The following is a 144,179-nucleotide window of genomic DNA, read 5'->3' as shown; positions in this document are numbered from 1 at the left end:
ATAAATTAATCTGGTATAATCTCACAAAGTCACGCATTAACAAGTCAGGAATGTTCTGGCTTTGGCTGCAGCAGCAGTGTTGCTTTTAGCTGCTGGATGTGTTTTAATTCTTCATATTCTCTGACAATAATCGCTCCTTCAGTAATCTGTAAACTGCGCTGCAGGATTTCTCTGTGTATGTGATTGGTCAGATGCTGCAAACTCCGCCCCTCTCACGTGAACGTGCACACGTAGGTCTGGGTTGAACTAGTGAGTTCATAACCTGCTTCGTAGTAACGGTGATCATCATCGCGCACGTGTGGATCAGTCAACCCAGGAAACACAGAGAGATCCTGGATATGTTGATCAGGGCTCGTAGTACAGGCCTCTGGTCTGTTTCCTCTCGTCGTGATGTCATGTTGAAATAATAAAGTGAAATACAGTGCTTGCACAGAGCATGGAAATATTCATTTGATTGCACTTCAGCCAGGCTTGTACGATATACAGTACGTTTACGTTGATATTGTCATGATGATAAATGAGCCATATGTTCATATTAGACACAAGAGAATGAAAGGAAATATGGAGGAAACACTGTGAGAAGTGGAAGAGTCTAAAATAGAATCAAAGAAGTGAGGCTAAAATAAAAACAAGTGATATAATAGTGAGTGGGAAGCCTCGGAGTAACTCTGCAGTGGGATTCATGAGCTGACTGGACATCTATTTTAATAAGGGTGTGTGTGTGTGTGTGTGTGTGTGTGTGTGTGTGTGTGTGTGTGTGTGTGTGTGTGTGTGTGTGTGTGTGTGTGTGTGTGTGTGTGTGTGTGTGTGTGTGTGTGAGAGTGTGAGAGTGTGCGTAGGTGAAGACACGTCTGAGGGTTGAACTACGGAATAAGATGAGGAGACAGGCTGGTTACGATCAGGCATGTTTGCAGTAGGTGAGCAGGAGAATAATAAAAGTCAATCCAACGTCTCAAAAGGCAGAAAAACACAATAAAAGTGTGTGTGAGGGTTTTCACAAGTTACAAGTGAGAACCGAACAAGTTTTACAAATGATTTCACCGACATAGCACTTTTCCACCGCTTGACAAATGTGCTTTACACTGTTCTCAGATTCTCTGGTGGGATTCAGCTATGGAGAGCTTTGGACTTCAGTGTCTTGCTCAGGGACACTTTGACATGTGTACACTGGGAATGGAACCTGCAACTTTCTGACTGAGAGACCACTGCCCTGATGATCTTTTTGTCAGCTCTCGTGTTCTTGTCACTGAAATGGTCTAAACTCAGACAGTTTCAGATTTTCCCCTCGTGGGTTCACCTCCAACATTTCGCTCGGTCTTCTGTCCATCCTCAGCCGTCACACTGTCCAACCTCACGGTCAGCAGCACGTTGACACCCGCCAATCAGCGGGCAGCTGATGATGGGTCTGACTGTCCGAATGGGAATCCAGTTTGTACTTGACCAGTAAATGTAAATGTTCCTCCTTCACTTGGTCAAACACCTTTTTCTAATACTTGGTATTCCACATAAAAATGAATAAAAGTGGTAACAGTGCCTTGCTCTCTATTCCTAATCAAAGGTTGGGTGGTTTGACAGACTGACGGCATGACCAGTGATCAGCACCAATTATTCCTCAAGGTGAACTTGACGCAGGCCTGAAATGGGAACAGAAAAAAACAAGTAAAACCACCAGAGCGGACAGACAGAACGTGATGGAAAACTGTTTTGTCACTAGAAGAACCTGGATCAGTTGATGGCCGGACGCCTGGACATGTCAGGTTAGTAGTGTGAATGTAACTGTGTGTGTGATTGTGTTATTAGTGTTTGTGTTGAGATTAAATTGTGGAAGCAACACCCTGCATTACCTCCGACGTTGCCCTCCTAAACCTACTGACTAAAGTTTAAAGTTTAAATTGCCCCGTTGACTCAGGATGATTGAAATTGTTATGCTCCTTACACTTTATATAACGTCTTGGCACCTTCGTTGGGTGAGCGAATATATTTGGTTCTTCCACCAAACTCGTCTGCCAACATCCTGCAGGCTGCGAACATGAAACAAAAGCAAGAGGCACTATGTCTGTCCTGTTCATATCCAGGGTAGATTTTGGAGATAAGACAATATGCAGCATTGAATTACACAGCAAAAATAACAAGATTGCCAACTCACGCATAAAAATGATTGGTTGCTTTTTGTAAACACTTCCGGGTGCTCGTTGTTTCCCAGGACTGCTGACTTTGACATCAGCTTGGAGTCAGACCAGTATGTGCATGCATATACAGCTTTTTGGAAATTAGTACAAGAATGAGGATTTATTTGGTGTCACATTGTAGAACACAGAAGTTGAGAGAAAGCTACCGCTAATCTGTTTCTGATCACAATGATTTTCAGCATGACAACGACTTTGTGCGATTCGACGGCTGGAACCAGAGTCCAAACTTAAGCCTGGCCTATGTGACAACGTTTCAAGTCGCAACGTTTTGAAAACGATGCCGGTTTCCATGGAAACGCCGAAAACAATGTAGTTAGCATGTTGGGCCACAAGTGTGCACTGTTGGTTGTTTTTGTCATGCAACCACACACACCCTAGCAGAGAACAAAAACACACTATGAACGTTAACAATGGGAGCACACGGACGTTCTTCTGGACAGACGACCAGTTTTTATTATTATTGTGCAGAATGTGCAGAAGAACTGTTTACAATGGTTGAAGTATTTTCAAAAAGTTGCATTTTCCATGTTTCCACAGATATGGCGTTTGTTTTGAGTTGTGTTTTGAGTGGCTCCGAGCTCCATTGTTGTGTAAAGGAACGTCCTTAACACAACTCAATTCAATAAATCCATAGCAGGGAGTCTCTCCTCCTTACATGCATCATTTCAGGGTTCCTTGGCTTGAAAAATGTTGGAAACTTCTGCTGGGGGATTAAAATATTTGAACTTGATGAAATTAATGAAGAGTGTGTCAATGTTTACTTAAAGGCTTCGATTTGTGTGTGTTCTCAGGCGGCAAACAATTACAACCACTTCGGAGTAATCAGTGGACCGACCAACAGTTGCACATGTAATTATTTCATTGTTATTTTGATTGGAGTCCAACTTAAATGGATAAAAGTTGGTGCCGCCATGAAGATGTCATTAAAAACACATTGCAGTGACCTTGAACGCATCTAAAGCCAACAAATTAGGTTAAATACATGTTTGAATGAAGCTTTAATTCGACAGTAAAATGTTTCAAAAGAAAGTTTCGTCGAGCAGAAAAATGGGGAAGTGTCTCTGAACTAATGAGGTCAACAGTCAGCATGAGAGCGCCCCCTAGGAAGGGAAGACAAAGAGGAGGGTCACCAGTCTGTGACAGACTGAGCGCACAAAGCTGACATCACAACGCTGCATTTCAGAGCCTAAAACAGGCAAAAGAGCCGGAGGTCCATCCAGCTGTGGTGACATCATAAAGGAATCCAGCTCTGGAGTGTGCCGTTCACTCTCGCCTCACACCAAGAACCCCCCCAACCTCCACCCCGTTTGAGGCCCTGGGGGCATTTTTCTGTGCGTTTTATGTGGTTTTCTCCCATGATCCAAAACATGCACACAAAGTTGATTGGTGATTCTCTGAATGTGTTTGACGTCTGTTTCAGAGATGGATGAAGCGTCACCGAAAATTCTCTTTTTATTTTTGTCTGATATTTAATATTCAGGTTCGCAGGCAGCGCTGCCAGACATTTGAAACCATTGTAAACATAGATACAAGGTTTTTTTTAATTCATTCATTTTAGACATGTTCAAAATCTATAAAATCAAGCTACCAGCAACAGAAAAACAAGTTATACATTATTTATACAGAAAACTGGCACTCTGGAGGAAACATTGTTATCGTCCATCTACTGAGCATGTGCAGAAGAACTGTTTACTCCAGCTGTGGTATATAGGACCAAAACAAAAGTTTTCTATTTTCACTTGACAAACCATTTCGTGTCACCGGGTCTCACAGATGAACCACTGGATCGATGCACATGGAATGAGTGACTTGCACATCATGAAAGGCCCAATAATACTTAACTCCATTGATGGGTTTTATAGAGGAACATATGCTGTGATTCAATTACATCATTTCCATCCTTCGGCAGGATAATCTAAAACCTGTTTCTGCTCGTATTCCAACAGCAGGGCTCCAAATGAAGAGTGCAGGTAATCATCTGCCTGCGGGCCAACAACATCCACAGCCTTATAAAACTAAATTAAACTTATAATAGTCTGGGCTAATAATAAATGTTGACAGCAGTGAAGAGGTTGGGTTTTTTTTTTTGTTGCTTGTTTTTAATTCCCAATCGATCATCAATGGCCATGGACTGTGGAACACATACTGTTATTTAACAGGTAACATAAACAGTATTTTTTCTATGTTGTCTCTGTGCAGTAACAAAAAAAAGGCTTTTATATAATTCGGAAAGCTTCCTGTTCCAACTTTTGTGGCGTGAGCTGATAAAATACTGCTAAATCTAATTAGTAAAGTACTTTATTACCTTCTAACACAACCAATAAGACATTATGAAATCTGTTCTCTCGTTCGGAGGACAAACGTTCTTCTGTTTTTCTTCAACCATTTAACCAAAAACATTACAGTATTATTAAAGAGGAGAAAGTCACAATTTCCCTTACAGTTATGACGTCTAAAATATACGTCAGACTCTAATCCATTTTAATCCGATTTATTGGCTTAAAATCTTTTGCTTTCCCCACTGTCGCCCTGAGAGTTCCTTTAAGACAAACTGGGTTGTTACGGTTTGTGGAGAGTGTAGGACCCAAAAGCTGACGAGGAGATAGACTGCAGTGAATAAAAGACTGTTTATTGGAACAGGTGGAGCCACGAGAGCGGTTGGGGGGGGGGGGGGGGGGGGGCAGCTGAAGTCGAGAACCAGAGATCCAAACACGGGGCAGCACACCCTGAGTCTGAACAGAGGAGGAAGAACACGAGTCAGCAAAACGAGGTCCAAAAGGGCACAACAGTTTCTTTTCAAAATGCTGAGCTGGCCGAAGCATAACACCACTTGGATAAACGGAGGATCTGGCGAGTTTATGGAGGAGGTGACCATGAAGCTCTCAGGTGTGCAGCTCAGCTCCAGTGCAGGGCATGTGGACTCCACCCACCACACTGACACACAAGGGGAGGGGGAACACAGGAAAAGCACGGCAGAAGACCGTGACATGGATCCTCTCAACCCGATGGTTGGCCTAAACATTACAGAAGATAGTTGCATAGTGTTCTTTGGTATTGAAAACTCTCTCAGGCCCTGTTTGCATGGTCGTGTTTTGGGTGTCTGTTTACATGACAACGCAACTTCAAGAAAATGATTCAGATTCTTCCACACATGTGCCAATAGATGGACAATAACAACAATGTGTCATGACTCCTATGACTCCCAGTCCGTGTTCTCCTGGCACTTGGTAGTTTTATAGATGAGAGTCTCTGAAACAACAATCCATCTTGATTGTCTGTCCCCGAGAACGTCCATGTTCTCCCACTGTTAATGTTTATAGTGTATTGTTCTCTGCATGCATGTGTGTGTGGTTTCAGTGCCAAAACAACCAACAGCATCCACTAGTGGCCCAACATGTTAACTACATCTTTTTCAGCGTTTCTGCTGGGGGACGTATTTTGGTTTTCTTTGAGACGTGAACTCAGAGCAGGAAATTCTCCAGATCCCAACTGAAACCCTGAGATCTGGTTCCAACATGAAGTAACAAACCCCACGGCTGTGGTTGGTAAAGTCGTTGGTTGCAGGTTCGATTCCCCATCTCCCCCTGTCGAAATGTCCTTGAGTGAGACACTGAGCCCCGAACTGCTCCCAATGGACAAATTGATCTAGCATGGCGGCCGCCTCCATTGGTGAATGGGATTAACAGTGTAAAGCGCTTTGGGGACTGCTTAAGTGGTATACACTGCAAGTGAAACCCATTTCCCATCCACTACTGTCATGCACTGAAATCAACGTACTCAATATAGTCGATTTTGACAGACAGAAGTTGGAGGATTTGATGGCGTCATGTGGCCGCCTGAGGTTTTCTGCGGCTTTGAGATCCGGATCAACAGACGCACTGAGATCTCCTTCGGGTCTCCTGCTGGTCGGAGTTGTGCAGCAGGTCACATGTGGGAGCTGAAATCCCTCCAAGATGGAGCTCCTCCAAACACACAACCTTCCTCGACATGGAGGAGGATCTTTCCTTTTCTTGTTTGGCTGCAGCTTCTTTCAGCCCACAGCGAGCGGGAGCCAGCTGAGAATCGCTGGCAGAGTCTGAGTGTCGTGTCCACGCTGTCAGAACTGAAGGAGTACCTCTCCCTCCCTCCCTCCCTCTGTTTCTCTCTTTCTCTCCCTCTCTCGCTCTCTCTCTCTCACTCACTCTCTCTGTTTCTCTCTCTCTCCCCCTCTCTCTCTCACTCGCTCTCTCTGCCTCTCAGCAGAGCATCTCTGCTCTCACAATGCGTAAATCCTCCAGTCTGATTCTCCACTGAGACATCGTCCGGTCCACAGTGAGGAGGATTTGAGTCACACAGCTCCAGCCAGAGGTGAGTCACTCTTTATCTCCCTCACTGGTGATGGATGTTCTTTTTCTCACGCCGTCTCAGCAGACACTTTTCTCCCCGTCATGAGCAGCAGGTATCACGAAAACCTTCAGACTCACTTCGTCAGTGCTGTCGTGGTTCTGCCAGAATGTAACTTTGAGCAGAAAGTGGAGAGTTTGTGGTCCATGTTACGATACATGACGGTTATCTTTTGTCTGGTTTTGATCATCCACATCCATACATGATCAATGCATTTAAATGAAACTTGACAAACTGGTCCAATGTTTTGTAAACTCTTGTGCAGCAGGAGAGTTCACAGCATGGAGGAAGTGGGAGAAATGTCCCTCGATCTTACAGTAAAAGCAACATTGAGTTGGCAGTGGAACATGCAGCGTTGATTTGAACCCCTCACCATCAGATGGACAGTCTTTTTTGCGCTGTGGGAGCAGGGATGTGGTCTGGCGGGTTCTGGGTGGCGAGCCGCCAGGTGTCTACTTCAGCAGGAGTTCCCGCAGTCGAGCTGTAAATTAGCTGCATCTCGCTGCCGATTGCATTTATTATGCCAGCGCAGGGTAGCAACACTAACAGATTAAGGGCTGATTCATTAGTGGTAAGTGATTGTAATAGATGCCACCCACGCTTTGTAGGAAATGCCTCTGTTTTCATTAGTTTTCACGCGGTCGGTGGTGTTGCGGAGCTCAGCGTGAGGCGACGAGATGCTGTTTTCATTTTTTTTTGTCTCTGACCCGAATCTGGCTTGTGATAAACACGTCTCCCACCGGGGAACAAAAACACGCCTCCGCACAGAAGTTCCTCTCACTTGTGTGATTTGCTGGCTTCATCTGAGCTGTATGTGACGAATGTGGCAGCTCACTTTATGAAAAGGAGCACAAAGGATGCAAAACATCAGTCATGTGGCCTCTGCGAGGGCTGATGTGAAGCTGCGATATTTCATCCTCTGCAGACGGTTATGAGTCAGGATTTCTCGGGTTGTTAGGATCTCTCACTGCACATTTTCACACCAACGTGACACAACCGGTCAACTTGCTCTAAAACTGACACGCAAGCGCCCTCTACAGGAGAAACTACTAATACTTCAACTACTAAATGAAGAGTGATGATGAAGAATACTGGCATGTTTCCACCGCACAAAAAGTGCTGGAATGGACTGGTATGGTCCGGTATGGTTCGCGTTTCCACCGCAAAAATTTGGGATTTCCCGGAAAATCCCGCTCCAAAGGTGGAGGCTTTTCCGCTACCCCTCCGTCGGGGTACTCAGGACCATGGAACTGGTCTGATTTTGAGGAGCTGTTTGCTGATTGGTCAGTGATTTACCACGCGCCCTCAATATTTTAGTATGTTGGCTGTATGAATCCTCTGTTGTTAACGTATTCAGCTTTGCACTGGCTGGTTTTTGTTTAGTTTTTAGCTGCGCAACTTTCATGTTGGTTCCTAAAGAGCAGACGCGAGGCAGGACGGAGACCGGGACTCGGGAGCAGACGCTACGGCCGTAATAGATGCTCTACTGAGTCCACTCGTCACGTCGCGTCACTGGCTGGTGCTCCATTGTGTGAACCGCCGCATGCCTCCCTGGAGCTCCGGTTCCCCGACGCTGGAATCTGCCAGTGCGCTGGGATGCCGGAGCTGAGCCCCGAGCCCCGGTGTCTGTCCTGGCATCGCATCCACGATCCGTGCGGAAGTTGCAGCCGTCACAACCAGCGGCGCGATACCGGCACTGACCGGCTTTTTGATACTGGAGTGGCTCCGGTGTTGCAAAGCCCAGGCAACGTTCGCACTCTCAGAACCAACACGGAAGTTGCAGTTGCAGCTCTTTGGCTGCAAAAAATAAAAATAAAATAACTAAGCAACTAGTGCAAAGTGGAGTATGTAAACAACAACAGAGGATTCATTAGATCCAGATCTGTTGCCCTGGCTGAGAATGTCACATATCTGCGGAGCTCTAAACTCCGCCTACCTTTTAACCCTCCCCTCTGCGGTGGAAATGCGACCCAAATTTCGGTCGGGGTCTGCTTTGCCGTACCGCTCCGAACCGCTCCGTTCCTTCCCTGCACTCTTTGTGCGGTGGAAACGTGGCTTATGTGACTTTAATGAGAAGTGAACAGAAATGGTCTGTATTCCTGACTTAGATCAAATATTTTTTATTCCTTTTGGTGTCAGAATTCATCCTCTGGCTTTCATAACGAACAATAAAATACATATACATCTTTAAAAAGCTGACAGAAGCAAACACTAGCCATAGCAGTGGTCCTCACAGTCCTCACCTCTTGTCACATGATGTTAAAAAAAACAAACACAATGTATGACGTAATCCTTTGTATTTAGTTTCCCTCCTCCCGCAAATAATTTTGGGATTCACATAATGAAAAAGCATTATCTATCTATCTATCTATCTATCTATCTATCTATCTATCTATCTATCTATCTATCTATCTATCTATCTATCTATCTATCTATCTATATATAATTAGCTGCAAAAGAATAAGAAAGTATGGGTAGTCATAGAAGAACAACTTTTTTTTATAAACAATACAAAGTGAGTTAAGTTAGTTAATGATCAAAACATGAGTGTAAAGTAAAAATAATAATAATTATTATTTTTTTTTTTTAAAGCCAAAAGTGATTAAATGGCTAAAAGTGCTAAAACTGTGAAAAGCGTTAAAAATACTAGACTGGCAAAAATCTTCTAAAACTTTGTAAACTACCATACATTTATTATCAAAAGGACTTAAGGGTTTTAAATGGCTAAAGGGGCTAAAAGCAAAAACATAAAACTACACAAATTATTTTGTAATTCAAATAGTATAAAACATTTGTTTTTTGTTTTTTTAGAAAACAGCCTGAATAAAAGACAAGAATAAGAACGATCATAAATGTATGTAAATACTGGTTTATTGGCTTTACAGTGATGAAAATATGACTATAAACTGATGTAACTTATTTGTTTACTAGTTCCTTTTTTTTAAAGAATTAATATGAATGCTAAAAGGACTAAAAAGGGCTAAATCCGCTAAAATGTCTAAAAAAAATGCTTGAAGGGCTAAAAGTGCTAAAACATCAAAATAAAACCCAAACTACACCTTTTAATGTTGCGATTTTATGTCACTCACATAGTCATTTTGCTGGCAAGAAACAGAAGAAACGCTAAAAACCTGAAAACCTGAAGTTTGAATGCCAGGCCACTAGAGGGAGCTGTGTTTTCTCGATGCAGCAGAACCATATAAACATTAAAGTTGTAGTTTCTGCTTTCTGTAAGAAACTTCTCCGTGTATGCAGATGATGCGGTATTAAGTGGTGATAAATGTTATAGTTTGAGTTAGCGTAAAAAAAACTCAAAACCAAAAGCTCCAATAATTCATAGCCACTGCCGATCTTTGTGTGCAATTGCTCATTGTAATCGGAAAATAAACTCTACCACCAACTATCACGCGGTTTTACGAACGATCCTTATTTGCCCCCGAGAGTTATATAGGTGAACTACTTCACGGCACATACAACCGCAACACAGAACTTCCAGGGTGGAGGGGTTGCGTCGAGGCTGCACACTGCCCGATGCTACTGTAGAACGCAGTAGGACTGTATGTGTCAACCTTCACAGCAGTGCAGTAGATTTCCCGCAGCAGGATTTCTTGCTCTCGATCCTCCTGATTTGAATAATCCAGTGTGAATCTCTGCTGCCGGCCTCTATGTGTTAATTAGCCTCGGCTCCATCACGCCATTATTTCCACTGATGTCAGAGAGGAAATCAAACCCAATCACACACTATGTTTGTGAGGGTGTCGTCATGGTAACTCGTGATCATGGAGCTTCGGTATTTGTGGTTGATGGGATCGGAGGGCTGAAGGGTTGAGACATTCTGAGTTCGGTTCATTTTTCCATATGTCACTCATCAATTAGCCTCGAACACACGATTTTGGGCTGTGGAGTCAACGCCAGGCTGGACTCGAACCATCAACCTGGGTGGGGATTTCGAACCACTGCACCCCCTGTGCATCAAGGATTACAGCTACCTCCTAAAAATGTAGAATATATAGAAAAAATCTTTTTAAACTAAAATAAAAAGTGATATCTTTCAGTTTTAGCTGAGAAGTATATATATATATATATATATATATATATATATATATATATATATATACACACACATATATATATATATATATAAATATTATAAATATATATATATATATATACACACACATATATATATATATATATATAAATATTATAAATATATATATATATATTTATAATTAGCAGGACATAATTTTTTGTAAAAATAAATAAAAGGAAAAGGAATCATTAAAACAAGTTAAAACTAAACATAAACTTCAAATAAAAACAAGTCCATAAAAGTGTGTTGTTAGAAGAGATTTAAAAGTCAGTGATTCTGCGAGTGTATATATCAGTTCTTAATTCAAGATAATTATAACATGATAATGCAGCTGACTTTCGCTGAAAGCTCACATGACCCCAAAAATATAATTATTGGAAAGCTGTGATGTCTGTAGAGCACGTTTGCTAATTTAACACTTATGTTAATATTGTGAAATCTTGTCAGTACATTTATTTCTAACTTTATTCAGATCATCTGCAATGATTTGGGCCCCCATCCATCCATCCATCCATCCATCCATCCATCCATCCATCCATCCATCCATTTTCTCCCGCTTGTCTGTTTCTGGGTGGTGGGGGTGTCAGTCTGAGCACCGTCACCACGATCACATTGCACCCATTAAGAACCTTCCTGCAGGTGGTGAGCCCACGGGAATGTGGCGCCCGGCGTGGGACATGAACCCACAACCCTGAGATTTGAGCTCCATGAAAATCAAAAATAATTAGCATTAGCATTGTGTTTTCAAACAGTGGTTTCAATGTTTAATCAGCTAAGATGTGAGTTACCAGCTTCTATAAAGGACAAGGAACGTACATATGCATCATTAACTTACAAAAAAGTCTGACTTCTCCTTCACACTATCTAAAGTTTGTTTGCAGCTCTGCTCTAAATATAAGTGACTTCACAGAACAGACAGTGACATTGGTGGAAGTTTATTCGTCTGTGAGCGGCGGCTTAATTGCCTCCAAAAACTGCTGGATGTGTTTTATCTTCTCTTTGCCGACTTTCTCTGTGTGTAAATGTAACGGCCGTTTGCTCTGTGGGCATAACGCAGCTCTTCCAAAGTGTTTGTGAGGAAGCCGCTGCAGCTCCAGAGTTTTTTCACTGGGTGGATTTAATTAACCAAAACAATCAAAGGGGAGATGGTCGTGTCTGCTTTCATACATTGATGTTGAAAGCTGTGGAATAGATGAGTTATGTGCAGTAGCTGTATTATGAGCCAGTATTTCTATAGGCACTACTCACGAAAGGTTTTTGAACTTTGGGGTGAAATTGCAGGATGAACTTTCACAGGTGAGCTGAATGTGACTTCTGAACTTTTGAATGTTCAATGTTTCTGTAGTTTTTGCACAACTTGTTGTTTTCTATCAAGGAGCTTAAAGAAAACATTCACAACACGTGTTTGATCCATGAATTCACCAATAAATATCCTGATTAAAGTAGAATTGGTATTTAAACAGTCATGAGACCAAGACGACGCAACTGAAGCTTCAAACAGGATGTCCTCAGAGTCCACTGAGCTCAGAGCGTCACAGAGCGCCATCAGCAGGTTGAACAGAGATACAGAGACGGGAAGAGTCACAGACAGACAGAGAAATGGACGTCCTTTGTCCTTTGACACCGGGCACAGGCGTCATTGTCTTGACGGACCAGTGGGTCTTGGTGTTGTTCTCAAATAAAAGTACATTCACTTTAATCAGAAAGGATGTTGGAGACATCAAGGAGACGCATCAGCCACTGTTGTCACCAGTCCAGCCCTTGTGGTGGAGGTGTTACAGTGTGGGGGGGGGGGGGGGGGGGGGGGGGGGGGGGGGGGGGGGGGGTATGGTCAATACAGAGCTGCCCTACACTTTGTGAATGGTTCAGTGACGAGCCCAGACAATCTGAACATCATTCATCCAGTCATTGAGCTCCTGCATAAACAACAGTTCATCTTCATAGACGACGATGCTCCACCTCATGGAGGAGGCATCATAAGTGAACGGCTGCTGCAGACTGAGGAACCTCAAATGGAGTCACCTGACATGAGTGCATAGAAATCCTCTGGGATCAGCTGAGTGGCCGTGTAGAGGCTCTGAACTCTGAACCCAGACCCTCAATGACCCGAGAGTCCTTCAAGAAGAGTTTGATGACTCAGCAGACAAGGAGTCCACTTGTGAACAGCAGGAGACGTCGTCAAGCTGCAGTTTGTCTCAAGGTCACATGACAAGTTATTGCGACTTGGACATTTTCTGTTGTGGTTTACCCTCCACTGGATTTGGTTTCAGAAAAAAGGAAATCTCAATTCCCCTTCTCCTTAAAAGCCTTACTTTTGAGATATAAAATCACAGTAGCGTGAATGTTTTATGGAGTATATTGTTGCACTTTATAGTTTAGTTTTTTTTTTTTTATCATTTCTTTAAAAAATATGTTTCTAATCCAGATTCTCATTGTTTTTTGTTGGGTTGGTAGTCATCGTCTATGCATTAGATGAAACCTTCAATCATGGCAAAGGAAGTTTAAAAAAAAGTGTCTGTGTCGAAGGCGGACGCGCTGCTGCTGTTCATGTGCACAACGACTGGAGGTAATAGTTCTTCTGCACATGCTCAGTAGATGATAACAACGAGGTTTCCTCCAGTGTCATGACTCCCAGTCCTTATCCTAATGGGACTTGGTAGTTTTATAGTTGACAGTCACCGTAATAACAATCAAACTTTGTCGTCTGTCCACTGAAATGTCTGAGTACTCCCATTGTTATTGTTTATAGAGTATTGTTCTCTGCGTGCATGCATAACCAACACCACCCACTAGGGGCCCAACAAGAAAACTACATTGTTTTCAGTACTGACAGAGTTTTCAAAGCATTACTGTGTAAACGTGAACATTTTCTGAAATGAAAATGTAAAACTGATTTGTTTTCACTTGAAGTGTTGTCATGTAATTGGGGCATTGACGTGAGTATAAGTATACGTATTTAGTATTTCCTTTGGTTTGTGATGTTCTGAGCAGGTAAAAGTATCTTTTATCTTCTTTTGGAAAAGAAGACGTTTTCCTCTTTAACCCTTTAAATTTATTATTCATGAGATATTTTTTTTATTTATTTGAAATGAACACTCCAAAAACACATCTGGTTTTTGAAAATATCCAGTGAAAATGTGATTCCTTTCAGGGTTTTTTAACTATAAACTGTGACAGGTAATTTTGCTAATTTTTACAACTTTTTTATTTTCAATTGAATGCTTAATTTAACATTAATACATATAATAATGTTGTATGAAAACAGTTAAAAGCTAAAAAAGTGGAGGAATAAAAAGTAAATACTTCTTAGGATTACATTGAGTATTTTCCTTGCCACCGTCTCCCTGTCTTTAGATGTGTGAAACGATATTCATTTCCTTAGTATTTTAATCAAATTCTGACAATCACACAAAGGCCGAGGTGATTTTCTCCTTTTCAAACTCACTATAAACAGATCATGAACACTTTCAGACATATATTACATTTATATGTGATGATCTGGCTACATGGTCCTGTACACACAGTGCAGACTCCCAGGTTGTTGAGCTGTGATTAAAACATCCATGTCATTACATTTAATTACATCTGTGCCACCCTTGTTGCCATCACTGCCCGGTGAGAGCGTATTCACAACCCGAGGTACACATAAGCTTCTGCTCGAGGAAGGTTTGTCCTCTCTGACGTAAACATTCAATTGAAAAGAAATGTCTGTCCCCTCTCTGAAAGGACTGGAGCAGCAATTCAAGTCTTCCACTTGATTCAGTATCATGTATAGTCTCTTTGGGCCGAGGCAGCGATACCTCGCATGTTTATGAATTCATGAGGGTGTTTTTGTATTTTGAGCCTCTTTATTGTATACCCGGTGGGAGTTGTATATTTTGTTTGCCATAAAGTGGAGAGTGACAGATTCAGGTGTAGTTATACAACACTTACCTGCAACAAAACGTGCTGTTCTGACGCTGTCGGCATCTTCCTGTTTGAAGTGCTGAAGCAGAGCGAGAGTCAAAACATTCAGGAGCTCTACAGGAATATGGTCGGGCACCCCTCTGCACAATTACATTTCAGGTGAAAATACATTTTCGTTTCAGAAAAGTTTGGTGTTTACACGGGAACTTTTTGAAAACGATGTCTGTTGACACAGAAACAGCAGAAACGCCGAAAAGAATTCAGTTTTCATGTTGGGCCACCAGCGGATGCTGATTTGGTTTTGTAATGAAACCACGCACACATACAGAGAGCACAATACGCTATGAACCTCAACAACGGGAGTATATACATATGGACAGACGACCATGTTGGGTTGTTATTACAGTGACGGTCAACAATAAAACTACCATGTCCCAGGAGAATACGGACTGGGAGTCATGACACTCTGGAGGAAACATTGTTCTTATTCTCCCTCTACTGAGCATGTGCAGAACAACTCTTTACCACAGCCTTGGGAACGCCCAATAGCAGTGGTTCAGAAAAGTTGTGTTTTCAGTGGCTCTGAGCACCGTTGTTGTGTAAACGGACCCTCGAACCCCAAAGCACCACCAAAGTTTAGCATTTTTCACTTGAGAACATTTTGTGTGAACAGTGCCTGAGGGACCCTCCTTGAGGAGGGGGTGGTGGCCGCCTGAGGAATAACAGGACTAATCGACTGAGGGCAAAAGGATGAGAGCAGCTCATTAGCAGAAGGGGGAGGGAGTTAACATGTAAACACACTCTGACTCATGCACAATTCCGAGCTTCGTTTCAAGCAAAGAAGCTGAATGAAGGCGCTCCAAGCTCCCCGGGTCATTAGCGGGGTAATTGTGCAGCAGCAGCAGCGCATCGCATGCCACAGGTGCCCTCCGCCTCCGTCACGGCGGCCCCGATCGGCCCCATCGGATCCGAGCAGAGCAGGAAGCTGCACACGCCCGAATCGACGCAGGTGGATCCATACAACAACGACGTCCCTTTGTGGCGTCGCATGAAAGCTCTTCCTCTCATTAGTGAATCACTCTGCTACTCTAGCGCCTCTCTGTAATAAGAAGGCGTCTGCTGATTGATTTTTAAGTCGTTTGACGTCTCCATTAAGAAAAACCAAGAGGCTGTTAATATTCACTACATGTGAGACATGAGCGAGAAATGTGACAAGGAGTTCCAGGTTCCCGTTTGCTCAAGACAAAGAACAATCGGAGAGTTAAGGAACAAAGTCTTCAACTGTCTGAGTGTTCCGTGAAGTTACATAAAAGAGAAAAGTCTCTAAACTCTCCCTGAAGGCAGCTGAAAACAAAGCAGCACAATCGTGAGGCGTGAGTTTCTTTTTCAACTGTAACAATCAATGCCAATGAAAGACATTGGGCCTGATTGACTCACATCCTGTATCAAAACCTGCTCCAGCAAACAAATCGCTCTTTCAGTTTGATCAACTCAGAATCATCACGCACGAACCGGAGTATTGAAATTAAGGTTTCGTGGCTCGGAATCCTGTTTGCAAGAGAACGATCTGCAGGAAACGCTATTGCTTAAGTGTTTCTTCACTTGCATTTAAATGAAGCACAAAATGAGTCGCAGATGTTGGTGGAAGAACTTCACAAATATATCAGAGCTTTACAGCCAGAGACTATAATTGTGGGGCTTCATACACAGGCCACAGGGACACGTGTCAGAAAAGCATTAGAGAGTGAATTTATAAAGAAATGCAATCATTTTTAGATATTTTAAATGTTGGGCTGAAGATCCCAACATAAATAATATTGTATTTCTATATGAGCTTCTTGTTTGCATCTGTTTTTATAAACCCACGTTTCATAGATCAGGCCCAATGTGATTAGAGAGGTAAAGCCTGGAATATGCCAAAGGCAAGGTTGCAATTGAATATGTAGCACGGATTACCATATGAGGAGCTTCTTGAAGCCATGAAGACAGTCGAGTCTGTAAATATCAGGTCATCTGGAATTACAAATGAAGTCATCTGTCCACTGGTCCAGATTCTGGCCTGGAAGAAAAGAAATATGTGGATATATGTGATGGACCTAACATATTCAATTAGTCCACATATTTTAAAACCGATGTTTATATACAGTATAATGTCACAAATGTAAACTATAGAAGAGGTAGTCGTAATGCTGTGATGCATAAAATCATATGAGTAATGGCTGTAATGATGGAAGCTAAATATACTGTATAATTCACAGTAACCTTGAACTGCGAGATTCTAACTACAACATGACAGCTCAGAGTTGACTTTGGATCCCTCGTGCTATTAACAACAGCATCTGTTTAATAGAAAACAAGTCAAACAGTGAAGCACAGATTGTTGGACGTGAGTCATTTTGTGAAGCCGGTGGCAGCAACACCGCCTTTCCAATGACCTCCCTGGCGACGCTGTTGTGTTTACTAACCGTCCCAGTACACAAATAATTCATTCACTTGTTAGTATTAAACACATTCACATTTCAGGAGCTCCATGATGCCTTTGTCTCAAACTTTCTAAATCTACTTGGCTGAGATGAACAGCGTCGTAACATTCAATCTCTATTAATTAGCCTCCTGCCAACCATTGTATTGGTTAACTGCATTGATTGGTTGATAATCGTAGTTTAGACAGATAATTGGGTGTTTTCCCATATGTGAGGACAGATGCTCGACCCTGATTTCCATACAGCTGTTTTTAGAATTGTTTTAGCATTGCTCTTGTGTTTTCCTCTCTGGAGTATTATTCTCTTAATTGGAAGGCACAAACAAAAAAACCTGTTCTTTTCACAATGACTGAAGGAGGTTCTTTCTATGTTTACAAGTATAAAAGCATACAATTTATGGAACCCACAACATTTTGACCATTTTTTTTAAATTTTTCTTCTATTTGAGAGACTTGGGGTGGTGGTGGCTGGGGTGGTGGGTTTGAAGTGTTGAGTATGACAATCTGTTTGTATACTATTGTGAAGAATTAATAAATAATAGGTTTTGGTGAAAGAAAAGGATTACGAAACCTTGACCCGCCCTACTCTGCCTGTAACTGCTCGCTGCATTAAGTACACTGGTTTATTAATATCTGTGCCGCATGAGGTGCTGATGAGCCAATCAGAGGCAGAGTAGACTGGGTCATGATGATTGCTAACTGATGAATTATGTAACAATTAGCAAATACTATTGATGGATTTTCTAAAGGAAGGTGTGACTGAACTGCTTTAAGAGAAGACACAAATTGAGTGCAGACCCTTTTTCTCCAGGGACGACTAAACCACTGCTTAACGGGGAAATGGGCGGGAACTGAGCGCAGAAGCTGACTCTAGTAAAATGGTCCTATTTTGTTACAGCAACATTTCAAGCAAGAAGGCCGAGTCTGTGTTTCACTTCTAGGGTTTGTGCACATCAAACTTTATCGCTGTCGAGACATACTGAAAAACCACACCCTGTGCTCGATAGCAAAGCTCTTGCTAAGCGATGTGTTTACACATCAAGAGAGAGGAATATTTGACGAGGGGGTGTAAAGGTGAAGGTGGTCGTCTGGCTAGAGTGTTCTGAGGATGTTCACCCACTCTTGAACTTACAAATATCTGCATGAGAGGAGGAGAGAGGAATCATGAGAGGAAGCAATGACTGATGAGACAAAACGAAGGGCTCAGAAGAAAACGACCGGGTTGGGGAGAGATGAGGGAAGACAATCAATGGAAGGAATGACGGGACAGACCAGGGATGGATGGGTGAAGCATGAGGATGAAGAATAAATGGATTAAATGGTTGATGAAAAAGGCAGGAATAATGATTCAGAATGGGATGGTTGGAGGAGGAGGAGGAGGAGGAGGAGGAGGAGGAGGAATTGATAAAACCAGGAATAGGTAATCAGGAGATGGAGAAATAGTGTGAGTAGATGAAATGAAGCAAAGGAAGGGGAGAAAACAGTGAATGGTTCAAAAAGAGAACTGTGTGGATGATAAATGAAGGAATATTAAGTACGGAATGAGATTAACATAAAGTGGCGGGTGAAATGGAAGAATAGAGCAGGGAAAAGGAAAGGGGTGAGAGGTAGTGAAGGGATTACAATGAATGGATGATGTGAGGAATCGATGGGTGGTGGTTGAGTGGTGAGGAATAAGAAATTTTAGTCAACAGCTCAAATAAAGACTATAAATGGAAAAGACTAGAATGAAATGAATGAGGAATTGTATTCAAGAGTAGAGTAGAAGGATTGGTTGGTCGGGAATCATGGAGGCTGAGGAGCAGATGAGGAAAATGGATGAATGGATGAAATGAGAGAATGTGCTTGATGGATGAGAAATAAAGTATGAATTGAGGGACATAAGTGAGGACGGTTGAGGACTCTACAAGTGGAGGGATGTAGAGGACGGATGAAGATGGATGGATGAAATTAGAGGCAGTCGAGTGACAACAATCAGGATGAAGAATAGTTGAGGTCTGGTGAGTTTGGAGATGAGGGATGTAGTCGAGGTAGGAACTGAGGAACTGGAGGGAAGGAATAAGGAAGGTGAGACATGAAAAGACAGTGATGAGATTGGAGTGTGATTGGTTGAAACAAGGAATGGACCGGAGAAGACACATGAAGGTAATCGCATGAAACAGGACAGGAGACGAGGGGCGAGAGCGATCTGAAGAATGAGGAATGGCAGCGGAGGAATGAAGGAGGAATAACAAGTTGGCAACATGAGGAACGGCTGGTCAGGATTGATGAATGTGGAAGAGCGTGATGAATCGAGGGATGTAAATGAAAAGGGTGACGAGTCTATAAGTCAAGAGACGTACAGAAGGACGGAGGGTGAATGGATGAAACAAGGAATTGATTGAGAGAAAAAAAGGTGGAATGAGAGGATGACAAGTGGTTTCGTGGGTGAGGAATGGAGGATGAATTGAGTGCTGTAGGTGAGGTGATGAAACAAGAATGAATTTAGGGGTGAGGGAGTCTGATGAGTGGATGAAGCAAGAGTAGAAAGATGAACGACTGAGAAGCAAGAAATAGACAAAATGAGGATTCCTCACCGCGGGATGAGGGGAGAACACGAAATGAATGATGGAGAAGCGATTGTGGCGTTTCTGTTTCACGACTGTAGTTAACCTGATAACTTCAATAGTGTGTTGACCGAGTGGTTAAACAGATGAGGTTGATTAACGTCCAGCCGTACGTGGGAAACTAAACACAAACTTTCAGATTAGAGCTTAGCAACGCCTGTGTCTGATCAGCATTTAAGAAACCAAGCCTTTCCCCAAGAACTGTCGACATCTGCGAGATGAGTCCTGGAAACGACGTTTCTCATGTCAGTCATAGGTTCAAACATGCGTCACAGCACCTGAACCAGCCGGCCAGTATTGACAGCGGGAGTTTTTGTTGGATTTAAAGACGTGACACAGCACCGAGACACACAACTGAACTGCTGACTGCGGCAAGATGCAACAGCGAATGCTGCTGTAGCTCTATAGATGACGTCAGGATTAATGGATTCTGGCAATCTGAAGACAGCATGCATGTAGATGAATCCAAAGACTGTGCGGCAGGAAGAATCTGGGGGTCAAAAGTAACCTTGTCTCAACATGTCTTTGTTTTGTGGAGGAAATCCTGATGAATGAAAATGTAAAAGACCACAGAACATGAGACAGAGCCAAGACCAAGTCCAGAGCGTCTGAAGACCAAGACTTTAAGGTGCTGAGGCGGAGTCAGGATTAAGTCCAGAGCGTCTGAAGACCAAGACTTTAATGGGTCAAAGCTGAGTCTTTACGAGACTCTGGTCTGTCTTCAAGGGGGGCGAGACCAAGACCCTGACAATGTGACCAAGACCGCTTTTAAAACCAATACTAGCAGAGGGTAAAACGTTCATTTATTCTATCAAAACACACATTCTCATCACCATTGATGCTTCAGTACAAATACCAGTGGCGGCTGGTCAATAGAGGGCGCATGTTGAGATGAAGACAACAAGTGGTGAGTCCCTGATTATTAACTTTCTATTTATTTATTTATTGGTTTGTTTATTTATTTATTTATTTATTTATTGGTTTGTTTGTTTATTTATTTGATCAGGACAATGCACATTAACAATCACACACAAGTACAAATTGTACACACATTGTAAATGTGCCAGATTATAGCATAAATACCCATTCACACTCCGTCACGTCTCTTCTAATTTACCAGTTTGAAAGAAGAAATTTGTCTGAAAAGCTGCAGGTCAGGTTCAACTTTCTCCATCATAGTTAGTTTTAAATGAACACAAACAGAAATGTGTTCAGCACTTTGTAATTGTGTCCAGGTTTGTTTATGTTTATAGATGTTTAGATATACTCATATTTACTAATGACTGAAATCTAAGAGCTTAAAGAAGCAGTTTGTTTTGCACACATTGAGGTTTCTTTCAAATCATTCTAGAATGCTTTGAAAGATGAATTGATGTTATTTGAAAATAAACCTGATATACCTTTTGTTTTCACTAAACTCAGACTAACATTTCCAGTAAACCGGCTCCAAAACCCAGTCATTTTCTAAAAAGGACTAATGAAGCTTCTGCTTGTATTTGTTTACTAGTATCTTAATAAAATAGTCTTAGTAAGAGCTCTCTATTCACTAGCTGTTTAAAAGAACAATAATGTTTTATCAGTGTGGGTCGCTCTCAATCTAAAATACCCAAGATTGTTGTAATGTGGTTTATAAACACACTGTATTTAAATTAAGTTAACATGGGCTGAAATTGAATAATAAGGAAAAGCCCCACCTAAGAAATGTATCCCCAGCCAGCACTGATAAATAAATAAACGTAAGTAGTTGGACATCTTATATATAATAAACTACCAGGTTAGAACATTCATACTCGTCACTGCCTGCATCTGAACGGGGAATGTTCATCATTTGTCAACTTTTGTATTCTATGACTCTGTCATTCTTAATATGATATCATTTTATTTGTACTGGTCCTGAATGGCGTTTGTACTTCATAGACACATAGTCAGTAGGAATGAATGTGGCATCTAGAGGGATGAGGCCGACTGAGCACTGGTGACGAGTCACTTCAAAACAGCCTCTGAATGAGGAGCCTTGTGACTCGGAGGGCTCCCCTGTGCCCGAGGCTGGTCCGGTTGCCCATGCATGGAGAATTTAATTAAGCCCTCCTCAGCTGTGCCTCTTCATTGCCTCTCAAACCAACGTGTTTGCTTTCAGCGGGATGCTTCCGAAGATGTGAAAAACTCAATCATCACCGAGACTCAGCGGGGCGAGACGTCACGTTTCCCAGTTTGCGGGCTCTGGTTGATTTAAGAAAAATTGTACTTTTATTGCAAGAAGCAATTTGAATTGTTCCTGAACTCACACAGAACTGTTTGTCCTCGTTTTATTTTTCAAAAGGATCCTCTCTCCTTTGTCGCAGGCTGTATGAAAGAGGCCGAAGCGTGTATTCTCTGCTGCTTGAAGTTACCCCAAATAGAGTTATCTCTCTCTCTCTCTCTCTCTCTCTCTCTCCGCTCTGTAAAAATGTTTTCCCTCGTTACTGCGTCAGATCGAATATAAAGAAACAACAAGCAGCCGATGAAAAACTTTACCACCCGATAAATAGACCTTCTGTATATTTGAAGTTCATTTTGATCCAGTTAATATCTTCTTAGTAGTAAAACATGTGATGCAACCCCCCCCCCCCCCCCCCCCCCCCCCCCACCATATATAGCAAAGACATGAAATAAAGGTAGAATCTGGGATTCTTGATGGAACCTGATCCAGCCAAACATAAAGCTTTACTCCGAAGAAATTAGTGTTTCAATTTGACAAGAAACATTCAAAATATGCACTTGATGTCAGACACATAGACAGCCTCTCCAATGTAGGAATATAGAATGTTGCTCTACTTGAAAAACCTCTGCCCATTTCTAATGACGAGCTCAACATCCAAAATTTAAGCACGGAGCAGGAAATAATTTTAGAAGCATAAATCTGAGGGGAAAAACACTCGGTGGAATATCTTGTGACTAATTAGGTTGACAGGGCACATCTCAATTCAAAAACCCACATTTAATGAGTTATCTCCCGATTCGGAGAATCTGAAAGCCTTTATTGAACAACCAGGATCATCAGGCCCTGCAAATAATTGGTGGATTTCATCGTCTTTCGTAATCCAGACATTTCTGGACACAATCACAAGGCTGGAAACAAATTTGAAGCCATGAAGCCTCGAGGCAGCGGCGCTTTAACAACGGACGAGACTGTCTCCTGGAAATCAATAAGGCTCTGTTTGAGTGAAGTGAGGACTGAAGATTCTCGTTGCGTTTTGGGCGTTTCGTTTACACCACGTTACTTTTTGAAAACGGCCCCCAAAGTGGAACTAATTAAAAACGTTCCAACGCCATGGAAAAAGGGAGCGAGAACACAACTCTTTTGAAACGCTGCTACTGCTCAAGCGCACCACGGCTATACCTAATAGTTCTTCTGCACATGCTCAGGCGATGGACAATGACGTCACTGGCGGCCTCCGGAGCAGCATGACGGCGTGTAGCGCCGACGTACGCACTGCCCTACCTGTTTGGTGACAGTCACATCGGAGATGTTCAGTCCACAAATCTGCAGCAACTGTTTGGATGTTATCATGTCAATATGGAGCAAAATCTCTGAGGAAATCAAGGCCTGGAGGCTTTACTATAGCAAGGTGCACAGAATCCACTGATCAAGTTAATGTGTATTCATCACCTTATATGCTGTTAAAATGAAAATTACAACATTTTAGTGTGCATAAAACAATCACAAACTGTATGATTCACATCAGTCCATCTTGACATGGAATATCTGTACATGTAAGAACTAGTAATAAACAATCAAATTAAATTCTTGTTTGTCATTCATATTCCCTGCAGGTACAGCAGATAACTACATGAAATATTCACGCGGCTCTGGCATTAGTCTTTCATTAGCTCAACCACAGAGGTTAATAGCTGTACCAGCCGAGCTGAGAGGATTTAGATTACGGCATTGTGCTGAATTCAGCTGCAGGGGACTTAATGCTGGAGGTCATTGATCACAACTTTGCTTAATTGGTAGTGGTCTGTACTTCTGTCTGTGGTGTAGACAAGTGATTATCAAGCAGGGGGGGCTGACGCCCTCCAGGGGGCACCAAAGATTCAAGCCCTCTAGATTTTAAGGTGCAAAATAGTTTTTTTTTTAAATAGATGAGTCAAGATTTAATTAATTAATGTCACAAAACAACTAAATGTAAGCATTTACATCAAAACTAATCATACCTTATTAATCACCTTGGAGAAATTTATTTTCCGTGTGGAGGTGCGGCCGCATTACGGCGCTCCAGGGAGCTGATGGGGGTCAAGGGTCTTGCTCAGGGACCCACAGCGCTGACCGGTCAGCTGTCTGCGATATACACAAAGATAATCTCGCAAAGTCAGCAGCGGGACAAAAAATGTTGCTGCATCGGGCTAAAGAGAAAGATGAATCAGTCGAAAAGAAAGAAAGAGTGCATCAGGAGAGTTAAGAGGAAGCAAGGCTTCATCGAGACATCGAACAACATTAGAACTGAATGCATCTTATCTGAAACTGCAAGCTGACGCCTCGAGACCGTCACCCAAAGAGTTTGTCCTCCGACAGAAGGGAGTCATCCTTACGAAAGAATGAGCCTCCTTCAACATTGTTGGCGCTTGTACAGGGTGTGGTGGTTTACAATGGGAAAAATGTGAGTTCCTCAAGAAAAAGATGAGGAATCGTGGGAGTAGTCTAATGTTCTCACGCCGCGCCACAATGTGGAGGCTTTAGGAGATTTCCTTCGTGCATGAGCACCTCAAACTGTCCCCTGACTCGACCCCAGGGTCCGTCCGTCGGGGCTCATGAGGTAACGATAACCGTGAAGCTCTTGGCTTCGGGGAAAATCTGAAGCCGCCATTTAAAGCCTGTCGCCTTTGCACGTTAACGGGCGAGGCCGAAGCTCTGCTCCGTCTCCCACCGTAATCTCTCTCCCATTAAAGGGAAACATTGAGAACGGATGTCACTGACATTCTGCTCACTGCTCTGGATGGAAAGTGGAGCTCCCAGACATTGGATTCAGTGGACTAGTGTGACTCCTTCATGAGAACGTTTGTCAGAAAAACACTGAAACAACAAACCACCGAAGAAGAGCATTCAGCTGACGATGTTTCCACTGACTTGTGCGTATCATGTGCAAAACCATATCGTGTGTTGTCTAAATCATTTTTTTGGTTTAGCTGTTGGGATACACAGGTAATAGGAATCCTAAATCCTTATTATCGACTGTGTCTTTATATAAAATCTACAACTAAATCTGCAGATTTTCCTGAAAGTTAATTTTCCAACCAATAGTTTAGAGCATTACCCTCCATTAATTCATCTTAGTTACAGTTTTACAAATTAAATAAGACACCAGGGAAAGCCATTCGTATAAGAATATGTGGTGACCCCCGCACTGCATATTTCACTACATTTTGCAACAGAAGGTTTCATTAAAACGAGCTTTCATTGTGTGTTGATGTTTGGACTTTCATGTTTCACCTCGGATCAAGTTCATTTCAGCCCTGACTTCCTCCCCGCTGTGACTGTTTCCTCCGTCCCTCATCACCTGTCCTCCTCTACCTCATGCAAAATGGTCTCCCTTTGTTCTGTTGCCAGTTCGTCTTGTTCTGCCCGACCGTGTTTCCATGTTTTTCAAGCTTGTGATCATTTTTGAGCTTTTTTTCCTGATCTGTATTTTTCCTCCTCTTTGCTCTCTTTGTTCAAATCATTTAGTGGACATATCAACAACGGTCCAATCAGTGCTGAGACAAAGACAGAACAGATTCATGTCCTTGTTCGGGAAAGATTAAACAACCACGATGTGGATATTTAGTTTGTAAAGTGAAATACTGACAAAAGGCTGCATCCACGACAAGAAAGGGGAATAATTTGTTCATTTAACGAACCGATTTTTATCTATTCAAAATTGGCTGCATTCTTTTCGTGTTGGACGTGCAACGAGGTAATTTCACAAATGTTTTATTCAGAAAGGAGCGCACTAAAATATACCTGCGACATGTTTCGACAGGATAAAAACCTACTTTCCTGAAAAGAAGAAAGAAAAATACTTGTGAATAAACTGAATAATGAACTTTGTTGAACTATTCCCAGGTTCAGGTAGTTGGAGGACAGTGAAGAGAAATAAAAACAGGAACCGAACGTTTTCTGACCCGACATACTGACGCAGACGTCTGAAAACCCAGTCGTGTTCTTCATTTCCTGAGTTCCAGAAATAGTTGAAGTTCCAGAGCTGAGAGAGAAATACAGATTATAACACCGAGCAACTCCAAAGAGAAGATCGTAACCAAGCTGCAGGGTTAAAAAGAGACTAAAAGTTTTAAACACAAAGCCTGTTACATGCAATAGTTTTCCAGATCCGCAGGTGGCGCCGATGGTTTCAGTGAAAGCTCAACGAGTCAAAGCCAGAATTATGACATCAGTTATCAATTAGGACACTGAGGTGACATTTACACTGCAAGTCCTGATGCCCAGATTAGATCTGCTGCCGAAATCCAAATTATTTGACTCTGCAGTTACACATATTTTATCAGGCGACTAAGAGCTGATCCTTCTCACCTTTACATTTCCCGACATCGTCTGTAACATCAAGCATGCGTACATGAAGTGTTTAAAAACTTCAGGCTACTTCTGAAGCAGTCGCTCGCCACGGAGCCAGACAAAATGGATGATGAGGAATATTTGATGCTAACGTCGCGGCGCCTGAGAAGTTTGTCAAACGTTGGCAGGATCTTTAGTCTGAAGAGGAGGAAAAGGGCCAGAATTACATCTTATGAATAAGCTGCAGTTATTTCCTCCAGAAGTCATGATATCTCTTCAACTCATCTCTGTGCCGCATTTTCCTCCAGTGGAATCGCCTCCATGCTTCTCTTTTCTTCAGCGTTTGTTCACTATGAGACAAAATAAGCTGGATGGTCGCAGATTTCATTCCGTTTAGAGACGCAATACGAGAATCCAATCAGCCTGGTTACGGAGCGTTGCAGTGGCACATGTCTGATACATATCTGATAAATTTCCACATGGAAATGATGCCTGTGTCCCATCTGTACGGAGCCCCGGAGTGGCGATAGAGAAAAAATAACAATTACTCGTGGGAATGAGATAATAAGTCGTTCACTCAAGATAATAAAGTGAGGGAAGGAGATCATTTAATCCGTGGCCAGGAGATAGTTACTCGCTCCCTCACGTTTTTAACTTGACGTAATGACTTATTATTTCGTTCTCATCTTGGCCCAAAAATTGAAGATATAAATCTCAGCGGCTCCAGAATCTGCCCTGCTGAATCACGTATTCCCTCTTTACCATAAATGAATGAGCCCGGGGCATATTTTTCTAACACTTCGGCATTACATCATGAATTTCAGCTCCTTTCACTTTATTTCTGGAGGTGTCTGAATCAAACGCAGCTCTACAGCCGTTTCCAATGGCAACCTATGTAAATACACGCTGATCAACACGCTTCATTATAAAGAAGTTCTGTGGGGTAGAAAATGGTGGGCCGTCTCATAGCGGAGCGCCCCCTGCAGCCTCATGCAGACCTCAGCCTGCGGTCATAATGCCATACAAGACCTGGAAGTGAAGCTAGTTACGATGATGTTATGATGTAATGTGTGGAAAAACGACAACGGAAAACTGCTTGTAAATTCGATATCCGACGCAGCTGACTTAGTGTGACAGTGCAGGAGCTCTGCAGCACAACAGTTCAATTAGAGCCACCGGCTCCCCGATCGCGACAATCTAACTCCAGGGAATTCATTCATGGCCACAAATTGAATGATCTCTTTCCCCCGCATTATTAACTTGAGGTAACGACTCATTATCTTGTTCCCACACGTTTCTGTTTTTTTCCCTCTATAGCCACTCAGGGGCTCCGTACATCTGAAGATATCTCAATGCTTGCGTCTTTTACCCGCTGACATCATCCAAAAGTAGATCCGATCTGTGCCACACGAGGGTAAAAAGATCAGAATTGAGTCACATTACACTGGCAGTGTAAATGTGGCATTAGAAGAGAGGTGAGGGATTGGGGTAAAAAGAAAGAGCTCACATGGACGTTCGGGAGAAACCTGCGTTTTTTCAGAATCAGCAAGCAACTTGTGCACGCCTGCAGAAAGACCGCCCCGTGTTTTTTTGTCTCAAGTTATGTAAACGAAAAATTAGGTTACTACGGTTCCTTTCTCAAGCTCATGTGAGGTTAAATTACATGATCGAGGTCCCGTTGGCATCAGGAAACCAAATGAGAGGGAGCGGCATTATTTTCAGATTTTGAGGCTCACAGGCTCCAGACTGGGAAAAAATACTAAAACATAAACACTTTATGATATTTGGACTGAATTATGAAGCGGTTACAGGTACGCAGCTTTTATTTAACGTCTTCATTTAATCATCTAAAGGACAGAAAGCAAACCGACCTCGACATCTTGAGGCTGATAACAGGACTTACTAAATGCTTTTATCTTCATCAGACTTTAATCCACAACATGGACGATACCACTGTACACAATGTTAGCTGGCGACTCTTTGTCATCATTGAAATTTCATTACTATTAATCAAAAATATTTATTATTGAAATTCTACATTGTTATTAATTTGAATACTATTGATAATAATATGTATTGATAATGTATATTCATTATGAATTAAATACATTATTACAAAATATGGTACATTTTCTCCACTTTTCTAATAAATCATTACATATTTCAGTGGTTATTACAACATGTGGCAGTCAGATTTTAGTTTAATTCCTTAACCAACCACACAAAGACGGCTTTCATTTATTACAGTTTTTCTCTATTGATAAGACACTGTTCCAAAACAATGCACCCTATATTCTTTATTAGGACACAATTCTCAAAGCACTGCACACTTGTGTCAAAAGTGCACTTTATTGTCAAAATTTGAACTTTGTTTTCAAAATTAGCACACACAAAGCAAAGGCAGGACTCTGCACTGCTAAATACAAAACACTCTTCTCTCACTGTGTTTTCACATGAAGTATAAAAAAATATACAGTCCTGCAAAATGACAACTGAAACACAAATGCATCCTATAAATGATTCAGGGGCCATTGCAGCGCCTGACTGTGCATTACAAATAAGAATAATGTTAGACAAATAAATACAGCACTGTATTGTACACAGTACAGTATGCAAATATTTACACTGCGTCTGCATCAGTTCATTTAACCTGGTCAGGCCACAGGACCTCATCACCATCACAAGCTTTGTTTTCTCTGGTCAGGTAACGTGGAAGGAAAGACCAGTGTGTCTGATCCAGTCCTGACATGCGTCAACAGAAACATCATCACATGCCAAGACCATGATTGCAGGAGATTTTCCTGAATATTTGGCTGCCGCTCATATACCTTCCACCTCAATGTAGAGAAGAACTCCTCTCTAGGATTCAGAAAGGGAGAATATGGCAGATCCTGCTGTGTATCTGCTCGGGTTGGGTGTCACTCTTTGTCCTGCTTCTTTCATTGTCATTCCATGAATCAGCACATTATCAATGACAGTGGCACGAATTCCATCTGGAATTGTATTTCTTTGCGTGGGTCTTTGTCTGGGTCGTGGTCCAGGACCAGGTGCACAGCCCAGGTCAGACTCTGGACCAGGTGCAAGTCAAGGTCCAGGTCCAGGTTCTGGCCAGTGTCTCGGTTGTCCACGTCCACGTCCTCTTCTTCCACCATGACCTCCTCCTCCTCTGACATCCATTCTGAACAGCTGATGCAGTTTCCCTGCAGGTTTTATAGTTGCAGTTCATTGTAAAAAAGTGTCCGAATTCTGCTTCCTCGTGTTCTGCTAATGTATATATCAAAGATTAAGGAAATTAATATATACAAATTCTGAACTCCCACAACAAGTAAAAAGGTGACATTATTTAAAAGCCTTATTAAGAAGGAAGGCCGCATTCGCTGCATCATAACACACGACCAGAATTATGTAAAACCTATACAGTCAGTTAACACAACATACACATTCTGTCATATTCTTTGTCTCTCAGGAACATTCAGATGGTTAAAGTTTTGTAATTGCAACATTAAATTTAGAATGAAAAGAAAATGTGTTCTGGGTTTCTAATGTTGTTACATAATGAAGTGAAAATCTTTTGTTTTGTGGAGTTATTACATAATAGTCTCCCAAGACTCGACCACGTCGCCAACTGACTCAAGTAGCAAGAGTTTGACACGTTTGGTAAAGTTTAAATGCTGAGCTGATTATCAACTTGATGAAATAAATGTGAAGAACTGATGAGGTTAACTTCCAGCCAGTGTGACCTGATGATGATTTATCGTGTTCTGGTTCCAGCCTGAGTACAAGATGCCTTCCAGACCGGAGCTGCAATGATCTGGAGCAGAAGCACCGCCGGGATGATGAACGTGTCCGATGAGTCCTCCTACCAGGAGGAGGCCCTGCTGGGCAACTTCACCTGGTCCTACTCCTACCACCAGAACTACACCCAGGCCCCCCCACTGCTTCCAGACCGGACCGGCACCTCCAAGCCTGCAGCATGCGAACAAGTGCACATCGCCGTGGAGGTCCGTGCAGAACGTCTGGCGACGCCATGACGGTACCTGGTAACACTGGTCCCCGCCTCCACTCTGAAGCATCCGTCCTCTCTTCTTCCTGTCAGGTCTTTCTGATCCTGGGCATCATCTCTTTGCTGGAGAACATTCTGGTCATCACAGCCATCGTGAAGAACAAGAACCTCCATTCGCCCATGTACTTCTTTGTGTGCAGGTCAGTATCAACCAAAACACGACGGCACACCCAGAAAACTGTCGCACTCCCAAAATGGCCAAATATGACATAGTACATTCAGATACACATTGTTATTGTGTTTAAGGAGGTTCACTTGAGTGAGGCACACATTAGTCTCATAAACAAAACTTGAAGGAGTTGGTGGAATCTTTTACAACTGATTATGAGATTATCTGGTCCACAGCGATATAATGAGGAATGAAAATAACATCCAAGGTCTTTCAGAGGCAGAGATGATCTGTGGTTTATCGCTGTGTTACAGACATAATGACCGTGTGTTACCAGCGGCAACATATTAAAAACAGAAGGAACACTACGAAGCCAAAACAAGATGGAAAACAGCTGATCAATTATGAATATTTATTAATAATAATTTTTGGAAGGAAGGAGTGGTGGGCATGTCTGCGTCCCTACTTTCAGTTAATGTGACTCTTATTGAAGCGGCTGTGAATCACCGGAACAAAAGCAGAATTCAAGAAACTAATAAGCTTGGGTTTCGTGACATTAGGAGCTGCAGCATAATGGAGTGAAAACACCTTTGAAGGAAAAAGCAGTGAGGATTTTACTCCCCTGAAGGTGTAAAATATAACTCATTCTTAAACACACAGATGACATAAAACTGTTCACGCTGAAGTCGACGGGAGACGCTTCAATAAACACCGGCATTGAATGTGCTTATTGTTTTCATTGAGATAAATGTCACTAAATCTCTGCTCCCCGAGGAAACAAATAAATCCTTGAACTGACAGAGATCAATGGAGGTGATTGCAGGAGGCGACTGGGATGGCTGCAAGCCTGGAGTTATGAAATAATCTGTCGTATAATCTTGTATCCTGCTCAGAATGACGGCAGAGAAAAAGCCAAAGACCAAGCTTGAGCCTGAATTTGATGGGTGGGCGAATTTGAATAAAAGGCCAGAAATTTGAGCTTTTGATTGAGATTGAACCTGGAGTGCCTGTGACTACGCTTTGACCTGACTCCCTCTGAGTGGGATGATTGAATCTGAAAAGTCTAAAAATCCGGAGCGAAAGAGGCTCAGCTGATGGCCGCGGTACCTTCAGACAGAAGAGGCTTTCAGCTCGCCGTCCATGTGAGCGACTCGCCGCCAGCTCCTGTCGCTTTGATGAGATTCAACATTTTATCTAATGAGACAAAGATGGACGTCTACTGGCTGCCGACACCAGACTGAATCTCTATGGAAGCACTGAGGTCATTACTTTGGTCCAAATAAAGTATTTTTGGATGACTTGACCAATAAAAGCATAAAGGGGATGTTTGTGATGACCAAGTACCGATGGAGAGCAATGGATGAACGTCCAACCTATTACTTCTCTAATCACGAGGCCACCACTGCCTGTTTAAACGGCTGGATTATGCTTTTCCACATTAGCAAATCAATAGCGTTGCTCAAACCGGCCGTCGGGCTGCTGGTCCGGGTTCAGCGTCTCGTCAATGACAAAGTGCAATTATAATCAAGACGTCTAAATCTTCCCTCTTCTGGATATTTCAAGTGAAATCGCTTAATTTTTGTGTCTGAAAAGGTTTGCGTTTACACGTCAACATTTTGAAAATGATGTCTGTTTCTACGGAAACCAGCAGAAACACTGAAAAAAACTAAGTAGTTACCATGCCAGGCCATGAGTTGGCGCTGTTTGGTTGTTTTCTTTTACAAATAAACCAACCCATGGCCTGGCATGCGTACTACATGGTTTTCAGCATTTCTGTCATTTCGGTGGGAACGGACATCGTTTTCAAAACTTTACCGGCGTGTAAACGTGAAGCTTACCTGAAATGAAAATGTAAAAACGATGCGTTTTCACTTGTGACGCTGTCGTTGGCCTAAGTAAATCGCTCTCAGAAGATTAAGTGAAGAGTAAGGCCGAATAAAGAACACATTTTTAGCTCCGTAAAAACTGATCACGGAGAAGTAGAGTTGGGTCAGACCGTGCAGCTCAATCAAAGAAGAAATAAAACGTGAGGATTAATGCCAAAACAGTCATTCTGGACGTTTTAACACAAGAAAGGAAGTGTTCCCAAATCGAGCGGTTTGACTGTTTTTGATGTTTCTGGCTATAGTTTCTATAGCCGGGACGACGACGGCGTCGCTGAGTCTGCCAGTGCTCCCGGGGGACAGCGGCTGTCAGTGTGTCTCCTCTGGATTGTTCAGGATTAGAGCGTGAATAAACTGACTCCAGCATCGGTCAAATCAATGACACGGTTTCCCCGCTCCGATGTTAACGTGGCAGCGCTCATTAAAAGCAGCGGGATTCGATGTAGGGGGGGGGAGGATGAATGATCGTGATTTATCTGCTGGTTGCAGCCTGGCGGTGGCAGACATGCTGGTGAGTGTGTCCAACGCCTGGGAGACCATCATCATTTATCTCCTCAACAACCGGCAGCTGGTGGTGGAGGACCACTTCATCAGACAGATGGACAACGTCTTTGATTCCATGATCTGCATTTCGGTGGTGGCGTCCATGTGCAGCCTGCTGGCCATCGCCGTGGACAGGTGAGCGCGGATCAATATGCTCTCACTAGTGGAAATGAGCTCTAATCGATGTGGCTTGTTTTCTCCTGGGGCAGCTCTGTCAGCTGTTCTCGAATAGTTTAATTGTCTCATTCGGTTCCAAATGAATGACAATGTTTAGTGGTTTAAGTGAGCTTTGGACGGCGCTGACAAACTGGAGTGTGATTGAGACACAAGGCAACCATCTTCACATTCTCTTTAGCCTAGTCTTTAGTCCTTTCAGCACAGCGGCCAAATACACAAAATACAATCAGGAAATGTGACATTAATCAGACTGGACCCGTAGAAGTAATATAAACTAAAACTAACTATACAATAATAAAACTTAATAAAGTAGAAACATAAATCAAAATGTTCCCATTGTTATAGGACGTGAACAAACACATAAAAAAACTTTCACAATTATTACAAATTATATTTAACATAATAAGAATAACTGAAATCCTTTTGAGTTTGATTCTCAATCTCTCTCTCTCTCTCTCATATATATACATATATATATATATATGTATATATATATATATATAGAGAGAGAGAGAGAGAGAGAGAGAGAGAGAGAGAGAGAGAGAGAGAGAGAGATGATTGATAGTACTTGCCTAAACATTATTGCAAATGTGCTAAAACTATAAATAAAATATTAATCTCGATAATGATACTGTTGTTAATGCAATAATCAAAAAGGGCTTGATTTTTTATTTTCATTTTTAATCACAGTAACCATGATCCATTTCAGATGATGTCATCCAAAGCAACATCTCCCAAATGGCTTCTGGGGGACATGAAAAAGAGAATTTCTTCCAGGTTTTAAAAGATTTCCAGGCGAATGGTGAGGAAAGGAGGGTGGGGCGAGGGGTGATGGGGTCGGTGTGAAGTTTCTCATTTCCTCTGAAGCACAGGTCATCCTCGGATTCGAAAGAAATCCAATTCAGAAGTTAAATTCAAGGTAGATTGAGGAAGTGTTGGTTGAACCTCGTTCATAAAACTCGCTTAAATAAATACTGGAATCACAGCGATTCATTTCCTCCACCTCCGTCACTCCAGCGATTCCTCCATCGGTTTGTGGCGTGTTCATGGTCACAGATCAATACGTGTTATCGCCTTACAGGTACGTGACCATCTTCTACGCTCTGAGGTACCACAACATCATGACGGTGAGGAGAGCCGGCTGCATCATCGGGGGGATCTGGACCTTCTGCACCGGCTGTGGGATCGTCTTCATCATCTACTCCGACACCACCCCCGTCATCATCTGCCTGATCTCCATGTTCTTCGCCATGCTGCTCATCATGGCCTCGCTCTACAGCCACATGTTCATGCTGGCCCGCTCGCACGTCAAGCGCATCGCCGCCCTGCCCGGCTACAACTCCATCCACCAGCGGGCCAGCATGAAGGGCGCCATCACGCTCACCATCCTCCTGGGGATCTTCATCGTCTGCTGGGCGCCCTTCTTCCTGCACCTCATCCTGATGATCTCCTGCCCGAGGAACCTCTACTGCGTCTGCTTCATGTCGCACTTCAACATGTACCTCATCCTCATCATGTGCAACTCGGTGATCGATCCGCTCATCTACGCCTTCAGGAGTCAGGAGATGAGGAAGACTTTTAAGGAGATCATCTGCTGCTACAGCCTGAGGAACGCCTGCAACAACATCTGCGCTCTGACCGGTAAGTACTGAGTCTTGGACGAGGACGGCCAACGGACTCAAACTGGACCATGGAAAAGGACACTGCGGTTTTTTAGCCAGTGCGACATCAAACAAATCCATTGTGCTCTGCAGAAGCTGGAGGAGCTGCGAGTGGATCCACGGTGTACATAAAGAGGCTTATTTATTAGTTGCATTATGTGAACGCCCACCTTGGACCATCTGAAGTTATGAATCATTGGAAAGTGCATCACCAAAAACTGTTTATGCGTCTCTTTTCAATCCCTCTCCCATTTCTTTTGTGCGAAGCCTTTTCTTTTTTTTTTCGGACCATGAGATGATTATTCTTTACAACTGGAATATGCCGACTGAATGGAGGGACGGACAAGATATTTTCTTTTCACAATGCTCATTAGTGGACCTTAAAGGTTGTAGGAGTGCTCATACACTTGCAATTAATTATACATGTTTGCAACTCCGGGAAGGCTTCGCTTCAAAGCCCGGGATGCCCACGTCAATGGAAATTAACGCTGCACACAGGAATAAGCAGCAGGGAGGTGAAGTCAGCGGCTGTGGAGGGGAGTTGTAGCAGCTTGTTTTTACTTCTGCACATTCATGTGACCCCTCGCCGCTCCGTCAGCCGCGGCTGCAACATTAGAAGGAGACTAATTAGAAGAGAAGTGATGATTACGGATCAAAGTGTGTGTCCGGGGAAGGCTGAGAAAGTCCGTGTCTGTCTTCACAGCTTCCCTTGACGACAGCGCCGCTCTGCTCTGCTCTGATAAAACACCTGGCGCTGTCAAAAGACAAAGAGCTCTGGCGAGGGCTGCGTTTCCCCCACGCTTAAGCGCCCGCTATTCAATTCGCCGTCACCTGGGGGACGACGGGAGGAAGACACAACCGCCTCCAAGACCTGACGGAGCAACATTAGCATTCCTGTGCGTTTCTTGTCCGTCTCACAAATGTCAAGTGCAAAAACCTCGTCTTGGTCTGAACACCTGTTTCCTCTTAAACCTTTTCTGCTCAACCTGCTGGTCGCGAACGACACCACAGGGTTGAGCAGACAATATTAGATATCCTGACATGAGGTTTCTCTCTTGTTACTGAGGATTTCTCTCGTCTGATGACGCTGTTTAGATAATGAGTGACTAATTAGCCGAGATGTGTGGGCACACAGCAGGTTATGGGAGATAGATGGCTTTAGGTGTTTCAGGAAAGAAAAAAATGACTTTTCCAGACCACACATATAAAGAATTAGCTCAAAGTGGATGAATTTAGCCCCACTCAACCAGCTCTCCTTTCATCCCAGCTTGATCCCGATTTAAAGTCTTATTCAGCTTTTTTCCGCTCGTACAGCGATTTTTATTCGTCTGAAATAAACAGCTCTGGGGCCAGCAGTAAGTTCGAATCAAAAGAAGAAAAAGAAATGAGGTTTAAAATGAAATAGGTCAGACTTGAGTCAAATAAGAACCTGAATCACTTCTAATGATAAAGAAAAGTCGATATCGTTCAGTAATATTCGATAAAACAAGAAGGAAAATTAGACATAGATTTATTTTCTCAATATTCCACCAAATCATCAACATAGAAGTTTTTTTCTGCACAAAAATTAGTCAGGAGTTATTTAGTAGAAACTCTGGTAGAAATCACTGCTTCTGATTGAAGAGCGTGATTATCCATTAAGATTGCATTGATTATAATTAGTAAAGAAAACCACAATATATTGATATTTAAGCTGATTACCTGACTTGTGATGCTAAAGGTTAGAATCACACTAACATTATTTGAAGAAACTGAAGAAGAACTCTAAAGCATGAAACACATTAACCAACATTAAGCACATTCCCAGTTGTATTTCTAAATAAGCATCAACTTACACCCACAAGAATTTTCTGCGTGTTCGTAGTTAATCTCAGTTTTTCTTTCTTTGCTGCTTCTTCTAGTTACAGTTACTTCATAAATCGAGAGCTGCTAATTTCCAGATCATGGAGAATTTTTCTCCACAATGAATCTCTTTTGCAAAAGATGTTTATATAAGTTACTGGATATTTTTTATGTTGCCGATGCAGGTGAAGTAACTCGGTTACGTTTCCAAGAATGAACTTGTCACTCTGACTTTTAAGCAACTTATACAAATGAGTTTATGTAATAAAGTCAAAGCCTAGCAACTGGCCTCATCCTCAAACATTCAGTGTAAAATGTTCCTGAAAAGCTTTGGATATTTATGCTTTTTGTTCTGTGCTTTACTTTTTGTTGGAATGTTGGTAGATTCAACAGATATTAAAAACTCACCAGGGCCCAGTTGTTCAAAACTTGGTTATTTTAACCACTGGTTAAGCCCTAAACGCAGGTTAATTCCTTAACCCGCTAACCGACTGTTAAATATGCTTTGTTTAAAACCTGGTTAATCATCCCGTTAGTCAACGTTGCCGTCAAAGTTAACAGTGAGGTTAACAACAGTGGTTAGCGTCCCTGACGGCGCTCCGCCCAAGGCTCCGCCCACTTTCAAGTCTCCGTGCTTCCGTGTTTTGTCTTAAACATTGTGGTGGAGGCAGCGCAGTGTTTTTATCTCATCTTTAAAACTCCCATAAAACATGAGAAACTACGCTGCTGCCAGGATATTAAAGTGGAACATGAAAACTGAGCTGGATGATCAGACGAGGCTTCATGTTGCCTCATCTCTTTTTAATTTTGACCAGAGAGGGCGATATAGAGAATGGACTTAGTGGCCTTAGAGAAAAATAATAATAACGCTTGGGAACGAGATAATAAGTCGTTACCTCAAATTATTAAAGCGAGGGAACGAGATTATTTAATCTCAGGCCACGAGATTCACGAAGGGAGAGGTCTGTATGAGGCTGCGTTGCTCCGCCATGAGACGCTCCACAGAACTTCTTTATAATGAAGCAATACTTTTGGTTCATCAGTAACTACTAAACAAACTACATACTTCTGTAAATGAAAGCTTGGAGTTTTTTAGACATAAAATGGCTTCATATAAAGGAAAACTTTAATCAGTGTGTGTTTACGTAGGTTGCTATTGGAAACGGCTGTAGAGCAGCGTTCTATCATTCTACACCTCCATTCCTCTCCGATGTTGAAGAATTTGATTCAGACACGTCCTGAAATAAAGTGAAAGGAGCAGAAATTCCCGATGTAATGCCCAAATGTTGAAAAATAAGCCCCAAGCTCATTTATTTATGGTAAAGAGAGAATACGTGATTCAGAGCTGCTGAGAATTAGATCCTCTCTTTTTAGATCAAGGTGAGTTTAACACATCTGTATTTCACATGCTTTAGTTAGAAAACACCAATATCTAATGTGCTCCGTATCATTTGATCTCAAAGCTCCATAACGGCAAATATGACGGGACGGAAGCGGCTTTAGTGAAAAAATATAATACGAGGGAACAAGATAGTAACTCGGTGTCTCCAGTTATTAATTTGAGGTTAAAATATTATTATCTAATTTCCAAGCGTTATATATATATATATATATATATATATACATATATATCATTATTGATATATATATATATATTTCCTATGGCCACTCCGGGGCTCCATAAAGGCGTAACTCTTCATTACAGTATTGACTTATATCAAAGTAAAGTCCACGGTCCACCTTATCGTGAACGCAGGGCTGCCAGTGAACGCCATGGTGAGAGTTTAACCACGCTGTTAAAAAGTTAGTAGAGGTGCGTTAACTTTAACGCCAAGATAACACCCGGTTAAAGTTAACCGAGTTTTGAACAACAAGATAACAGTGCTGTTAAAGTGAACGGTCGGTTAAATGTATTTAAGACCCGGTTAAACGATGGCCGAGTTTCGAACAACCGGGCCCAGTTTGTTCGCTTGGTTACCAACAATTCGCTGACATTTAGAAACTGTGGAACACGTGTCTGTACTTTGTGATTCTGAATGAATTTTTGAGGACAAAATCAATTTTAATGCATCAAATTCATTATTGACTTGAAAAAAGCTTTATTCCAGTGCAAAGTTTGATAATGTTATTAAAGGTACAGTAGTTCCTGTCGGCTGCAGATGACTGGACTGTGATCTGCCTGGTGACGGCCAAAGAACGTCCACATGTAGACGACTAACAGGAACTCACCCGCTGATGATGCAGCCACAAGATAAAATTGAAGATTAAGCTACAAGCACCAAGAGAAAACCAGAACGAGAAATCTGAATTTCAGCTGCGATGGCTTTCATTCAAGCGACTCCACTTCACCATATTTTCCATAAAAGGAAAATATGTACAACAAAGCAACCGAGTGAATTAAAAATAAGAAAAAAAAAACGTAACTTCAATGTGTGAAGGATGGATTTTAATCTTCCAGTGATGTTGGACTCCCAACCGTGACTGATTCGCGCTACGCATTTAAATTTACCTCACAGTGAGCACTTCCAGTCTGAACATTATGTGGAGAGAAAAAGAAGCAGCATGAGCGTAAACCAGGGCTGTAATCAGTTGAAGATGGTTTATTTATCATCTTTATTGAACCAGGAAAGCCTCGTTTAGATCAAAACACTCCTTCTTTTCAGGGAAGAACTCAACAGCAACAATTAGAAAACCGTTCCTAAATCCTCCGTTAAAAAAACGAAGGACAAAATTTTTTTAATAATATTAAGTTAGAAGCCACTTATGAAGAAGACAGTCACACCTTGTGGGATCAAGTAGACAGACAACCACACACGCTCACATTAATTCATCAACGAGTCACCAACTAACCTCAAAGTTTTCAGTTTTGAGGAAGTTTTTGGGCTGCTGGAGGAAGTTGGACTACCTGGAGAAAAACCCATTCATGCACAGAAACGCCTCCGAGCTGTAATTTAAAACAGGGACCTTTTCTCAATGAGGCGAGAATGCTAACCACTAAACCAGCGTGTAGCCCGGCCGAGCGTCAGCAATTCACTATTAGTAATCACCCCCAGAGGAGAACGGGATGCGGTTTGTAAAGCAGACACGTTGAGCAGAGGCATTGATGTCGAACGGCTCTCTGTGGTCCAGCTCAGCTAGAAACCAAGCAGGTTTATTTACACACACAAGCTGCTTTATCTTCCTGTTTCGAGAGTGAAAACTATCCTTCAAACTTTTCACATTTTCACACACGGCTCCAAGGTGAGGAAACAATAAATAATAGTGTCATCTGCAAAACCGTTCAAATCTGACACATTCAGACTCCGTTTACATGACAATGTTTGAAATGAAAGCGCATCATTTTGGTTCATGAAAAGTTTTGCGTTTACACAGCAACGTTTTGAAAACGATGTCAGTTGCATGGAAAAGGGTGAAACACTGAAAACAATGTATAGTTGGCATGTCAGGCCACAAGTTGGTGCTGTTGTTTGTTTTCTATGATTAAACCACGCACACATATAGAACTGCAAAGTCCCAGGAGAATATGGACTGGGATTGATGATTCACTCTGAAGGTAAACATTGTTGGTATTGTTTATACTACTGAGCATGTGCACAACAGCTATTTATTATGGCTGTGGTGCGCATGAGCAGTAGCAAGTTGTATTTTTCCTGGTTACACAAAGATGGAGTTGGAGCGTTTTCAAAAAGTTCCACCTTGGAAGCCATTTCCACCGTTGTTGTGTAAACGGACGCCCAAAACACAACGAAAGCTTCGCGTTTGCACTTGAAAACATTGTCGTGTAAACCGGACCTTAAACCAACATTATTGATACCAATAAAAAAATTAAAGAGGACCAGTACAAAGCCCTGCGGTGCCCGCATGTGGCCAATGTTAGAGGAAACTACGTCATCCCATTTAGTACATTCGTCTTCAGATCATTGTTGTAGAATAAGTTCATTTGTGATATCTCAGGGCTGGTTTTTAGTTGTGCTCGAAGTAGGAGGAGCAATTATGATGCTGGAGTAAAATCGACAGTAACAGTGGAGAAAATCATACCGCTGATGCTGCTCAGAGAAAACTCAAGACTGTTTTGGGTTTTTTGGGAAGCAAAGAAGAGCCCTGTTTGTATTCAAGTTAAAGTTAAGAAAGTGAAGTTATCCATGTTAACCTAAGTCCTGGTAAAAGTGTTTGGTCTCTGTTTTGGACCAGAATTCTACAAAGTCTGGCCTAATCTTGGACGAATGTCCACATCTTTTCTCTGCGCTGAGTTGAAGGTACTGATCATCAAAGGTGGTATTCGTACCGGCTCATATGATAAAGAAGTCAAAGCAGCAGAAGCAGCTCCACCAATGAAAAAACCGGCTGCGGGGATGCAACACTTCTGAAGCTCGTCACGTCTTGAGCTCGGTCCTTTCTTCTTCGCCCCTGGTGTGATGCTGCATTCTGACTTCAATCGTACCACATCAGTTTGTTTGGAAGCCGGACGGCTTTCCAAACGGTTGCTTGTTTGTTTGATGCACATCAGGGTGAAGGCTGCAGCAATCATTCTCTCAGCTATGGACCCCATTACCATTAAAAACCCTCAAGAGTTAAGTTTTATTGTTATTAACCTGGTGAGTCTGACGTAATGAGATTCAATCAACTCTCAGAGAACCCTCAGAGAAGGAGGAACATCTCGAGCTGCACATGGCGATTCATTCTGTCTGCAGTGGCTCCCTGTAGTGCAAAAAAACCTGCTGTCTTACTCTATTTTTGTTGCCCAGCAGCCGATCTTTCAGAGCGACTTTGCAGTTTAAAGTGCTGCACATGACCAGAGGAGAAAAGAATGTTTCAATTTATCACCAAATAAAGCCCTCACACAAGCTAATTCAACTAATCATAAATAAATCCTAAAGTAAATAGACTAAGGAGACTTTAGAGGTGATAGATTCATTTGTGAATCATTTTGGAGGTTTAATGAGCTCAATCAGCTGTTTTGAAACTCCTACTATTTTTTTTTTTAAGCTAAATACTCACAAACATGAACTGATAAGAAACAGGAAGACAAAAGGTGCAATACATTTGAATAAAATAAGTAAACACATACTGCCGCAATTGTTGTAGCTTGACATTGCCCAGCCTATTCCATGAAATGAAGTCAAAGTACTCGTACTCATTCTTGTACTTTCAATAAGTGGTACCAGTGCATCCCAGGCGAAGATGTTGCTGATCCTTGAATGTGTAAAGATGAATGTGATTTAATCAAACAGCAACAATATAACAAAAGCAATAAAGACAATCAAACATCAGCATTCTAGGATTTCCCTCCTCTGGTCCGTGTTTTATCACCTCTGATGAGCAGCGTTGCAGAATTAGCGACTGTGTTGCTGCATTAAACGAGTTTTAGACTATGAGTTGGACGCAGCTCATCGGTTTCCAATGAGCAGCGAGAGCTGATGTCTTCTCTGTCCCACCCACTGAAGAACATTGATTTTCTTTTTTTTTTCTTAAAATCTTCACACTCCTCCTCTTTTCTATAGCGTTAATAACAATTACACTTGGAAAGTGTTGCCATTTTTAGGACACCTGCTGAATTAGTTCCATCGTTTCGTAATCCCAGATAAACTCAGATCCTGTATAGAACATCCTGATTTGCATGCTCATTTAAATAAATTACACAATTTAATTATTTTTTTCGAGCGTTCGGCCACTTTCACGCTATCGTCCTCTTGTTGGTGTGTTTGTGTTTACCAAGGAGTGATTGGATCCCAACAAGCACAAAAAGAACCTTGACAGTTCATTTGTCTTTAACTTATAAAGCTTCCCTCAAACTACAACCATGAGCTGAAAAACAAGTGTATGAGCACTCCTACCAGAAGAAATTGCTTTGTTTGGACGATAAAAGAAGCTTTTATTACCTGAGTATTTTTCTCCTGTTGCGTGAGACGGACTGAATCATCTCAACCAGAGAAAGTGGTGGTTCAATATCCACACTCTTTCCTTTGTCTCTTGTCTGATTCACTGAAAAAATCGTGATCTCTTCACGGAATGTACAAACGGCTTGACTGCGTCTCAGTAAGTGTGTCGGTGGTGTCTACCTCCTCAGCTGACAAACTTGACAGATTCATATCAACACACGCAGCCATTCGCTCATATGACTGTATTTTTCCAGCACGGATCCAGACACATCTCCGCTACGATCATGGGTTTGAAATAAAAACTACTTTTTTCAGTATGAATATGTATTTCCAGAAGAGATGAATGAAGCATTTGTACCGTTCGTGTGCTCAAGCAGATCTGTAACACTAAATCCCAGCTGATGCAAACATGAAGAAAACTGTGTTAAATGGAGGTTTTTCTATCTGTTCCGTGTACTATTTGCTGTATATTTGTAATCGTGAGATCAAAAACAAAAAGTGGACGAAGACACAGACACGTTTTGTGCGAGCCAACGGTTGTGTATCCTCGGTGTCAATAGAGATTGTGTTCGTGAAGCGGAGCGCCACACCACATACAGTACATGTCCGTGCTCTCATGCAAACGGACTCATTGTTTTTGACTGTGAAGTGCTCAGTTCTTGTTCCCACAGAAATGGCGGCAGCATGTGACGTGACTCCGGGCCGAAGCTCGGCCCGTGTTCGTACTGCTAAATGCATGCTAACGTGTAACGTGCAAGCGAGGCGCGTTTCGTCTCAACCTGTCAAGACATTTCAATGTTAGCTCCTGCCGTTATGTGTCTTCAGATAAATATTTTTATTTATGCGTGTCTGAATAAAAGCCGATGGTACAATTCGAGTCAATTCAATTTTTATTTCTATAACGCCAAACACAACACAATTATACAGAGAAAAAACAAAAGAAAACAATTCCATGTGAGCAGCGGGAGACGGTGGAAAGAATAATTCTCTTTTAACAGGAAGAAACCTGCAGAACCAGAATCAGAGGAGGAGGGAATCTGCTGTTCCTATTGGAGTTAGGAGAGAGAGAGAGAGAGAGAGAGAGAGAGAGAGAGAGAGAGAGAGAGAGAGAGAGAGAGAGAGAGAGAGAGAGAGAGAGAGAGGAAGGACAGCAGACACCAGTCATTCTCTAGTCACTTCAACAGAGAGATTCACTCGCTGCAGACGAGTCTTCTCACTCCAGACGGATGAACAAGAGGACAGTTCGCCACTCCGGGGTCCTGCCAAAAAGACCCGGAGTGGCTAATCCGGGGGACCGGGACAATTCAAAGTGGGCCGATCTGATGTTTGGATCGCGAGGGCTGGAGTTCAGTCGCAGCACTGGGTTGATCACATGCTGTTTCCGCTGTTCCTGGGCCACCTCTACTGTAACTCCCTCCACTTGCTGCTTCTTCGTCTTTTCTTTTTTTTTGTTTTCATAAACTTCATTTAAAGTTTGCCACCACCAGCTTCTCTTTTTTGCAGACGCACCCTGATGATGTAACACGTCCGTGCACTCGGTCAGTGGTGTTTGAAAGATGGATAGAAAGAGCAAGGTGGAGCAGAGAAGCCTAGAATTAAAAAGAGGAACGTTCTGGAAACAGATGCAACAAAAACCAGCTCACAGTTAGAAACAATTGTCTTTTGGTTCCTCAGAAAGCAGATCCAGCAGAACCAAGCAGGACTGATCTCAGGATAGATCATATTATTATATTAAATATAATGAAGAGTAGGATGGAGACCGGCTCCATATGAGAAATGTCCTGGGATTCTAGATGATTCAGCTCTACATTAATGAAACTGAGCTGAACTTTGTAAAAAGGGGAAATTTGTGCTCAGAACTTAGATCATTTTTAAAAAGTGATTTTGTGTGAGAAGCAGAGCCAGTGGTGATGAGGCGACTGATCCCGTCACTATGGAACAGCTGAGCTGATGGAACAGTGTGTGAACAATCAAGCAGTATTTCCAATATATGAGAAGTTTCTCAACAATACATTTCATTATAAACAGACTCAGGAGCGCTTTGACCAGAAGAACCTTGAGGCATTCATGCTCATGAGCACTGAGGAAGAAATCCTCATGTCTGTGGACAATGATATTGTCATAAACAAGGAGGCAGAGACCAGTGCACTGCTCAGGGTTTATTCATGCTCCAGGGTCGATCATGTTTCTTTGAAAAACAGACGATAGTGTTATAAGAAAGTTCATTGTTTAATTCTATATTTTGAATCTAATATTTTATGGTTTTATTATATTCTTAAAGTTTGGATATCTGTTAAAACGTATTTGAAATATAGATTCTGGAATCATTAAAAAAGATGTACAATGTTGATGCACTTGTGTTGAACTAAATTTTCATTATGAAGCAACCACTACTTGCAATGAATTGGAAATATTTTAGAAAAATACACTGAATTACAAGCCTTTACAGAACAGCACTATAGACTTCACATGTAAGATTATAATTACGTGATTTAAATAGGTGGTGATCTAAAGTGGGCCGGTCTGAGGTATAAAACACCAGGGCGGAAAATGAGTCCCACTTTGCCCCTGCTGCCGAACAAAATGACGTCATTTTCTTCCACCAGCTCCTTCTAACAGAAGAAATTTGGTTGGGCAATCGTCCGGCCTGAAGTATGTCTGTGCCGCACTGTTGAAACTTCAGCACTGCACGATCCGCGCAAGCACGATCCAGCTCACTAATGACTGTATCAGTCATATTTTAATCATCTTTAGCTTGTAGCTTCTCCACTGTACGAGCCCCGCAGCTCGTTAACGTGTCGGAGGGAGGAGTTCCGTGATGCCCCTGAACGCATCACTGAAAGCTGTCAGCTCCTGCTGTTAAAACCAGACCAACGTGGCGGCCATACTTTATCTTTTATCACTGAAACAGTTCAGAAAAATGTATTTCTGAAAACATTTGAAGTGAGAAATAAGCTGTGCAGTAGAAAAGTTAAAACGCCGCTTCACAGAAATGTGCCTGCCATCAGGGGGCGTGGCCTGAGAGTTCGACAGCTTCTTCTTGGAGTATGACCTCTCCTGCCGAAAAAGCTTTTTTTTTTTTTTCGGCAGCTGGCTGACGTCACAGCTGGACTTTTCTTCTTGTTCTTATGGGTTCTTATGAGAGTCTGCAGGGACCTTCAGGCCACAACCTTCCAGACTGCTGTCAAATGATTCCCATCTTGTCAACCTCACTACAAGCGTGAATATTAAAATCAAACATGTCGTGTGGCAAACAGGTTCTGCAAAATGTGAAAATAGGATTAGAGGAGATTACATCGAAGACCTGAGGCACCAGGAGTGAATGTGTGAGACAGAGAAGAGAAGATAAGCTGCAGGTTGACAGATAGTGAACTCCCCAAACACACTGCTGAGGGAAACCTCAGTGTTTTCAGCTGTGAACACATATCAGTGTGACGGTTGTAGGAAATGATCCAAAGGTTGTAAGGTTTAAACATTGGGGACTTTCAAAACTGATAAAACTTTTATTGACAATAAAGGTCTCGGTTGAATTGTTGAAATATGTAAGATACATTTATCTTTTTTTCTTTTCAGCAACAGCAACATAAGTATTTGACTTTTCTTTCACTGGGAAATAACTAGAAATATCCTCAAAGCAAAGTCAAGGACACAGCGAGTCTCGTCCTCCACTCCCTGTTCACAGGACTGTCAGGTTCGTGTTTCATTTCTTTACTCATACATGGATGGCTGATGGGTGCAACTTCACACAGAGACTGACACTTTAAACTGGGCAAAACACAAGGCCCGTGGAGCAAAAGGAGGCTCCAATTCATCCCACCAAAACAGATGTCAGATTAAAATTGTCAAAGAAGACGAAGAGATTTTACTTGGATTTAAGTGCATTTCTTAAGCTTAGCAGACAGAACACAACAGCTCGTCACCTCACTGCCCTCAAACTCGCCTCAGAGCCGTGCTCTCAGGGTGTAAACACAAGCGGAATGCAACAGTTATAGTTATAAGTTATATAAATATTTCATTGTATTGTGTAGAAGCCGGAGGTGTTTGAAATTGCTGTCAGCTCCTTTGTTATTCTCCTGCAATGTATAAGTACTGCAAGCTTCTAAATGTTCAGCTTGTTTTGCCGTTTGTTTGCACTGTAGTTTGCGGTCTCTGTCGGCTCTCACAGCGGTGAATCGCAGCAGGTCCACGTTAGCATCCGGTACGAGGTGGTTTAGCCATGTCTCCGTAAAGATGAACAAGCTGCTCTCCCTGGAGGTCCGCTGGTTGTTCAATGCGGACAGCTCATCGATCTTGTTCGGCAGCGAGTTCACGTTCCCCATGATGACGGAGGGAATCGATGGTTTGTAGCGCCTCCGGTTGTCCGCTCGGTTAGCCTTTAGCTTTGCCCCAGCCTTGCAGCCGCTGGGTTTCCTCCTCAGCTCCGCCGGGATGATGTGTCGTGTCCCGGCTCGTCCCATTGTTCGTAGAGCCAGCAGCTCCTCTCTCGAATAAGTGAGAAAACTGGCTCCTGGTTTCATGTTTGAGTTAAAATTATCCATAGGATATATAAGGAGTCACACAACCTCTTCGCAAGAAGAGTAGAGAGAAGCAAAAAGTGATTAAAAGCGATTAAAAAGGTTAAGAGAGCTGACGAGACTGGAGAGGCAGCCGTCTCCCACAGCGCCATCTTGACAAAGCTATTTTTCCCAAACTTGTTGTGCCTTTTATTAAAGCCTTCTTGCTTTAATTTGTGATGCAGATTTACAAAAAAAAAAAAATACATTTCATGGACCACAGAAAGCTGTATCATGGAGTTTATTGGGTAATGTTTATCTGCTTGGAAAGAAAGCCCAAGATTTAAACAATCAACTTTAAATTCAAAACAAATAAGGCAAAAATCTAGAAAAAAAAATAGGTTAAAAGTAACTAAGGTATTATATTGAAAAGAGCCAAACCATTTTTTAAGAAGATTTACAAGATTATTAAAAGAAAAAAAAAGAATACAGCTAAACTCACTCAAGTGTTTTAAAATGTTATGAAGACACCTAAAAAGAAAAGTCCACAACCACAAACCAGTAAAAAAGGTAGCGAGAAAAACAAAAGTAGAAACCTTTAATAAGGTAAAACAACTGAGATGGCGAAAACAGGAAAATCAACAAAGTCAAACTATCAAATAGGCAAGTCAGCTACAAATGGCTGCAAATCATAACACAGCTAAAAGATTCATCAAATTAATTGTATTTCAGAATTGTGGATACACAGGCTGCGTTACCTTCGATTTTAATGTCCAGACGAAGTGGATCTGCTGAAAAGTGGTCAAGTTGCCTCTTTGGTTGTAAAGTTGCCTCTTTGGTGATAAAGTTGCCTCTTTGGCGGTCCAGGTTGCAGATCTGGGTTCTAGGAGCAGAGCATCTTCCTGAAGGTGTGCCGGAGCTCGGCGCTGCGGAAGGCGTAGATGGCGGGGTCGATGAGGGCGTGGCTCATCAGCAGCACCACGTGCAGCTGGAACAGCGAGCGGTAGCACTCGCAGTATGGGTTCATGGGGCACATCATGATGATGATGAGATGGAGGAAGAACGGCGCCCAGCACACCAAGAACGCCCCGAACAGGATGGTGAGCGTCAGGGCGCCCCGCGTGTTCCCGCCCCACCTCCGCTGGTGATGGTACTTGCCCCCGCCACCGGTGGGGAGGGCCGCGATCCTCCTGGCGTGGATGCGCGCCAGCATGAACATGTACACATAGAGGAAGCAGATGATCACCAGGGAGATGATGAAGAAGACGATAAAGAGAATCATGATGAAGCTGAACTCGAAGAACCTCACCATCAGCACGGCCGACACGCCGCAGGTGGTCCAGATGACCCCCAGAACGGCGCCCGTACGCCGCATTGTCATGATGTTGTGGTATCGCAGTGCGTGGAAGATAGTGATGTAGCTGCAGAGCGAACACAGCGGGTTGTTATTGACAGCGAGGAAACTTTGACACAAGTTCACACAAGAAGGATCGACTGGAAAAATCTGTTTTCCGTTTTCTGTTTCAGACAACATGAAAATGTTTCACTATGTCAACTACGCAGTGACTATATCAACTAACAATCAGATGTTAGAAAAAGTGTCAAATAAGGCTGTGTTTACACGTTTCCAGTGAAAACGCATCGTTTCAGTGTTTCCGTTTCAGTACAGTTTGGCGTTTAGTAGAACTATTTACTACGGCCGTGGTGTGAGACAGAGCTCCAGCATTTCTGCCTTGGGGAGTTTTGTTCTCAGTGACTCCGAGCACCGTTGTCATGTAAACACCCAAAACGCAATGAATGTTTTCTCTTTTTTCTTGAAAATCTTGTCGTGAGTCGCCCATTTATCTGTCCGTCTGCCTCTATCCAAGCTACTAATCATCTCACGTCTTGTAAACAAATCCATGTTTGGGTATTTTCTGGCTTCATTTGACCAACTTCAATTCAATTCAATTCAATTCAAAATAATTTATTTATCCCCAAGGGGCAATTGGGCAACTACAACTGAGCAGGACAATGACAGACCAACTTGTCAATAAATGTGACTTTTCTCCTAAAGTAAAAGATGGAAATAACTGTGTTGTTGGATTTCAGCTCTTCTTCAGTCACCACATCGTCTCACACCGTCCTGACAGGATATGAACTGAGCAGCTGCTCACAAGGTTTTATAAAAACATGGTGATGTTGTTATGATTTATGGCCGAACATGCAGAAACCACTGCAGTGTACATTTAGCTGTACAGCCATTAATTACAGCCCAGTGGAAAGTTTTCCAAATCCTCCTTGGGATCCTTGTTCAGAAGGCCTGATACGTTTAATTTAAATCTCAAGCAGAGGATAATTCATCACAGAGGCCAAAATAGGCAGGCAAACACATCAAAAGAGCCAGCTCAGCATCTTCAAACTCCAAGCACCTCCAGCCACCACGGCCTCACCCCCTCCACTATCAGTGCACCGAGCAACTTCCTCTCCGTTGTACTGGAAGAGCCGGTATCCTCGTTTTTGGGAGGTCAATGGGATTCGTCTTGGGCCTCGTTTAAACATTTTCATGTGAAAACAGAAAAGTTTCAAAGGGTTTTGGGTGTCCGTTTACACAATGGTGCTCGGAGCCCCTGAAAGCACAACTTTTTGAAAACGCTCTGACTCCATGGAAACAGGGAAAACGCAACTTTTCCTGAAACGCTGTAGTAAATAGTTCTTCAACTTCATAGCTGAGTCCTCGTAACAACCATCCATCTCGGTCTTCTGTCCATACGATTGTCCGAGTTCTCACTATTGGTGATGTTTATCGTGTATTGTTCTCTGCGGGTGTGTGGTTTCATTACAGTAACAAACTACACAGCCAACTTGTGGCCAGGCAATGCCAGGCACATAATTTTCAGTGCTTCTGGACATCATCTTCAAAATGTTGCTGTGTAAACACAAAACAATTCGTTTTGACTCGTGGAAACAGGGCCTGGAGGTCTGCATATCTACCGGTCCACGGCGATGGCCAGGAAGCTGAAGATGGAGCCCACAAACGACATGCACAGCAGGGAGTCCATCACATCGTCCAGCTTGGTCTCGGAGGAACCTTCCTTCGCCAGCTGTCCCACGTCGGCGAACGCGATCATCAGGTTCTCCCAGGTCTTGGTGAGGCTGGCGATGGTGTTGAAGGCAGCCAGGCTGCAGATGAAGCAGTACATGGGCGAGTGGAGGTTTCTGTTCCGGATCACAGCCACCACCACCAGGAGGTTCTCAGCCAGACTCACAACTCCGATGGTGAAGAAGACGGGGAACGGCACCCTCACCTCAGGACAGTCTGACTGGTTCACTGACGACACTGCGACAAGAAAAATCTCTTTACTGGCAACAAGAAGAAAATTAACCCCAGTAAAACCAAACATTCAACTGAAATATGTGGATTAAAATAAATGGTACGGTTAAAGTGGAATCAATCTTCTTTACTTCCTTAATGAGGTTGGGAAACACTTTAAAGTTCAAAGAAATATATTTTTCTTTCCAAATCTTGATAGAACTTCTCTCCTAATAACAAAAAAAATCATTTTTAAACCTTAATATTTCTTTATGCTTAAGACAGACCTAGATGTTGTTAAAGTCCCAACGTGTTACTGATGTAAGATATTATATGTTACATTGCAAACCTAGTAGTGTCAACAGGAGCAATAATATCCCAACTCAGAGGAGTAAGGGATGGATGGATGGATGGATGGATGGATGGATGGATGGATGGATGGAAGGAAGGAACACACATTAGATCAGGGGTGTCAAACACATTTTAGTTTAACGCCACAGTCAGCCCAGTTTCCTCTTGAGGGGCTCGGACAGGTAAAATACAGACATGGAAAACATGCAGGGCTGCAGATCTCCAGGATCGGAGTTTGAGACCTCTGACATAAGGAGAACCTGAAAGCTGAAAGCTCTGCCTCCATTCTACTTTTAGAAAACCCAAGAACCTCCAGTACGTCAGCACTAACGGTTCTTTAAGAAATGATGCAGCCTGGTTGTTAAGAGCTTTATAAGTTAGAAGGAGGATTTTAAATTCTATTCTAGGTTTAACAGGGAGCCAATGAAGTGAGGTTAGTGTTGGAGTGAGGTGATCTCTGATGTTGGTTCTTGTCAGGACTCTCACTGCAGCATTTTGAATCAATTGAAGACTTTTTAAGCAGTTATTGTTTCACCCTGATAATAGGGAATATTAATAGACTACTCATCGAAGTAACACATACATGGATTAGTTTTTCAGCATCACTCTGAGTCAGTATGTTTCTAATTTTGGAAATATTACGGAGGTGAATAAAGGCAGTCCTGCACATTTGTTTAATGTGGGAGTTGAAGAATAAATCCTGGTCAAAAGTAACTCCCAGTTTCTTCACAGTGGTGCTGGAGGTCAAAGTGATACCATCTATTATATCTTTAGATAATTTCTCTCTCAGATGTTTTGGGCCAAATATAATAATTTCAGTTTTATCCGAGTTCAGAAGCAGGGAATTACGGCTCATCCAAGCCTTCATGTCTTCAAGACAAGCTTCTATAGAAAGTTGGTTATTATCGTCTGGTGTCATAAATACATAGATGCATGTGTCATCTGCATAACAATGGAAGTTAATGGAGTGTTTCTTAATAATATTCCCTACAGGAAGCATGTATAAAGTGAAAAGTATAGGACCTAAGACAGAACCCTGTGGAACTCCATGTTTAACTTCAGTCTGGGCCGAAGAGTTATCGTGAACATGGATGAAGCGGAACCTGTCTGATAAATATGATCAGGACCAATTTAATGCTGTACCTTTAAGCCCAATGATGTGTTCTAGTCTCTGATCTACTAACTGGATGGCTTGAGGGTCATGCCAGACACAAACGTACACACACATAATCTCAAGTAGTATTATGGATTTCCTGGAGGCAAAAACACATTTTTATCAACAGACCAAGAAATATACGAATGCTTTTCCAGAATGACCCATGTTCAGGTGACCTGTGCTGCTGAGACCACGAGGGCAGCCACAAACATCACAGACCGGGTTCAAGTGTTTGTTATCCAGTGCCTGCGTTCAGGCTTTTAGTCATCCATATTGATTATGATTACCAACCAGGAAACTGTCACACCAAATACGCAGAAGGAAGCGGATCGGGCTCACGCTCACTCACCCTCGGGATCATGAGACAAGACGAGCAGTCAGCGGAACAGGAACTGCACCAAACTGGGTCACACTGACATGCGATCACTAGATTAGCTCAAGATTGTTCAGAGTGGCGTATTTTTGTGGATGCCCTTGGTGAAGAAGAAGAGCGTGGAACAGGAGTTCAATCAACACCACGGACGTGGTTTGATTGAAGGAACGCTTCAGTATTTTTTTATAAAGCTGAGGAAACGCCACTTTCTGGTGCACTTTATGGCAGAACATCTTTTCCCTCTACACAGTAGAATATCCATCCTGTTTTCACAGCAGGCTGATCTTTTGCTCACAGCTCATGGATGACCTCCTGTCATGGCACCACATCGGTCTTTCCTGCAGTATTCACACAAACGGCAGAAAATCGATGAGACACGGGGTTTTCAGGGAGCCAGTTGTTCTTCTGGAGATTACCACGATCGCGGTTACTGGCCTTTAGAATCGTGTCCTCCAGTCCCTGTGTGGTTTCTTTGTGAGTGAGGAAAGTCTCTTTACTTGATATTTACCTATGGAAATACAATAATGCGACATGATTTACAAATCCAACAAGGTCTTTTCTCCTCAGTGAGCATGCATTGTGATTTGACCGTGAGCATTACATCTATAGTCTCTCCGATAGGTAAAGTTATCCCGAGTCTAACAGGTCATTTAGTTTTGTAATAAGACTCTCTCCTGATCCGATGTGTAAGTCTGCAATCTTCATGGTCTGCAGAGACAAGATGATTATAATAATTATACTGAGCTTTTATCCAAAAACCCTGTGATCCCTCTTTGCACTGGCAATCCCAAAGCAATCTCAGCACTTTGCATTGGAAATGCATTCAATGTGATATAGCTTCGCAACTTAATACACCTTTTTCTTGCCTTCATTCAAGTTATTAATTCAACAGTAGCAACAAAACATTTCAAATTTAATTTATTAAACTTGGTTCCATTGAGTTCGACGTAAAAACGTGTTATTAAGAAATTCTCCTGACTTCGGAACTTCCTGGTGTTTTCCTTTATCAAGAAGAAGGTGATCATATATGGTCATTTTCAAATTGTTTCTTGTTTTTGCCTAAAAACTACAATACAATTCTTTATTTTAAAAAATAATGACAAGTACCATAATGTCATTGTTTCAAATTTCAAATAATTGCTGTGTAAACTTGTAACCGTGTAACCGTGTAAAAGAAAACTACACACACATTCACATAAAGAACAACATACTATAAACATTAACAACTACACAGGCATTTATATGAACAGACCACCAAGTTGGATCGTTATTACGGTGACCCTTAACTACAAAACTACCAAGTCCCAGGAGAATATAGACGGGGAGTCATGACACTCTCTACTCAGACTATTCACAACTACTGTGGTGCGCAGTGGCAGCGTTTCAGAAAGGTTGTGTTTTGAGTGGCTCTGAGTGTCGTTGTTGTGTAAATGGTGCCTGAAGCAGGGTTTTTTATTATCCAAGACATTTGAGTTTAAGTTGGAGACGAGGTCAAGATTTTAAATGTAACTATAAATAACAAGATGCCACAGATGTCGTTCTTTTGAGTTCAACCAGAGCTGCTTCAGTCAGACCCGGTTGGGATAAATTTAATGTCATTTGATTGTCTGTTTGCTTGTGGGCATCAGAAATGAGTTTTTCTCCATTAAATCAGAGCAGTCGTGCTTGACTCCGGGCCTTCTCTATTCGCCATCCTGCGTGTTTTAGCTCCCTCCCTGCTTCAGCGCCTCAATCTAATGATGATGTCATCATCAAGCTTGTTAAAAAAAAGCCAGAAAATGAGCCCCTTTATTGAATTCAGGTGTGATTCAGCTGGGAGAGAGCCAAAACATGCAGGATGCGGCCCACGAGGCCCGGAGTTGAGTACCACTGAATTATAGGGACACTGCAGTCACCCTCAGGAAAGTAGATTTTCCCGTCTTTGTTTCTTCGGGTGAACGATTCAGTCACGATATTTAATGTCACTGCTTCTACATTAGACAAGAAGCAGCAGCAGAAAACGATGCTGCCATTACTTCATTGTTAATTAAAAAATATAATTCAGTACAGGAGAACGTGCTGTAAACGTCAGTGTAACGGTTCAATTAGCTCAGTGGTAATGCTGCCAGGAGAAAAGAACAGCAGTCAAAGTTTGAAGAAAAGATATACTGAAGAGACAATCACATTTTTTACTTTACAAATGTTTCTTCGGTTTCCCTGGAAGGACATTATGTGGGCAGAGTAGAATCTCACTGCTCTGACTTTTTTTTGTCTTTTTTGTCTTTTTCCATTTGTAATTTCCTTTCTTTATTGAATTTTTTCTTCTGTCAGCTGGTTTGACTTCCATTTGTTAGTTAATATAGAATATGTGATTATTTATGAGTGTATTAGAGCTGAACTTTACTCTTTACTGTTACGGTGAATTCATGGCCAATATCTATATCGATATTTTTTAATACCGAAGGTGGATGAGTCATCAAAGTGATGGTGGTGGAGTGCTGCAGCAGCTCTGGATGATGGATGACAAGGAACAGGTCCTACACACACACACACACACACACACACACACACACACACACACACACACACACACACACACGCGCGCGCGCACACGCACACGCACACGCACACGCACACGCACACACACACACACACACACACTTTACAAACCCTAGGGCTTGCAGTCATTTCATTACCGGCTTGTTACTCGCTGAGTCACATGGAGCTGCATTAAGAAGGAAACAACATTAGAATCGTACATTAGCGTGGTATGTATTTTGGTATTGGCACTATAGATATTTGAATCCGTTCACAGCTCATTAATTTACCATCTCTGCAACACATGAGTATATTTAAAAATCATTGAATATTCATACATTTCGAGAGAGGCAAAAACTTGAAAGGCCTGGGACCGGAGGTGAACACTGAGTATTAGTCACACAATGAATGGCTACGTTTGCAGATTATAGTATTTTTGAGAAGTTAGCACATCCAGCTCGTCTCTAGCTTTGAAATGCTAATGCTAATGCTAATGACTGAACATTCAGACCAGACAGGGAAGAGTTTTAAACATGGTTTAATGGTCGACGACACCTTCATAATAAAATAACTGCTACACAAGAGAGCTTCTTTAACGTCAAGACTCATTTGTAATGTAAAGTAGTTTTTGTATAATTAAGTACAATAAGGGTGTGTAATGTTAGCATGGTTTTCAATTAGCTCTTGTGCTGCTATTCATTTCAAAAATGCTGATCATCAGCTTTGGTATATTCTAATAGAATAGATGAATTGTCACATTGATAACATTTGTCAGGGGAGAAGTTAGCACATGTAGCTTTTTGCTTCTTTGAAATGCTAATGCTAGTCACGCAGAGGAGGTCGACAGTGATAGTTAGCCGTTATCGTCAAACAGCTAAAGTTTGAAATTGATTTAATGGTTAATTATACAGTACATATAACCACATAAGTATTTTCTAAATTCAGAATGATTCTCTTCTCTTCGCTGCTAATGCTAATCAGATAGCTTCTGTTCTAATAGCCAAAGGCACCGTTTGCATTGCAACGTTTTTACGTGACAATGGAACACTTTCGTAGAGTTTTGCGTCCCATTGACACTGGTGCTTGGAGCCGCTGTAAACGCAACTTTCTGTAAATGGCTCCCAAGACTAAACTCTTTGAAAATGCAGCTTTTCTGAAAAGCTGCTTCTGCGCATGTGCACGACGGCTGTCGTAAATAGTTTTTTTGTGTGAGTAGATGGACGATAAGAACAGTGTTTGCCTCCGTTGTGTCATGACTCCCAGTCCAGATTCTCCCGAGACTTGGTAGTTTTATAGTTGACAGTCACCGTAATAACAATCCAACTTGGCCATATGTCCATACAAATGTCCCTGTTCTCCCACTGGTAATGTTTATAAGGACTGTTCTCTGAGCATGTGGGTGTGCTTCATGACCAAAACAACCAACAACACCAACTCATTGCTGGCATTCTAACTACGTGCTTTTCAGCGTTTCTGCCGTTCAAACGTGTAAAGGGACTTTGTTTTCAAAACATTGTAGGTGTCAAACTTTTCTGACACAAAAAGGTAAAAACAATTCGATTTAAATGAATGTACATGAACAAAGCTCATCTCCATCAGAAATAAAGACTGTGGGTCAGAGGCAAGCCACTGAATATATTTTTAAAATAAACTGCAGGTAAAAGTAATTACAATTATAAAACTGAAAGCTCCTCTCGTAGTCCTTTTTGTGTAACTCAGAGGAGATGCTGAATCTTTGCAGAGCATCTTTCTAAGAGGATTATTAAACATGAAAGCAACAGGGGACAGCTTGACAATGCCGTGATGTATCTCTCTGCCCCTGAGCAACAATTTTGCTTTTGTATTTGTCCAAAGTAGCTCCTGCCATGTTTCCCACTTCAAAAACAGCACTGAGAAAGCGGCCACGTGATGAATGAGCTCCAGTAAGACACATAAAAAAAAAATAAAAAAAAGGCCCCAGAAACAAGAAGCTTTTCAAAAGGTCTGCTCATAATGTCTTGTGATCTGCTCACAGCCTCACAGGGATTTATTGACGACATAATGAGCCGGTGGAATAATCTCTGCTGCAGCCATAAACAGTTAAAGTAATGGTTTCCTTTGGTTTGTGTGGCCAATAGTCAGAAGCCATTAAACAGAGGGTCGGATGAATGCAGGCACCTTTTACATTGAACATTAAATTGATTCCCTGGTCTGATCAGACCCTTCTGTTGGGGATCAAACGCATGTTAGTCCTGTGATTTTCTGATATGTAAGACTTCAACATCCAATCATATTCCCCCTCATAGAGCTCTGCCTCTGATCTGAGTCTCTCAGCCCGCTCTAATCACACTTTGATTTTATCTACACTGGCGCCTTCTTCTGGTGGGGGGGAGGGGTAGCTGTACATGTGCTGGTAGATCAACACTAAGCAGTGTGGATTTAGTTTATTCTGAAGTTTCTCTCTAAGACAGGCTGTGAATGTCCGTTTCTCTGCTGGTTGTAACCAAACATGATTAATCACCGGATATGCCTTAGAGAAGTGGACTGAACATATAACTGATGGTTAAAGGAAATTAGAAAGGACAAAAAAAACAAACATCGTCTCTTATGTCATGTCATTGTTGGGATTGAATGATTCCTCAGGAAGAGGCGGATAAGTGCTGCTCTTTATCAACCTCCAATCTTCCTCAAGGCAGATGCACATTCTGCTTCAAGTCTGTGGTTTCCCGTCGAGCAGTGAGACGGGTTCACGGAGAGTCAATGTGCAAAAGCAGTCTGACTGTGTCTTGAAGGCGGACTGCCTGCACCTGATGCAATCATCCAGGCGACAACTGAAGACAAATAATGGAAGTGAAACTAAACAGAACAAGTTTCCTTGTTTCCACACTGGCTCCGGCTGCACACGATGTTTCACGTAAAAAACTTCCTTCTGGCATTTTAGTTTCAGAAAAGTTTCACATTCATATGGTAATGTTTTGAAAAAGATTACACGAATATGGAAAGTAATGTTGTTTGCATGCCAGGCCACGAGTTGGTGCTGTTGGTTGTTTTTGTAATGAAACCACACACGTGTACAGAGAACATCCATCCATCATGTATCCTGCTTATCTAGTTCAGGGTCATGGGCCACTGGAGCTGATCCCAGCAAGGACAGGCTGCCAGTCTGTGTCAGGACACACACACACACACACACACACACACACACACACACACACGCACACACACACACACACACACACACACACCCACACACACACACACACACACACACACACACACACACACACACACACACACACACACACACACACACACACACACACACACACACACCGAGGGGCAATTTAGCAATTTATGCAGTAAATATAAACAATGTACACGGACATTCTAGTGGCCAGACGACCAAGTTGGATTCTTATTACGGTGACTGTCAAAATAAAACTACCAAGTCCCAGGAGAATATGGACTGGGAGTCATGACACTGGAGGAAAACATTGTTCTTATCGTCCATCTACTGAGCATGTGCAGAAGAACTATTTATTATGGCTGTGGTGCGCATGCACAGTAGCAGTGTTTCTGCCAAAGGAGAGGGAGGGAGGAGAGGGAGCCCGAGCGTTTTCAGAAAGTTACAGTTCCCAGCACCGCTGTCATGTGACCAGACACCCAAAATGCCACCAAATGTTTCCGTTGTCACTATAAAAGGATGTTGTGTAAACAGGATCATTCTTGTCCAGCTTCTGCCCTGGGCCTCCCCTCGTCTTGTGATTCACTGTAGTCACTGTGTCAGAATATTTGATAGGCTGCCTTTGGCTGAAGAAGAAACCTTGATGGACCCAGACAGATGATTGATGCGACCATGGATCAATGTGACAGCCACTCAGCCTCAGAGACCCACTGAGGCCCCGCCCCTTCTGGAGGGGGGGGTCTCGGTTCAAGAAGCGTTCATCAGATAAAACTTGTGATATTTGTGCTGCATCTTTGGAGTAGAATTACAACACGTAGGGAGCCTAGTGTGTTTGTAATTCCCTCCTTCCCATCTGGAAGCTTCCTGATAATTTTGCTGATTACTTGTCACTGATTGTGTACCTTTGTTTTCTTATCTCATTTGTTTTAGCGAATCACTCAGCTCTCCCTTTATGTGCTGTTTCATTGTAAGCCGCTTATCTCCGTTATTGCTTGCAGCAGTTTTTTTCATTTTATTTCTATAAGCCTCGAGTTTAATAGTGAGAAGTGGGGAAAATAAATGACTTTGCTTTAAACCAAGTCCCGGGTGGTTTTATGATCCGTCCCTGTTTCCCACATCGAGCCAGAGTCGTAACACCACGTCACCGTGACGACCAACATTGTGGCTATGTGTCTATGAACATCGCCTTTGTTTCGTCGACATTGTGCAAGAAAAAATGTATGAAATCTACGTGACTGTGTGTGAAGTAATAACCTGGTAGGAATGCTGAAACTGCAGAAGAAAGGTGCAGCGCTGATACGAATCCTTAAGGTTCTATTCTTCCTCTCAGGTCTTATGTAACGAGGTGTGTTCAGAGCTCTTTGCACAGAATAAAGTTCATCATCACTTTCTTTCAGGCTTTTTATGCTGAAGGACACAGCAGCAGTGAAACCAACCATAAATTCTAGTCACACTTTTGCTGATCTGCTATTATTTTACATCTTCAAGCTGCTGTCTTGGATTCTTTCTTTTTTTTTTTATGACCGGCGAGAAAATAAAGATGCTGACTGAAGTTTCTTGCTTCCAAACGAGCCAAAACAATCTTTTTTCTCCTTGGGGTTTTCAAAAAAAAAAAATAATAAATTCTGTCACTATGAACACGGCTCAACACGAGGCTTCAGGGCATGCAGTACACATGCCAGGCCTTTAGGGGCGCTGTGACTCACCAAACACACCAAAACGCTGAAGAAGACATGGAAAACAGAAATTTAGTAGATTCATAATACTCTATACAACTCTGAGTACTATAGGTCTGTGGCCCTGCTGCTCCTGCTGCTAGCGTCAGGAGCTTCTGCAGCTCGACTGGAGCTTGGTTGTTGTGGTTACTGGATTTACTGTCAGTTACTGGATGACATTGTGGACCGCGGTGGGGAGGAGGTGGGGGGCAAGTTCGTCGTCTTTTCTCCACAGATGATCGTCTTTGGCGTGTCTGTGGACGCACACGCCGGGGTTTTAGAATTTCCCCACTCTGGGACCCGTTTTAAAAAAAAACTGTTTTTGCGCTTCTAAAAACGCCGCCTCAAGTGGATGATCGGCCCAAACTCGCTCGTTTACTTGAACCGGCGTTCTCGTGTGGACGGCCCCTAAGTACTGAGCCAAAGTGTTTTCAATAGAAAGACGATCAGACAGCAAACAAATCCACCACTGAAAAGTTCGAGAACAGGAAATAGAGAATTATGATGTGGACAAATAGCAAGACAGATTAAACTCATTCAAGCATTTTGAAATTTGAAATGACTGATGGAAATGTAGCCCAGTGAGCAGTGAAATATCACGTAAGCGATCCGCTGGAGGTCATTTCTGCTGGAGAAGGCCGCTCCAGCCTTTAAGGGTAATGCAGTGCTGTCGTTCTTTACTATCGATCCTTTGAGGGATTGAACATTCATTTGTTTTACTGCGTTCATAGACACAACCTCAGGTAACAGTCCCAAGGACAATCTGATGCCTGCAGCTCTGCTCAAGTTTATAAAGGTGTTCAGAGCAGGAGTGATCTTATGAACAAAGAGTTGATGAGGTCAGTGTGACATCAGCGACTCTGTGGTTCTGTCATACACAGGTGAGCTTCACAGAAATCTTCATCATAGCAGGTCTGGTCGAAATCAAGACGGGACGCAGAGATCCCTACAAACCCTCAGAGGAAATCCTTCAGAGACAAATACTATCTTTGATCTTTGTACTGAGCCATCAGGCGGACTTGTTTTGTAAAGAAATCAAAATACATGAAGTGAAATAAACTCAACATCAGTTAAAGAAACTACAAGAAAACAAACTGATGGTCAACGAACGTGTTCAACAGATGTTGTCATTTGAGTTATTTCTACACACACTCCCTTGAGGTCCTCATTGATGAGTTTGTCCATTTCAAAAGTCGTATCGATCATTCACCAAAAAAGCCTAAATATGCACTTCAAATTTCTCATTTCTGACTTTGGGAAGCACTGCATTTCAGTAACATCTCAAGGTGCAAGACTTTAGGGACAAAGCGCTGTGTCAGCGAAATCCACTCAACAATCTATCATTTACTTTTCTAATTTAGCAAAGTTAAGATTTCCAGAGTGTCATGACTCCCAGTCCATATTCTCCCGGGACTTGGTGGTTTTATAGGCGACAGTCATCGTAATAACAATCCAGCGAACGTCCGTGTTCCCCCATTGTTAATGATTATAGAGTATTGTTTACTGCAAGCCTGTGTGTGTGGTTTCCTTACTAAAACAACCAACAGCACCCACTAGTGGCCCAACATGCTAACTACAATGTTCTCAGTGTTCCTGTCTAAATAGACATCGCTTTCAAAACGTTGCCGTATAAATGGCAAACTTTCCTGAAACGAAAACGCAAAAATGGTTCGTTTTTTACTTGTTGAAGGGAAGAACGAGGGAAAAGTGTGAATATTTTACTGGTCCGGCCCACTCAAGATGAAACTGGACTGTATGTGGCCCCTTTTGTTTTCATCTTTGTATATATTGTTGTATATATTATATGCCTGTGACTATATTGGATATATCTTTATATCGGTTCAGTTATGTGCTTTTAAATAAGCACGTTTCTGCCCTAACGTATCTGGTTGTTTGGTTCGTTTGATAACTGGTCCTACAATTTGTCCTCGTGACCTCTTAAGAGAGGACACCTGTCTCCAGGGGACATTGTCCTTGGATGTTCGGGCGTCGCTGCATCAGAGCTTTTACTGCACCGGTTTCAGCTTGTCGGTAAAACAGAAGTAACAGGTGAGACTCACATGACATGGGTAGAAAATCAGTTTGGGCAGCTGAGAGGAGTTTTTAGCTAAATTGACGACAAAGTTGATTCTGTAAGAAGAAGTTTTTTTAAGAACTGCTCCCCCACTATTCTATTGATTTTACAGATGTCCGATGTCTGTGTCCAGACCTGACTCGGGTTTATTCTTCTGTTTGAGAATTAACTCTGATGCATTGACTTCTGCCCATTTCCTGAGTTTTTCTTCAACATCTTCACTTCATCTTGACTATATATCGAGTATCGGGAAAGTTGTGGTTCAGCGGTGCCATCTGGCTCAGAGTTTTACTTCACCTGAACTTTCATGAGATTTTCGACTCCTCGGTCCCTCCTCAGCTCCAACCCCAGCCACTTGGCCTGTTTTGGCAGAGAGCCTTTTTGATAATAAAACTTCTCTGAAGTTGCGAATCTTCTGACTCAGAGTTTATGTGCCTGCACATGGCTTCAGCCCCCCCGACACCTCTCAGGCTTACCGAGTACAATTACCTCCAGACCGCCTGCATAATGCACCACACTGCACAACCCCGACTAAACTGTGAGCTCCTTTCCAAGCCACCTTTCTAAGCACACCCACAGCACCGGGAGGGGAAATCGAATCACAGGGAGACAAAAAACCCAAGGCTGAAGCAGGTTTCTTGATGGCGCGTGGACAACTCAAGATTTGAAACAAGGTGATCAAATCGAAGATAAATAAACAAATAAAAATCCTATTACTACAACGTGCGTGTGGGACCCATGTGGGACCAAAACACAACAAAAGTCTTTCATGGTTGTATAAACAGGGCCTACAGTTAAAAAGTCTTTAGCATTGTGTGCACAGAAATGAACGTGCAGTGGAAGCTTTTCAAACACGTTGCAGGTATTTACCTTAAAACTCATCAAATCAGATCATAGTCACATCTGCAATTATGTTTTTTACAGTTGAATGTAAAGTCTTGTTTCCTTTTTCGGTTACATGAGGCAGTTTTCAGGCTTTTCTAGTAACTGTAGTGTGTGGATTCAGTTTTTTTATGTTATCATTTTCATTTATTTTAGATTCCAGATCACACTCGTGGATTTAACTGCACATGATAAAACCCGCAGTGTATCTCTCACACTCACTGATTAAAAAAAGAAAAAGTTGGGTACTGTTCTCATTATGAGCAACAGCTGCTGATTGGGTGAAAGAAAGAAGTTATCAGCGCAAAATTAAAATCAGGCCTCTGCAATGAGTTAGTGTCAGATAACAGCAGAGCGTCGTCGGCCTGAATTTAATCAAGCAGCTAAAGTGAAACATTCTAGGAAGCAAAAGTGAATTTTTAACAAGGAAGATAAAAGTCTTATTAAGATGCTCTGTGGTGACGTGCAGGATCACATTCAAGTTCAGGAACTGACGTCCATATATTAATCTGTTCTATATATTAATCTGTTCTATTAAAGACTTCATTGATAAGCGAAGACACATGAAGAACGTTCCTACGTGATCAGATTATTGATCCTGCGATCTCACCTGTCCCAAAACACGGAAAATCAATACTTTGTCACAAAGCTTGTCATCTAGGAAACTGTAGAAAATAAACCAGAAAACTGGGTTAGAATATTAAAGATAACAGATTAAAACCAGAAGCGACACGCGGGACGCCCACCCCACTGCTGACCTGTAACTTAATCCCCGTTTAAACAAGGTTTTGAAGGGAAAACCTGTTTTTGATGTGTGTCTACATGACGGCGGTGCTCGGAGCTTCTGAAAGCACAACTTTTTGAAAATGCTCTGACATCATCGTCTTGGAAACGAGGGAATAAATATCTTCCGACCGACCGACCGACGGGTAAATAATTACTCTAATTCTGTTTCTATTTTTGTGTCTATTTACTCCTCACAAGTTAAAGTAGGAATTTATCATGAAACATGTCATTTTAACATTGTCTGTACTGGAGCGCTCAAGGTTAGACAATAAGACATCAGATTACCACTGTCCATCATTGAACCACTGGATTCACTAATCCGGCCTGTTAGCCTGCTCAGGATTACCACACAGGATTAATATCTTGTTAACTGAAGCACTTCTGTCACAGATAAACAGAATTAGAAAAACGTCTACATCTGTTTGTCACCAGTCATTCCCTCGTGTGTGAATCAGTGTGAGTGTCAGATCCATGCTCTTGTCTTCTTCTCGTCCAATCGTCAAAACTCAAAACACACTCATTATACAAGCCGACTTGTCGACTCCAGTTCAGTGCTGAATATTAATACTACAGTTTATGGACTTTACCTTCAGACAGACGCCACCACAGACCTGGATCAGCTTCCTGTTGCTGCTCCTCAGAGTCCCCCACATTATTTTTATTAGGAAATCACAAAGTTTCAAGGTTTCTCTGTTTGAAATTGAGCGGCTGTCTGATTTAAAGTGACGTTTAAGACTAGCGCCCCCCCACACTTCAATGGTGAGGACAAGAATTGCATGCAGGCCGGCAACTTTATTAAAGTGAAAGAGTGAAGATTCACCCTCATGCGCAAATGAAAATAAATAAAAATAGCCTAATTTTACACATGATCTTGAACAAATAAAAAACAAAAAGGAAATGCATAGGAAAAAACTGTATTTTACCAATATTTTAGAGACCCCCCCGCCTGGCCCCCCCATAGTTCGCATCCTGACCACCACCACTGGACCCGCCACTGACACCCCCCCCCCCCCCCCCCCCCAAAAAAAAAGTGAAAAAACTCTTAACAGATGTAAATATTATTGATTTGCAAAACAGTCATGAGAGACTTTGATTTCAATTGTTTTACTTTTCTATTTTACTTACATCTATTTCAATGAAGGCATACATACAATTAGTTTACTCTTTTTTTTTTTCATATGCTGAAATATGAAAAAAACAAAAGTTGACAGAAGAAATACTTTGTTTCATTAGAATATGGTGCAATGTGCAGAAAACAAGTTTAAATGTTCAACAATTTCCTTCAAGTCAGAGACTGTTGCCTTTAATTTAATCTAATTCCTGCTTGATGCAATGAGCATCAAGTTAAAAGATTGAAACAAACAAAACAGGTTAAAAAAAAAAGTGTTTCATTTGATTCAGTTTGACAGGATAGAATCTGCAGAACCAATGGAATGCGACTGAATACTTCACAGCGTATTCAGGTGGTGCATCATGTTTTTGAAAAGTAACTAAAGTAAAGTAACAAATTAGTAATCGATAAAATCACTGGATTACCTTCTCAGTGAAGTAATCAGTGACTAATGACTACTTCCAAGTAACTTGACGGTCAGTAATGTGTTTTATCTGCACCCGGCTGAGCGGCTGATTGTTTCCTTTGCACTTCTTTCTCTGTTAAATTGGAAATGAGATGCAGACGCTGCCGGGTGACGACACTTCATATCGATCACGCTGAAGTCTGAGCTTAGGTTGGACACTTTCCAGGACTTCTGTTAGGGGCTGGATGAGGATTAGGATGGAGCCCCGGCGGAGGGCAGTGAGGCGAGAGCTGCTACTGGAACAGCATCTTCAATGATTCTGAGGGGCCGTCCACACGAGAACGGCGGTTCACGTAAACCAGCCGTTTTCGATCCTCCACACGAGGCGGCATTTTAGAATCCAGAAAAAAAATGTTTTATCCCAGAGTGGGTAAATTCTACAAGCCCGCTTCGGTTGCGAGGTGTGGACGTCAAAGACAATCATCGTGGAAAAACAATGACGTCACCAAAAAACCTCAACAATGACGAACTACAAGCTCCGGTCCAGCTGCAGAAGCTCCTGACGCTAGCAGCAGGAGGAGCAGGGCCATAGACCTATAGAACTCAGAGTTATATAGATTGTCTCTGAGCAGAAGTTTCTATGTGCTCCGTGACTTCTTATCCTTTTTTTGTGTATTTGTGGATCCACAGTGCCCCCAAAGGCCTGGCAGATGTACTACATGCCCTGAAGCCTTGCGTTGAACCGTGTTCATAGGGAAGTGTGGAAGGATTTTTTTTGAGAACCCCGGCGAGAAAAAAAGATCATTTTGACTCATGTGGGCGTGGCCTGAGTGAACGATGGTCTAAAGCAGGGCTGTCAAACTCATCTCTGTCGTTATACGTACAAATCACTAAGTCTTCCCTTCGTTTTACTGCAAAACAAATCACCTGTAACTAGGAATGTACTGATATCGGTTTCCGGAATCAGGTCCGATGTTGTACACAGTACTGCTCCCCAATACTACCTGGCAAGTATTCGCAGTGTGTAGGTAGACGCACTGCGCCATGTGTACTGACGCAGCAGGTTACTGGAGCCTTCAAGGCTGTTGGAGGTGAGCGTAGCGTCGACGCAAAGCCTTTGCATATCACTTGCATCTGGAGCATGAATTAGGATTTATGACATTTAATCAGTATTTGTGTCGGTACTCAGTATCAATAAGTAGCTGAAGGTTAGTACTCGTACTGGTTCAATAAAAAAGTCGTATCGCTGCATCCCCTCATGTAACACGCCTTTTTTCAAAGGTTTGATTAGCAAACTTTTTTCATTTGGTTGTTTAGTTTTGAGTTTGTGTATTTTGTTATCTTTTCCTCGCTACCTTTCAAGCATGGCATCTTAATTAACATATATTCTGCAATTATTTTTGGACTGTTATACAAAATTTACATATAACTAAAAATTTGTATTGAAAAAAGGTGAAATTTTGACATATTTGTTTATGATCAGAGGCAAAAGTGACATCACTGAGATAAATAGTCTAAAAAATTTAACAAAAGTGACCCAGGAAGACAAAAGGTGCAATATATCTGAAAAAAAAGAAGTAATAATAATAAAATGGGTCATACAGGTCACATACATGTTTTTTTCTTTAAGTTATACAGATGAATGCATAAAAAGAAAAAACAAAAGCCCGAGATCAACTGAAATCAGTCAGAAAGTTATTGTGACTCATCGAAACACCAGAAATGTTAAACACATTTTCGATCAGTGGCCACATGCAGCTAATTTCATCTGGAGTGGTAAAAGAGTTCCGTAATAAGCTTTAAATTCAAACTTTAAAGTTGTTATGACGCAGAGTATATGTGAGGTTTTCACAAAATCAAACAATTGATATGGAAAATGACAACAATCTCAACATGAAGCCAATTTTAATGAAACATTCTGGTGTAAAATGCAGTGAAATGTCCAAAAGACTTCTCATCGAGCTGATGCAATATGGGAGTTTTTACAAACTCACCCTGACAGCGTGGCTCTTAGGCTACTTTGATAGCAACGAGGAAGCTGACTTTCATGGCAGAATCACATCTCAGCTCTGGTCTCAGCTTTGTGTTGCTTCTCTTAACAAATTGATTTGAAGAGTTTATTACGACTTGCTTGGTGGTTTGGCTGGACTGGAGCGTCTTGCTGGCCAGTTTTGTTTGACACCTTAAATGTCTCTGCAATGTGCTGGATGAGTTTGAACGAGAAGCTGAAAACCATCAAACTTCCATCCATCCATTTTCTCCTACTTGTCTGTTTCCGGGTCGCGGGGGTGACAGTCTGAGCACCGTCACCCAGATCACATGGCACTGATTAAGAACCTTTCCTGCGGGTGGTGAGCCCACGGGAAGGTGGCGCCCGGCGTGGGACATGAACCCTCTATCTAGAGATTGTGAGTCTCATGCTAGCCGGGGGCACCATCAAACTTTTATATATTTTTCATATATCTAGTATATGTCCATATATATTTAATATAGTATCATATGGCTTTGTGCCCCCCCCCCCCCCACCCCAACACACTGCTTATGTTTTTGTGTCAAATATACTTAATATCTTATGTTTTTGTGTCAGCTATACTGGATAATCCTTCCAAATGTGTCAAATATACTTTAAAATCCAATCCTTCAAATCAAGAATGCGGAAAAAAATAGTCATGGACGAGTTGTCCTACAATGGATTTGCTGCTACATCTTGCAGTTCACCGCCTGTTTGATTCTGGAATAGAACTGAGCCATGATGATGCATTAACATTCATGTATTAATATAGTTTTGGGGAAGAAGAATATGCCTCAAGCGCAAACACGACATAAAACACATGAATTGAGCAAAGCCCCTAATCTCTCCTCTAATCGCCTTCCCACTTGCCTGTTTATCCTCCTTCCAGTGGCAGAACCCCTGCACATCTTATCTGCACCGCCTTCCTCCCCTCCTGTTAACCATTTCTGCATTCATCCCCCTCATTACCTCCCCTGCTTCTCTTTTCACGAGCCAAAGATCAAACAGCCGGCTCCACAAGGTCCGACATGGTGTTCTGCTACTGGATGTCTCTCATGATCACGATATGATTCATCCTCCCACGCTGCACATTGAAGAGGAGCAAACATGGCTCTCATATGCACAATATCAATCAGATCAATCGCATCGTTAGCCAGACAAGGATGTGACGAGAAAGAGTATGAGGCTATAAATTAGTAGTGAAAATACGTCTTTGTTACAAACGAGTTGCCGTGTTAGAGTTTGTGACATTCCTGCTTTCTTTGGCGTTTCAAGCTGTTCAGAATGGCGTTAATCCACTCCTGTCTTGTGTCTAAAGAAGCATCGTGGGTGTTTTGAAAGACACGCTGTAGTTACATGGACCAAAAGTAATCTGATTAAATAAATTTTCAGCATATAAACACTTCAGTCTGATTACATTTGCACCATCTGATTGAAACCACCAGCGTAATCACTCAGTTCACGTCCATTTTTGCTGCTGGCCGACTTCTGGGCGAAGCCGGATGTGGGACTCTGTGCTCATGTCACAGACGGCAAGCGTCACAGTGCAAAGCATTATGGGATTGATTCCCTTAAATTAAATGGGTCACATCTTGGTGCATATAAACCAACATAACGTTCTGATTACTTCATTCTTGTCAACGGGACAGTCTGATCCTAGAACGCAGCTAATGTTGAGTTTTGTGAAGTATATTCTGAGTTACTGAAGAAAGTCAGACCGAACTGTCACACATGCTTCTGCCAAATTTAGATTAAACTGATGTGGTTTATCAAATTGCTTCAGAGACGAGCCTCTCTGGATGTCACACATCACAGCCTTTGCAGGTTCATACTGAGTGTCTCTACAAACACATCTCTGTTTCATGTAGAATGCAGTAAAGTGGATTTGAATGCCACTGCCTGGATTACCCATCTTACTTAAAAGAGTTTTTAATTCCACTTTCATCCACTTCCAACCTCCGACTGAAGGAGTAATTGAATGTATGCACAACATCTCACAATACTGCAGCAGCAGTTTGTGATCACATGTAGGTATCAACACACACACACACACACACACACACACACACACACACACACACACACACACACACACACACACACACACACACACACACACACACACACACACACACACACACACACTGTGTAGGCTGCGTCTCGGAGGGGAGACGTGAGCCTACAGTTTACAACAAACTGAACATCTTTTTTATTTTGGTCCTAAGTTTAGAAAAGAAATTGGCCGGAGAGCGTTTAAAGTGAGAGCCCCTCCTGATTGGAATAAACATCCATGTTCATTAAGATCTAGTACATCCTTCAATCAATAGAAGAGGGCATGTTACAAACATTTACATTTACTGTTTTTAAAAAGTCCTTTGCTGTTGTTTTATTTTGAGTACTGTCATTTTAATTTTGTTGTATTAGTTGTTTTTACTGTTGCTGATTTTATTTCAACATAATGGGCAAGCTGATAATGGGAACAATATCTATTTCGATTTGCCTCTGCAACTTTACCACTATTATACTTTTGACTTTGTTCTTGTCTTTTGCTTTCATCGCATAATTAGGTTACGAATGGCACAAGGGAATTTATTTTTCTTTGTACCAGATCCTATCGGAGGTGTGAGGGGCTGCGGAATTGCCGAAAGCCACTGTCCTTTATGTTGTGTGTTTGGAAAGTTGTTGTTAATTTTTTTTTAATTATTATAATTATTTTGTTTCGAGATGCTTGTTGCAGGACTCCCTCCCAAACGGGCTGTTACATCTCAAGAGTTTATCATGTTAATAGATAATAATACATTTTGAAGGCGATTTAATTGCGTGAAAGTTTTTTGTAGTTTGTCAAACGACTTTTACAGATGAAAACATGGTGTCATCTATTGAGTTTGAGTTAGAAATTGATGCATAAAAACCTGTAATTGTTAAAAACATGGGCTAAAACACTGTGAGCGTTAATTCAGTTAATTGAGCTGTTTGTAGGTTTCAGTTTTACAGTCCCTTGATGAAATACCAGTAAACATGAGGACAAGAGTGAGACAGTCTAACGAGGGCAGGCCGCCACGTTTTTTTTTTTTTATTGACAGGAAAATAATGGTGCATGTTTATTTCTGCAAAGAGCCGAGATGTGCTCTTCCCCTTGAATTGCCAAGCGAGGAGACGAGATGGATGTGGAAAAAGTGCCTCGGCAGAGAGTTCCTATTCAAAGATGTTCAGAGCCACGTGAAGTTGGACACAACAGGAGCCGGAGCAGTAATGGACGGAGCTTCAGTTACATGTGGACATAATGTCAGCCGTCCACACCTCCGCTTGACATCTCCTCATTCCCCTGCTGCCGCAGATCTTAAGTACCTTCCAGTTAGTCTTTCAGAGCAAAATGCTTCTCTGCAGCAGCTTCTGCTAATGTAACCTTCAGCCAGAAAGTATACTCGGGAAAACTGTAGTTTTTTTTCCCCCTGCTACTTAAAGCTGTGTCAGTATGCACTTACATTAATGCACTTCGGTATTATGCATTCTCAGACTTAAATGAATGTTTGATTTGACCGATGCTGCTGAATCCTTGATAGCCCCTTTTGGAAATGTAAAAGCTCAAATTAAAAGAATTACGTAAAAGCCTTACTTGTGCCTCGCTGCCAGACGCTAAAACAGCCTTCCTCTTCTTTAGTGGCCTTTTAGCTGATGATTTAGCATTTTCTGTCATCACTTTTTTTTTTGCTGCCCCTCTGCATTAAAGGCACCCAGTGAGTCCGTGTCCAAGTGGGGCTTGATGCAACCTTTATGTGGCAGAGACCGGCGCACGCTGTTATTGTGACCATGAGACGCCGTGTCACCAAGGCCCAGCCGCATGTTATTCCAGCCATGTTTTTGTTGTTGTTTTCTGCAGTATATCTCTGCGTGAAGTCTGAACAAGGACACTCTGCACTGACCCTCATCAGGCTCCTTTATCTCTCTTTTTCACTCCCATCTCTTTCAGCCTCTATGTAATGTACAGTACATAATCACTCTGCTTTGTTCTCATCAGAAAACGGTTTAACTTTCCGGCCATTCTGCAAGCCTCAAGCTTTTTGTTCTGCCTTCAGTTTATATATTTATATCTGGTCTCTGAAAGTGTTTGTGATATGTTGTCTTATGTCGCGTTTACAAGATAACATCTCTAGTGAAAAGGCATCATTTCTGCGTTTTTTTTGTGTCTGAAAAGTTCCGTATTTAAACTGCAACATTCTAAAAACAAAACCATGTCACAAGTTGGTGCTGTTAGTGGTTTATGTAATGAAACAACACAGACATGGGTGCAGACAACGATACCCTAGAAACATTAACAATGTGAGAACACAAACATTCTAGTGGACAGACGAGCAACACGGATTATTATTACAGTGACTGTCAACTATCAAACTACCTCAGGAGAATATGGACTGGGAGTCATGACACTCTGGAGGAAAACTGTTGTTTACTGAGCATGTGCAGAACAACTACTGACGATGATTGTGGTGTGCAGTAGCAGTGTTTCAGAAAAGTTGCGTTTTCTTTTGTTTCCATGGAGACCGAGTCAAAGCGTTTTCAAAAAATTCCACTTTTGGAGGTGTTTTCAAAAAGTTGCATTTTTTGATGCTCCGAGCACCGCTGTCATGTGAACCGACACCAAACGGACCATTTTTTCACTGAATGTATGAAGAAAAATGCTTTGCAAATGATTTATCCATCACAACAGACTCTCCACAAGAACATAACTCTTTAACTACAACAACATCAGATCGGCAACTTTTATCCGATAAGACCTCGAATAATCTATGAAGAGACTCAGGCCCCGTTTACACAAAAAAGTTGCACGTGACAACGCCTAATCCACTAAATGAAAGGAGTTTGTTTACACTGCAGCAACGGACACAGAGACAACGATGTAGTTAGTATGCCGGGTCACTGGAGGGCACTGTTGCTTGATTTTGTAATGAAACTACACAGACGTGTGCAGAGAACAAAACACTATAAACTTGAAGAAAATGGAGAGAACCTGACATCTGCATGGACTGATGACCCATCGGATGCTATCAGGGGAGAGTCTCAACTATTAAACTACTGATCTGGACGATAAAACTAGAATATGGACCGCGAGTCGTACCTCTACGCGGCCGCCATATTTGTTTACAACTGAATGAGCAGGAGGGAGGAGGAGAGATGTGCATGCGCAGTAACAGGCTCTGTAGCCTCCATCAGTCTCTGCAGGAGGGATTAGCGCCGTGAAAGAATCTTTCCACCTTGGGAGCCGGATTAAAAACTTTGTGGATAAAGTGCATCTGCAAACTAGTGCCGTGTAAACTGAACCCCCAAAAGTGAAGAAAGTTTTGCGGATACACTCGAATTCGCTGTCGTGTAAACGGGGCCTTAGAGTGGAGTTCTTTCCACCTGACCTTAATGTTTACATCAAGTGTGTCGAGATGGAAGATGAAGATGTCGTGGAGAGAGACGGCGGTTTCCATAACAGAAGACCTTTTCATGATAACAAGATACTGAGATGTAAAAAAAAAATTCAAAAAAACACAAAAAAAACCAAGGCGCTATCTCTCCCATTGTCAAAGCTGGCGCTGCGTTTCCTCAACAATGACCACATGAGAGCCAGTCTGACCCGAGACCCTGTGAGACGCTGACAGTCCTCGCTGTGGACAGACTGTTAGACGAGCTCTCAGGCGGTGTTCAGACGCTACAGAGCACCGATGTTCAACACAGGAAGCACTTCTCTTCCATTACTGTGCGCCTGCTGCTAATGTTCCTCTCCAGGGTTTATAAAACACATGGGCACATGAGCTATATGTGTTTTAATGTATTTGATGAGTAAAGGTCTTGACATCATTATAGAAAATGTGGACTGTTTCTATATTTTCTATAAATAGCTGTTAAATGGCGTGACAGCCATGACTGATGATCCACCGCTCTTTATTTCAGCTGTGGTTTTGACCGACCGTATGTAAGAGCAACATCTGTTTCGCATCAGATCAGATGTAAGAGCGAAACACGAATCTTATCATTCATTCCATGCATCTCCAATACCATAAAGTTAAAACACACTCAAGTAAATGCAATCATCATGAACAGAACATGGTGTGATGATGACTTTCCTCTTCACCGTATCTGCAATGTTACACCTTTTGCACCTGTTTGATGAGTTTCTATAAATGAAAGTACTTGTCAAAATGAGGCTGACACTTACATAGGATATGATATTATGAACATAGAAGGATGAAACAAACATATGTCAAGGTGAGAATGGAGGTCATTTACAGTGTCTCTTTCCCTGAAGCATGTTTTATAAATTACATTTTATATATGCAGCAAATTGGATCAAGTACATTTGTTTAATGAAGGATTCTTTTTTCGTGTATTATTTATTTAATAATGGGATATAAACATTGTGGAATTTCTCTTAAAGCTACTAGCTAAAGGATATTAAATATAAGCTCCCTGAACAATCACAATAGTCGCTGATGACTGAACGTTGACGTTTTAAGTGAAAACGCTTCGTGTCAGAAAAATGTTGTTTTTCAACAGCAAAGTTTTGAAAACCATATAGTTTTCATGTTGGGCCACTAGTCGGTGCTGTTGTTGGTTTTCATCATGAAACCACATACATGTGTGGAGAGAACAACAAGCAACAACAAACATGTTTATAACTTGTTGTTTCTTGTTGTTCTCTGTACACACCAATGAGAGTACGTGTGGACGGACGACCAAGTTGGATTGTTATTAAAGTGACTGTCGACTATAAAGCCACCAAATCCCAGTAGAATATGGACTGGGAGGCATGTCACTCTGGAGGAAACATTGTTGTTATTGTCAATCTACTGAGCATGTGCAGAACAAATATTTACTGCATTAGCAGTAGCAGCATTTCCAGAAAGCTGCATTTTGCCCCATTTCCATAGACACAAAGCCATTTTGAAACATTTGCATTTTCAGTGGCTCCGAGCCTGTTGTCACGTACAGGCAATGAACGTTTTCTGGTTTTACTTGACATCGTCGTGTGAACGGGGCCTCAAAGTCTTGACTACAGGTCTTCGAGGCATGCTTCACATCATCAGATCTCTTTTGTGAAGAACACAGTCAAATAGTGTTTTTATTGATGAAAGCTTCCCCACACCACAGCCAGATCTGGTTTCATTCCAGGTTTTCTGATTAATGACTCAAATAAACTTTGATTGAAGTCATTAATGTAGTTCAGGCTCTGGAGACACAATTTATTTGGTGGAAAGTGGACCAAAAAAAACCCATCTCTTTTGGTCATAAAGATCGCAGACTCCTGCCTAATGAGGCTTTTTTTAATGAATGTTTTAATGGATATATATTTAAAAAAAAGACATGCATGATCATCAGTTTGTGTGGTAGGTTAAACATTTTGTGTTTGTCTGTTGAAGAGTTGTCAAACATGTAGACCGTCGGCCAAAACCCTCCAACCAGAATGAATCTTTTTTTTCATCTGTTCTACTATGAGCTCCAGTTCTGAGCATGCTCCAGTCACCAGTTTGAATAAGTTGTTGCATCTTGTCTTTCTGTGTATTCTTGTTTCCTCCCACATCCCACATCATGCTCTTTATTGGTTAATTTGTGTATCCTCAGCAATCCATCCCTGAATGAATGGATGGATGGATGGATGGATGGATGGATGGATGGATGGATGGATGGATGGATGGATGGAACATTAACAATGGGAGAACACCAAGAGCATATATGGACCCCAACACCCCACACATTTTCAACATAAAATTAACAACTGGTTTTGCCGGGAAAAAAGGGGGCGGGGCTTTCAGCCAATACGTCTTTTTTCTCAGAAAAATCACAAAAATAGTGTAACATCTTTGCAGTTGTGTTATCGATGTAATATTAGGGTTTAATGATGATGTTTGTTGCGTAAGATTTTTTTTGTGTCACCTGAACGCACCGTTTCAGCAACTTGGCCTGTGATTGGCTGAGAGTGGAGAAGAGGGGCGGAGACTGCCTGTGTGTGCGTTTGTGTGTGTGTGCGTGTGTGTGTGTGTGTGTGTGTGTGTGTGTGTGTGTGTGTGTGTGTGTGTGTGTGTGTGTGTGTGTGTGTGTGCAGAGGTGCCGCAATGGGGTAGGCAACACTGGCCATTTGCCTCGGGCCGAAGGGCTGAAGGGGGCCCCGGGGACGGCTGACATCAGTCAATTTCAATGACAAAATAATGTAACTGCTTTGAGACGCTGCAATGACAGCACATTGCAAAAAAAAAAAACGCCCAGGGCCCTTTCCTAGTAGTCACTGGCTTGGTGCGAGTAGGAGGCCCCCGACAGACGGCAGATATCAGCGACACAACTTGAAACCCCCAGGACACATTACAATGACACATTGGGAACCTCCTTAATGGGGCCCCTAGTGCAGTCCTTGCTGTCAAACACACCGAAAGAGTGAAGCGTACAAATTCCTCCTCAGGGCACCTGAAAATAAAATTAAAAAAAAGAAGAGGATGAAAAGAAAAAACGGGATTGTGGTAAGAGTGTGAGCTTTGTGTGTTACATTTAAAAAAAGTTAGTCCCAGTTAGTCCCAGATACTTTGTCCTAAACTCCCAGTCATCCACCATCATCACCAGAAAGCCCCGCCCCCTTTTTTTCCGGCAAAACCAGTTGTTAATTTTATGTTGAAAATGTGTAGGGTGTTGGGGTCCATATATGCTCCACTTTACATTTAAGTCCATGTAAAGTGAATTCAGCCATTGTCTTCTAAACACATTCATAAAGTGTATGTATATGTATATATTTGACAGTGGGGTTAACAACACACTTCTGTGGTATGACAAACTTAGAGCACATATTTATTCTTACTTTACACCAAGTTTAACAACTTTATTTAAGAAGTATTCCAGCATTGCTTACACAGTTTGTCATAAGTCTTGTGTACATACATTCATAGCCACACAATAAGTTAGTCATTTGCTGACAATGATATTTTCTCCCAGAATAAAGTATTTGTTGTCAAATGCTAAAACTAATACCAGCATCAATGCTGCTGTCAGATTAGTCTGGACTGTGGCTAATTTGTATTTAGAATTGAACGACAATATAGTAATATATCCATACATTTTCTGCTATAGCCTAAATGTTACATAAATAAAATGTTAACATGAAGCATTAAAGTTGTTACTGCGAATAAATGTTCATCAAGCATTCCATACATATCTCAAATGTTAAGTATTTGTGTTGTTGTAGTCTGCATTCAGTTTATATAGTCGTGTTATTTATTATTTATTTTATTTGTTAATTATTTAATAAAGTATTTCTTTACTGATCCGTCATCATGAACTTCATTCATCATGATTCTGGGGCCGGGAGGCCCCATAGTCCTTCTTGCCGAGGGCCCCCAGGAGGTCTAGAAACGTCCCTGTGTGTGTGTGTGTGTGTGTGTGTGTGTGTGTGTGTGTGTGTGTGTGTGTGTGTGTGTGTGTGTGTATGTGTGTGTGTGTGTGTGTGTGTGTGTGTGTGTGCGTGTGTGTGTGTATGTGTTTGGTTAGAGGAGAAGGAAGGTTCTGTTCAGTAGTAAAGCGGCTTTACAGACAAGAATCGCGTCTTCCTTTCCAACGTCCTGCTGGACGCTGCAATAGTAACACAGTGACTTGGAGAAGTAATTTCAATCTGATTACTGGATTGGAAATAGTAACGCTTTAGATTACTTGTTACTGACAAAAGTGGTCATATCAGAGTAACTAAGTACTAAGTAACTATGGCCCCGTTTACACAACAACGTTTCACGTGACAACACCCAATCGGTTAAAAAAAAGGAGTGCGTTTACACTGCAGCAGCAGACACAGAGACAATGATGTAGTTAGTATGCCGGGCCGCAGGAGGGCGCTGTTGTTTGATTTAGTATCGAAATCACACAGACATGTGTGCAGAGAACAAAACACTATAAATGTGAAGAAAATGGAGAGAACCCAACATCTGCATGGACTGATGATGCATCAGAGGCTATCAGGGGAGAGTCTCAACTATTAAACTACTGATCTGGACGATAAAACTAGAATATGGACCGCGGGTCGTACCTCTACGCGGCCGCCATGTTTGTTTACAACAGAATGAGCAGGAGGGAGGGGGAGAGATGTGCATGCGCAGTAACAGGCTCTGGAGCCTCCAGCAGTTTTCTGCAGGAGGGATTAGCGCCATGAAAGAATCTTTCCACCTTGGGAGCCGGATTAAAAACTTTGTTGATACAGTGGATTCGCACACTACTGTCGTGTAAATGGACCCCCCCAAAAGTGAAGAAAGATTTGCGGATACACTCGTACACTCGGCCTTAGTTACACATCATCGCTGCTCACTGGGAACAGATAAGGTTGTTCAAATCGCAGTGTGTGTAGGAGCCTTTCGTACTAAAGATCTTTGGTTCACAGCTGAACCTTTACGGCCTCAATCCTTCCACCTTTCACATCCTGATTCTAACTCTTTCCCAGGAGATGCTGCACTCGCCTGATCGCGAAATGGAAAAAGAAAACAGGTTTATCAGGGCTGCTTTTATCACTCCATGACCCAGAGGCTGGCCGTTCCGTGGCGACTCAACAGAACTGAACTGATGAAACATCTTTCTGAGGTTTTCAGCTCGTGGTGCTGCAGCTCTTCTCTGGAATGACAGCGTCGGGGGCCAACCTTCATTCTACACAGTAATCAGTCAGGCTCGTGTGCCCATGACCCCATCACTCGCCACTTTCCCTCGCTGCTCACCTGAAAACCCCACAAAACCCGTAGTTGGGAGGATGTCTGGAGTCCCGCATCCACAGACGTCACAGATTCACACTTTGTACTTCTACTTCCCACACATCACATTCAGAAACACTCCTTTGTATTTCTGAAGCCCATTAACAACCCTGCCAAGTGAAAAAAAAAACTATTTTTTTTGACCATTTCTTGTTATTTGTTGAGTATAAACCATAATGAAATATGTTCAACAGAACCTATCGTTCTTAACCGCTCAGTTGGTCTGTGCCTTATTTCAGAAAAATTGTTAAAACGCTAATCAATTGAGAAATAACAACAAACAAGGTGCTGCATACTCTTTGTACTGGGTAGTGTGCCACAAAACACTGCTGCTCTTCATTTCAGTGAAGGAAAATACAAGAAAATATTGACTGATGGCACTGTGCAAAAACATTCATTGTTCCTTTCGAAAGTAAATCACCTCATGAAATGTTTGCGTTTGTCCTGAGCTGTGGTTGGGCAGCAGCACCAACCTTTTTGGGTCATAAAATCCTACAATCCAGATGAATTCTAGAGGGAAGTTTCTTGGTTTCCACTTTCAGCTGGAAAGAAGATTGCAAACATATAAGAATAATATTTTTTTTGTACCTCTTGAATTCATGTCACACCGTCTGTTAAACTGCACAAATGCATTTTGAGTATATAACTCAATGAATTTGTATTGGACTAAAAGAAAACAGCCATTTCAATATGAAACAGCCTGTAGATGTATCATCATAACATACAGAGTCCACACAGCTTCGCCTCAGGCCCCATTTAAATACATTTCAAGTGAAAGCACATTGTTTTTCCATGTCAGTTTCAGAGAAGTTTAGCATTTACACAGCAATGTTTTGAAAAGAATATCCGTTTCCATGGAAAGGGCAGAAATGCTGAAAACAATGTAGTTAGCGTGTCAGGCCATAAGTCGGTGCTGTTGGGGATTTATTTCAACCACACACACACACACACACACACACACACACACACACACACACACACACACACACACACACACACACACACACATAACCACACATTGACATTATAACGATGGGAGAATGAGGACATTCTTGTGGATAGACGACCATGTTAGATTGTTATTACCGTGACTGTCAAAATAAAACTACTACGTCCAGGAGAATATGGGAGTCTTGACACTGGAGGAAATCATCGTGTTATTGTCCATCTACTCGTGTGTGTGCACAATATACCGATGCAACAGTGGCAGCTGCTCAAAGAGAAAACACATTTTTCTAAAACCCTGTCTAGATTTATTTTGAACTTCTCATGATCATTGGACTGAAGGAACCAGCAAGGATCTGAATGCAGACTTTGTTGGAAGTTAGTCCTCATCAGATCCTGAGCAGAGAACAGATTTGTATGATGATGATGTTCAAACATTTCATTGGTGAAAAGCTGAAGTACTGTAAAAGTGTGCATACGGCCTCCATAAGATATACTCCTACAATCCAGAACCTGGAGGCCTTCATGCTTCCAGATTCTTCTTCTACATCTCTCTTGGGTTTGAGAGGCCTGATTTTCCCTTTTCTGTTATTATGACGAAGATTTGGTGTTTGAGAGAACCGCTCACTCGTCCAGGAATTCAAAGAGCCATCAACAGTACCTTCTGTTTGTGGTGGATAATCTGGATGAGGGATGAACCAATACCGAGACCAGTATTGGGTATCGGGTGTGATACTGCACAGAGTACTTGTACTTGGAAAAAGATCGCTGATACAGCCCGAGTATTACGTGACATCACGCGTCAGCAACGTCGCCCGCAGGAACACGGGAAGAGGACAAGTGATGTCCGTGGTTTGGAGATTCTTGAATATTAACCAGAATGATCACAGTAAGACAGATTGATAGTTCGTACACCTGCAGCTTCATCACCCAAGACATTTGAACCAATAGAGTTACCTCAATGTCACTCCTTAGTTTAATGCAGCCCGCCACATGCTACACGCTACACGCTACACGCTACATGCTACATGCTAAAGAGTTTCGGGACTCACACACCAGTGATGCTACACACCAAACTTGATTAAAGTATGAGTGATACACTTATTGACGGCAGCTGGAGTGTGTGGCAGCACACAGCAAGTTCAGTTCCTCGGTCTCCAGTCTACAGTGCGCATAGCACAGGGAGTAGGTAGACGCCAGGCACTGCTCTGTGCGTACTGTACGCAGTAAGGCTGTTGGAGGTAAGGCTATAGTAAGACCTCCTAATGGTTCACAAAACTGTTTTACTGAATTCACTGCATTTAGCTTTTCCATTTGTTAGTTAATCTAAACTACACATACGAGGAGCAGTGGGCTTCCGCAGTGCGCTGGGAGTCAAACCACCAAAACTCTGAATACAAACTCTACACAAGCCAACAAAACCACTTTTTAAAATAGATAATTTTTTGGTGACATTTTGTCTTTGTCACTGAAATCCAGTAGCAATGAAGGTTTTTCTGTGGTGCTGCAGCATCTTTCTGTTGTCATACAGTGACATCTGGTGGTCACAGATGGTATGTACTGTATATTCTGACATACTTCTAAGTATGTATATATCACATAACCACCCAAACAAAAGAATTATAGTCCAGAAACCTCGGTACTGTAACTAACAGTGCAGTAAAACCAACCGTCTGTGTTTCTATAGGAAATGTGACATAAGTCTTATGTATTATTGTTATTTATTCTGAAAAACTTGCATATCTATAGATATATCTATCTCAGTGCCCAGTACCATTTTAAACGGCAAATGATAGCAGTCAGGTAAAGGGTAAATGTTTATTTCTGCAAAAGGCAGGATATATGCTGGATGAGTTGCTATTCTGTCATAGAGCTTAAAAAGAGAAACGCACCATCATTTACACCTAAAGGCAACATACAGTCACCAGATCATCTAACAAGATGGTCTTTGAAATGTGTAAGGAAGACGAAGAATCTAAGAAAAATCAACACTACCTGGAAAGATTCAAACTTTAATTTACCAGTTTGTCCCCGAAAAAGATGAATTCAGCTCTAATGGTGTCGATTGCTTCTTTGAGGATATATTCTATGTCACTCTCTGTACTCACTCTCTTTTTCTTTTTGACCAATTCATCTTTCTTATTTGCTTTTCAATTGTAATGTTTTGGGGTCTTTTTTAAAATTAAAAATGAACTTGTCAAATTACGCTCAAACTTGATGGCATTGGGTTTTTTTCTTAATAAAATACAGACTCATTTATGCTTGAGACATAAATATTATCATACTACATAAATTAGAGAGAGCTTCACGCCTCCCCCCCCTAAATGATTTGACCTCTAATGTGCCTGTGTGTTAATTCAGCAGGAGTAAAATACATTTTCAATCATTAAGGTAGAGTTCTGACATTTCATTGCTCGATGAAGTTGTTCGAATGTCATTGATCATCCACCTCCACCCTCCATCTCCTTGCTGATCTTCTGCGAGTCACCCTACTGCGCAGCATGAGTGAAAAACTCAGGGGAGAAAAAAAAAAAGAAAAGTGGCTTATTTGGGAGATTGGCGAGCCAGGCTGACAGAAAGCATGTGAGACACAAACAAAGAAAAACACCCCGTAAAAACACAGCGGCAGGGTAGTGCCAGCTGTAATGGAGGCCAGGAGTGAGGGCGAGCTGGAGGGTAGGAAACAAGGCACACAGCGTAGGAGAGTGGCAGTGATGAGCACCCACACTCAGTTCATGGAGTCCTCACATGGCCAGAGTGTATGCAGCTGACGCATGTATCTGTGAAATTCAGCATCGACTTGTAACATGAAAGGTAAACGGAAGAAAAGCTCCTGATACATGAACGTGTCAGCCCACTGCTGGTCTGAGTGGGAAAACCAAAGGTATAGGAAGATGACGTGAAATTGCCCGCTGTTATACTGCCGCTCTGAGTGGCAGTTTAATGCACTCAGCTCAGCGAACTGACACTAAATAAAAAACCCTCTGTTCTCCAAGATCAATACAGAACAAGCCAAGACAGGTAGTTAGAGATTTTACTGGATTCACAGAACCTTTTAGCCAGTTTGATACTTTCTACAAAGTAAATGTGTCAAAATCACCAGCAGGCAAAGTAAGATACCAAACAGAAAAATAGGACTGCAACACAATGATTTAATCTCATTAATCACTAGAAAAATTATGTGTTAAATAAAGGAGGCATTTAATCCGACTCAAAAAGGTGCAGACTTCTCAGAAAAGGTTCGGGATATTGGGATTCCGGGTGAAATTTATGAATAAAGTAAAACATTCATGTCACAGTGATATTATATCATGACAGTATTGTATTTAAGTCGAATCATGTAGTGGTAGTCTTCTCATCACAAACTATTCATTGAAACCAAATCCAGTGGAGGGTAAACCACAACAGAAAATGTCCAAGTCGCAAACACTTGTCATGTGACCTTGAGACAAATTGCAGCTTGACGACGTCTCCTGCTGTTCACAAGTGGACTCCTTGTCTGCTGAGTCATCAAACTCTTCTTGAAGGACTCTCAGGTCATGGAGGGTCTGGGTCCAGAGTTCAGAGCCTCTACACGGCCACTCAGCTGATCCCAGAGGATTTCTATGCACTCATGTCTGGAGGAAGTGCAGGTGACTCTATTTGAGGTTCCTCAGTCTGCAGCAGCCGTTCACTGATGATGCCTAGAGCTGGAGCATCGTCGTCTATGAAGATGAACTGTTGTTCCTCATGTTCAGGTTGTCTGGACTCGTCACTGAAGCATTCACAAAGTGTAGGGCAGCTCTGTGCGTTCAGGTACTCTGACACACAGACCAAGCTGATGTAAACAGTTTCAGAGGTGCGACGTGACACTTGGAGCCTCTCACCTCCTTAGATGTGCCTGGAGTTCAGTGACCCTCATCGTCCGCTCCCACTGTTCACCATGAAGTGGTCATCGCCAGTGTTGCCACAGCTACCTTGAAAAAGTAATCCGATTACAGATTACTAGCTACTCCTTTAAAAAGTAATTAAGTTACTTTTCTGATTACTTGTTTTTAAAAGGAATTAAGTTAGATTACAAGTACATTTTAGTTTTAACAGCTGCCTAAAACCCCCACCATCTCAAAATAAAAGTTAAATTTGGTTTTACCAAAAACTCAGTTCTGATCACCGCCTGGCCTCCTGCTGATATATAATCTAACCTTTGACCTTCATTCTTTGTTGTATTTATATCTAACTCATGGTTTTATTATCAGATTTTTACTTTTGCTGGTATTTATTTACCCGGTGATGTAGTTGTAGTCTGTTGTTGCACTATTTATCTATTTATTTATTTGCACTCCCTGCAAAGTTAAGGTTTATTGACGACGTTAGTTTGCTCCGATTCTTTTGTGTTACCTGAATGCACCATTAGAGCGAGTTGGCCTGTGATTGGCTGAAAATGGAGAAGGGGGCGGGTCAGGTGACCATGCAGACCATAGACATATACACTAGACGCTGCGCAGCCTGTGTCCGCCCGCCGCTCCGACACGTCAGAGCGGCCGCCATCTTGCGAGTGGCAAGTCTGACCCGTCAGCCTAAACAAGTCTATGTGACAGCAAAGTGTTTTCTGAAGAAAACCACGCAAATATACATTTACATCACTGTGAAGAATCATTGCTTTCATTTGTAATTTATTAAATAAAAATTAATTAATTAATTAATTAATTAAATAAAAATTTATTTATTTATTTATTTATTTATTTATTTATTTATTTATTTAAGGTAGCATAGTTATTGAGAGGAAATGGAAGAAGTTTGCAGATGGGACATTGGGACACTGTACTCTCCTTTTAGAGCAGCAACATGATGGAGCCATGACAAAAATATGCAAAAGCGTTTATTTACACACAATGTGACATTTATGTACAATGAACATGTACATTAGGGCACAAGTTGTAACTTTTTTGTGTAACAAATTTAGATTTTTTTTTACATATTTACACACAATAACATATTTACCTATTATACTTTCATTTATTTTTACATATTTACCTTTATATTACATAAAAAATAATTGTTTCATATTTACCTATTACATATTTATTTATTGTTACACATTTATCTATTATTACATATTATGTGACATATTCTCTTTCAGCTCTTCATTTACTAGATTTTTCGCTCTCAGTTCCTCCAGAAGACCCCCCACTGTGCTCTTTGCCCTCCATTCCTCTTCTCAGACTCTCCACCTCGGCCATGGCTTCACTGAGTCTGGCTGTCAAAGCATCAGGACATGTGGGCAGTGCATAGGAGTGTTACATGTTCAGAGTCCTGTGTTATCACATTAATTCACTGCTTGTGCAACGTGCAATCAATTGATCTGCTATCCTAATCAATACATATATAATATATAATAATATGATGCAATAATAATAATAATAAAAAAACTGTATGGTATTGTTTTAACTTTATCACCTAGTGACGCACCTACTTTTTTAAGATGAGCTGTGAAGTTGAAGCCAGAAGGCACTACTCCCTCCCTGATCCAGACAGTCTGACCCGTCCTGTCGAAGTCCACCTGCCTGAAGTGTTCACTGCAGAGCCTCGAGTACACAGTGGTGTTGGGGTTTATGGTTGGTTATTAGCATATAATTACTGTAAGTTATAGATTACTAAAAGTAATAAATCACTGGAAGTAATTTATGAAAAATTGAAATTATTAATGGAAGTAAACGGTCATTTACTCATTAACAACTCCTAAAGTAATTGAATAATTACTTTAAAAATGAAAAAAATGAAAAATTATCGAAAATAATTTTTAATAAAAAAAATTATTAATTTGCATAAATTTCTTATTTATGTATTAATAATAAATCGGGGCACCACCAGATAAACTGGAAATACCTAATACCAAAATATCAGTCTCGTTTGTAAAAAGTTTATTTAAGTTAGTTAATATTTCTGCATAAAATATAACCATCTTAAATAGATTGGAAGGTGTGAGATCCGAGCACAGACTGTTACAAACCAGTGAATTGTCAACAATAAATACACAATAATCACCAAGAAGCGTACAATTCAGCTAACAGGCGTTTATTAATAAAAATGTATTAATTCATAAATAATTCGGAAATCATCTCATAAATCAACACATTCAAATAGCAAATGACATATAACACGGAGATCTAATCTATTAAACAGCAAACACTATGTACAAAGAGTGTGTGTGTGTGTGTGTGTGTGTGTGTGTGTGTGTGTGTGTGTGTGTGTGTGTGTGTGTGTGTGTGTGTGTGTGTGTGTGTGTGTGTGTGTGTGTGTGTGTGTGTGTGCGTGCGTGACGAGGGGGTGTGATGACTCGCTCTTTCTGGGGACGCGGCGGTTGCTTAGCGGCCAGATAAACAAGACGTCCGTCGAGCGCGCGTGCGCGAGGGCGGTCTCGGAGCGAGTTAGTCTACCGAGGGCGTAACGAACGGGCGGTTCCGTTGGCCCGGTTCTGATCACCAGAGTCCTAAGGGGAGGTCGGGACCGGCAGTCAGGGCTCTTGTGATCACGGCAGATCTGCTCTTGCAGCAGCTAACATGTAGGTGTTACATGCAGTGGTGTGTGTGAGACCTTATCTTGATCAGATAAGGGGGGCGCAGGGCTGCGAGGAGATCCGGGTTAGTGAAAGAGGAGGGAGAGATGAGAGAAAATGAAGACAAGAGAAAGACAGAGAATTCTGTGAGGCTCGGTTCTGAACCCTGGTTCCTCCACACAGAGCTCCCAGTGGGCCTGGAGCTCACTTGGACCTCTGGTTCTGAGGTGGAAAACCAGAGTCCGGGACTTGGTTGGTGCGCGTGAACGCGCCTACACAAACATATGAGATACTGCGGCCTTCTGAGCGGCACAGGGAAACATATTGCATTTTCAACAGAACATCATTCTAACTATTCTCTGCCCAGACAAAAGCGCTCACCCTCCGGTTCTGGACAGCACCGTCCGTGGTGCTGTTGGTTCTGGGAGGCGGTGGTAACTGGTTGTTACCGGGTCTTAATTTCAGCGTCCTGAAATTCAGAGGCCTGGCTCCAGCTGCAGGAGTGCAACTGAGAGGATGATCTTGGGAGGAGACGACACTGGCTCTGGTCTCCAGAATCTCCCAAAAAACAGGAAAAATAGCTGAAAACAGAAGATGTAGTCCAAACTGGGTCCTGCTCGTCCAGCGGGCTGGCGTTGGTTCTGTCTCTTTGTTTCTGCTTGGTGCTCTCTTTCCATTCTGATGAGGGAAAAAGATGTCTCTCCCTCCATGGCTAGTTGAGAATAGCTGAGAGCTTTGATAGAACGTGACTGTCACCAACTTGGGCCTGGACCCCTGTGGTGATTCAAGCGTCCTCATTGGCCACTTCCGGGGTCTGGCTCGCTCCCCTGCTGTTTTATGGCCTATCCATTGTTGTGGTGTTTTCCTTCGGGGGAGCAAGCTGGAGAAACAGCTCACTGAATCTATGGCCCCAACAGTGGCAATAAAAGCCTCCCTTTGAAGGTTTCCCACCAACCAAACGGTGAGGAAGCAGTGGGAAGTCGCCCTCCGAAGGGAGGCTTTTATTGCCACTGTTGGGGCCGTAGATTCAGTGAGCTGTTTCTCCAGCTTGCTCCCCCGAAGGAAAACACCACAACAATGGATAGGCCATAAAACAGCAGGGGAGCGAGCCAGACCCCGGAAGTGGCCAATGAGGACCCACAGTTCAGTTTAAAGCAACTCATTTCTTTTGTAATGTAATATTCTTCACACTGCAACTAAAATAGCCTCACTTAGATAAACCGAATAAACGTTGATATTGTTGTTGTTTGAGGGCGAGCTTAAGGCAAGGAATAGAGAGCATTTTCCACCTCATCTATGTCCCAAGTTATAGTTATATGACAACAACAAAAAATACGTTTTTCCTACCTGTGGAAGGTAATGCCACGCAGTTGATTGTCCTTATTTTGTCTGTTTGTACAACCAAAAGCAGAACAGTGATGCGGCATCGTGTCTGAAGTCCTGACAAATGCCACTCACAAGATGGCGTCTAGTGTAAATGTCTATGATGCAGACTGCATGCATGCGCTGGGTGGGTGTCTGTGTCAGTTTGGAGGACAACAGAGAAGTGCCCAGTCCAGTTTAATAATAAAGTGGCTTCACAGACCAGAAACTGGTCCAATAGAGCACAGTGACTTGGAGAAGTAACTTTAATCTGAATACTGGTTTGGAAATAGTAACGCGTTAGGTTACTGGTTGCTGGAAAAAGTGGTCATAACAGAGTAATGCGTTACTAATTAACACTTCTAATCACTAATCAATGGCCATCACTGTGAGATGTGGACAAAATGTAAACATTTCTAATTTAATCAGGACATTTATTGGTCCATTCATGGATCAAACACCCGACAATGTTTCTGTTACGCTCCTTGTTAGAGAAAAGAAGGTTGAGCAAATCTACTGAAACATTGAACAGTTGACATTCAAAAGTTTGGAGAAGGTCACATTAAGTTCACATGTGAAGGTTCGAGTGCAATTTAGGTCCATCCTGACATAATCCTGACCAGTGGTGTATATGAGTAGGAACCTTGTTAACTTGCTCCAGTGAATTTACTTCTGTGCAGGTAGAAGATCTTAACACAGTTGAAATAACCATAACTCACTGAATTTAAATTTTTTTATAGTTTGACTAGCTCCAAACAGCCGCAGAGGCAAATCCCCGCTGAAATCTTCCTGAAGTCAGTGATCCATGCAGCCCTTTTATATCCATGCGTATGAATCTCATTTGAGCTTGTGGAGTTTTTACAGGGATTTGCCACCTGGGCCGGATTAACCATATGGGCAACGGGGCAAGTGCCCAGGGGCCCCAAGACCGCCAAGGGCCCCAGGGCAGGGAGGGCGCAAAGCAAAATATCTCATTACGTATGGCTTTATCAACCCCTCCTCCATGCCGCTGTACTTAAACCTGCCTGTCAGTCTAAACTGAGGGGGGAAACACAAAGAAGTGAGTACGAGCTGAGAACCTCTCCTCATTGTTCAGTCCACACAAGGTGCATCAGAGGTCCCTGGCTCACAGCCGTCATTCCCAAAAAAATGCAAGAATGGAGAAGCTAAGTGGGCGCTCTAAACGAAAATCACAAAAGGACATTGAAGCCAATTCTGTGGGTTGGACATGTGTTTGGTGGAGGCCTTTGAATGTTGTTGGCCCGGGTACAGTGAAGTGTTAATCTGGCTCCGTTTGCCATGATTACGTCTGATTTTTAACAATATACTGACTGAGTCTTTGACTTTGCAGGCGTGTGTCAACTGAATAGTGTTGCCAGATCTTGTGAGGGAAACAAGCAAAACAAAATAAATACAAATAGATAAATAAATAAAAGTGATGAATATAGAAATAAGAAATTCAATTGCAGAGGGTGTTAAATTACCCAACCAATAAACATTTACTGAACAGATGGAACATTTGCAAATTAAGCTTAGACTCTTGTAGGAAGGACGTTCTATCCCAAATAGACCTCTGATATTTACACTATTCACATATATCCCCTTTTCTTCTACTTCCAAGACTTCAAATCGACATTTTCTCACATTCTGTTTCATTTCCAGCCTCTCAGAAGAAAAGAAAGTGACTTATTCCAAGGTGTGTTGAGAACCGTGCAACAGGGACTGCGAAGCATCCCATTTTAAAATGACATCCTGTCATCCTGGTACTTCCATTCAAATCTGCCCTCACTCACTTCACAGCAAGAAAATAAATGGGGCGATTTCCTCTGCCATTCATTCGCCTCCAAACCAGAAGCAGAATGCAGGTTATCAAATCCAGCAATAATTATATATTTACAGATATAAAGCTTCTATTCCTGTTAAGCATCAGGCAGGTTCTGCATTACAATAGTCCCTGAGCACAGCGTTCTGTTCTTCGTGAGCTGAGGAACCGTTCACATGATTACGTTTCGAGTAAAAATGCCACGCCAACAATACGCTAAAAAAACGTTAACAACGGGAGAACACGGACATTCTGGTGGACAGACGATCAAGTTAGATTGTTGCCATGGTGACTGTCTATAAAACTACCAAGTCCTGGAGAGGACGGAGTGGGACTCATGACACGACGGAGGAATTGTTGTTATTGTCCAGCGACTGAGCATGTGCAGATGAAACCTTGAATACGGCCGTGGCGCGCATGCGCAGTGGCAACATTTCCATTTCCCCCCTTATACATAGAGATGGAGTTGAGGCACTTTTGGGAACATTGAGAGACATTTTCAAAAAGTTGCATTTCAATTGGCTTGAACACGTTGTTACGTGAATGAGGCCGAAGCGCTCAGCTCCAGTTACGTTTTCTCCCTCGTTTCCACCGAGTCTGAGCATTTTCAGTGGATCCGAGCAATCTTGTAATCGGACACCAAAACGTAACAAAGGTTTTGCATTTTCACTCGAAATTGTCCTAGTTGAAGCAGGTCTCAGTCTTTGACCTCCTTACATAAGACTTTTAATGTGAAAAACACCACTTCAAATACCATGAAGTAATTTTTTAGCCACGGAGCAAAAGTCAGCTTGGAGGTTTTTACACAGTAAAGACAAGTAAAAGTTCTACATGCTTGAATGAATCATGTACAATGAAATACAGTTATGATAGAAAAGCAACGCAGCTGCATTGCAGAAATTTTGCAGAAGACCCTCCGAGCTCAACTGAACACACAAGAAAACATTGAACTAAAGATTGAAGTATAGATTTAGTCACTGGTGTGTGTGTGTGTGTGTGTGTGTGTGTGTGTGTGTGTGTGTGTGTGTGTGTGTGTGTGTGTGTGTGTGTGTGTGTGTGTGTGTGTGTGTGTGTGTGTGTGTGTGTGTGTGTGTGTGCTTTTAATGTATTTTAATGAAAGTGAAAGATGTGACACTGTTTTTGAAGAGGCCTTATTTTTAAGTTGTTTTGGTGATATTTGATCTTGTCAAAAAGGAAATTATTTTATTATTTAAGTGAATTTTCTGTCCCCACAGAGGAGACAGACTCTGATGCATCGCTGAGTGAACCTCCAGTGTCATTCAGGTTCTCGTGACTTGAAAAAAGAGATTTAAAGAGTACAGATAGTCTAAAAAAAGGTCTGTACATGAAGTACTTTGTGGACGCTGGTATCATTTCGTTGCATGGACTCAGGAGCTCTTCATAGAGAATCAATTCTTCCCTAGGGGCAATTAAAAGGAGCAGAATAAACCCAAGAGAAAAAAACCCTCTGTTTTCCCTTAAGCTGACCTCATTTTGCAAAAGCAGAAAAGTGTCTGGTGGTAGAACAGATAAGTTTTTAGAAATCATGGATACTGTGCCGCCTCCAAAGAGGAAAAGGCGCCAGTCAGCTTGTTATCAGCGATCAGGACCTTTGAAGTTGAAGACTGTTTCCATATTTCTATTCTCCCACACTCGCCTTCAAGGTCTGAAACTAGACTCACTGACAGTCACTGAACTCATCCTTAAATAATAACATCACAGTCCTTTCTGGCTCCACAGACGACAGGCAGATCCATATTTATTATGCAGAATGTACCAACGAGACCATCTCAACTACTTCGGTGTGTGCGGGGAGGAATTCTGCACTGACCTGGCTTGACGAAGGGGAAATGAACAGCTCTGGAATCGTTTGGGGCTCGTCCAAGCTGATCTCGGACATCTACATCTGTTCAGCTTGTCCGGTGTCTTAATGCGCATCAAACGAGGCCCCGTTTCCACGACAACAAGTTCAAGTGAAAAGGGAAAACTTTTGTGGTGTTTTGGGTGTCCCCTCACACGACAGCGTTGGTCTGAACCACTGAAAACAACCTTTGGTGTGGAATTGTTTTTTTTTCTCTGTGAAAGAAATGACTGTGTTGTATTTGGCGCTGCAGCAGTGTAGTTGAGTTAAATTGAATTGGTGTGACTGGGAAAGTAAATCTTTCTGCCAAAAAACTAAATCGAAATGGATTTGCACGTGAATAAATTCTATTTGTGTGGGACATGATGCAGAATGTCACAAGTTCTCTGGAATCAGTGCTGTAAGTTCCAGTCGAATTGAGCTTCCATGGAGTAGAAACGACATTTCATCAATTCATTGAAGCAAACTCGACTGCTCCTTGGTGTGTTTCTAACTAAAGTGTATGAGCTGAAGAAGTGTGAATTCACAACAACTGCACTGATTCATGACAGAAAGTCAGGTGAGAAGACATTGCTAAGACTACGTGAGGACGTGTGACTTACGTGACCCATTTCAGTAATGTGGACAATATTCAGTTGAGTTTTTTTTGTTTTTTTTGGAGTGAATCTCCAGAGCTGATTGCATCACTTTATGCGTCCATCTCTGTGATTTCAGTGTGGCGGAGAAATTCTGGCAGGGCGCTGAACAGCACACAAATGAATGGTTTGTGCAGTGGGGTGACAAGCCCACACGTAGGATTCGTTTCTATGACAACAGTATCAATACCATGCTCTTTCATTTTCAGCCTCTCTCTTTTTTTCAGGCCTATACCTGTATTTATCATGCTTTCCACTGAGACTGGTGACAATTCATGTATGATGAGCTGAGAAAGTGTTTCTCAGCCCTGATCCTGGGAGACGCCGCTGGATTTACACGTCGCTCTGCTTCCTGAGCCCCCCCGATTTGAATATGGAAGCTGCAGATTTCTCGCGGTGATCCAGCGCTAAAAGCAAGTCATTGCAGTGCTTAACCTCGCACACAAAGACATTTTCTTTTGGTCATGTAATTACCTTCACAGCTGACATTTTTCCTGACAAAATACCAAAAGCACGCAGGTTGGTAATACCAGTGACTCACTTCTAACGCCTCAGTCTTTGTTCACGATATTATTACAGCGAGTCGACGTTCACAGTGGATCAACGCACGAATGTGTCCTAAAACCCAGAAATGAGATTCCAGTTCTCCATCTTGCTCTCAATGTCTTTTAGATTCGTTTTCGAAATGAGCCTGAAATGAGCTCTGTTGTTAACGCAGGTTAGTGAAGATAATAGTTTAACGACAAAGCACAGGGTTTGGACCCACAGTGTGACCCGTCCACCGTGGAACTCGAACCTGTTGACCTGCAAACACAAGCCCCTCTCAGGCCTCTTCTACGCCACGTTTCAAGTGAAAAGGCATTTCTGATGTTTTCGTTTCACAAAGTAGTGTTTACCAAGTGACCTTTTGAAAACAATGTTTGTTTACAAACAGCAGAAATACTGAAAACGATGTTGTGAGCACGCCAGGCCACGTGTTGGCGCTGTTGGTATTTTTGTTTGCCTTTGTTACCTTTTGTTTGTGAAAAACAAAAATCAAAAAGGTAATACAGTAAAACACAGTAACGTAGCTGTGTGAACATACAGCCAGAATACAATTGAAGTTTACTGTTTAAACACAAAAGCAGTGTCACATCAGCAGATCCACGGGGCTGTGAGGAGCATTAGCTTCACATTTCTATACTTTCATGAAAAATTTGTTCTCAAAGAGGCGATGAATGACCAGAGGGGGAAAAAAAAATCATCCAAATAGAAAAATACAAATTGGTTGGGAAATTATTTTGCAGGAACATCATTCACAAAGGTGTGGAAAACAGCAGGTGCATCAGTCAAGCCAGAACGGCATTACCAGATATTCAAAGTGCCCCAGTGGGGTGTTGACTGCTGCTTTCCAATCACCTCATGAATTCAGATGAAGTGGTAAACACTGTGCGGCGCCAAACTGGAAAACACAAAGGCTGAATGGAGATTTGGTCCTCCGTTTTGTTGTTTAGCCCTCGAAAATGAATGCAAGTTCCACCATTTTAATAACAAACAAGAAACCAGCACGTGTAGAGGAGGAGGAGTGAGTCCTGGGCGTTTCCATGGCTTCGTTCTCATGTTGGGAGAGCTTGTAAAGCTGGGAAGGGAAGAACTGCAGTGGGGGCTGACGGCAGTCATATGGACGATGGTCGTGATTAATCACTTGGTTTTAGATTTTAATGGCAGATCTCAAAATCTGCACCAGAGAACTGATCATCAAGCTGGTTTACAAACATTTAGAGTACTTAAAGGTTAAAAGTACAGAAGTTATCATTCAGGTCAGTAATAGATGAATCTCTTCAATCTCCTTTTCGAATACTCATCTGACGATGTTTTTTTTTCTTGATTTATTTTTTTATATTATTCATTTATTTATTTATTTGAGAGGAAAACTTTGTTGTTAATTTTCTTTTTTTTCCATATTTGTTTTCATACCTTATTCGAAATAAACATTTCAATCAATCAATCAATCTCTGACCCCCCTGATGAAAGTCAGTCACGCCACCCGGTGTGACGACGTCACTGCAGAGGCCAGTGGAGCTGCTCAAGCAAATCTTTACAACTTTGTCATAATTCGTGTCACAAATGAAAAAAATTTCAGTTATAAAGACAAAAGGGTCGTGAATTTTACAGATGTTTATTGGTATATTTTTTACTTTTATTTTGAAGCCTTTCACCACCATCAGACAGCAGATTTAAAAAAGTCAACTCTATTTTATTTCCATAGTATATATTGTTTCTACTGAAAACGCATCGTTTCTACTTTTTCTATTGGTTAAGTTTTGCATCTATTCGGCAACTATTTGAAAACGATGTCCGATGCAACGATGCAAATGGCAGAAACACTGCAAATAATGTAGTTTTCATGTTGGGCCACGTTTTGGTGCTGTTTGTTCCTGTAATGAAAACTATACACACACACATGCACACAGAGAACAACACGCTTTAAGCATTATGGCGTCCATTTAGTGCCAAAAACACTGTAATGGCGCACAGTTAGACCACTTTCTGCACGTGTACTGTCTCGGTCTGTGCTCCCGCTGTGAATTCTGTGATCTCCGCACGCGGTGATGTTGAGTTTTGGCACTTTGGGGGCGGGCATTGCATAGACGGCCTCGTAATCCCCCCTCCTCTCTGATTGGCCACTTTAAACGTCACAGTTTCCCGGTCATATAATTAATGGCAGACTATCAATAGAATTGATGATTAGGGTTTTGATATTATTTAAAAAAAAATATTTACGTTCCTGTGAACAACCCATGTAAAGGAAAATTAGGCTTTGACCAGACGTGGCACAGTAAAAAGAAAACAACAAAAAACTTGGCTCCATACATTGGTCCCAGTATAAAATCTAATAAAATCTGAGCGATAACTATGTAAGACTAGAGGCCGATTCATCCTCCATAAGAACAAGAAGAAAGTTTGGCACTCCGGGGTCTTGCCAAACAAAATGACGTAATTTTCTTCGGCAAAGTATTTGGTTTGGCTGTGCCACAGTCCAGGCCAAAGATGGTGCCACACTGCCGAAACTTCTGCACTGCCGCGTGCTACGCATGTGTGTTCCAACTCGCTAATGACTATCAATTATCTTTGAATGGTGTTTAGCTTGTAACGTCTCTATTGTGTGAGCCCGCAGCTCGATGATGCACCTGAACGCATCACGAAAGGCTGTCAGCTCCTGCAGTTAAAACCAGACCCACATCCTGGCTCAGTCAAAAACGTTCTCTTTTATTATTGAAACAGTTGAGAGGAATGTATTTCTGAAAACATTGTAAGCGAGATAAGCTGTGCAGTTGAAAAGTTAAAACGCCGCTTCACAGACGTGTGCCTGCCATGAGGGGGCGTGTCCTGCGAGTTCGTCAGCTTTTTCACAGAGTATGAACTCTCCAGGCGAAAAAATATTTTTTTCAGCAGCTGGCTGACGTCACAGACCAACTTTTCTTCTTGTTCTTATAGGAGTCTGCAGAGGCTTTTACTTGCTCAGCCTTGATAAGTCTTAACGGTTATTTAATACAAATTTATGATCAAAAATGTATCCACCAGGATTTCATCTATTTATCATTTCTGAGCAGAAAATCTACTTTTCTTGATGCAATAAAAAGTGAATAACAGCTACGATTCTTCACACTATTAAAACTCGTCTCCATTTATTTATCTATTTATCTCCACTATTTGCTGACGATTTGACTAATTGGCCCAGTGTGTCTCAGACTGACTCGCTGTGCTTTTTTCAACCTCAGGAATAGTCTGAGGCGGTGTTTGAACTTCTCCCGTGGCTCTCCGGTTCAGATCAAAGTAGAAACATGAACTACAGATGATAATACGACTCTCATCTAATGAAACTTAGGGTGTGTCATTTTTCGGAAAGTTTCTCTGATCATGTTCTTCTTTAAACCAGTTGATCTCCCATGTGATACAAACAATCTGTGAAACTTTCAGCCAAATCCATCAAGTTTTAGACCCCCCCCCCACCCCACCCCCCCCCCCCCCCCACACACACACACACACACACACACACCACCACCACCACCATCTTGTTTGCTGCTATGTAAAAATGCCTTTTTTGCATGAAAAACACAACTATTTCAAGCCTTAATCATTAAATTACTTTTATAAACCTGGAGAGTTGGGTTTTTGAAGGTGCTGGATTCATTTATCATGGTTAGAAGTTATCTGAGAGAGACGATTGTATTGTTTTAACAAATATTTCACAGTTTTTGGGATAAAACGTTCAAACTTTTCACCATATTTACGTGTTTTTATTGTTTATTTGTTCTTTCATATATTTGTATGATTGGATCAGGTTGTAAAAAATTATACTGTTAATTATACTATGTCCCATTTGCAAGATCACTAATATATACAATTTCTCTTTCACTATAGAATTTGAATTGATAGATATTCGTACAAAATAAAGATGCCAAGTCATCCAAAGCAAAAAAAGCCCAAACTGTTTTAAAGCGAGCAGGTGACTGAGCCAAAGAAACGTGGAGGAGGGCCATTCAAGAGGAAGGGCACTTCAGCCAAGGAATGGGAGGACGTAATTGGCCCATGCTTAAACGCTATGCCGGTACATCAACTGCCCTCTGTCAGAACCATCCTGCAGCGTTACAGGGCTTTGAGAATTGAACGCCAGATTGACCCCACAGCTACTTTAGCAGATTTTATAGCCAAAGAAGTGGAGTCAATCTCAGAGAAAGCCAGCATTCCCACTCGTGATCACCATAATTGTGTTAAGAGTGTCCTGGAAGTGATCGCCTCCAGATGAAATGCCATAATCCAGGGGAACTCTCAACGAAACGTGCAGGCAAAGTGGACACTCTCCTCGACCTAGAACCTAAATTAAAAGGGAAAGTGGGTGAGGAGACCCAGCTAGAGCACCTGAAAGCATTAATGAAGAAGGACAGAGTCAACCGGCAAACTGACTTTAATTTTTGGATACTGGTCAGTATTCAGGTGCCCGGCTCCAGCATCTTGGCCCGGCAGATGTTCCGGCAGACATTTTGACTATGTCACAAAAACATTCTATATTTACAGGCTGTTGATGCTCCTCTGGCCAGAACAGTGAGAAGTCCATAGTGCGGCACCTGTGGTATCTGACTGAGCCGCTTGTCATCCTGGCTTTGTTTGACAAACAACTGGACTCTGGCACCAAAGCAGCAATGACCATTCAACTGCAGACTTCTCTGAAGCTGGAAGCCTTCACTCCAGGAAAGCCGGCATTCCCTGACTTAGATGCTGGCCAAGGTCATGTCAGCTTGGACTCCCTGGTAGGTCCACGTTCCTGGCTGCTGTTCCACCTGCTGTTCCACCGATGAACATGTACTTTGTGTATGATACTTAATTGTACCGAGTTGAAGCATTTTATTGTCTATATGCTGTTAACATTTGAGTAAATACTGATGGGTAAAACAATAAATTGTTTATATTGTATATCACTGTTTTCACAATTATATATATGAAACAGTTTGGAATTATCTGCTCATCTCAGTAATATTTTATCAAAACAATTGTGAATTATTTGTTAAAACAATACAATCGTCTCACTCAGATAACTTCTAACTATGATAAACGAATCCAGCACCTTCAAAAACCCAACTATACAGGTTTGTATAAGTAATTTGATGAGTAAGGCTTAAATAGTTATGTTTTTTTAGTTGTGTTTTTTCTTGTCAGCAAACAAGATGGTGGTGGGGGGGGGGTCTAAAACTTTTTCAGTTTGTTTGTATCACATGGGAGATCAACTGGTTTAAAGAAGAACATGATCAGAGAAACGTTCCGAAAAATGAAACGCCCTAAGGAAACTTCAAGTGAAAACACAAAACTTTCTTAAAGTTTTGTGTGTCCATTTACACAACAACGATGCTGGGAGCCACTGAAAATGGAACTTAGTGAAAACAACTTTGTCTTCATGGAAAAGGTATAAATGCAACTTTCCTGAAATGTTGCTACTGCACATGTGCACCACGGCTGGAGTGAATAGTTCTTCTGCTACTACTCACCATTGTTAATGTTTATAGTGTATTGTTCTCTGCACGTGTGTGTGTTTGGTTTCATTCCAAAAACAAACTATAGGAGCAGCTCTCGGCCTGGCCAGTTACTGTGGAAAGAGACATTTTCTTCAGAACACTGGTAACAAGTGTAAATGCAAACATTTTCTAAAACTCCCCAAAAAATGCTTTTCCATTCGAAGCATCGCCGTGTAAACGAGGCCTTGGTGTGTTCTTTTAAACACTGTTCCACAAGATGTAAAGAAATCTTTCCTGGTTTTCAGATGCCTTCTTACTAGAGAACAGATTAGGCTTCGATATGCAGCATTTATTATATTCACTTATTCAGTGGAGATTCTTTTTTGTTTTTGTATTGAGAACTCACGACGACTTCTACGTGCAACCAGAAAAAAGAACTGAGGACCAGGTTTACTAAGATCCTGCAAATGCCAGTTAAATTACTCACTTCCAGTATGTGCATAGATTGTGTTTTCAGTTTGCTTTTTGTCTTGCATGTGATTTACTAAGAATAACACCCTGACTGAAATCACATGCAAACAAGAGTATTCACATGAGGATTTGCATGCTTACATGAGGACGATCTGCATTCAGCGCACACTGATTGGATGAAGCACTGAGGCAACACAAGGATTCAAATGTGGATTTGAACATACTTTAATAATTAGAGAAAATTCTATTTGATTGATGATCAGTCACAACACCCAAATGTAAGCAACAACACAGAAAATATCTTAAAATAAAGTCAGCAAACTAAAACTGTTTTGAGCCAGTTGAAGAAATATGAGCACAATGACAGCAGCATCTCTACTAAAAACAGGAAAATCCTAAACAACACGAACATTCAGAGGCATGATAAAGGAGGCGCAACTAAATATGCTTTATTCCTAAAGGTCAGTGCACCAAGGCCCCATTTACACGAGTGAAAACAGAAAAACTTTGGTGCATTTTAGGGGGTTAAGTTACACGACAACGGTGCCCGGAGTGACTGAAAATGCAACTTTTTGAAAATAGTTCCCCAGGTGGATCTTTTTTGAAAACTTTCCAACTTAGTCTCCATGGAAACAGGACAATTGCAACTTTTCTGAAACGCTGCGACTCCACATGTGCACCACAGCAACAGTAAATAGTTCTTCTGCACATGCTCAGTAGATAAACAACAACAACATTATTTCCTCCAGAGTGTCATGACTCCCACTCCTCATTCTCCTGGGACTTGGTGATTTCAGAGTTGAGAATCACCAGAATAACAATCCAACATGGTCGTCTATATGCTTATAGTGTTTTGTTCTCTGCATGCATGTGTGTGATTTCATTAGAAAAACAACCAACAGCACCAACTTGTGGCCCAACTTGCTAATTACACCATCTTCAGCATTTCTGCCGTTTCAGTGTAAACGGATATCGGTCTTAAAATGTCGCGGCGTAAGTGTGAAACTTTTCTGAAAAGAATCAGGATTAGTTTCGGTCATTGTGCTACAAAGGGTGAATTCAGTGTGGAATAGAAAAAATGCTTCGTCTGAATCAATCAGCATTTAACAGCTTGAGTGAGACAGTGACGAGCCACCCATCAGTCGGTGAAAATATTGTTTCATATGCAAATGAATTTCACTGGAACATGTTTCCAATTTAAATGTTTATTATGGATTATTCCATTGAACCCCGGCTCGCTCAGTTGGTAGAGCGTGAGACTTGAAATCTCAAGGTGGGTTCATGTCCCGTGCCGGGCGCCACCTTCCCGTGGGCTCACCGCCCACAGGAAAGGTTCTAAATCGGTGCAATGTGATCTGGGTGACGGTGCTCAGACTGACACCCCCACCACCCGGAAACAGATAAGCAGGAGAAGATGGATGGATGGATTCCATTGAACAAGGAACTTTGGCTGGCATTCAGAGTTTGTTTATGAGGATAATCTCATCTGCACACCCCCATACACATTTCAAAGTTTGTGAAGCCAGTTCTCCGTGCTACAGCTACGCTCTGAGGGCGAAACTCAGCACAGTGACTTTTTGCTCTCTTGTTTACATTGTGCCTCTGCCCTTTGCTCTGAGAGCGTTGACCAGGGTGGTAACGGCAGTACAGTGGTAAATATAAAGCATCAGAATCAGAAGTGATTTATTATATTCCCTGGGGAGCAATTAAAAAGTTGCACAGCAAGACCAACACACTATATACAGTGCATTAAGCATTTAAGAGTCTCGCTATAAAATGGTGTAGTGGCTCTTTGCTGCTGCTGTGTCGGTGAAGCAGCCTTTAAATGTTGCTGTCTGAAGACTTTGTTGGAGTAAATATGATGAAGGTTTGTAGGAAACATCTTGTGCCTGGCACAGAGTCGTAATCATTGTCTTCGTTCACGTTGCAGGTCTCGACATTCAGTGTGAAGGTCCACAGCCCCAGAGTGACTCACATGAGACACAACGCTGTTTTACAGATGCAGACACAGATCAGCGAGTGCATATCCACTTTCAAGTAGCTGTGCAATCAGAGCGGACAAAATACAGAACAGATCATGAGGGGAAGGAGAATATTAAGAAAAAAGAAAGCACCGCTTTAAAATGTTGTGTTTTGTGGAGCAGTGGCTCCTTGCAGAGGGATGAGTGTAAGCAGAATGCGACACAGGGGACTTCACTGACACACACATCTTCCATAATTCCAGGATGTCAAAAAGACGTTTGAATACATCTGTCAGAGCCTCTCCTCCAGACTTTCAGGTCAAAATGCTCGTCTCCAGTGACCGGTAACTGTGAGCTGTACTGGCTGGTGACAGGCACGTTAACTCACAATCTTCCACCTGCTCGGAGGAGCAAAGTCTCCCAGTTGTTTGAGAATTCACTGTTTCTGCACAGCAGCCTGCTATGTCCTCATGTGTACTCACACGTTTCATGACCGTTCAGACTGAGGTCGATTTGGGCCTCCTGTAGTGTGAAGGTTTCCATTGTAGGTATGGTGGCGGTACCGGAAGTACAGCAGTACGTATCAACCGATTAACAATTAATGTTGGCGAGGGTTGCAACAGGAGGTCAGTCGTACAGACGAGGACGAGCCAAAGAGGTTTGTCAAACAAACAGGAAGAGGTCCGGAAACACTAATGAAACAAGAATAAGCAGAATGAACAGGATCACTGGAACAAGACTCTGACTTGACAAGAGAGACAAACTGGGAACTCACATGAGGGGGTACAAGACGGTGAGGCCACGTTAACACGACATTTCAAGCACAACCACATCAGTTTTGCATTTTCGATTTAAGGAAAGCTTTGCGTTTACATGTTTTGAAAAGGATACTCTGATGATGTAGTTAGTATGCCAGGCCACAAGTTGGCGCCATAGATTGTTCTTGTTTGACGATAAGGACTGGGAGTCATGAGACTCTGGAGACCAACAGTGTCCTTACAACGACCGTGGTGCGCATGGCAGGAGCAGCGTTCCAAAAAGCTGGGTTTTCCTCCGTCTACACTGAAATGGAATTAGAGCATTTTTGAAAAGTTCCACCTTGGTTGTGTGTCCTGTGACTCCGAGCACCGTTGTCTTGTAAACGTACCCCCAAAATGTGATGAAAGTTTTCCGTTTTTACTTAAAAAAACATTGTGTAAGTGTGGCCTAACACACAGGGAAGCAGGAGTTTAACAAGGAACATGTGAGAACAGTTAAAGTATTAAGAAGAGTACAGAACAGCGGGGAAGAGCAAACCTTGAGGAATTCAGAGAATAAACATGAAACATAAATCAATGTAAATGCACTGAACGGATCCCCGATAACTGTAAGCTCTACTTTTTGCTTGGCAGAATTGTTGTTCATTTCTCCTTTTTGCTGAGGTTAGTAATTATTACCTTCTAGTTTTCCTTAACAATAAAAACACAGAACCTGTTTCAGTGGATTTGAACTATCAGATTGTATTTAGTTTCCTACCTTCTCTTTTTGTAATCTGAGCACAGATGTAATGTGTTCCACTGAATATATATATATTTTTAAAAAGCCTTGATTCAGGGTAGTTACGGGATCCTGAATAAACATTTAGCGATCTTTTACATTCGGTAGCCAAGATGCTCAGCTTCACATCCATTGATGCTTTTCTTAACTGCATTTTAGATATCAAGTCTTGGATGGCAGCAACTTCCTTCAGCTCAATCAGGACAAAATCAGAGGTTTTAGTTCTCGGTCCTGAACGCCAGAGACAGAAACTTTTATCAAAACTGTTAGATTTGAACCCATCTTCATCCGTAAAAAACCTGGGCGTGACATTTGACTCTGAGCTCAATTTTATCTCACACATCAAAAATGTGACAAAGACTGTTTTTTTATCAGCTGAAGAACGTAGCCAGACTCCACATAGCCCACTTCTCTCTCAGGCAAGCGTGGAGGTGCTAATGCTTTTATCTCCTGGAGGCTGGACTAATGTAACGCCCTGCTCTCTGGTCTCCCCAAAAAAAACCTTGTCAACGCTCCAACTACTACAGAACTCTGCTGCACGAGTGCTGACGAGGACCAGAGGGCGGGTCCACATCACACCTGTTTTAAAATCGCTGCATTGGCTCCCCGTTCGCTTCAGGGTGGATTTTAAGGTTCTTTTATTAGTTTTTAAGTGTCTTAACGGTTTTGCACCCTCCTATCTATCTGGCCTACTTTTACCGTATCGACCCTCACGGGCCCTGAGGTCCGTTTTATCCGTTTAATTGTGCCTAAATCCAGGACCAAGACCCCCGGGGGGGCTGCATTCAGCTCCTATGGCCCCCCGTCTGTGGAACAGCCTGCCGGGGAGCCTCAGGGCTGCAGAGACCGTTGAAGTTTTTAAAAAAAAAGGTTAAAAACTCACCTTTAATCAGGCTTTTAACTGATTTTTATAAATGTGTATGTGTATATATATTTATTTATCTACTTTTATCTACTTTATCGATTTATCTACTTTTATGAGGTTGTTAACTGAATCTTTTATCTCCAGTGATTCCTCTCAGGGGTCGCTACACTGGTGGCGGCAACGTTCCCCACTGGTGGGGCGGTCCCGTGGCTTCCCCCGTCCCGGGCACCTGGTTGGTCCCCCATGTATGTTGTGGGACTTGCCGGTCTGCCCGTGCTGGGGAGATCTGTGGGGCGGCGCCCCCTGTGGTTAGAAGCTGTGCCACTCCCAGTGTGGACGGCCCCCAAATGTGTCCCTCTCCTCACCTTAGTCCTCAGTGTCCTGCCATGTCTCCATACCACTAGGCATGTCTGTATGTGTGTGTGTGTGCGTGTTCATTTTATCTATTGTATTTTTGCACTGTTTTTAAATCATGTTAAGCACTTTGTTTTACATTAAGTGTATAAAAAAAAAGTGCTATTCAAATAAAGTTGATTGATTGATTGATTGAAAATAATCTGAATGTCAGTGAAAAAGAAGGTTGTTTGAACGGACGCTCAAACAATGTGATTCTGGTCTGCTCTAGTTTGCCCAGTTTATTTTAATTTGATCTTGGACGTGATGAGAAATCTCATGCAGCTGTTCCAGCCAACGTCTCTCCAGCACTGTGAATTTGTTATTTACGCAGGAATGACGCAAGTCCATTCGTCATGTGAGATTTCAATGTGCGACCCCCTTCTCCCATCGCTGCTTTATATAATCTGACTTAACAAGACATGAGTGCCTCAGTCAATACAACAAATGTATTTAGATATATTTTTAGCTTTAGGATTGTTATATTGGTTTGGACTGCTTGTGTTCTGTAATGACTGAGTCCTTTTTATGTTAATGTTGTACCTGATTTGAGTAAATACCTCGATGTCACCAGCTTTATCTGGTTCAGGTGCCTCTCTGCCTCGTAATGAGCTGGGTTGTAACAACCTCACTGACAACACAATGGCAATCGAAGTCCATTCAGACCTGCCAGGTGCTCCATCGCGGGATAACCACCTTTCGTTCTGATGTGACCTCTTTTTTATCTTTATAGCCCTCACGTCAATGGATGGGATCCAAGGACTCACCTAAAAGTGCGCGACTCAGAAGTACCAATATCATTTTAATGTGAAAGATGAGAGGGAATCAGTCTTACTCTTCAAAGATCATTTGGACTCAATATCAGCCACACAGCTCTCCAGAAATGGAGAATCAATCTCAGAGACACTTGGACTCTAATCAGCTCAATTCTCAGTATTTCTCATGACAGCCACCATATGTTTTCTTTCATTTGTGCAGGTCTTTCTGCTTTGATGCCTTGTCGACAGATTGAAGGCAGACAATGAGTGCCTGAGTGCAACGTGCCATTTTCACAAGAGACAAAGCCTCGGAGACAGTCATTAGGCCTCACCGGGACATTAATAGCTCCACTGAAAAAATCAGGAGTGATATCTTTTCATGATTGCTATACGTGGTTGCCAGGCAGGCCCCATTTGAGAGGTTGTTGAGGACGAAGTCAGCAGGAGCTCGTAGTGGATGGAACTAATCTTTGGACAATATTCAGGAATTACACGAGAGAGACCGTGCAAGGACCTTCTAATGCCCCTTCGTAAGCGGCTGATTAGTGTAAAAGCAACTCTACGAATCCCGACCTTGATCTTAACAGGTCAGCAGTAATGCAGTCGAATCAAGACGGAAGGAAGCAGATTGGGAAGAAGTGGGCTGCGATGAGAAGAACGATGGCAGAGCAGCAGCAGGAGTGGGAGACCTGAGATGAGAAGTTTGCTCATTTCCTGCCCTCTAATAGTTCAATTACGTTTATTATGCCTGTTTAAATGTGTTTAGATATATATTCTCTTTCTTCTCTTCAGGCATGTAGGTTTTTGCAGCATGCTGTACCTTTGACATGTTTCGGTGGCATTCGCCATTCTTTCTTTTCAAACACGATCCGGGGCGGCGTTCAGAGTCTCACGACTCCCAGTCCAACAATCCAACTTGGTCGTCTGTCCAGATGAATGTCAGTGTAGTCTCACTGTAGTTTGTAGTGCGTGTGGTCTCATTTCAAAAACAAAAAGCGCCAACTAGTGGTCCAACATGCCAACTACATCATTTTCAGTGTTTCTGCTCTTCCCATGTATAAAGAGATCGTTTCCAAAACGTTACCATATAGACGCAAATCTTTTCTGAGATGAAAAAACTAAAATTATCCATTTTCATTAGAAATGTTGTCCTTGCTTAAAGTAAAGACTTCACAAAATTACGCCCACGTGATGATTGATTTGATGTGGTGTCTTCTAGGTTTGATTGACCTTTCCAGCATTTCTTCTGAGTGCAGACCGAAATCTTAATGCCCATAACTTCAGGATGAGTCATCAAATGTACGCCGTTATGATATTTTGCAACCTGTATACTGACTGTATGCAAGAAGAAAGACATTGATTTAAAATATTCTGATTAAAAGTGTGCTCCTCTCATTTCTTCTTGAGAATTGTAAAAATGTAATTTCTTGATTGGAAGCTGTTTTTCATGTGCATTTTCCCATGCATGAATGATCTTCTCCCTAATCAGTGAGTGTGTTGAACATGTCCTACAGTCTCTGTGAGGACACACACACACACAGACACACAGACACACAGACACACACACACACACACACACACACACACACACACACACACACACACACACACACACACACACACACACACACACACACACACACACACACACACACACACACATCTCAGTAAAATCTTGACACTCTCCTGTTTCTTCTTCTAACACGTGGAATTAAAGCAGTCAGCCATAACACTTCATTCACAAGATAACACATCGGGTGACGTGAACAAACTGCTGATAGCATCCCTGTAAAGTCTGTCAATGGTGTGAGGAAGTTTCCAACGTACTGCCACAATCTTTATGGAGGGGCAGCGATGCCAGGTAAGGGAATATGTTGTTGTAAAGGGATCCCCCCCCCCAAAATTTATCGCTTTAGTAATACTATGAATTCTTCCCTACAAAATAATGAATTAAACAGAATGTTTCAACACAAAGAAACATCTAAGTCTTGATCCATGCAGGTTCTTGTTGGATCCTCTGAACACATAGAGAGAGAGGGAGGGGGCTTCACAAAGAAAAGACATTGTACTGTCATATATGATGTTAAAGAAAAGTCCTTTGGATGACCAAAACATTGACTTCACTGTTGACTGAATGGTGTGTTAGCGTGCATGCATGCGTGTGTGCATGTGTTATGGTTCTATACTGGTGGGACCGGATCACGATTACACACGAGGACTCGTGTCTCTGTGGGGACAAACATGGAGGTTCCATTTCAAAAATGTATATATTTTGAAGTGAGACACGCGGCCTTATGTTTGATTGAAATGTTTATTTCGAATAAGGTACGAAAACAAATAAGGAAAAAAAAAAAAAGAAGACGATTAACAACAAAGTTTTCCTCTCAAATAAATAAATAAATGAATAACAGTAATAATAATATAAAATAAATCAAGAAAAACATCCTCAGATGAGTATTTACTCTCACCCCTTAATATGTATGGTCATACTGTGGTTAAGTTCAGGATCAGATTATGTCCAGGGTTAAGGTAAGTTAAGCTAAGTTAAGTGAAGGTCAGCATTAAGTTTAGGGTTAAGTTTAGGGTTAAGTTCAGAGTTATGTTTAGTTCAGGGTTAGATTAAGATCAAGGTGAATTTAAGTTTAGTTCAGGGTTAAGTTAAGTTCATTGTTAGGTTTAGGAAACGGTTGTCAGAATTTATTGTCTGCAGGAAATGAACACAACTGTTTTTGCGTGCGTGCGTGCGTGCGTGCGTGCGTGCGTGCGTGCGTGCGTGCGTGCGTGCGTGCGTGCGTGCGTGCGTGCGTGCGTGTGTTGAGATGGCGTCTTCCTGTGATGGGCAGGTGACTTGCAGGATGCAGCCGGCCTTTCTATCATTATCAGCTGTGATCAGTTCCAGCTGCCTGGACCTCTGAGGTGGATTTAGGGTTGGATGGATGGAAAGATTATCCACAGAGAAAGCTCAATCTCTGGTTCAGCAAGGATCGTCTCTCTGGATGTGAAATCATTATTTCACCTCTGATGCGCTGCTGCTGGGTCCAGTGGCATCACAGTGGCAGGTACATCTTTCTGTAGCTTTTTCCATGTGGTTTTTATGTAATACCACAAAGGGAAAGAAAGCAGGAATATAACTGTAGAGTGCAGCTGTAAGAGATGAGTATAATGTGAGCGTGAAATCACAGTGAGAGGAGTCTGCCTCCACTCAGCCTGCAGAGCTGTGCAATTACTGAAAAGTCAAAGCTGAAGTCTGTACAGCGCTGTCCTCTAGTGGCCACGGTGATGATTCAGCGCATTGAACTACTCAAAGCTTTGATCAATATTTAAAGCTCACGTCATGTGTCTGCTATATATCTAAACTTTACATGAGCAGAGTTACATACATTTTTAATTGGAAATCATGTTTGTAAACACATGTTGGAGAAAATATTATAAGTGGCCTTAAAGGGGACATATCATGCTAAATCCACTTATTTAGCCCTTAAATGCATTTTGTTGTATATTTAGAGTGTTTAGAAGTACAGAAAAGTTCAAAGTAGTCTCTTCAGGTGCTCCGTTGATATCTTTATATTCTGTTTTGGTCATATTTTGCGATCGGTTTCGATTTTTCTATTCTCTATTACGTTTTTTGAACAATGACGTCACAGTATTCTCAGCGGAACTGCCAAATTAGGACATCGACATTTCGAGCAATCCGCCATTTTTGTTTCTCGCTGCGATTTTGTAGTCCAACCGAAGTTACGAGAGGATAAGTCGAAATATTCGGTTGTTGGATGTAGTAACCCACAAGCTTCGTTACACCGTCTCCCAGCATCAGAACCTTTTCGAAGTGCCTGGTTGAGTTTTATTTTTCACAGAAATGTACCCACATCTGTGGGTAAGGTCATTTTTGTGTGCGCGAAGCACTTTAAGGACGACTGCTTCAGCAACCTCCGCCAGTATAAAGAAGGATTTGCCGAAAGACTTGGTCTGATTGAGCGGTCAGTTCCTTCTATCTATGGAGACGACGAACAGAGCACTTCGGTAAGCTGTATATAACGCTAAAAAGTGTGATGATAAGACGTCCCTGTCATTGTTTTGTTAGCATTAGCAGTTGCACCGTCTTCATATGTTAGCGCTGTGTGCTCGTTTTAGATTATAATGTAACTTCTGTGTTAAATAGTCGTTGTAATACAGGCAGTATTGTAGTAGTGGGCATGGATGGAGAAGTTAGTGTAAATATAGTAACACACCATTGCGTTACATCCATATGAAGACGTTGTTCTGTAGGTGCATCATCGTCATTTTCATCTCGCTCCGCCGGGTCCGACTCTGGCTCCAACATGTATGGCTGGATGGACAAATCTTCCCTTGTTGACATTTTGTAAATAATGTGTGAATATAAAGTTTCTGCGCCGCTAGATAATTGTATCTGTTCTATCAAACTACAAAGATGGCCGAACAGGGTGACGTTGAACCGAGTGTCACCTCTGCAACCTGGAGAGGAGGAGGGGTATGAAGTGTCTCATTTGCATTTGAAGAGACCGCCCCAAAACGAGTTGCTCTCAGAAGCACATCAGAAAAGGGGTTGAAAAGGGGCCTGTGGAGCTATAATAATGAGGAATTCAGACCCAAGCATTGCAGTTCCGCGTTGTATAGACCACAACTGTATGATTTATATGTAAAAAGGAAGGATTTAAAAGCATGATATGTCTCCTTTAAAACAACAGTTTGAAATTATAGTTTTGAGTAATGTAAATGGATTTCACTTTTGAAATGCTTTTCAACCGCTTGAGTATTCCCCAAAGCGGTTTACATTGTTGATGACATTCACCCTTTCCTTCACACCCCGATGGAGGCGGCTGCCATGAGAAGCGCTGAATCCATCCATTGGGAGCAATTAGGGGTTCAGTGTCTTGCTCAAAGACACTTCGTCATGTGGGGCGGTAGGGGGGGGGGGGGGGGGGGGTTGTTGAGTAATAAATGCAGGTTGAATAACTTAAAGTGATGAAATGCATTAAAATTTAAATCTGTGTGTGTGTGCGTGCGTGCGTGCGTGCGTGCGTGCGTGCGTGCGTGCGTGCGTGCGTGCGTGCGTGCGTGTGTGTGTGTGCGTGCTTCACATTTGTCATCTCGGTTCATGGATTTTTAATGGAGTCATAGTTACAGTCACACTCAGGTCAAGGCCTGAGATGCATTTAGAGTGTCGATTCCTGGTCCCGTTTTAATTGCGTTGAAATATTCAGCATGCATTTCAGTTAACAGGTGCTTTGCATGCAGATGATTCCCCAGAGCTGCTCTGTGGGACACATCGTGATGTTCACAGGCGAAGGGAGACGTCACATGTCAGAGCAGCGTCTGCCCACACAGAGCTGGTTAATCTGGGTTTATTGATGATAGTATCACATGAAACGGTAGAGATATTTGTCAAAGCTGATATTTGTCTGAAACAAAAGGGTTATCCAGAACATCGCTTCATTTGGTTGGGAAAAAACTGATTACTGCAAGTCTCAGTTTCTCAGTCTCGTGCATGTTAATTACATAATTACAAAGAATTGATGGAGAGTACATCTGTCATCCTTACAATTTACGTAATTTATCGTTGTTCACACTTTTATATTGGAGTGACGTTAATGGAAATTATGTGCAACAGAGCATGAGGAGCTTGTTAGAGAAATACAAAAACCATAAAGAATAAATAACTTAAAAAAAACAGAAAGTCATTTAAATCAATTTTCTTTCTGGAGCACCAAGTGAAGCACCGTCGTTTCAAGGCAAACCGAGGAGATGGTGGAGAGGAAAAACTCCCTTAACAGGAGAAAACCTGCAGAACCAGACTCAGATGTGGAGAAACCTTCAGAACCAGACTCAGAGGTTCTGTTGTTCCGGTTGTGGTTGGAGGACAGACGCAGACAGATTGTGAGGAGAGACTGAAACCCTGGTTCAGGGATGAGTTGGGGATTTTAAGCTTAATATGAGTTACTAACCATGTGACTCATCTATGCTGTGTTCTGCGTGCTATATATTTCTAGATCATATTTGTTCTTCTACTATTTTATTTCTCATATTTTTAGTCCTGAGCTGTCGCTATTTATAGAAGAGGATTATATGGATTTAAAAAAAAGGCTTTATTTTTTAAAAAATAATTATTTGTGGCTGACCCTAATCCTGTTTTGTACTCATCTGCTTTTTCACATAGGTAGGGATGTTTGTGAATTTATGTTGGGACATGTGAGCATGTCTATGTGGTTTTTTTTTTTGGTTTTCTTTTTCTTTTTCTTTTATGGGGTTGGAGTGGTGGTTTCTTTATGGGGATTATTTCTTTATCATTTTGTCTTGCATTCTTGTGTAGCATGAAAGAGATAGAAATATAATGTTTGATTATCTAACTTAGAGCCGATTCCAGCTGACTGTTGGCAATAACTCTCATCACAACCTAAACACAGACTGTTACACACATTAGAAACTTCTATTCATTTTTTGACAGCAGATCAGGGTCAAACACATTCAGGCCCCATTTACACGACAATGTTTCAAGTGAAAATGCATCGTTTTTGCGTTGTCGTTCCAGAAAAGTTTAATTTGTACATGGAAAAAGCAGAAATGTTGAAAATGATGTAGTTAACATGTCAGGCCACGAGTTGGCGCTGCTCGTTGTTTTTGTAATAGAACCACACACACGTGCCGAGAACAATATACTATAAATGTTAACTATGGGAGAACACAGACATTCAACTACAAAGTTGGATTGTTGTTATGGTGACTGTCAAAATAAAACTACCAAGTCCAGGAGAATATGGACTGGGAGTCATGACACTCTGGAGGAAACATTGCCGTTATTGTCCATCTACTGAGCATGTGCAGAAGAAGTATTCACCATGGTCCGTGGTGCGCACACACACAGTAGCGGAGTTTCCACCATCCACAAGGAGGCCACATATTTTAGCAAAGTTCTGTTTTTGTCGTTTATACGACGACAAAGTTGGAGCGTTTTTGAAACGTTCCCATTTGGGAGCCCTTTAGAAAAAGGCACCTCTTCAGTGGCTCTGACCATCGCTGTCATGTAAATGAACGTTTTCACTTGAAAACGTCATGTAAACAGGTTCGCGGATCACAAACAGCCCAATTTCACCTCTAATGAGTGGACCGATAAAAAACAAACCATTATTACAGAAAATGACTACAATCTCAAAATAAAGTCACTTTTAATAAAACTTTCTGGTGCAAAATACATAAAAATCCCTTTAAAAAAACCTTCTCCTTTAGCTGCATTATGAGTGTTTGAACAACCCCCCCTGTCAGCATGGCTTTGAGGCTGGTTTGATAACAACAAGGCTTTCATCTCTGATGTCTCAGCTCAGGTCTCAGTGGTTTGACCGGACTGGAGCCTCGTGCAGGTTGGATTTGTCCCTCGGTCCTTCAGTTTGACACCCCTGCTGTAGAAGGAAACACATGCACACACAAGCAGATCATATGTTGTACTCTCAAAAAGGCACGACTCCTTTTTTCTTTGATTGGCAACTTTATTTACCCCAGAGCTGGATATTTGTTTTTGTTTTTTTATTTCTTTCAACAGCAGCCGGCAACACGAGTTTCACTCCGTTACAATCCACTTTCCACCCACAATACCTTTTTTGACTGAAGATATTTGATTGAAGATATTTACAAGTGAAACTAATATGTCTGTTGATACAAAATAAATAATAACATTTGATATAACGCTTCGTGGTCGCAACACATACAACAGTTCTTCTCACTGTGAGGCGACGGCGCTAACCACTCGTCCATGTGGCTACATTAGCAGCTAATAGCAACTCTCTACAGTCTTAATTTCTCTTAACGTAAACTTTGCCTCATGTATGTAATTGTGCATGTAAGGTTGGTGAATTTGCTGAGTGTGCATATTATGTGCTGCAAAAGGTCACAAAGCCTCAGTTTAAATGCTTTTAGGTTCATCCTCATTATGTTGAAGCTGATACGATTCTTGGTCTGTTTATGCACGTGACTTCTGTTGCATGTACTCTGTAAAGACTTCACTTACATGATAATGTTTGATGCCTTGTGTTTTGCAGCAGTTGTCAGAGCAGCATTTTTTTCTTTTCTGCCCAACAAAATGCCAAAGCTGAAGCAGAAAATGTTCCCATCTACAGTCAGGCGGGACAAACAGGAGCTTGAGAGCAACGTGTGCAGAAAAAAAGACATAAAAGCTCTGCCAGGGGAGAATTCTTCTACAAAGCTGAGATCTTGTTAGATCCCGAAAACAGAGGATGCCATAACTGCTTAGATTAATGCATTTTATACTGTAAAACATTGTATTGCAACAACATATTGCTAAATATATTGAAGTTTTGCTTTACGAGTGTGTGCATCAGCTGGAAGTTTCATTCCTCGGGTAGGAACTAAAAGTGGCTTCACCTCGTTTCTTCTGACTCTAAAACACTTAGTAAACCTCTTCGGACCTCAGGTGTCTGTTTTTATACTATTTATTTAATGCATGAAGCAGTTTAAATTAATCTGACATGCATGGTTTGGGACTGTGGGAGGAAACCGGAGTACCTGGAGGAACACACACACACACACACACACACACACACACACACACACACACACACACACACACACACACACACACACACACACACACACACACACACACACACACACAGACGTTTTGAACCAATTCCCTTCATGCTGAGGCAACCACTACGCCACCACAGCCTATATTTATAGTAAACATTATTATAATGTATTTATTCATCAGAATTCACAGAAAACAATATGGCCCGGAACTGTTGTGTTTAAAACATTTCTTTTATGTAATACAATAAGCAGTTTAAATGAACCTCACATGCATGTTTAGGGACTATGGGAGGAGTTGTACTCAAACCCCTCACCTTACATCACTCCACAATAGGGAACAGTGGGGCGGTGCCTAGGGTGGGGGGGTCCAGGCTACTTAACTGCGGTCTGGGTCGTCCCCCGACTTTGCACCACCCACAATTTTAACCACACTTAGTCACGCAGGGTCTTGAGGGGGTAAGCCGCTTTCGGGGTTCTGCCGCTTGTCAGCGGTAGAACGCCCGGGCCCCGCGACCCCCCAATTTTAAACTGCACCATAGACACACACATGCACCCACCTCCTCAAAACACAAAGACACACCCTTACATGCATCCGACACTACACAGGGTGGGGGGAGGGCGGGAGACGTGGCTCCCCCCCAGAACCTCCCGCTGGGGTCCCGCCCCGGCCCGGGGGTGAGTGCGGCTGGAATGCGGGGGGCGCGCTCCCTCGGGCGTGGCGCTCGTGGAGGGGCTGGGGTGAGGTGCTCCTTCACCATTTGATTTCATATTGTTGGCCCAAGCTGCCGAACAGGACAAGGGCGAGAGAAAAAAACAAACAAACAAAAAAAAAAAAACCCAACCTTCTCAATATGAGAAAATGGCACCACCCACCGCTCCACCCCATGTATGCATTTTACATTATACATTAAACATGTTGATAGTAGCAGTTGGGGGGGGGGGCGAGAAGTTAGAGATGCTGATTATTGGGATTGAGAGTTTGCCGGTTCAAATCCCACAGCAGACAGGTCACTGCACCTTAATGTGGCTCCTAGAAAATAGGATGGTTAAATGTGGAAAAAAATAATTTCCTCAAGGGGATTAATAAAGTATGATTAGTTAGTTAGTCTTTATATCATTTTTATTTGTGTGTTTACAAAAAACACTTTTTTATGTGCTTTAAATTAACCTGCCGTGCATGTTTTGGTACAGGAGCAGACTCGAACCCGCGACCTTCCCGTTTTCAGCGTCAATCATTAGTAGATAAGGTGACTAGGTGTGTCGGTATGTACGTAACGTGACACGAGTGGCTCCTAATTTACGTCATGACGTCGTGTTATGGGTGAAGGGGCGGTGGAAGCGACGTCTCGGCGAGCTGCGGAGCAGCAGCGGCGGAAGAGGATAGAAAGAGAGAGAGAGAGAGAGAGAGAGAGAGAGAGCGGAAGATGCTCCTCTGTCAGGTGAGATTTAACCCGATTTAATGTCTAATTAACTCGAGGAGGTGGTGGACAGACGTCCCGGGACGTCTAATCCGCAGACAGGAGAGAGTGTGGCTGAGGAGCGCGCGCAGGTCGGAATGAACGTTCACTCTCTGACAGGGTAGCCGCAGGAGCTAATGGTGGCTAAAATAGATGAACGTTTAAAAATGTATCGGCTGATGGAGAATTCAACCTGGTAAATCTCACCTCAATGCTGGAAATGAAGCAATTCTTACTCGGTTGGAGTTAAACTGACAGGGCCGACGTGTGTTTTAAAGACTTTACCTGGCTGAATGTGATGCTACCAGCTTGTTTACCTTTAGACCTTCACCCACTGAAACAATATGTGACCTATTTTTCACTTGGGGAAACACTACATAAGCATGAACAGCAGCATGAGCATCTATCTGTGGATTGACATAGAGCCCTGTCACAGAGTGACATATATAATGTTCGATCAGGCTGACACAGAAACATCAACCTCCTGTAGGGTGACTCAAGGGGGGGGGGGGGATCAGTGCAATAGGCAGCATATGACTGCAGGTCACAGTCTGCCACCTTTCAGGGACCCGACTGTTGACCCCCTCGGTCTAGTCATCCAGGATGTGTCATGCAGCTGCAGGTCCAGATGTGAACAGAGCCGTGCTGCTCACTGCTGCATGTGACAAAAGCTTTGACAGGAAGAAGCGCCACTGACCAGCTCACACCCCGGGCTGCGTGTCGTGAGACGTCTTGTTAGGATCCACCCGCCTCCCCCGGCCGTCCTCCGCCTCCCTCGTGTTTGACACAGGCTTGGTCAACAGACATCGCCGAATTCTGGAGAATCTTCTCACCTGACACTGGACGCATGAGATCTGGGCCCCGTTTACACAACGCATCGTTTTTACGTTTCCATTTTTAGAAAAGTCTCATGTTTAACACGTGGTTTTGAAAAGGATGTCAGTTTACACTGAAACAGCAGAAATGCTTAAAACAATGTCGTTTTCATATTTTGTCATTAGTGCTTACTGTTGGTGGTTTTTGTAAGGAAACCCCACACACGTACAGCAGAGAACAATTCGCTATAAACATCAGCAATGGGAGAACACGGACACTCTAGTGGACAGACGACCAAGTTGGATTGTTATCGAGACTGTCAAAATAAAACTTCCCAAGTCCCAGGAGAATATGGACTTGGAGTCATGATGACACTCTGGAGGAAACGTTATTGTCCATCTGCTTTAGCTCTGAGTTTAATTTTGGCATATTTGCAGCGCTGGTTGCCTGTTTATTAGAATGCACTGTCCCATTCAAATAAATGAACAAATGAAAAATTAAATGAAAATGCAGAGCAACTGTTTACTACAGCAGTGGTGTACGTCACGGGAGCAGCGTCTTCCAAAAGTGGTCTTCAGTGGCTCCCAGCACCCAAAACCCTAAAAAGGTTTTGAGTTTTCCCTTGAAAACATTGTCGTGTAAAAAGGGCCTCAGATTTATAGTCTGACTGGCTTTAATTTGTGCTGCAATATCTTCACTGTAGAACAAGAAAGTTTAGTTTGACTCAGCACTTCCTGTGCTCCAGTTTTGCTGAGTCATACTGTTTTTCTCAGGTGTAGCAGCTTAGATAGAACTCGTGAAATGAACCGTGTTTAGTGTACAAACAGTTTAAAGTGGAAATATAAAGCGAAAATGTGAGACACAGATTTTATTGTCTTTCCATCGTTTCATCCTTTTTAAGTACATTGTTATCCAACTTGCCGTCGCAGATCAGAAAGTGTAGCCTTTCCTTTGCGTGGCATTTGTTCTAGAGATGAAGTTGGACTGTAAATATTTTCTTCATCCGATACTCTGTGGTGTACATTTCTAATTCCTAAGCAAACTGAACACGTAAAGTTTGACTAAATTCCCATTATTGCTTCAAAAAACACAAAACTACCAGATCAGCAACAAGTTAAAAGTTTAGATATGTCGAGTTGAGAGATACTAAAGTGAAGTACAAATGGTCCAGTGAAGTGTGAAGTGAGTGCCTATGCTCCTGATAAGTTCATCTTCCAGCAATATTTCCATTACATTATGCAATATATTATTGAAACAACAACCAACAGCACCCACTAGTGGCCCAACATGAAAACAGCATTGTTTTTAAACATTGCCGTCTAAACGTGAAACTTTTTTGAAACCTGAACTGAACTAAAAATGCAAAAAATGCAAACGGGACTTGTTGTATTCGAAATGTCTTGACATGATATACCTTTTAGCAGTTAAAGCTAACAGAAGTACACAAGTAAAATCATCAGCAGTGACAGGATAGAAGTAAAAAGGTCAACTGGCACACTGCTTTCCTACCTCGGTTTACCTGGAGATCCACCAGATTACCACGAAGAAAAGCGTCTGGTCCGATCTCTTGATTTATCACAACATTACACTGGGAGACGAACCCACTCCCACCAGCGGACCAAAGCAGGAACCGAGAGGCAGTTTAAGAATTATCCCAAAACACTGTGTAGATTTAAAACTTGTCATAGTTCCACCATGAGTTTCTTGTCATTCAGCAAGCCTCGACGGCTTTCTCACCGACTCAGGATAGATCCCAACACTGGAAAGGTGAAGGTAGTTAATACTCTCTCCTTGTTGCAAGAAGACCCACGTTCAATTTCCTGGTTGAGAGATAATCTTTGTGGAGTCTACAGGTTCTCTGTTGGTGTGCTCACCTCACAATGACAATGTATTGGGCTCAAGGCCCAACCGGGCCTTTCTGTGGATTTCCTCCAGTTGATGTGGTTTCTTCCCACAGTGTGTGGAGTGTGTGGAGTGTGTGGAGTGTGTGGAGTGTGTGGAGTGTGTGGAGTGTGTGGAGTGTGTGGAGTGTGTGGAGTGTGTGGAGTGTGTGGAGTGTGGTGTGTTCACCCATAGTTGGCTGGGATTGACTGCAGCTCCCTGCTAGTCTGGATTATATGCAGGTCTTGCACCTGCTTCAAATATCTTAGGCCCCGTGAAAATGCAAAACTCCATTGTCGTGTCAATGGGCGAAAACGCAACTTTCTGAAGACGCCTGAGCTCAGCCTCTGTGTAGATTGGGCTAATGCTGCTACTGCTACGGCTACGGCACACGTAGTAAATACATCTTCTGCACAAACTAAAGTAGATGGACAATAAGAACAATATTTCCTCCAAGGCGTCATGACGCCTCGTCCATATTCTCCTGGGACTTGGTAGTTTTATTTAACAATCCAACCTGTTCGTCTGTCCACGAGAATGTCTGTTTACTCCCATTGTTGATGTTTATAACGTGTTGTTCTCTGCTGCACATGTGTGTGGTTTCATCACAAAAACAAACAGCCCAACATAAAAACTCTGGTTTTCAGCATTTCCATATGAACAGACATCGTTTTCAAGACGTTGCCTTGTAAACACAAAACGTTTCTGAAATGAAAATGCAAAACGTATGCGTTTTCACTTGAAAAGTTGTTTTGTAAACTGGGAGATTCACAGGAGCTGATCTCAGATCACAATAGACCAAAGGCAGGGCTCCATCACCCTGAACAGGTCATCAGCTCATCTCCAGGAAGTTCACAGCCGCCAGTTATCTTAAAATGCTCTGTCTTTTGACCAAAGTGCGTCAGAGCCAGGAGCTCCATCTTTAAACCTTGTCTTACTTTCCTCCTCTCCCAGTATGCGGTGACTGATACCGAGGCCTGAAGGTGCACTGGGTCCCTGTGGCGGCAGTAACGGCAGCGACATCCAGCGTGGATGAAGGATGAAGAGTCCGGTGCACAGATGCAGGGATGTGGAGCACGGGCGCGGGCAGTCCGGGACCGGGGGCGGGACCCACGTGGGAACCAACTGCCTGGTGCCCGAGCAGCGCATCCCCATCTCCAAAGACGTCATCACCGCCTCCACCGCCTCCGCCATGTGGTTCATCAAGGACGCCTGCGGTATCGTGTGCGGCATCATCACCTGGTTCCTGGTGCTGTACGCCGAGTTCGTGGTGCTGTTCGTGATGCTGCTGCCCTCCAAGAATCTGACCTACAGCATCGTGAACGGGACTCTGTTCAACACGCTGGCCTTCCTCGCTCTCGCCTCACACCTCAGGGCCATGTGCACTGACCCTGTAAGTGCACCCCATCTGAGTTTTTTTTTTATTCACACCACAGTGTTTCGCTGTTAGTTTTAGGCCCCCGTTTATACGACAACGTGAAAACGGAAAAGTTTTGTTCCGGTTTTGGGTGTCCGTTTCCATGGCGATGGTGCTAGGAGCCACTGAAAATGCAGCTTTTTGGGAACGTTCTGGGGGAAAAATGCAACATTTTGAAAACGCTCTTTCTCCTTGAAAATGGGGAAAACGCAACTTTTCTGCAATGCTGCTACTGCGCATGCACACCATAGCCGTGGTAAATAGTTATTCTGCACGTATGAGTAGATGGACAATAACAACGTTTGCCTCCAGAGTGAATCATGACTCACAGTCCATATTCTCCTGGACTTATCATTGAAAGTCACTCGGAATAGCAATCCAACTTCATCGTCTCTCCATATGAATGTCCATGTACTTCCATTGTTAAATTTTACAGTGTATTGTTCTCTGTGCGCAACAAACAACAGCGCCAACTTGGGGCCTGGCACGCTAACGTTTCTGCTGTTTCCGTGAAAACAGACAAACTTTTCTGAAATGAAAAAGCAAAAACGATGAATTTTCACTTGAAACGTTGTCGTGTGCTCGGGGCCCTAAACAACACAGTGACAGTCACTTCACAGATGCGTCTCTGTAAAACTAGACTGTCATTGCCAATGATAACCGAGTGGCTGGTTTTCCTGTCAGGGGGCCGTGCCAAAAGGGAACGCCACTAAGGAATACATAGAAAGCCTTCAGCTGAAACCAGGCCAGGTGGTCTACAAGTGTCCCAAGTGCTGCAGCATCAAGCCGGACCGAGCGCACCACTGCAGGTAGGACGCAGCGGACTTCTGGGGCAGCGGCTTGCAGCTTTTGGCAAACTCTGTCACATGCTGCAATCTGCTGCTGCAAAGTCACACTCTTCTCACCAGCTGTGAATCAGAAAGGTTCTGCCCGGGGGCTCATTGCCCTTCACGTGCAGTTTTCTCCATCATGTCCTCGCACTGTTAATCCCAACATTTTTTTATTGAGTGTCCTGTGGTGTACGAGTACAAGCAGTGACATTTACCTGCAGTGAGTACTGTGGCTCAGGTGATCATGTTACACTTGATGAGAATGCTGAAGAGTTAAAACTGCATGTAATGACTCACTATACTGTTCTTGTGCCAGCTTCACAGAGAGTCCATGAACTACAAGTCACTAAGGCCTATTTACACAACATTTTCAAGTGAAAACTGAAATGTTTTGTCGCGTTTTGGGCGTCTATTTATGCTACAATTGTGCTTGAAGACACTATTAATGCTACTTTTTAAAACAGCTATGACTTAAAAAGCTCAGAAAACAACACAAGTGTTTCCAGGTCGAATGTTTGTCCAAGTCCGGGGCGGGGCTTAGCCAAAGGTCAACATCAATCCAACTTTGTTGTCCGTTCAGAAAAATGTCGGCGTACTCTCCATTGCTAATGTTTATAGCGTTTTCTTCTCTGTGTACGTGTGTGTGGGATTTCATTCCAAAAAAGAACCATCAGCGCCCGCTTGTGCCCCTTCAGGGAAACTACATGGTTTTCAAAACGTTGTTGTGTAAACGGCAAACTTCTGAAACGAAAACACAAAAACAAAGCGTTTTCACTTGAAATGTTGTTGAGTTCAAGCCTCCACTTGGCTGAACTGTTCCCCCCTTCCAGCTGTCACATTTTATATCTGGATCATTTTATGGATCACAATACTTTATTCTGGATTTAGTACCCAGAATACACCTCTTCCACCTTGACAGAAAGACAATCAGTTTATTCAATCTGATTAAAAAAAACCAAAAAACATTCGCTCATAATTTCATGAACAGGATCCCGATATCATCCAAAATTAAATCACTTCTTCCTTTGCATATTATTTGTAAGTCTGCCAGATTGTATTACAACCCATCAACAGGTTTTGAATTATTCTTTCAACAGTAATGGAAAAAATACTTGTAGAAAACAGACTTTAGTTGCTGTTGGAAATGATGGACTAACTTTATTTTTGTTTGCATTCTCAATCTATTTAATGGAACATGTGGGGTGGACTTGCCAGCAGACACAAGTCTAGTTTTAATTGTTGGATTATTAAACAGTCGCCACATCTTCTCCTCTGAGAGGTTGAAGTCGTTGTCATAATGGGATCTTGAATGTGGTTTATTGGAGCACTCGTGCACCATCAAGTACCTGCAGGCAAGTAGATTGCAAGTTAATCTATACGGGTAATTTTATATGCATCTGCATTCATTTTCATTTGTTCAATTTGTCTTCCAGGTATATGGCTGCATTTATTTGAAATGTCAGATTAAAAGGTTATTATAATCACTCTCCTGACTTTGTTAAGTAGAGCTTGTTCGTACCGTGCTGGAGCCTCTCTCCCTCAACTTCGACTTAATTCTTGGTTTCATAGATTTAACAAGCAGCTGGAAACCTTCCTCAGAGATTTTGGTCCATATTGAGTTGATGACTTCACACGGTTTCTGCAGATTTCTGGGCCATGATGTGAATGTCCCGTTACACCATATCCTAAATGAAATTTAAAATCAATCTTTTTTTTTTTTTTTTCTTCAAAGAGATTTCTTAAAATAAGATGTCTTTACATTTTAATTCTACAGAAACTGAGACTCCCCAGACCCTAAGTGGTCCAGTGCTGGTGGTCCTGTGTGAACTATAGCTTGTGTCCTCTTCCTGGCTGACAAAATCCCCCATGTTGTTTGTTCAGAGATGATCTGTGATTGGCTGATTTGATATTGATCTGATCAAGTTGAGCCGATTTACCGAACATCAGCACCAGTGAATGTATTTTATCGTCCCACTTCTCAAGCCTTCAAGTCAGAAACTCATGAAGATCCAGTCTATATGTTTTTCTCACTAGTTCCTGGGTTCACTAACAGTTTTCATCGAAAGTACGAAGCACATGGAAGACGGTAAATTCCTCTGAAATGTGTGATTTGACATGAAGTGACGCTACGACCACAGTTGCTGCAGACGGCTGTTTGCTCCTCTGAAGCATTGTTCAAATCCTGACTACACCGTTTCTCTTCACTTTGCTCCAATTTTCTTTGTTAAAATGTTTGCTTGCTTGCTTGTTTGTTTGATTGTTTGATTCTCACTGTGTTGTCTCCTCCACATTGTTTTGCAGTGTTTGCAAACGCTGCATCAGGAAGATGGATCACCACTGTCCCTGGGTCAACAACTGTGTCGGGGAGAACAACCAAAAGTACTTTGTGCTTTTCACAGTAAGTTTACGAAAACCTCACCATGGTTTCTGTCAGGGGTGTCAAACATACGGCCTGTGGGCCAAAACCAGCCCGCAAGAGGCTCCAACTTGGCTGCCAAACCACCGAGCAAATTTTCCTTGTTCCTGAATTTCAGCCAGTCTAAAAGTCCCTCTAGTGAGTTCTATTGAGGACAGGCTTGTGGCAGTCGTGTTTGCCACCCTGGAGTTCACACACGGAGGCGTGGAGACGGACCTTCCAATCAACATTCTTTATTAATTACTGACACACCACACTGCTCCTCTTTCAGGCTCTGCTCCAGTATCTTTGTGTGTTTACTCTGGCCGTTTTCCAATTCTTAGAACGCCAGTGCGTACTCGCATACGTCATGAGTAACTACTTGCAGGGCGTCCTCGGAAGTGCGGATCTCCTCCACCATCTCTTGCATTATGGGTAATTTGTCTTCCCAAGCCTACACAGGTTTGGTGTCGATGCATCCTTGATAAAGAGGGTGGAGCGAGAATACATCCAGGTATTCCATGCGTACTCGGTGAGAATTGACCTAAGAATTGGGTCAGTACTTGGTCTCCCACTGATGACGTTTCACGGGTACACGAGAACACAAGTATGGACAAGTATGGTTATTGGAGAACGGCCTCAGCCTGTCGCCCCTTGTCTCTGGGCGGCTCCTCCTTCATGGGCAGAGAGGTGTGATGATGTGAATCAGGTGCGCTGCCTCCGCCTCTCTGCCACAAGGCTGTTTCTGTGTCTGTACCTTTAAATGCTAATGAGCTGTATCTGTCCACGTCTGCTCCATGTTTATTTTTGCGGCAGCATTTGCGAGGAGAAAAAAATGGCGCCTGCTCATATTTTTCAAGGGCAGAGCTCATCTACCTGTGGCAGGGTCAAAGTATGACAAAGTATCCACTGCCAGAGGAAGGGGTTATTTCCCTTCATGACATCATGAAGGGAAAATCTCTGAATCGCATGAATTAGCACACATTGGCTAAGAAGTGGAGCAAGCAAGTGAGAGCGATGACAGACTTCCATCACTTGTGGGGCCTCGTAACCAGGCAATGGGGACACATATTGTTGTTAGAAAGTGAATTTATCATAATATGGGACTTTTAATATGGTAAAATACTTCAGTAACATCTACTGTGGAGTGTATGTTGTGTGCTGAATATAATAAGGCTTTCAGATGTCTAAAGTGATGACTTTATGTTGTGGGATGCAGCACAGTTCACCACCATGCGTGCAGTTGGTATGTAATGTGTGTTGTTCCTCACTGTGTGTCTTTATTTTTCAACCCAGATGTACATTGCACTCATCTCCCTCCACTCGCTGGCCATGGTGGTCTTCCACTTCCTCTACTGCTTTGAAGATGATTGGACAAGTGAGTGTTTCGGCTTCCTGCTTATTTTATAACCTTATTTAACCCTTTGTGGAGACAAGTGATCACATATGTATATGTATGGTGTGTATATTTTAAACTGTTATGAGTTAATAGCAGTTACCACAGTACCATGGATTGATCTTAAGAACTTCAGTTTTCAGCCTTCTTCTCTCAGACCGAGTTCTCATTCTTCTTGTTGGATTGCTATTTTGGGTGACTGTCAACTATAAAACCACAAAGTCCCAGGGGAATATGGATTGGGCGTCACGACACTCTGAAGGCAAACATCATCCACTCACACATGTGCAGAAGAACTGTTTACCACGGCCGTGTTATGCATGCGCAGTAGCAGTATTTCTGCTGTCTACACGGAGACAGAGCCCAAACGTTTTCTAAAAGTTGAGTTTCCCCCCCCCGTTTCCATAGAGACCGTGGGAGCCATTTTGAAAAACCTACAGTGTAAGAGGCTGCGAGCACCGTTGTCGTGTAAACCGACCAATAAATGCAACAAAAGTTTTTGGCTTTCACTTAAAAATGTCTTATGTTTGTTCAAAATAGATTCAGTAAAAACCATCTCATATGGTATACTATACTATACTCAATAATATTGAAGATGCAGTCACATTTTTTGCACCACTAACAGAAAATATTGGAGTTCCATGTGTTTGTAGTTTTTTTCCGATCGATCCCACCTGACTCCAAGCCGAGCTGTTTGTGGTGAATGAGCTTTAATGAGCCGTTTCCTTGGTTATTCTGAGCTGTTGGCATAAAACTCAAAGTGTTTGACTGCATTCATGATTAGATTCAGCCTTCGTATCCTGATGCAATAACGGAAAAGTGTTGCATTCATGTTAATTTCTTCTCGCGTTGGAGGTATTTTAATATCTGCTGTAATGCACAGAAACCAGAGAACTTCCAACACATGGATGTGGAGCTGGGTTGTAATCCTCCATCACTTCATAGCAGTAGCTTTTGTCTTTGGAATACTAATCCACTGCGTCTCAGACTGTAATTACTTTTTCATTACGGTGTTTGAGTCACCGCGTCCACTTTGAGCGCTACATTTACATTCCATCTAAGATCACACGGTGCTCAGTCAAGCTAAAACCACATTAGATATACAATAATTTATAGCGGTGCCTGGATTTTATTTCATCCTCATATCTTGTTCTGTCGTCAGCAAACCACTGCGTAACAAGCTGGAACTTAAAACGCAGACAGCCTCTGTAGAGAGAAGACGCTCTACATTACTGCTCACACCTTCATTAAAACTCAAAAAGTCTTCCAGGTTGTTTGAAATGTCTGGATTTTAAAATTGCATTTTCTCTTAACCCACAGAAATCCCAATCCCGCTGGCAGGATCAGGGTACAGCTTACTTTTAAATGGCTGGCATTTATAAACCAGTGTCTGGTATCGGGTCCGATACTGCACAGGGTACTCGTACTCATAAAAGATCCCAAATACCATCCGGCGAGTATCAGGCATCGTCATGCGGGGAGACGAGAGGACGCTCTATTGATCTCAGCGGTTTGGAGATTCTTTAAAATAAACGCAGACTGTAAATTATGTTCTCGTAAATTTCAAGAGGCGACAAAAGATCGTTTGTTCAACACCAGCAACGTAAACAGCAGAGCTGTTTGGACCAGCAGGGTTAGCCCGATGTGGCTAATTAGTTTAACCGCTCAGTGGATCAGGAGGGTTTGATGCTACATGCTACATGCTAAAGAGCTTTGGGGCTCAAACACCAGCGATGCTACACGCTAAACAGGATTAAAGTCTGACTGATACACTCATCAACAGGAACCTGGAGCGAGTGGCAGCACGATGAACTACAGTCGACAGAGCGCAGTACACCAAGTGTACTGTAGAGGCAGTAGTAACATCAACACAGATGCTGTGTGGAGGTGGTCCGCAGTAACATTATAACCTTTGTGTATCGGACGTATTCGTGTGAAGTATTAATAGATCGACTCGGTACTCAGTATCAACCAGTTGAAGGTTAGTCCTCGTACTCGTCCTTCATGCAAAAGGAGGCTCAACTAAGTACTGAGTGTATTGAAATTAACAAACTTTTCAGAATGTTGACATTTCTGTTGAAAATATCCTTTTTATTTTTATGGATCTTGCGTGATATTCTTATATCTGAGACAGTAAATTTGGGGTTTTTGTTATCCGTGAGCCACAATCCACAAATTTCAGTCATTAAAGGCTTGAAATATTAACTGTGTAATCAATCTATAGAATATTTGTTTATTTTTCAGGGACCATGTACAAAAAACATTCATCTTGAAGAAAAGATGCTTTGTACCAGATTTAGCCGTGGCTAGTTTCCATCTGCAGTCCCCGGGCAGGAACATGACATTATAATGCTTTTTACAAATATAGCCTACAGTAAAAATTAGTAACATTAGTAATAACCATTAAAATGTATCACCTGCTTCCATAAAAGTCATACAGAATACTAAAAACCTTATGCAATACATTATACAAACAACGCAACGAGCAGGAACACATTACAATACACATTATAAATAAACCTACACTAAAATTGGTAACATTATTTTTAACATGAGCAATAACATTAAAATTCACTTTCTGACATGAGTGGCACAAAATATTGAACTTTTCCATTTCATTCAAATTTTTTAGATGTATCTGTACCTTAGACCTTCTTTCTGCACATGTGTGAGTAGTGGATGACAATAACAAGGATGGCGGCCTCCAGAGTGTCCAGGTTCTCCTGGGACTCGGTAGTTTGGGTGTTTGTAGTGTTTTGCTCTCTGCACGTCAGTGTGGTTTCATTACAGAAAAACAAACAAATAGCACCAAGTCGTAGCCTGACTTGCTAACTACATGGTCCTTCGGGTTTTTGCCGTTGCCATGTAAACGGACATCATTGTCTAAACGATGTGTTTTCACTGGCAGCGTTGTGGTGTGACCGTTGAAATGTGTGTTTGTGGTGAAGATGACGGATCATTCGCTTCCTGTTTCCCCAGTAGAGATCAACAGCTCCTCACAGAAACCTCTTCTTCTCCCTCTCACCCCCCCCCCCCCCCCCCACCCCCCTCAGAGTGCAGCTCCTTCTCTCCTCCAGCTACAGTCATCCTCCTCATCCTCCTGTGCTTTGAGGGCCTCCTCTTCCTCATCTTCACCTCTGTGATGTTCGGCACCCAGGTCCACTCCATCTGTACGGACGAGACCGTAAGTGAGCCTCGTAGTGACCTCCTCCTCCTCCTCCCCCTCCTCCTCCTCCTCCTCACTGCTGCTGCCTTTTCCAACATGAACATCTTTAACCCTCCAGTTGTGATTCAAAACATTAACTGACAAGTCGCACCTCATGTAGAACATTCTAAATGAATCAAACCTCAAGTGCCTTAAAGGGTGAATGTGTGAATTCTGTGACCAAAGTGGAAGAAAACTGCTCATTTCTGTAGTTTCTTCTTAAATCTACTTCATTTAAAGATAGTTCCCAGTGTTTTCCATCCACAGCCAGCCATCAGATATATACCAAACACTTTTAGACAAGTCAGCTTTCACCACTTGGGGAGCATTTCAGCAACACATTGATAAACTGTTAAAAAATATAAATAAAAATTGTGATTTCTTGCACCAACTCTGACTGATTTTCCATTGAACAATCTGGGAAATCCTTTTGTTTTCACACACAACATGAGCAATACATGCTTTAGAACTCTTGTATGGCTCCTCAGTTATCGATGTGGCGCTGTGGCCTCGGTGGTAAACACACTGCTGAGAGTTGATCTGTGTACAGCAGACCTCAGTCGGGATATTGAGGCAGAAAACTATTGTTTAATCACTGCAAATCTCTTGATGAGAGCTTTAAATTCAACTCCAGATCCCAGCAGAGTCTTCGCTAAAGAATTGAGCTGCTCCTTTCCCGAGTCGCTCCACCGCGTCAAGTGATGACATTTTGGCCGTCCGGACACAACCTGAGCAGCTGGGGGCAGGAATATGAAGGTTTTATTGGTGAAAAAGGTTTTGAGCTGCTGTAACAGAGGAAGTTGTAGCCGTGTACAGTCATCGGAGTATGTATCAGTAAATCTGAGGTCACATACTCTGAGTTGTGGACTTTTTGTTTTTTTTCTCCACAAACACAATACAACACTGACACATTCACAAACTCTTCATTACAGGTGTACAATCTTTTTCTTTCTCTTTTACAAGTCTCAGATTAAAGACACTGACACTCACATTGTTGCTCCTGTCGTTGCACTTTATTTGGTGCTAAACATATTTGTCCACCTGAATGTGAAGCTGTGGACACGATTTGAATGTGTCCAAATCTGCACTAAATGTTCACTGTATGTAAAATAATTTCTCACCAAAGTATTTGTGTTCTTTTCAAAACGGGAATACAAATCGATAACTACGACTGCTCGAATCTTCCCCACGAATCACGGATTCCATGTGCGTACATTCAGATTTTGTCCACAACGTGTTCATTTGATGCAGATGCACAAATATGTTTTCCACCAAATGAACTGCAGCAACATGAGCGTGTCAGGTTTTCATTCGGAGACTTTCAGAATAGGATTCGTGCAGCTGTGATTAAGAATTTGTGAACATTTGTGGCGAGAGACAAAATGTGACCTCAGATTCACTGATACACATACAAATAACTGTACACAACAACAACTTCCACTGTTAGTAGCTCGTCAGATTGAACCCCATTTTGATTACAATTATACCATATAAACACTTCTATAAAGTCTCTGTATGTAATTCATCACGTGACGCCTCACGCACAATAGTTTGGAGGAAAAGGGAGGATTATTCAGGAGACGATGCTGCTGCAACAAAATACTGAACAAAATAATGTTTTCTTGGTGTTTTTCTTCGGAAAGAAACACAAAAAGTTTTAATGGTGTAGTGAAGAAAAGCCGTACTGAGCACCTCCGGGTGAAGTTGGGCGTGCACACGGCTGCTTGATCGAAGATAAAACCAACGACTCAATGAAAACCACCACAAATCCCAAGTTCTGTAGAAACTTGTGTTTAAATCAGGGATGCAGACGGACGGCGTCACATAATACTCATAGGGTTGTATCGGGGAGCTTCTACGAGAACTCCGTGACGTATTCAACCTGATATTCGACACTGGTATCGGCATCGGTGCGTCCCCAGTATCTAATACTCGTATCGGCACTCGGTATCGGTACTTGTCCTTTCAAAATGCGGCGTCAGTGCAACGTCTCCAAAGCAAGCCCCCTTGGTCCCAATCTGGCAACCCAAACCTCACAGTGCAAAGCATCATGGGATTAATCCACTTCAATGAAGTGACCGTGTGAAACTCAGCTACTCATTCTCAAGCTGTTGATTCATCTACTGTTATTTAATACAAAAAAAAAATCCAAATCATTACATTTAAAATAAGTTTTATCTTTGCTATAGTTTTTAGAAATAACAGTTGTTCTCTGTATTCAAGAGAGAAGGAGGTCAAAGCTCAAAGGTGCTTCTGCTACTTTGTCCAGTGTGGCTGTCGGTATGTTTCAGTAACCCTCTGATTAGGAGTACATTTTGAATTGTGTGAATTTAAATACTTTGTTCATCTGACTGGGAGATCCTGAACAGGGTTGCGCTGCACAGGCGGTCATTTAATTATTACAATTGAGTTTAAATAAGTAAATATCAGTATTTACATGTCAATACAGTGTATTTACAGATACTACCTGCTGGATGTCATGGTGGTATTTGGGGAGCTGGACATGCTTTAAAAAGCTTGAGAGCCAATGCTTCAAATCACTCTTATACATAATATACCTCAAGAGACAAACTTGGAAGCAAACTTCCACATTTGCTTTCCACGGACGTTAAAGTCATTTTCACATGAAGAACCTCTGGATCTGAAGCTCCACTCTGGGTTTGGACTCATTAAAAACTAACTGAGTGATGCAGACACCAATAAGGCAGCTAACCCAGGATAGAATAGAATCTTTTGTTTGGTTTATAATGAAATTCAAAGTGCCAGACGGTCGGATGAAAGGAATGAAATGAAGCTACGATAAGTCAAAAATAAACCTGATAAATTGTTAAAAACATGCAAACCTCCACACCCATTGTGTCACTGCACTGCTCCTTTAATGTTCATGTTTGGCTGCATTTATTGCAGTTTTTGCCAATAAAAGCCGTTTTTCAGTGTTTTAATTTGTCGGTTCAAACAGAAAGTGACCAGTTTGGGGTCTTTCTTTTTTCTTTTTTAAATTCCGGCCCTGTTTACACAACAACCTTTCAAGTGAAAATCTATTGTTTTTTTCCATTTTTATTGCAAGAAAGTTTTGCATTTACATGGAAATGTTTTGGAAAACAAAGTCCGTACATGGAATCGTCCAACGCTGAAAACATAGTTAGCATGTTGGGTCAGGAGTTGGCGCTGTCAGTTGCTTTTGTAATGAAACCACACCCACGGGCCCGGAGAACAACAAGCTGTAAACTTTAACAACGGGAGAACACGGACATTCCACTGAGCGGACTGACCAAGTTGAATTGTTATTACGTGACTGTCAAAATAAAACTACCCAGTCCAGGAGAAATAGAGACTGGGAGGAAACACTGTTGGCATTTCAAACTGAGACAAAGTTGGATCCTTTTCAATAAGTTGTGTTTATTCCCATTTCCGCAGAGAGAAAGTCGGATCGTTTTCAAAACTTTCCTGTTTCCCTGAAGGCAAATTCTGACGGTTTTCAAAATTTGTGTCTTTACCCGTTTCAACAGCGATGAAGCATTTTCGAAAAGTTGCCTTTTTTCCATGTTTCCATAGAGATGTAGCATTTTCAAATATTTGCGTTTCGCCCGTTTCCACAGAGACGAAGTCGCATCTTTTTCTCGAAAAGAAACTGAGTCGGAGCGTTGTCCAAAAGTTGCGTTTTCAGTGGAAAGAGTTGTGTAAACGAGGCCTGAGCTGTAGAAAAGAGACCTTTTTTTAAAACGAAGGTCAATGTGTCCATGTATCAGTGGAAGAAGGAATCGCCACTCGTCCTGAGTCGTCTGTGGGTCTCCTGTCGACTGGAGCTCACCAAACCAAACTCCTTTTCCTGCTTTCTACTTCTTTTTGTCTGCAACTCCAGGTCAGATATTGTGGGAGACTCTTCTCTTTTCTAACATGGAGAGAGAGGCAACAGAATAAAATAAATAAAAAAATGAGCCCATTGAATGGCAAATCAGGAATTTGGTTTGTGAACTCGCCGAGTCCCCTCCCCCCCCTCCCAAAAAAAGCCAACTGAAGTTTGGTTGTCTCTCGTTTTCCAGGGCATAGAGCAGTTGAAAAAGGAAGAGAGAAGATGGGCTAAAAAAACTAAGTGGATGAACATGAGGGCGGTATTCGGACACCCTTTCTCCTTATTGTGGTTTAGCCCCTTCTCCACTCCTGACCACGGGAAGGCGGAGACGTACCAGTATGTGGTGTGAGAGAGGAGGACATTCACAGCGCTCCTCCCCACACTAGCCATGGACAGCTTTTTAATCATGTGCTTTGTGTGTGTGTGTGTGTGTGTGTGTGTGTGTGTGTGTGTGTGTGTGTGTGTGTGTGTGTGTGTGTGTGTGTGTGTGTGTGTGTGTGTGTGTGTGTGTGTGTGTGTGTGTGTGTGTGTGTGTGTGTGTGTGTGTGTGTGTGTGTGTGTGTGTGTGTGTGTGTGTGTGTGTGTGTGTGTGTGTGTGTGTGTGTGTGTGTGTGTGTGTGTGTGTGTGTGGCCAACTGACATGCGCTCTACATTTATTTTTCTGTCGCCGGGATTGAGTCGAGTTGCAGAGAAAAAGAAAGACTTAAGTGTGTGAGTCCTGTTTGCCAACACTGTGATGATTGTTTTTATTTTATTTTTGTCGTATCAGAAGCATTTTCTTCTGTTTCCTCCTGATTTCTCCCTGAAGCAGGGCTGTCAAACACGAGTGGGCCAGACTGATAAAGCAGCGCTATAGTAACCTTCTGAATTACACAATTTGAAGTTTTTCTTTTTTGTGGTGCCGAGTATACATGATAGAAATGTCTATATATTTTGGGAAAAACAAGCGATTTTAACAAGACCTCCTGGTCCAGAATACATTGAAAGGCCAAAAAATAAACGTCTCCTATGGCTGTTGCATTATGGGTGTTTTTACAAACTGGCTTTGAGGCTAATTCTGTTTGCCAGCTTTCACTGCAGCATCGCTGACGACTCAGCTCGGGTCTCACTTGTGCTGTGTCACTTCTCTTAAAATTAATTTTTAAAAAAACTATGTTTTCTTTGGGATTTTTACAATTTTCTTGGTGGTTTGACGGATTGGAGCCTTTTGCGGACCGGTTTTGGCCCACAGGCCTCATGTTTGACACCCCTGTCCTAAAGGGTCACTTCACATACATTTACAAAAAGTTACAGAAGCTACAGAAAGGTGTACTTTTCTCCTAAATAACCCATAAGAAAAATGGTTCAGAAGTATTTGGATGAAATCACCAGGGAAAGCAGGAGATACATGGAGAATGTTTTATTTTGTAAAGGAAGTGAACTGACCCTTTATATCCTCCCTCTCTAACAAGTCACTTTTGTTTTCTTTACATGGACAAAATCCACCTTTGAAATGGATTGTCTGGTGGTAATGTCTGCAGACACGTCCATGCTCAGGTCCACCCTTAAAACAAAACAAAACAAAAAAACATGGTGCCAAAATCAGAGCCTGAGATCGCTGGTGCATAGGACGGAGTTTGAGTTGGAATAACCGGGAAGTTAAGTCTCACAAGAAGCGAAGCGAATCATTTGTAAGCAGCAGAAGAATAATCAGGAATCATACCCTCTCATTGTTCAGTGATCAGGTTTATTCCTCTGCTCACTTCCTCATGCAGTCTGCATCTGTGTTGGTCACTTAATGTTGTTTAGACCACTGGAAGAAAAACTCGCTCATGTTATGACAGTCACAGTAAATCTATTAAAAAAGTAGTGGAGTTATTACTCTTAGGGCTGCACAATACATCTCAAACATGTAAATTCTACAAGTCACAAAAGACTAAAGTGCAACGAAGGATGAGGAAAAGTGCAAATAATTCATGGAATTGGTGTGATTAGGTTTGAATTGAACAGGGCAGAAGTCTGAAGTACAAAAATCCACATAAACTGACCAAAAACAACAGAAAAACAACAGCTACCAGTGTAATATAGTGTTAGTGTTCCTCTGGTTACCAAGCATACATCAATAGGAACTACACAGAGCATTCATCATTTTAAATACCTCTCTGAAGGACCTGCCAGGTGGAGATGGTGTAATTCATAAACTCTGCTCTAGACAGAAAAAGGATTATTGAACAAGAATCTCGCGGACAGCGTGAGTCTTTAGAGTCATTAAAGAGCTGAAGTCCATGTCTCTTCCATCAGGTTCAGCACCAGGCGCCGTTTACACGACAACGTTTCAAGTGAATAGGTATCGATTTTGCTCTTTCGTTTAAGAACAGTTTTTGCTTTCCACTGCAATTTTTTTTAAACGATGTCCGTTTACACAGCAATGGCAGAAACTCTGAAAACGATGTAGTTAGTCTGTTTGGCCACGAGTTGGTGCTGTTTGTTGTTTTCGTAATGAAACCACACACAAACCCGCAGAGAACAACACGCTGTAGATATTAACAATGGGAGAACACGGACATTCTCGTGGACAGACGACCGAGTTGGTCTAAAACTACCAAGTCCAGGAGAATATGGACTGAGAGTCGTGACACTCTGGAGTGTGGAATGCTACTGAGCATGTGCAGAACAACTAGTTACCATGGCCATAGTGTGCATGTGCAGTAGCAGCGTTTCACAAAAGTTGTGCTTCCCCCCCCCCCCGTTACCACGGAGACCGTCGAAGCATTTCCAAAAAGTTGCAGTTTGTCCCGTTACCACGGAGACAGAGTCAGAGTCTTTTCTAAAGCTTGCGTCTTTAGTGGCTCCGAAGCACCATTGTCGTGCAAAAACCAACCCCCCAAATACTTTCACTTAGAAATGTTGTCACGTATACGGGGCCTTAATGAAGCGCTTCTCCCTCCAGCAAACAGGAGTTGTGTGAAACAGTAACCACTGAGACCAAAGTAAGAGAGACAGCAGCTCCTCAGCCGTTTTCAACTTCAGTCATTAAGTTACTTAACGCGCTGGCAGTACAGTAACCCTGACCATGGTACTGAACATGGTATCATGTTACCAAACACTGCTCTATGCAGTGACTCTCATCCTCCTACAAGATATGCTGAAATGGTCAAAAAGATCCGAACAAACTAAAATGTGTTTAAACTTTCCATCTAAACTAGACCGGCTAGCTTTAGCGTCTTTAGCTTAAAGATGCGGCAACGAAAGAGAAATCCTGATCGAGTCAAAGTCTCTGAGCCAGTTTGTCATTTCATGTTGAAATGTTTTGTTTGATTTGTTTCTTGGAGGGATTTTTTTTTTTTATATCGTAACTTTTTGGTCTGTTATGTTCAAATATCCTAAAAAACATTGTTCAAACGGGAGATTTTATTCTGGCGGACACACGGTGAGTTCACGGTTAGCGCTGCTGGATCGGGAGCCTTATTTTGTAGAGATGTGGCATGTTCTTCCTGTGCTTGCGTGGGTTTTTTTTTCCAGGTACTCCAGAGAAGAATTGGTCTAAAAGTGACCCACACTGTGGACTGATTCATGTGTTGTGATGGACTCTGCTTGGATAAACAACTCAACAGACCAAAAAGTAAAGACCATGCAGAGTAATCGTGTGTTGAAAGTGTCTTTATTGGCGCCACGTTGAGCCTGATTCCTCTCTGATACATGCTGGAACCAAAAGTTGTCAAAGGGAAACTTCTGTGGACAAAAAGTACCGTATTTTCTGGAGTACAAGTCACACTTTTTTTTTTTTTTTTAATAGTTTGGCTGATCATGAAACTCCTAATAAGAAACAACTGAGGCCACGTTCACAAAACGTTTCAGGTGAAAATGCATGTTTTCATTTCAGAAAGGTTTCGCGTTTGAAGTGGAAACGTTTTGTAAACCGCGTCCGTTTCCCCGAAAAGCAGCAGGAATTCTGAAAATGATGTAGCGTTCTTGTTGGGCCACTAGTGGGTGCTGTTGGTTGTTTCAGTAATGAAAACCACACACACACATCCCTGCAGAGAACAGAGTACATCCTCGTGGACAGACGATGAAGTTGGCTTGTTATTTACGATGACTGTCGACTAGAAAACTATAAAGTCCCGGGAGAAGATGGACTGGGAGTCATGACATATCTGGAAACTACCAGTTTTCTTATTGTCCTAGCGAGCATGTGCAGAAGAAGTATTTACTACAGCCATGGCGCGCAGTAGCAGCATTTCACAAAAGTTCTGCGGAGACGAGTCAGTGTTTTAAAAAAGTTATGTTTTATCCCGTTTTTCACGGAGAAGGAGTCGGAGCTTTCTCAAAAAGTTCTGTCAGTAACTCTGTCGGGTTGACACCCAAAACACAAAGAAAGTTTTGTGTGTTCACCTGAAAAACGTCGTATAAAGAGGTCATTATATAGCAAAATATACATTTCAAAAACCTTTTTGTCTTCAGATGTGACTTTTAGTCCAGAAAATATGGTTATTTTAAAGTTTTCACCGTCACTGTTCACACAAGTACCACAGATACAGAAGAACTGGTACTTTTGTCTTTATTTTCTTCTTCTTGTGTTTACATGATTCCTGTGTGTTTTTCTCTGAATGCATGGATAAACTGAAGCTTGTGTACGTGAAGCACTGCTGGTATGACAACAATGATTTTTATTTTTTATTTTATTTTTACAGAATTCTTTTTAAATCTTCCGACGATATTTCAGCACATGCACAAAGATTAAAAGAAAAAAACAACAACTTCTCAGCTGCAATGCAGGAACTGTCTTTGCTTGCTTTTTCAGGGGGTGTTGGGGTGGGGGGTGGGGGTGGGGGGGGTTGTGAACCTTCTTTTGTGTCTAAATGTGTTTAATTTCCACTGATGGTGCAGAAGGTGTGTTTCCCTGCACTCAGCCCTTCACTACCTCCCTCCATCCTCCTCCTGCCTCCTCTCTGAGCTCAGCCTATCCCCCATGCAGCGTCCCCTCATTCCACCTTTGTTTTTCCACTTTGGTTGATTACTGGAAAGCTCTCTGAAGCAGACAGCTTTTTAGAAACCTGTCGGAGGTAAGCTTGCTGCAGAGGTCACGTTAGCTATCCCATCAAGCTTATCACTTCCGCTCTCACTTCTGTCTGTGAATTTATTCATTTTTAAGCAAACTTGGTGAATGAATTAGTTTTAACCTCATGCATGTTTTTTTTTAGCTCATTTCTTTTTGCATGGAAGTCATTTCCTGTGTTTATTGTTTTAATGGCTATAGTGGCTAAGTGGCTATCATAGCTAAAATGTCTATATTGCCTAGAATGCTGAAATTGCTTTAGTGGCTAAAATGGCTATACTAGCTCAGATGGCAGTAGCGGCTAAATGGTTATAGTGCCTAAAATGCTAGAATGTCTAAGTTAGCTAAAATAGCTTGAGTGCATAAAAACGTAAAACGGGTGAACTAGCTAAAATGGCTATCGTGCCTAAAATGACTATAGTGGCTATTTCTTACATGGAAGTCATTTATTTTGTAAAGTGTTGTCACATCTTGGCCACATTTGTAGAAAAACTAATTAATTCAAGCTGAAGGAAAACATTCACTAAAAAGCCTGTTTATTTCCTTTTTAAATGCCGATCTATTATGTATATCTATACGTAACTTGCATTTGTGGGATGGGCAAGAAAAGCTCTGGATTTGGGTTGTGCCCATGATATTTTCCAAAATTAAATAATCCCAAAACATACAAATGATCCAAATATATAATTATACAGTGAAAGTATCTATTTTAATTCAAGGTACAATATGATTTAATGTGGGCGGGCAAAAAAAAGTTTGTCACTCCACATTCAGTCTTGCAGTACCACTTTGTAACACAAGGTGGTGTCACAAGTCAAATTAGCATTGTCGTCTTCAAATGGTCTAAAAAAAAATATATATATATATACCATAATGTGAGGAAATATTTGTCATGAGGTCATTTCAAAGATGTTTTATGGAATTCTTATGTAGTTATAAAATGTTATTAACCTGGTAACCCGAGTACCCAGTTGCAATACTATTGTCAACCACAAATCTGTGGCTTGTATCCCCGAGTTCTTTAGCCCCTCTTCAGCAGTTTTTAAAAAATGTTGCTCTTATATCTTCTCTCACACTTGGAGGATACAAACAGGACTCCTCTGTAAAATAATAATTTTGTAGTTTGTCAACTAAAACATTGATCAGATCTTAACATGTCAATAAACAAAAACAATGTCTCTGGGTACGTCCAAATTGTCCCTCGGAACTCCTTAACTATTTACTTCTCCTGAACCCCAGAAGTGTTTTGTGTGGCGTCCATGATAAGGACTGTCTGAATTCTCAATAAGCAAAGGAAAGGAGGCTCGTTGTTTCCTTTAGAACCTCCTTTAGCTTAGGAACCACTGATGCTTCCTTTATCAAAGGAGACCAGCTCATGTTCCCCCACAATTCCTTGCGGCGACAACATTTAAAGGGACCCGCTCATCCGAGCGTTCAGGGAAACTCACCATGTTGGAAAAAGGAGCAGATCATGTAAGTTACCAAAGCAATAATCTGCCTTGAACAACTTTAAATCATCTAAAACCCAAATACTCTTTTTGTAGTCCATTTTCAGAAACTTATTGTTCTTTCCCCCAACATGGCGGACGTCACTAACTTGCTCCGCCGTCGGATTATTATGACGTCACTAAGTGAAAGTGCTGTCCGACTGCCACACTAACGTGATCAACTTCCACTAACTCCTTTAGGAAGCCTCCTAAGACCAATGTCCATAGTTAAGGAGTTAGGAGGGGCAAATCGGACGTACCTGAAGCCCTATATGGCTAAAATAGCCTAATAATAGCTGAGATGGCTTTACATGCTGAAACAACTGTAACAGGTAAAAATATACAAATCTAAAGAAAGAAAATGTTTGAAAACAAACAAGCTGAATTGGCTCTTGTGCGTTCAAACAGTTAAAAAAAAAAAGAAAAAAATAATAAAACAACTGACACTGCCAAGAAAAAGAGCTAAAAGAGCTGTAGCGGCTAAAATGCTATAGTGGCTAAAATGCTATAGTGGCTGAAATGGCTCTCGTGGCTTCCGTGGCTAAAATGTGCTCTCTGTGTGTTATCTATATTTATGGAGTGAAACATGTTTTGTGTCTCCAGCTTAATGATTTGGTCCTAAAAGTAGCTGAAAGCGCTAAAACAGCTATAGTGGCTAAAATCACTTTAGCGGCTGAAATGCTTTCGTGGCTAAAAGAAAAAAAATGGCTGAAAGCGCTAAAACAGCTATAACTTCATTTTTCGTAAATGTAAGCTAAACTAGAGTGTTGATAGATATGGTAAAAGGTCAGACGATCTCTTTATTGGCGGAGTGAAACATGTTTTGTCTCCAGTTAAACTGTATTTCCTCGTTTGCAGGTGAAGTTTCCAGACGTCAGATCTGAATCCTTCACTCTGCCCCAGAAAGCGAAGCGTTCAGTGTCGCCGCCGCCACATTCATCCACCCAGCGTTCTTGTGGTTGATGCATGCCGTCGTGTGGTTCTGACTGTTTGTTGTGCGGCGGTTCTGAGGGTCTGACTGCTGTGTCCTCTGCAGGGGATCGAGCGCCTGAAGGGGGAGACGGGGAGGTGGGGGAAGGTTCCCTGCTGGGAGGCCATGCAGGCGGCGTTCGGCGGGCCCTTCTCCCTGACCTGGTGCAGCCCCTTCTCGGGGCTCAGCTGCAGCAGGAGCCCCCCGGAGCACGTCAGCGTCCCCCAGGGGGACATCATCGAGGAGGACGTCATCGAGATCCCGCTCAACTAGCGCCCCCCCGGTGGCGGGGGGAGGGGATGTTCGGGTAACCTTGGCAGCTACCAGCACAGAAAGACGTCTGTGGCTTTGTGGAAGTCGTCAGGTTTTTCTAAAGACTTTCTTACCACGTCTTTGTTACCGTTCACTTCGAGGACCACGGTTCAAATCCCACCAAAGTGTGTGGGAGGCCAGAGAAACTTTCAGACATGAACCCTCCTTGTGCCTTATCTAACCAGTTTTTTTTTTTAATCCCTCCCCTTACAATTAATCTCCTGCCGGACTTTTGAAACATGTTGAGGTTTTATGGAAGAAAAATGCTGCTGAATTAAAAAAAATTAGCCGGATCAGAATCACATTTTAACATAAATTAACTGAAATAGTATTAAAAGTTTCACTGAGGAACATGATCAGTGATGTTACTGCTCTTAAATCATGACGGCCTGAACAGTTCTGAAGCTGTGAGTTTCTCTTCCAGTCTTAACGTCACTAGAAAATATAGATGGAGTATCTTAGTGATAAAACTTCCTCCACGTTAGATTTTCATATTAATTCACGGCTAAAATCTATTTTCTAAAACCCAATATTGTAAAAATTAAACACGGATATGAGAAACTTTATAACATGAAATATGAACCTTTACTGTCTTGTATGTAATTTCTATAAACCTTTATGAAGAGTATACTGCAATCGGGATTTATTATGCAAAGTTTTTGGGGATTTATTTTGGGCGTTCTTGAATCATGTTAATTTTTCTACCTTTTATTTTCCCCCCGAACACTTTCAGTGAATTTCCTAATCTCTATTATAAATCTTCCCAGATTAAAACTGGATTAAACGGGACCACTGGTTTGACCTGTGTGTGTGACTTCATTTCTACCTCCAGTAATAAACACTTTCCTGAGCAGAAAACTCCTTAAAAATGTATTTGACATAAACTTCCTGGTCAGTTTTCTTTTTTTAACATTCTGCCATGAAGTTCTACGGTAAGAGCTTCTTTCCTTCACGATACTTTTGATTTGTTTTCATCTTCCCACTGCGAGACCTCCACAAATACTTCATGTTAGTGTTTTACATTCATGTTTAAACTGAAAAATTGACAGTATATGAGATAGAAAGTTCAGGCCCACATTCAACTGGAAATATAACATAATTAGCTTCATGCTAATTATGCTAAAGGCCTCAATCATTAAAACTTTACATCTCAACTTACACAGAATGAAAATGTAGTAAAGGTGCGTCACATCTAGGAAAACAGGAAGACGTCCGTCCAGCGGAATGTTAGCTTGGCATCAAGCTAGCCCAGCGCTGAACGGGAGAAAACCTCCCGCTGGGAGTTTTAACCGATTCTGCTTTCTGGAGCCGATCCAGGCCCGGATCGACTCGGGGCGGAGTCGGAGCGTTTTCACAAAGTTCCACCTCGGAAGCTGTTTACAAAAAGTTGTGTTTTCAGTGACTCCGAGCTCCGTTGTCATGTAAACGGAAAGTGCTTTGGTGAGTGCAGGTGGTCTCTGGTGGTCTGAGGTGGTCTCTGGTGGTCTGACCAGTGTCACTCGTCCTTGTGGTGGTCCTGCGGGGGGGTCTGAGCTGTGGACCCGTGCAGCAGCAGCAGTCCACACAGGGTGAGCGAGATGCCGGCCCACCACAGAGCATCGTGGGTCTCTCCGAACAGCAGCCTGCCCAGCACGGCCTGCACACACACACACACACACACACACACACACACAGACAGTGTTGAGCTCCTGATCAGACTCGTCCCTCCATAGAGCGGCGGCGGCGGTTCTCACCGAGCACAGGAAGTTGGAGGCCGTGGTGGTGACGGTGGCTCGGGCGGAGGACGAACAGAGCCGCAGAGCTTTGGAGAAGAACGTCCACATGACGGTGTTACAGGTCAGCAGGAGGCCGGCGCACAGCAGGCGGAGCGGGAGGTGCAGCTGGGGGGGGGGGGGGGGGGGGGGGGAAGAGAGAGAGAGAGAGAGAGAGACGAGAGAGAGAGAGAAGAGAGAGAGAGAGAGAGAGAGAGAGAGAGAGAGAGAGAGAGAGAGAGAGAGACGAGAGAGAGAGAGAGAGCGAGAGAGAGCGACCGAGAGAGAGAGAGAGATTTAAAAAAACTTTTTTTTTTTCCATTGATAAACAAAAAAAACTTCACCCAGTATTGAGAATTTCCTTCATGAATTTGTTTTTGAAAACATCTGACCAGTCGTATGAACCTCTGACCGCCAATGTGGAATAATTCTGAGTTTTCATTTTTCGTAAATGTAAGCTAAACTAGAGTGTTGATAGATATGGTAAAAGGTCAGACGATCTCTTTATTGGCGGAGGGTTCTCATGAAGCTCCTGCTCCAGTCCAACACGTCTAAATATCATTTATTCATGTCATTTTTGTTGCTTCTATTGATCCAGGAAGAAGGTTCCACATTTATTTGAACACTTTTGCCCGATGAATAGTTAAACAGAAGCAAACGGAGAGATTCGTGAAACTGTCCAGCCTCCAGAGGCTTCTATTGGAAAATTAAGCTTCCTTCGGTCTCGATCTACAACAGAAGAGATAAAAACAGAAAAATGCCCTCAAAGTGTCAAAGTGCTGCTTTTAATAACGACTGAGGGGGAAAAATACATTTCCTGTTTGAAGCGTGGATATTTTTAGTTGGTGAGACTTTATTATTTGTTGGCGTCCCGATGGAGATCTGAAGAAAAACAAGTCCAATGAGGAGAAAACGGCACAAATACCAAAGTAAAACAACATAAAAACATTGTTTAAATAAACGTATTCCTCACATCTCATCAGCTTCGTCTAGATTATAACTCCATCCTGATGTGAAGCTTTAATTAAAGATTTAATCTAAAAAAAGAAAAAAAAACTGTATGGAAGAGGAATTATATTCATCCTCCCTTTATTGAGGTTTTAAACTAATTTAAGGATTAATAAAGCCTGTTGAGTCACTTATGAAAAGACTTAATGCTTTTATAGACGTTTAACATCCAAACTTTTACTTCTTCCTTCCTCTTTAAGACATATTTATACATACAGTTTATATATAGTTATCTAAATATAACTTTAAAATTATTACTATGATCATTAAAGGGTTTGCATACATGTATGTGTGACGTGTGTACATGAGTATATTATTACACATAAATGAAATGTCATGTTTGAAATGAATTACTAAAAAAGAGTTTGAATATAGTATTATCAGGTATCTTAAATCATTGAGTATCTTTTTTAGTACTTCAAGGATGAGTTGAAGGTTCTTTTTTTCTTCTTTAATTTTTCACTTAAATTTAATTCACTGATTTAAATAATAAAAAAAAATTTTGGGCTCTTTTATTATTTTATTTATTAGTTTTATTTAGATCTCTATTATTTTGCATTTTTTATTTTATTAGTTCAGCTATTTATTTTATTTTAGTTATTTATTCATTTAATTAGTCAATTTTTTTTTATTAAATGTTTATTTTATTATTTCGTTGATTTTAAGAGATTTTTCTCCTAATCGCCATTTTTGTTATTTATTGATTTAATCTTTATTAATTTTCATTTCAGTTGATATTTTGTTTTTCTCGTTGTTTATTTGAATGTATTTTCTTTTAATCTCTCTACAGTAAACGAAGCTAAACAATCGGAGCGCGTTAGAAGCGTGAAGCTCAATGATCTTCTTCACGTCACGAGGCTCGTGAAGACAAATGTTGAAAAACTCTCTCTGTTCCTTCGCTGTCAGGTGCAGCTCTGTCACAATGGCGCCACCTGCTGTTAAAAGGGCTCTTCGCCTTTTATTTACTTAATTAGGTTTTTTTAACCTGGACAACACAGGCTGGTTCTGAAGCAATATGGAGGGTTTTTTTTAAGCCCATTTTCTGATGAATGTGTCTTTAAATCATCAAAACAATTAAATTACACATTCAATTTAAGAAAAACTATAAAAGAACACATGAGAAGGTCAGATTACTAATCTTAAATTACCTAAACCAAACGTGTTTAAGTAAAGTTTTGTTTTTTTAACTTCTTGACAAACAAGAGTGAAACAGACTGAAGCAGAGTGAAGCAGTGATGAGTGAAGCAGAGTGATGAAGTAGTGAAGCAGAGTGATGAAGAAGTGATAAAGAGTGACACTGTGAAGCAGAGTGATGATGAAGAGTGAAGCAGTGATGAAGTGAAGCAGAGTAATGAAGAGTGATGAAGCAGTGATGGAGTGAAGCAGAGTGATGAAGCAGTGATGGAGTGAAGCAGAGTAATGAAGAGTGATGAAGCAGTGATGGAGTGAAGCAGAGTAATGAAGAGTGATGAAGCAGTGATAGAGTGAAGCAGAGTGATGAAGAGTGACGCAGTGAAGCAGAGTGATGAAGAAGTGATAAAGAGTGACACAGTGAAGCAGAGTGATGATGAAGAGTGATGACATAGTGATGAAGAGTGAAGCAAAGTGATGAAGAGATAAAGCAGAGTGATGAAGAGTGATGGAGTGAAGCAGAGTGATGAAGAGTGACGCAGTGATGAAGGGTGATGAAGTGAAGCAAAGTGATGAAGCAGAGTGATGAAGAGTGAGGCAGTGATGAAGAGATGAAGCAGAGTGATGAAGAGTGTAGCAGTGATGAAGAGATGAAGCAGAGTGATGAAGAGTGTAGCAGTGATGAAGAGTGAGGCAGTGATGAAGAGTGCTTTGAAGAAGCACTGAGGAGAAAAAAAAATAGTTGATAAAACAAAAAGGCAAAGTTTTATTTTCACACTGAGACTCAGGTTGGTTGGTGTGTGTGTGTGTGTGTGTGTGTGTGTGTGTGTGTGTGTGTGTGTGTGTGTGTGTGTGTGTGTGTGTGTGTGTGTGTGTGTTCACCCAGTCGCAGGCTGTCGCCTCTCCTCCGGTGTGTGTGTGTCTCAGTCCGGACTCACACAGCTGTGTGACGTAATTCGCTCCCACGGTCAGTTTCGCGCACACGGAGGCGACAGAAGCCACGAAACCCGCAAACAGCGCGTGAACGGAGCCCGAAAACATCCCTGAACTGCAGCGCTCGGGGTCTCACGCACCAGGAAGTAAATATTCACTGACAGCACGGACGCGTTTCACTGCTGCACAGCGACCGGAAACAGTCATAATAAGAGCAGCGGATATGCTGTTCCAGTTAACTGCAATGCAGCTCAGATTAAAATCGCTCCTTTGTTTCTGCAACTCTTCACACTAAAACATACTCTTTTTAAAAGTTATGAATAGATAAGTGAATTTATAACACCAACACAACTTATATCACCTATTTTACTAACGCGGACAGAGACATAATATACTGGCGCTGCCTGTCGTAGCTGACGTCGCAGCGTGACGCCATCTTGGATGGGGCACCTTGTGCCTCAAGTCCATTTATTTTCACTGAGGAAAACACAAAAAGTTTATTATGCTTCTTTACAAAGAGTGACATATCATATGGCATATTAATAAATGTATGAATTAAGTAACAAATTGATTGACCATTGCTCAGGTACCCCCACATTCCCCAGTGCATGTTGGGAATGTGGGAGGAAACCGGAGTACCCGGAGGAAACCCATGCACACACAGGGAGAACATCCGCCACCGTGCGGCCAAGTTAGTACTTTGTGTAGGTTTTTTTTTGTTTTTTTTTAAACTCAGTCGTGTTGAAATAAAACTTCACCAAAATAAAGTGTCAATACGAGGAAGGTGCGAGCATATACATAATTTTAGAAATATAACGGGAACAATGTGATGATTTTTTTATCAACATTTTTTATTGGTAAATAAGATGCAGTTACAGTGCAAAACAATACTGCACAACAACCGCCAGGGGGCAACAAACACAGAAGCAAAACTTCAGAATATCACATTCTAGATCATCTTTCTTGCAGACACAGGTCCACATAAAACAAGAACATACAAGAACATAGAGAAAGAATAAAAAGTAGACAAACAAACTAAAATAATGAGTACATTACACAAACACATCAAAACGAGAACATAAATCAAAAGTCTTAAAGGCTTTGATTTTGGTAGATTGTCTGATGGTTTTCAAAGATTGTTTGACCTCATTTTCAAAGATGAAGAGAAGTGGTTTTTGATTTGTGTATCAACATGTGTGACTATGCCGTTTGACGAAATGTATAATGAGATTAATGATGTAGAACTTTTTAATCTTGTTTTTTCCAGAACCATTCCAGAACCACTAGTGTAACAACAGGAGTATGTCTGTATGAAGACTTACCAGAAATGAGATGAATTAACCCTTTATTGCCTACGCATCTGACATTATAAAATGAGAGAACCGAGACCTTCAAACACCAAACTTCCCGTTCGTGTGGAGGTTATTCGGTCTGGAGGGGATGTACGACGTGGTTTAAGATCTGTGATCGCTGTGGTTGACCTTTCTCTGGTCAGCAGACAGAAGACATGCCGTGGTCTCTCTTCAACCACAGGGTGCTCAGTATCTTGAATTTATCTCCCTGATTTTTCCTGCTCCGTTCTCAGAATCGTCTCAGAATCGTCTTTCAGCTCCTCTGAGTGACGTGACCATTGTGTCCAGAACAGCCGCTGACTGGACCTCCAATGAACCAGAGTTCATTCACAGATGAAGAGACGGTCGGGGCTCTTCATCTTACAGCTCATCTAGAAATCTCTGTATTTCCATTTCCATGTAAAGTCTCACATTGTTCTGTCTGCAGAGACGAATTTCAAACATTGAATTTGTTCATTGTTTCAGCGGGCAGGCTGAAGAGGGAGTGATGTTGTCCCCTCTGGCCTCTTCATGGTCGTATCACTAAAGCAGTGGCGGGTGGTCAGTAGGGGGCGCCGGGGAACTGTAATGTTTCATCACTCTCAAACTAAAAAAAGGCAAGGTTGTTGTAATTTGGTTTATAAAAGCACAGGATTTAAATTAGGTTAACATGGGCTGAAATCAAATAATACTGAAGAGACCCACTGAAGCTGGGGTAGTCAAAGTTCAGACCATATACATTCACTAACATTACCTTGTACAACAATCAAGTATCTTCCATTTATATCTGACCTGATCATGGTGTGAGAAAACTGAATCCTTTCATGAACTGGTGTGGAGACCCGTCTGGCTTTTAGAGGTGAAGCCTGAGTGAAACGTATTCCCTGCCCATGGGCGGGAGAGTTTTTCATGTTCTTTGCTTTGCAAATGGGTTTCTAGTGGGAATGCAATATCGGTGTGAAGATGCTTCAAATGAGAATATACTCGCTTATTCCTTTAACATCCCAACTCACAAATCTACACCACGTCCCAAATTATCATGCAAATGATATGTTCCTTTAATTTTCATAAATAGTTGATGCAAATGACAGTCAGCACGATTTTCAAGTCATCAACTGCTCGAGCATAACTCACATTATTGAACAAACCTCCCAATGGTAACAGCAGGTTTTTTTTAAAAATATAAAACTTAAAATGCACGGTTCCAGGTTATTAAGCACAACAGAGTTTCAAAACATTTTTTAGGTTGTAAACTGAAGATTGTCATTTGTTGAATTCACAGCATGAGGAGGTCATATTTACTGAAATGGAGGAGGACGGGGGAGGATGGAGGAGGATGGGGGAGGATGGGGGAGGACGGGGGAGGATGGAGGAGGATGGGGGACGACGGGGGAGGATGGAGGAGAATGGAGGAGGATGGGGGAGGACGGGGGAGGATGGAGGAGGATGGGGGAGGACGGGGGAGGATGGAGGAGGATGGGGGAGGACGGGGGAGGATGGAGGAGGATGGGGGAGGACGGGGGAGGATGAAGGAGGATGGAGGAGGATGGAGGAGGATGGGGGAGGACGGGGGAGGATGGAGGAGAATGGAGGAGGATGGGGGAGGACGGGGGCCAGACCATGAGTTTCTCTCCTTGTATGCCCATAGCAGCCAATGATGACGAGGGACTCCTTGCAGCACGAGATGGTTCATTGTCATGCATGAAGATGATTTTGTGACGGAAAACACGGTTCTTCTTCTTGTACCATGGAAGAAAGTGGTCAGTCAGGAACTCCACCTTCTTCTCAGGGGTCATTTCCACACCTTCAGGGACCCTAAAGGGGCCGACCAGCTCTCTCCCCATGATTCTCTCCC

At 42.1% G+C, this 144,179-nt stretch overlaps 4 protein-coding genes across 5 annotated transcripts; 2 read left to right on the top strand and 2 right to left on the bottom strand.

Moving 5' to 3' along the window:
- The first annotated feature begins 29,965 nt into the window (after positions 1–29,965).
- On the top strand, positions 29,966–36,104 carry LOC308115005 (melanocortin receptor 5-like). Its single transcript, XM_080472315.1, has 4 exons — positions 29,966–30,189; positions 30,285–30,391; positions 32,733–32,921; positions 34,045–36,104. Exons 1-4 carry the CDS (start codon positions 29,995–29,997, stop codon positions 34,613–34,615), a joined length of 1,062 nt encoding a protein of 353 aa, XP_080328441.1. The 5' UTR covers positions 29,966–29,994; the 3' UTR covers positions 34,616–36,104.
- Positions 36,105–47,721: 11,617 nt separating this feature from the next.
- mc2r (melanocortin 2 receptor) lies at positions 47,722–102,484 on the bottom strand (the record flags this gene model as incomplete). The annotated part of the gene is made up of 3 exons (XM_080472437.1): positions 47,722–48,259; positions 49,812–50,157; positions 102,469–102,484. The coding sequence occupies 3 exons, from the start codon at positions 102,482–102,484 to the stop codon at positions 47,722–47,724; spliced, it is 900 nt and encodes a 299-aa protein (XP_080328563.1).
- Positions 102,485–112,425: 9,941 nt separating this feature from the next.
- Positions 112,426–137,051, top strand: LOC308114718 (palmitoyltransferase ZDHHC3-A-like). Of its 2 annotated transcripts, none has more exons than XM_080471817.1 (7): positions 112,426–112,555; positions 116,225–116,663; positions 117,372–117,496; positions 119,819–119,915; positions 121,209–121,290; positions 124,362–124,492; positions 135,925–137,051. In XM_080471817.1, exons 2-7 carry the CDS (start codon positions 116,310–116,312, stop codon positions 136,129–136,131), a joined length of 996 nt encoding a protein of 331 aa, XP_080327943.1. In that variant the 5' UTR covers positions 112,426–112,555; positions 116,225–116,309; the 3' UTR covers positions 136,132–137,051. The 2 variants fall into 2 exon arrangements, with proteins under 2 accessions (XP_080327943.1, XP_080327944.1); XM_080471818.1 differs by having other exon boundaries at positions 112,489–112,769.
- On the bottom strand, positions 136,738–141,184 carry LOC308114720 (transmembrane protein 42-like). Its single transcript, XM_080471823.1, has 3 exons — positions 140,943–141,184; positions 137,904–138,050; positions 136,738–137,806 (listed from the first exon to the last, which is right to left on the bottom strand). The coding sequence occupies exons 1-3, from the start codon at positions 141,099–141,101 to the stop codon at positions 137,666–137,668; spliced, it is 447 nt and encodes a 148-aa protein (XP_080327949.1). The 5' UTR covers positions 141,102–141,184; the 3' UTR covers positions 136,738–137,665.
- Between the last annotated feature and the right edge of the window lie 2,995 nt (positions 141,185–144,179).

The sequence above is a fragment of the Lipophrys pholis genome (assembly GCF_963383615.2).
Source record: "Lipophrys pholis genome assembly, chromosome: 9".
In the NCBI taxonomy this organism is placed as follows: Eukaryota; Metazoa; Chordata; class Actinopteri; order Blenniiformes; family Blenniidae; genus Lipophrys; species Lipophrys pholis.
Note: the sequence above shows the minus strand (reverse complement) of the source record. Positions and strands in the feature narration are given on the sequence as shown.

Excerpts from the sequence above, each read along its gene's own strand:
- LOC308115005 (XM_080472315.1), top strand. The coding sequence starts at position 29,995 with ATGATCTGGAGCAGAAGCACCGCCGGGATGATGAACGTGTCCGATGAG. Across the intron at positions 30,190-30,284 it reads AAGTGCACATCGCCGTGGAG|GTCTTTCTGATCCTGGGCAT; the intron begins GTCCGTGCAGAA and ends TCTTCCTGTCAG. Across the intron at positions 30,392-32,732 it reads ATGTACTTCTTTGTGTGCAG|CCTGGCGGTGGCAGACATGC; the intron begins GTCAGTATCAAC and ends TGCTGGTTGCAG.
- LOC308114720 (XM_080471823.1), bottom strand. The coding sequence starts at position 141,101 with ATGTTTTCGGGCTCCGTTCACGCGCTGTTTGCGGGTTTCGTGGCTTCT. Across the intron at positions 138,051-140,942 it reads AGGCGACAGCCTGCGACTGG|CTGCACCTCCCGCTCCGCCT; the intron begins GTGAACACACAC and ends CCCCCCCCCCAG. Across the intron at positions 137,807-137,903 it reads CCTCCAACTTCCTGTGCTCG|GCCGTGCTGGGCAGGCTGCT; the intron begins GTGAGAACCGCC and ends GTGTGTGTGCAG.
- LOC308114718 (XM_080471817.1), top strand. The coding sequence starts at position 116,310 with ATGAAGAGTCCGGTGCACAGATGCAGGGATGTGGAGCACGGGCGCGGG. Across the intron at positions 119,916-121,208 it reads AGTACTTTGTGCTTTTCACA|ATGTACATTGCACTCATCTC; the intron begins GTAAGTTTACGA and ends TTTTCAACCCAG. Across the intron at positions 124,493-135,924 it reads CCATCTGTACGGACGAGACC|GGGATCGAGCGCCTGAAGGG; the intron begins GTAAGTGAGCCT and ends TGTCCTCTGCAG.